The sequence below is a fragment of the Microtus pennsylvanicus genome, chromosome 1 (genome assembly GCF_037038515.1).
Source record: "Microtus pennsylvanicus isolate mMicPen1 chromosome 1, mMicPen1.hap1, whole genome shotgun sequence".
Lineage (NCBI taxonomy): Eukaryota > Metazoa > Chordata > Mammalia > Rodentia > Cricetidae > Microtus > Microtus pennsylvanicus.
This window is the reverse complement of record NC_134579.1, coordinates 191,187,594-191,331,772: the sequence shown is the minus strand read 5'-3', so window position 1 is coordinate 191,331,772 and position 144,179 is coordinate 191,187,594. Positions and strand designations below refer to the sequence as shown.

Below are 144,179 nucleotides of genomic sequence, written 5' to 3'. Positions count from 1 at the left end.
GTTAGTGGTAGCGTGAAGGGTAGGGGTATGGGTTAGTGGTAGCGTGAAGGGCAGGGGTGTGGGGTAGTGGTAGAGTGAAGGGCAGGGGTGTGGGTTAGTGGTAGCGTGAAGGGTAGGGGTATGGGTTAGTGGTAGAGTGAAGGGCAGGGGTGTGGGGTAGTGGTAGAGTGAAGGGTAGGGGTGTGGGTTAGTGGTAGCGTGAAGGGCAGGGGTGTGGGTTAGTGGTAGAGTGAAGGGCAGGGGTGTGGGTTAGTGGTAGAGTGAAGTGCAGGGGTGTGGGTTAGTGGTAGAGTGAAGTGCAGGGGTGTGGGTTAGTGGTAGCGTGAAGGGTAGGGGTATGGGTTAGTGGTAGCGTGAAGGGCAGGGGTGTGGGTCAGTGGTAGAGTGAAGTGCAGGGGTGTGGGTTAGTGGTAGAGTGAAGTGCAGGGGTGTGGGTTAGTGGTAGCGTGAAGGGTAGGGGTATGGGTTAGTGGTAGCGTGAAGGGCAGGGGTGTGGGTCAGTGGTAGAGTGAAGTGCAGGGGTGTGGGTTAGTGGTAGAGTGAAGGGCAGGGGTGTGGGGTAGTGGTAGAGTGCTTGTCTAGCAGACACATAGCCTTGGGTTTGATTCCCAGCACGTGGGAAAGAAGGAAGACTGATGGAAACATGGTTGTATGTACAAACATCAGTGTATGAAGAATCTAGAAAAAGAGAAGATGTCCAGTATGAGAACAATGGAATTTACAAACCGGTACGTCAAAAAAAGAAGGCAAAAAGAAAGATAAAAACGTCCCTCAAAACAGAGTGTCAGAATAACCAAGGAAATACAGGTTTTCTAAAACCTGTTATTTGTCAGAAGACCGTTTCTTGACTATCTCTTCTCACTTTGGAATTTCTAAGAATTTTATTTATTTTTATTTTGTGTGCATTGGTGTTTTGCCTGCATGTATGTCTGTGTGAGTGTGTCAGATCTTGGAGTTACAGACAGTTGTGAACTGCCATGTGGGTGCTGAGAATTGAACCCAGGTCCTTGGAAAACAGTCAGTGCTCTCTTAACCACTGAGCCATCTCTTCAGTCCCTATTTATGGATTTAAAAGCAATTAAAGAAAAACAACAGCTGGGAAGAGATTGTTTTTAGCAAGACTATTTCTTGTTGCAAGATAATTTATGGCTAAAACCATATGATTCCACCTGCAGAATTTATCCCAAGATTCGTAATTACATTTTTACACAGGAATCTTTACAGTAATACTGTTAACAATAGTGGAAAAGCCACAAACACTTATGTGCTTAGTGAGGTCAATTCATGTATCTCCATAGAAGAGGATTCGGCATAGCTTTTGAGGTCAGGAGAATATCTGCTGGAGCCTTTAATCCCAGCACTGGAGAGGCAGCGCAAGCCGATCGCTCTGAGTCTGAGTCCAGCGTGGTCTACGATGTAGACTCTACACAGTGAGGTCTAGACCAGCGAGGGCTACACAGTGGGACTCCATTTTGGGAGCCCTTCACTTCGTTCTTTTTTATCCTTTGTATTTTATTTCTCCCATAAGCTCCCCTAAAATGAGAAAAAATGTTGAATTTATGATAGTACTTGTCAGAAGGTTTTTGTCAGTAAGTGTCTTCAGGGGGAACCGCCCTGATAACATTTTGTGGTTTTGATACAGCAACATCTGCTTTCCAGGGTGAATGTAATCCTGATGCCCCTGTCAGGGGTGCCCTTAATCAGAAACACCAAATTGCTTTGTTCTCCTGCAACATTGCAAAAGGGAGTTTCACAAGCACCTTCCAAACAGATCTTTAAAAAACGGTGTGCACTGGCAGTGTGCTGCTGCTATCCAAGGGCATGGGAGTTACTTAATTTGCTCCAATTATGCCAGAGAACAACAGTGGCTGCCTGCATGGGCTGGCGTAGAGATCTGAAGACCGAAGTTCCGGCCCCATTTGTTCCCTCCGCGACAGGTGTGCTTTGGGGCTAATGAGAATCATAATCATAATTACCAGTGCCATTATTAGTCACGTGATGGCTATATATTGCTTTCTGTGGTGCTTTATTATCCGCACCCCTCATAACTTGTTTTCTCAGGCTATTAAACATCCCCCCCATTTCATTGATGGAGAAACTGAGGTCCAGAGAGCCTACTGAGCTCTCCACGTTTACCTAGCTTCAAGGCTGTGGAGTGAGGTGTAATGACATTTCTGGTTTGTTTAGTTCATTGAAACCCTGACTGCCCCAAAAAACAAAATAATGTTGGGTGTGTTTTGGAGGTAATGACTTACTGGTACCAATTACCAAAACAAACAAACAAATGTCCTGCCTGCCATAAACCTAGTCAACAAACCTTCAGTTTACTGAACAATACAGTGTGCTACACTTACTATAGCAAGCATATGTAATGGTTGAAAATAATCTTGGTAATTTAGAAACTTAACATCCAAAACGCTGGGCCCAGATTCCAGCTCCTGCATGTACTAACTGAGGGGACATTGATTTTAACTTCTCTGAATTCTAGCTTCCTTACCTGTAATGGGACAAAAGCAAAGCTTACCTCAAAACATACCAAGAGGATTACAAAGGACTGTGTGTAATGTGTTTAAAACGGTATTTGGTACTTTCAGTGTTTGTCTATATGCTTATGTGTTTGTGCTTGCCTGAGTTCGTGGGCACCACAGGTGTCTTCAGAGGACAGAGGGCATCGGATCCCTTGGACCTGGAGTTGAAGGAGGCCGTGAGCTGCCTACTGTGGGTGCTGGGAGCTGAGCGTGAGTCCTTTGTGAGAGCACTCAGTATGTTTATCCACTGGGCCATCTCTCCGGTACATCTAGTACTTCCTAAGTGCTGTGTGCACTCCTCAAACAACGCGCACAGCTAGTTGCTTAACATCGACAGTGGGAACGGATAGCACTGCGCTCCCTTTCTTCACATTCCGTCCATGCGCAGTTCCTTTCAGCCATGCCTACACCTCTAAGAAATGCCCCCGTGTACCTACTGAACTAATTAGAACGTTTTTATCACCCAGTGCTTTGCTTAAGTTCCATTAATCTGAAAATGGAATAAGTAATATTACCTTGATCAGCATTGGATAAGCTAAATGATGGGAAATAACTGAAACTTTTTACACTAAAAAGACTATTTTTCTATTATTCCACCACTTGTTTTATTAGCATTTTATAATAGAGATTAAAGAATAAAAGGCTCACATAATAACTAGAGTCAAATCTGGAAATAACTCTGGAACTTGATCTAAGTATCTTAACTCTGTTTCTTTCAAGTACATTACTTGCCCAGCAGAAGCAGAGCCCTAGACTAGTGTATGTAAGGTTCCGAGTCTGCGCACCAGTGCCAAAGAAAGACAGGCAGTCACATGAGACAATAATAGATGTTTTCTAAGATGGCTGTCCTGTCGCTTTGGCGTGCCCCAACGTTAGCACTCTGTATTAGCACTTTAATCACTTTGTGACATCACAGGAAGTTCTGATCGTCCATCCCTCCCTGTCCAGAGACAAAGGATACCTTAGACGTTTATAAAGTCAAAAAACACAATCCTGTCTCGTAAGGAAGTACTAAGCGCGCACACAGATGCACAACCCGAATGAGGAAGCACGTGTTGATTAATTAGAGAAATATCTACTGCTAGGTTGTGAAATGCTGACTAATTAAATAATGATGTTCTTGGCAAAGTAAAAATTTCTATCTACTCAGTCAGATGTGAGTGCTGAATATGCATGGATATATACATACTTCCCATAATTTGGTTCATTATTATATTTCTTCATTGTCATTCCAAAATAATAACAAACAACCTGCCAAGTGTCATCCTGGTGGGGTAGAATTTAAAAAGGCATTAAGGGGCGTGCTCCGGAACTACTCCTGTGTGGAGGATATGCTTATACTACTCTTAGACGATGTCAGCTTATTTCCCCAGTGAGAAATTACCGGGATTTTAAAACATAGACTCAATTATTTCATCTAGAGCTCAGTTGCTTCCAATCCACCTAGCCAATGAATTAACTCATTAAAGACCTAATGCGTTGAGAATAGCTGAAGTGGTTAGTGTCTCAAGAGATTCTCAGCCCCAGGCCAGGGCATTTTCTCTGAAAATATAACCATAATCATGCACATGTCAAAACTCATTTACCATGAAATTGATAGTGGTTTTGAAATGGGTTAGTACTTGTTGAAGGAAAAGTATGGAAAATCTTTCCAAGAGCCCCCCTGCCCCCTTCCTCTGCTTACCTTTAAGTGCCTGGTGTCTGAAATGCTTTGAAATTACATCGCTACATTCTATCTTGAAATAGTTAAGGTGAACTTAAAAAAAAGGAGGGGGGGTTTGTTCCAAAACTGACCTAGAATGGAAACTTAGAAGACATCCCACATTACAAAACTGTAACCAGGTCTCATGTTAGACTTGAAAGGACCAGGACATTTAATCTTATTTACATTAAACAATGGAATAAAAAAAATCCAACAAAGCCTCGAGCATTTTAAAGATTGTTTTTGGAAATAAGAAAAGCTTAATTTAAGCAGTAAAGATAATTATCACGCTTAAAGAAAAATAGGTAGCAGTGAATCACCAAGGGCCATTTTACTATGAGTCATAATGGTATGTGGTCAGAGGTATACTTTAAAAAAAAAAGAATATCCTTTGGTGGTTTTCTTCTGCCTCCAGATTGTTCATAAATTGGCATCAGTTTCTGGGGCTGGGGCTTTCATCTCTGGAAGATTCACTACATTACAAATATAGCCCTTGTGGTCTGCCTGGTACCCAGGGTTGATCGTACATGAGTCCCCTGCCCTGTCACCTACTCGGCTCCTTTCCCCACTCCATCCTGTTTGACGAGCAGACACATAAAATGTTAGGTGCATAAACAGGATGGCATAGTGTGAAAAGCAAGGAGAAGGCAGTCTGAAGTGTGGTGAGGCCAGGTTATTGCACCTTTGCGTTCTCCCTTTGACTATAATAAGAAGCCAGTACCAATTTTCTCACGGAGAGAATGAATGATTGACCCTTGGGAATGGTTTGCAGCATCTCCCTGCTCGCATTTGAGAAAGCAAGGAATTAAAGCAAGGTTGTGAACGGGAACTTTTGAATAAGCGAATAATCATAGCGTGCTCTAAAACATTTAACAGTGCATATAAAATGTTTTCACATGGCTTATCTCCTCTGCACCTCCCGAAGTCCTTGTTAAAGAGGCAGGTGTTATTATGTGTAGCGTGGAAAGGTCAGAGATGACATGGCAGCGTTTTCCTTCAGTATCTCAGTAACAAAGCAGCAGCCTGTGGGGGTGTCTCTCAAATGGATAGCATATCATTAGCTGTGGTCATTGTGGTGAGCAACAAACCAGTCCCAAGATTAGAATGACACCAGCTTAGGGCTGAAATAATTAATGTAACAAGCAGCCTTTTATGTACATGCGGACAGAATGGCGGGGACTGGATGGGATCAAAGCTTCTAAACGACTGTTACGTAAACAATAAACATTTCATAAGAACTTACTTCTTGTTGGGCACTTTCCTCATAATCCCCTTCTCATGCATATTCTTTTCTACATTTTACAAATGAGGAAATGGAAGGTTCTTGGCTACCAAATGACTTCTTTGAGACCCCACAGCAATGCAGGCTTAGAACTCCAATGCTCAAAACCTATGATGAAAAGTCTTAACAAATTTGAAGTGTGAAGAAGAAAACTCATGAGTTTTACAGATCAAGTAGGCTGAGGTAAAGCCCAGAAGAAATGCAGATTAGGAATTTGAACAGTGTATGCAGCAGGGTGGGAGTTCTGAAGAGGGCAGAGAGCTCGAGCCAACCTCAAGAGGCCAGCAGTACAAGGGCGAGCGTGACGCCATCACAGGAACCAGGGAAGATTTTCACAGCTGCTAGGAAGGGCTGTCGGCTGTGGTTTAAGGAATGAAGCTATCTATATATGTGAGAAAATTGGGAGAGACATTAGCATGAGGCACAGTGGGTTAGAGGTGCCCGTTGAAGACTGAATTTGCTGATAAAGGAGATGCCTAATCTCACGGTCACTTCTAATGGACTATTAGAACTTAGGTATGTGTCGAGGAAGAAAGATCACCCAGGGTAAAAACACTGTGAGTTAATGGTGTGTTTTAGCAGCCAAAGCATCCATATGGGGTTTGCAAAATGAGTTTTCAGAGAGCGCCAGGACCTGTTAAACACAGGTAAAGAAGGCGAGGACAAAGACATAGGAGGGGCTGAGACACTAATGGTGAGGCTGTGGGAGGATGTTGTTTTTCTGTCTACAAAGGAAGAAGCCTACTGGTTAAGCCAGAGCACCTAAAGTAAAGCCACTGAGCACAGGAAGTGGAGAGAGTGCCCAGTGGAAGAGGACACGGAAGGCTTAATGTCTATCTTCCCCTTGCCATAGATGCTCTTCGTTCACATCTTAGGACTTCTAAAACTGGAGTGCATCTTATAATCCTAAAGTCATTGGCAGGGAGGAAACAATCATAATGCGTTTGCCACTGCTTGAGCGAACATTAACTGGTCGTAGCTACTTAGACTGTGGCTGATTCCATCTAATTTACCAGAGTTGTTGATGATAATGTGTTGGGTTTAATTGTAATATGAGATGATATTTTAAAAATGTATGCTAGCTGGACGGCGGTGGCGCACACCTTTAATCCCAGCACTCGGGAGGCAGAGGCCAATCTGGTCTATAGAGCAAGTTCCAGGACAGGCTCCAGAAAGCTACAGAGAAACCCTGTCTAGAAAAACCAAAAGAAGTATGCTATTATTTAGCATTGAAAATAAAGGGAAGTATTACCCACATGTTTTTAAGGATAACCTCCCACCCCTGGGATTGGCTAAATTATCATGGGACTCTTTCATGGAGAATAGTAAAAACATGTGGGTAGTGCCAAGTGACCTCAGCAGGTTGTATTTATAAACCTTATGTACATGTATATGCAACAATTATAATTAAGGAATAAGAGACCATGAATTTGAGAAGGGGTGGAAAGTTACAGATGGAAGTGGAGGGAAGATAGGGAGTAAGAAATTGAATACAGTACTCACATGTGACATTTTCAAAAAGCAAATTACAAAAAAATTAAAAGTATTTAACATGAAAAAAAAGAAAATAAAGGGAAGTGTGTATAAAGAAAGAAAGAAAGTAAACCAACCAGCAGAGAATACACCCAATATGGATTTCATTTCTTTTCTATGGCTTGGATGACAAATTTATACAAATTTTGTGTTTTAAGACAACACTTGTTCATTATCATACACTTTTATAGGTCTAAGAGGCTTCATGAGGCTACAACTTAAGTTGTTGGTATACTGTGTACAGCTTCCTGAAGACCTGGAGGAGAGTCTGTTTCTTTGCCTTTTGCTACTTCTAGGGTCTGTCCACATTCCCTTCTCACAGTCTCTTCCTCCTTCTTTAAACCCCACAGTAGCAGACTGACACCTTGTGTCATACCTTTCTAACCCTTCTGTTCTCTTCTATTTAAACATGTCTCTCCGATGCTGACATTAGCTTGGGAAAGTTTTCTGCTTTTACAAACCCATGTGATTGGAGCTCATGTGATAGATTAAGAACCCCTGAAATCACCTAACAAAAGCAAAGCCAAAGAACAAAGCCAAAGCTAACCAACCAACCAAACAAATAAACAACTAACCAACCAATCAACTAACCAACCAACCAACTAACCAACTAACCAACCAACCAACTAAACAAACAACTAACCAATCAAATAACCAAACAAACAACTAACCAATCAACTAACCAACCAATCAACAAACCAACCAAAACCAGGACAGTCTCCACATCTCAAAGTTCTTAATCTTAACCACACAGGCAAAGTCTCTTTCTCCACATAAACAAATGTGTTCTTACATCTGGAAGTCAGAAACTGGACATCCAGGGAAGCTGTTACTCAGTTCAACATGTTGTAAAGCAAAGTTCTTCTGAAGAAGAGCAGTCCATGTTTTCTTTCAAAGCAGTGACCAACACTTTATGCAACCTCAAAATAGTTTATCATAAACCTCATGCACATGAATTACATTTTATTAGAGATGTATGCAGAAGATTTTATTGCAAACTGGGCAGTATAATAAGGTGAAGCAGTAATGACATAATCCTTGAGAAAGAAGATAAGCTGTTTCAAATCCAGGGGCTTCTCTTGGAGGCTCAACCTATCATAGGGCTAACAACTTTCGGTGCTTTGTCTCTCGTCAACCAGGGTTCGAATGAGTCCATTTGTGCCCACTTCAGCATTAATACATTTCAGTTTTGCTTTCATAAAACTCCCTTTGCCACTTGACCTCTTTCTATTATGAGTCTCAAACAACAAGACAAACTTTACAAGTCCGGGTATGTGTTATTCCTGGGCCAGAGTACGTTAGTGACAATTTCCAGTGTGGGTGGATCTGAGGTTCTAAAGGATGAATGAATCTTTCCAGTTTGCTTTTCTATCAACATCAAAGGCTCTCTTGTCACATCTGCCCCACTTGCTTCGGTCTCATGCCTGTTATATAAGATGTTCTCAGCCCTAAGATCTTTTACAGAGGTCTCCTTTCAAGCATTCACGTCTGCAGTTAATTAAAGGAAGGCTTTTCTACTAACTACCCATGTCAGATCTGCACAAGAGGCTTCACTGTGTGTTGACACATTGCATTTAATCCCCAGAGTGCATCCTGGGGCCACAGATGCCAGTGCTAGGGGCTGAGTCTCATTTGTCCCAGCCATACCCTCTAGGGTATCATTCACACACACTGCAGGCGAGACGTAGTTCTCAAATTGAGAGTGTAATGCTGGCCATGGTTAGCATTATCAGATCCCCCTCAGTTGTCAAAGATATGTCCAGATGAAGATGCCTAGGCTACGGTAGACAGTACAACGCTTGCAGAGCCCCTAAGGCCACCACTGTGAGTACATGACAGTCATTTATACAACTGGTTTTCTTACGTTTACTAACCAAGGAAGCTATTTCTTAGTTACATAGCATAGAAATTGTAGTTAAAGCTAATAACTCTTTATATCTAATTCTCTAGTCCCTTTTCATTTTCTCAAAAAAGCTAATAAACTCCACAAAGAAGCATGACTAAAATTAAAATACTAGGCATTAAAAAAATGTGAATTAGCTGCTTAGATTGGACTTAGGAAAATAAATTAATATCAAACTGATAACTTGTTTATACAAATTTCCAATTTCTCTCCCAGAATATGTGTTCACACTTTCTGTTGTACTAACCCTTTCCTTACATACAGGAGGTATTGGCTGATGATGGATTAAAAGACACGGGGCTAGAGGCTTTAAAGTTCAACCAAGGTTTCAAAACAAATCAAAGAACTGGACTTGTACTAGTGGAATACCAGAACTAGAGACCAGAGCGGGTATTTCCTGCTTGCGGGCTAGGGGTGGGTGTGACCCAGTGGCTGGCACTTACCTGGATGTGAGAGGCCCTGGGTTCTACCAGGAGCACAACAAACAACAAACAGAAAATAAAAACAAATTCCTAATTGAAGTTCTTTAAGTCCTCATTTTGGAACTGTTTCTCTCACTTTTAGCCATGTATTGGTCTAGACAACAGGAGTAAATTTCACATTTTTTAAAATTTATTTTTATTTTATAGGCAAGCGTTTTGTGTCTATGTGTGTGTGTGTGTGTGTGTGTGTGTGTGTATGGGTGAGTGTGTATGTTGTGGGTGTCTTTCCATTTGTTTTAGTCTGGTTGTTTGTTTTCGCTTTTTTTTTTTTGGCCTGTTTGTTTTCTAAAGTAAGGGGAAAAGAAGGCACGAGCTGGATACAGGGAGGCAGAGAAGATCTGGGGAAAGGCAAAGGAGGGGAAACAGCCATCAGAATATACTGTATAAAAGTTATTTTGCTGGGCAATGGTGATGCAGGCCCTTAAACCCAGCACTTGGGAGGTATAGGTAGGCAGGTCTCTGTGAGTTCAAGGCCAGCCTGGTCTATGGATCAAGTTCCAGGATAGGCTCCAAAGCTGTCCTGTTATTGTCTCAAAAACAATAACAACTAAAATTATTTCAATGAAAAAAAAAGAACTAAATCAGCTTCTTCTGAAGAACCATTTGTGTGAGACCTAATTCCATGGGGTCTCTGATGACATGCAACCTTGGACGAAGAGGTGCTCCTCTGTGCCCCCCATTACGATAGGCAGGAGTGGCAAGGCATTGTTTAAGGAACTCTGTGGGTATGAAGCTATGATATGTTAGTGCCTACCAGTCCAGACTGGCCACAAGATCTAATGGGAGCCCTTCCTCCCAGTTCAAGATCAGGGACTTGATCTTGGTAGCATGAGTTGGACATGGCGATATGGTAGGAGTATTTACTCCGTGGAATCAGTAAAATGCGGGAAATCAAGGTGGATTATATACTTAATTTTTCTCTTCCAGAGGAGTAAATATATTCTTTATCACCGAATTACCATTTAGCTGTTATCTCAGTAGGCTCCTGGCTAGATCAGCTGCAATAAAATCTCCAGAACATGTCAAGATTGCACACAAAACAAGAATCTGAACAAATATCTGAGTGCATTCCAGGAAGGAAGGAAGGAACCGCTTTTCTAAGAAAGCGCTCGTGGCCTGAAGTTTAAAGGGACAGCAAGATTTTAAACAGGGAAGGCTGTGAGGCCTTCACTGGCATGGCGCACAGTAGGTGGTCAGGGAAAAGAAAAGGGGGAGAGGGTCAATCATGTTCTGCTTCTGTGCATCGATCTCCATTGAGCTTTGATAGCAGCAGTGTCCTGGATAACCTGGGCTTCTTCGATTTCGAAAGCCTGTTCCCCTGGGATGACAGCTGGCGGCATCTTCCTGGCCCCTCTCGGTTCTCTCTTAAAGGCTGGTTTTCAGGGACCGTTAGCACCTGCTGGCTGGAAGAGCTCCAGCTCTATGTGAAATCACACGGCAGGAGAGCCGAGGTCTGTAGCTGCACACCAACCACACAAGTAGCTGTGGTTTGCCTAGTGGTGGTGTGTGTGGGGGGGCAGGGGTGATAATCCTCTAACAGCCCAGACACTGGCAGGCCGTGGAGCTGTGACACTGTCTGCTTTTGTCTGGACGTTGTGCCCATGTGTATTTGTGACTCATGCTCCGTCTTGTCCCTTTGCTGTACAGTATACAAAGGTGAAATTTTCTCACTGAATAAAGAACACAGGCATACAATCATGTTTAAAGTAGTAGAACTTAGGGATGGCTCAGTGGTTAAAAACACTGACTGAGCCGGGCAATGGCTTTAATCCTAGCACTAGGGAGGCAAAGACAGGCCGATCTCTGTGAGTTCAAGGCTAGCCTGTCTACAGAGAGAGTCCCAGGACAGGCTCCAAAGCTATAGAGAAATCCATCTTAAAAAACCAAAACAAGCAAACAAACAAAAGCCCTAGGTGATCTTCCAGAGAGCCTCCACTCTATTCCCAGCACCCGCATGCTCATAACCACCTTTAACTCCAGTTCCAAGGAATCTAATGCCCTCTTCTGGCTTCCTTGGGCACCAGGCATGCAAGTGGTGCACAAACATATATGTAGGCAAAGCATCCATACCCATAAAATAAATAATGAAAATGGAGAAATAATATTTTTTTAAAAAAAAAATCTAAAGTAGTTAAACTTGGTCTTTGAACGCAATGTCAGTTCATTTTGCTTTCAGCAGTACAGACTAACTCTAATACATATTAAAGGGGCTTCTTAGCCTTGCTGATGGGAAGAGGCAAGGTGAAGGAGGCAGGACACAGTTGAACTTCTGCAGGTCTGCTGTGTAAGCATTAGCTGGGACACATCGAGAGGATAATCCCTAGGTCGGAGATGGATGGAGGAAAGTTGTCCTCGCCCATCTGGTACTCTATGCCCAACTGTGCTAACCTGGCCATCTTGGTCCTCTTAGCTCTCAACTTCTCTAGCTTTTTCTTTTTAATTGACTTTCACAAAAGGGATCAGAATTCCCCATGTTAGCAGAGCGTGGTGTCACATGCCTTTAATCTCAGCAGAGGCAGGCAGATCTCAGGAAGTGTGAGGCCAGCCTAATCTACATAGTGACTTCCAGGATAGCCAGAGTTACATAGTGAGACCCTGTCTCAAAAGAAATAAAAAAGCATTGCTTAACTATAATTTTTAAAAGAAATTGGTATTTGTTTTGTCAGTCTTGTCTTTATTTTGCCGAATGGCTTAACTCTGGAAGCTATAGACAGTCTTTTTGTTGTTGTTGTTTTGGTTTGGTTTTTTGTTTTTGTTTTTTTTTGTTGTTGTTGTTGTTTGAGACAAGGTTTCTCTGTAGCTTTGGAGCCTGTCCAGGAACTAGCTCTTGTAGACCAGGCTGGTCTCGAACTCACAGAGATCCGCCTACCTCTGCCTCTTGAGTGTTGGGATTAAAGGCGTGTGCCACCACCACCCGCTATAAGACAGTCTTTGGTGGCAAGCTGACCACTCCAGTCTTCATTAGGGACCTACTGCACAAGCAGAGTTCCTATCTGCCTTCAGACCTTCTGTGAGCTCAGGAAAAAGGGAGCTTGGCATAGAGGAGTTCACTTACCTTGACATTCCTCCTTGGTACGGACTACTCTTCCTTTCTAATCTCTCCACGATCTTTGAAGTAGAGATCAGGCAGAACCTTTCTGGGTGCTCACGCGAGTTGATGCCATGAATTCCAGGAGTCAAGAAGCCAGCAGTAGAAGTGACTCTGATGACAGCCATCAAGTGAGGCACAGCTTGCCTGCCAGGATTCCTCTGGGAAGATACACTAACAGCAAAGCTTCTCCAGGTCTTCTTAGGCCAATGGTGTAGACATTACTTCCTGTTCTTTTATAGATGTACAGTTTCTTGCTATGGCTGCCTCTTGCTTATTTAATAACTTTCCCAGGTTATTCTGTAAAGTCTGCAGTTTTTTTTATATATGGCTCAGCTCGGTTAGCCTAGCGGTCAGCTAATTAATGGCCAGCGAATAGTAGGTATTCTACCCTTTGCTAATTGACTGTGTGTGTGTGTGTCCCTGAGCCTCACTTACAACTCCAGAGGATTTTCTTCCATGTAAATTTCACGCCACAAATCTTCCATGTCTCTAATTCACAGCATTTTTTTTCGAATCCTCAAGACACTTTTAAACAGCGAGACTCAGTTTTTCTTTTCTCTAGTTTTTGCAGACTTCTTTTTTTCAATAAAAAAGCAACAGCCTCCCCCTTCCTGTGCTCAGGCTTCCTGAGGACCATGCAGCAATGCTTACTAATAGCTTTCCACAGAAAAACATGGCTGTTCATGGCAGATGTGTCAGGCTTACATTAGACTGAGAGTGTGAATAATTGAATAGATGGGTCAGTTAAATATTGTTCTTGATATCAAACATGTTGTGAACCACGCTTGCACGAATATACTATAGTATTGCAGGGTGCCCTCCGGCATGTGGAGCGGTGGTTTTCAAAGCACTTAAAAAGTACTCTCCTGTGTTTGACATCATTTTGTGTGTACCCTGAGGCATGATGAGACAATTAATGTTTTTTAGTATCAATAAAACTTCTAAAGATTGTAACTATGGGGAGTATCCATAAAAGGATATTTAATCTAATTTAAGATAAAAGGTTTTAAAGTGAAATTGATGGATAGAATTTGATGACCCTGCTTCTGTACTTACTTTCAGACATCTCGCTTTTTTTTGTTTTGTTTTTTTCCCCCAAAACAGGGTTTCAAGACAGGGTTTCTCTGTGTAGTCCTAGCTGTCCCATAACTCACTTTGTAGACCAGGCTGGCCTGGAACTCAGAGACCCACCTGTCTCTGCCTCTCAAGTGCTAGGATTAAAGATGCGCTCCACCAATGGCTGGCAGCATTTTTTTTAAAAATAGCAAACCACAAGTTGAATGGCTGATTTTCATAATTCCCTACTCAAGAGGTTGAGTGAGAGAATGATCTTTATAAGGAGCATTTTGGATACGTGCATAATTACTTTCAATATTTGTGACTTGTGTTTCCTACATGCTACACAACTAGCAATGCCTAGTTAAATCAGCACATACTTTAACAGAACTGAATTTTCTACCAGAGGTATGTATCGTCAATAAGTATCTACAGAAGTTTCTGAATCATACTTATTATATTGTATTATAATCTGAAGATATCAATAGCTAGTTAATAAGCAGCCTCATGACAACAAAATGCAGCCTCTAGGACTGGAGATACAACTCAATGTTAAGGTGCCTGCTTTGCAAGCACAAAGACCCTAGGTTCAATCTCTAGTATGACCACACACACACACACACACACACACATACACGCAGTAACTTTAGAATTCACTTGTCTGGTAAAGTATTTGTGGAAGATAGTCTTCTAAGCTATGTCTTTAGTCCTGCCACACTGACTTTATCCCACTGAGTATGAACCACCACCATTCGCAGCAAGTTTTCATTGTAACGTGGTAACAATGTGTGTGTGTGTAAAACAATGTGTGTGTGTGTGTGTTTATGTATCTCAGTGATAGCAAGGATAATCTATTCTACAACTTGTGAGCTACCTTGACTTATGGGATTGAAGAAATATCCCCTAGGGCCCTGAACTCTACAACAACCTCATGAAGATGATGTCTTAACCCTGTTTCTAGTTTCTGTCTATTCTTAGGCTAAGAATTAAATATCACGGATGACTTTTTTATCTTCAGTCTTTCTGAGTTGGTACTTGGTCACCTATTTCCTCTGTTTTGATCAGAGAGAGAAAAGGAGAGAGACAGAAAGACCAAGACAGGCAGAGGTTGAGAAAAGGGAGGATAAGAGGGTAAAGGAGAGGGGAGGAGAGTGGAAAGAAGGGGAGGGAAAAAGAGAGGAGAGAAGGGAAAGGAGAAAGAAAGGGAGAAGGAGAGGGAAGAAGGGACCTAATAGACCAGGAAGCAAAATACTAAAACAATGGCTGTATCCACTGATAAACACTGGATTTCTTGATCATCTCACAGGCTCAATAAACATACTGTGTTCTTATTGCTGAGCCACAGTCATAAGCACAGACCAAGATGAGGCTGAGCTCTTTATGGACATGCCTACCAGCCAGGCAGCACTTCTGCCTTAAGTCCTGAGTCCCAGTTCCATGAGCCCTTGAGCTCCTGGGGTCTGTACTAGCCAGGTGGGGTCTCTGCTGAGATCTGAGACACAGCCATGCTAGGCTTCAAGGCTCTGGCAAGCCTGGCATCTTTTTGGCTTTTGGGTGGTGTCTTCTGTGGCTACTCTTCCCTGTGCAGTTTCCATGTTCTCTTTTGATTTTTTCAAACATCTCTCATATCTGATCAGTTTCTTTTATTAATGGTCTTCATTGACTGACACCCTAATTTTCCTGACTGAACACTCATGTTGCCAATATAGAGCCACCAAGAAACTGACTCCAGGGGAGCTTGAAAAGGCAAGCAAAACCACTCTCTTAGGCCGAGAACATGGTGGATGCAGAAAATAAACAAGAACCCAAGTGTGGTCTTTAGTTGTAAGCCTTTAAATCCAGCACTCAGGAGGCAGAGACAGATAGATCTCTATGAATTTACACAGTGAGTATTAAACCAACCAGGGATACATAGTGTGACCCTGTGAAAGAAGGAAGGAAGGAAAGGAGGGAGGGAGGGAGAAAGGAAAGAAGGAAGGAAGGAAGGAAGGAAGGAAGGAAGGAAGGAAGGAAGGAGGAAGAAAGGAAGGAAGGAGGGAGGGAGGAAGGAAGGAAGGAAGGAAGGAAGGAAGGAAGGAAGGAAGGAAGGAAGGAAGAAAGGAAGGAAGGAAGGAAGGAGGGAGGAAAGAGGAAGTTTTTTCTTCCAACCCTAGCCTTCCTATGTCCTTCTAGCATCTTCTATTAGTTGTGGCAAAGGTGTAATGTGCTTCATAGTCTCCATCCCAGCATACAAAGGGAAGTTTTGGAGCTGAGCCCTGACGGTATCTATGGACTTTGAATGATGGGCAACCAAGTTCCACCACTGCAGTCAAAGTGCTGTCTTATTCCTAGCTTTCTTTCAATTGACTCAGCTAAAAAGAACTTGTAGAGAACCCGCTAAAGCCTTGGCTTCACATGGAAGACATTAGGGATGTGGTAGCCAATAACAATCACGATGTTTATTGCTTTCAAATTCTCTAGGATAGGCAGCAAGCAAGAGGCACGAAGGGCCATTGGGTGTTATTATACGGATACACAGCTGGGTTATAGCTAAAGTATTCATCCAAGTGTGGAGTTAGAAACGGTATTCCTGGGCCAGCCCAGCACAGCTCAAAAGTGACCAATTCCAGTAGAGATGACTTCAGTCTCCATCTAGCACATGCCCTGAGACCCACAGGGCCCTGCTGAGAGGGCAGCACAAAGACATTCCTTCATTGGAGTCACTCCCACTATCAGGGCTTCCTTTCTCATTTTTCCTTAACAACCTACATTTGCCCCGACTCCTCTTTGTACCTATTCTCTTGCTTGGGGTGGCGAGAAAATGCATCTGAAAACCATTGATTTAGGGTGGCTTCGATGACCGTGATGGCCCAAATTCTACTTTGCCAAGTTAAGCCCACCAAGAGCTGAGAAAGGCCCTGTCACACTTCAAGAATACAAATCTCTAGAAACCAAAATAAAGTCAAGCTTAATCTTTAAACCCAGTTGTTATGATTTTGCCTCCGACACTAAAGGCAGAGAGAAAAAGCAAGTGTATTTCAATATCTTAATCAAATACAAGGTGAAAAGTAAGACAAATAGAAGTTGATGGACAAGTTATATTAAGAATAAAGACAATTATAAAGAATTCTATATTAAAAATAAAGAATAAAGTAGATGAGCTGCTTCTACTATGTGGGCATCCCTGAGATCATCATTATCCACCGTCCTTGTTTCTTATGATGTCATTCCCTTTGTCATTCTCAAGATGTGTACTGCCAAAGGGAAGAGCAAAGGGTTCTCTCCATGACTAGCTCCTCACCTCACTTGAGTGTTCACCCATCATGGAACCATCATCTTCACGTATATGAGACCTAGTTCCAGCTATGCTGTGAAGCATGACATGATAGGGGAATCCACATTTTACATCATTATTTTTTCCTGTTCAGCCTCATCAATCTACAGTCTGAGGAGCAAAGACGTAAAAGATGCAATGAGAAAGTTCTTTGAGAGAAATTGGCTTATGGAAAAGTTACATTTTTAATATTAACTCAAAAAATAAGGCTTATTGTAAGTCAATATGTTTATGATCAAAAATTAGGGAAAATACTAATTTTAGTTAATAATACATTTTTAAAAATGTGTTTCAACAAAGCAGAAATGGGCTCCCTGGCACTGAACCTTAAAATTGTCAGCACACAGTATCAATAATATAACCATAATTATGTTCACCTAGGTTTTTAAAATAATATTTGAATAAATAGCATTTTATTGCTTGCTTTTCGGTTGTGATTATGTACACAATATCCCATGATTTGGAATATCATCATATTCAATCATTGCAATAAAATTTTTTCACTCACTGTAAAAAATAACCATGTTAGCTTAGTCTATATAATTTAAGACAAACTCAGGTTCCAGGAACAATAAAATCCCCTGAGCAATCTGCCAAATAACTAAATTCTCCTTTGACCCTGTGTGCTTTCTAATGTAGGGGACCCGGGTTTTCCAGGTTCATGGCCTCTTATCCAAAGTATTGAAAGAAAGAGCTCACACCGCTTTGCAAAAGTGGTTACTAACTATTCGGAACAAAGTAGCAAATTACAGATAAAGAGCAAAAGGAGTGAGAGTATTCAAGAACCCCAATTATTGCTCAGGACTTCCTTAAACTTACACAGTTTAAGAGGAGAGGATTTTTACAAATATCATAGTTTGGGTAAATCTCTGTTTTGGTTAAGGGACTCAGTTTTTTTTCCTACCACACACGTCCCTTCCTATGATGATTTTGATTTTAATAATATGCACAACCAACTACACACAAGTGTAAAATGATAAATAGGGATTCTTCTTAAAAGCTTATTAGAGAGAGGATGCAGGTTCACCCTACTGTATATGGACCCCAAATCATTTCAGGCTTGATCAACCCTTCTGTTCTTCCTAAGGTGTACAGTGGGAATATACTTACCTGAAATTTTTAAGATTTGACTGTTACTGGGAGGGGAATCTTACACTGTTCTTTAGGGGTGGAAATATGTGTAACCGGATGCGTCTGGGTTTTAGGGAGTCTGGGGGTGCTAGGTGCATTGTTTGACGAGCAGGGTGTGTGCATAGTGCATGTCAGTGAAGGAACTAGACTGCTAAGTGTGAGGTGCATGCATGTGTGCATGTGTCTGCATAACCAAAACAAAATAAGCAAATTAATCTATCTCTTACGCTTGCCTGCCTCAGAGGGAGGATATAGTGGTTTGGATCAGAATTATTCTCATAGGCTCATATATTTGAATGTTTGGTAACCAGGGAGTGGAACTACTTGAAAAGGATTGTAAAGAGTGTCTTCATTGGAGGAAGTATGTCCCTCAAGGTGGGATTTGAGGTTTCAAACACCCATGCGAGACCCATTTGGGCTCTCTCCCTCCCTCCCTCCCTCCCCCCCCTCTCTCCAGACCAGAATATAGCTCTCAGCCACTGTCCTAGTGCCTTCCCTCATGCCCTCATGCCCCCCACCATAAGGTAATGGATGGAACCTCTGAAACCTCAAGAAAGCTCCCAATGAAATGCTTTCTTTTTATGAGAATTGCCGTGGTCATGGTGTCTTTTCATATTAGCAGAACAGTAGTTAAGACAGAGGTATTTATTAAATATTTTCAATGAAATTTAATTTTTAAGATGGGCCTGTCTGAAACTCACTGTGTAGGCCAGGTTGGCCAAGACCTTGAGCTCATTTGCTCCAGCTTCCTGAGTGCGAGGATTACAGGTCTGTGTATTTCTCTGCCCAGCTGAGGGGCTAGATAAATTAAGAAAGCCTGGTTTCTAAAGGGACGGACTCGGGGGCTGGAGAGATGGCTCAGTGGTTAAGAGCACTGCCTGCTCTTCCAAAGGTCCTGAGTTCAATTCCCGGCAACCACATGGTGGCTCACAACCATCTGTAATGAGGTCTGGTGCCCTCTTCTGGCTTGCAGACATACACACAGACAGAATATTGTATACATAATAAATAAATAAGTAAAAAAAAAAAATAAATAAAGGGACGGACTTAATAAAAATTTCCAAACCTTCCTACCTCAGTATTATTTGAGTAGATTTCAAAGGTTGTTTCTCACATGGAAATGTATACAGCCAGAGCGTCTTAACAAATTGTTAAATAAGGTATAAATTGTAGCCTTCACCTTCAGTTAGAGTCTACTATGCTTGGACAGTAATTTATGTAAGTAAAGTCATATCACATATAAATCATACTCACAAGCAATGAACGTATCTGGGGCAAGAAAATAAGAAAAATCTGAGGTAAGTGAGGAGGCCAGCTATAATTTCTGAAGGTGCATTGAAGAACTAGCCCCCACTTCCTGCCATTACACAATCACAATACTGGAAGCATGGAAGAGGTATGGTCCCAGTTGAAAAGTTTATCCTTCCAGCTGCAATGTGAGAATGTAGCAGAGCAGAATGTGCAGCCTCAATTTAAAAAAAAAATCATGATCACAGCAAGAGCAAGGGAAAGATTTCTTAAGATTAAATTTATCTAATTTTTCAGGCCAGCTTACAGCTTGTCTTCTCGGGTACACGCCACAAGGACTGAAAAAGACACACGAGACAGTGTTCTGTGTGGACCTTTAGAAAAGTTTCTTTTTGTCATTTTTTTTGCTAATATTTTCTTATTATCAAGACTGTGCATGCTTTTAACTCCCACCCGCCCCATCACACTCCTTTTCTTGGTTGAGGTCTGAGTGACAAGTTCATTGATACAACTGAATCATCCTTCTGCAGGCATGCCTTTGTTATCAGGTTGGTGCTCGAGTAGATTTGGGGCAATTTAAAAGAGCATCCGTTGAACAAGATTAGGCTTTGTATGATATGACATCCATCCTAGCAATGGCTGATAGGATTTTACATTTTCAGCACGTGAAGCAAGCGAGATAGCGAGCTGACATGCCGCTGAGCACTTCTTTTCTTCCTGGTTATCAGGTTAAGCTACCAGAATGGAGTCGAAAGAATACAGCCCTGAAAGTTTGTTGGGCCGGGGCCAAAGTCTCAACTTCTCATGATGCCAGGATTTTCTAACAAGGAAGCCAAGTTAGGTCTTGTCTCAATAGAAAGAGAAGACAGTAAAAAGCCTGACACCTATGAGGTGAAGTGAAGAAACAAGAGGAGACGGATGTTCGTTTCTTCTCTTTTTTCCACTCTACCCCCTCCCTTCCCACCCTTCTTTTCTTCTTTTCCTCTTTTGATTTTTCTTTCTTTGTTTGTACCTAGGTATTTATTGATCTAAGTGGTGGTGAATTTCGAACTCAGGGCTTCACACGTGCTAGGCAGACGCTCTACTACTCAGTTATATATCCCATCCCTCCAAGTTTTGAGATGAAGTGTCATGATGTTGCCTACGCTGGTCTTGAACTCAGCTTCCCAAGAACTTGGATGACAGGCATGTGCCACTAACTTCACGGTGCTTCTACTGTGAACCTAAATAGTATCCCACAGAAAACCATGTGAAATATGAGGAAATTTAAAAAGATGTTTTACCAATCTAACTTTAGAAAAGAAAACATAATGCTATATAAAAATAATTATGATGTGTTATATCCCCTAGCCATGATAGTTCATAAATACAGAACAGTAACAAAAGGGATATTATTGCTGGGAAAAAAGCAAGCAGACACAATTTAAAGAGACTTTATTTTAGAGATGCAGGGAGCTCTGTAACCATTTTTTTAAAGGTTAAGAATCACACTCTACCATATAGTACCACTACACAAACAACTCTAGACATGTTTTATTAGCTTTTAGGGAAGTGAAGCATGACTTCCTTCAGTCACACAGCAGAGGACTTGGGAAGGTAGAATGCAGCTGTTTGGGTTGGAATTTAACTAAGATGAGAGGATATTATTAGCACACCGTCTTCTTGAAATAGATTGTAATCGTTAACATGTGCACGTGTGTGCCTGTCTTACGTACTTTTCAGAAAGGGGTTCCCTTTGGATTGATGACTAGGAATATCACATGGAAACCTTGTATGTAAATTCTGCAGGCTGTTTGGAGAGTTACCGTCCTCATCCTCCTGATAATCCACACATTGCCTTCTCTGCTTTGTTTTCCTTCTCTACCACGCCTCCCATTGGCATAAGTCACAAAATATACAGAAGACAATGGTCAGCGATTTAACCCACATCCTAGTCTTCTTCCGTCTAGATTCCTATAACACTGTAAGCCTGTCTTCACCCTTTCTCCCCAGCGGTGAGGATCAAGCTAAGTGTAGTCTCCTGTGTGCTGGTGATCAGCTCTGTCTCTGAGCTGTTCCCCCAACCCCAAAGACATGTTTGAAAGCTCAATAGTCACACTCCTCTGCCACCACAGCAATTTTCTGATTTGTCTGCCTTCTATTCTGCTTGAACTGATCATTTCTAGTTGTGTTTTGGAACAAGGCACCAATGCTCAAAGTGAAGGTCAGAGAGCTTTGCTTTTCCTGGCTAAATGTCCTTACTGATCTTATCTTTCTCTATTGTGTGTTTTCTGCTTATTCTCCTGCGCACTCTATTAACCTCTTTCTCTCTTTGTTTTATACTTTAAATGTCTTCCTGTCTTCGATTATTATTTTTAAAGATTTACTTTGCTCATTTATTTATTGTGGTGTGTGTGTGTGTGTGTGTGTGTGTGTGTGTGTGTGTGTGTGTGTGCATGTGCGGCTGTCCCTGGATGACAGAGAAGAGCTGTGAAGTCCCTGGAACTGGAGTTGCAGGTGGTTGTGAGCCACGTAGTGTGAGTGCCGAACACCAAACTAGGGTCCTGTGAGAGAGCAGGGAGTAGGGACTGCTGACGTCTGTCCAGCCTCTAGCTGGCCATCCAAAGATAGGACCACAGAATAATCTCGCTTAAAAGAACAGCTAGCTTAACCCTGACCCTAAATCTAAAATGCTTACATTGTTAACAGAAAGTTTTTCATAATGGGCAATTCACCATTTCCTAAGACTCTATTTCATTGCTGGAAAACCTTACTTACATTGTCCTCATTTTGACCGAGACCATCCCCTAACAAAGTTTGCCCTTCTGTAATTACACAGAATAAAGTGACCCATTAACTACAGGGCAGTTCTTAAAGTACTGGGTCTCTGTGTTCTCACCTGCTTTTGGCTTCCTCATCTCTTGGTGAATTAATTTCAAGGCATTCATCTTTTGTCCTACAGCATGATGCTTGTTATCTTATGCTTGGTTCCTAACTCAGTCTCAGTGAGTTTGTGTTTAATTGCACAATTCCCATGGCTTCTTGTTTTGTTTAGTTGGGCTATTATAATAGCAAACAATGATCCAGCCTTTAGTGAGAAAGCATTTCCTAGTTTGTAGATATCCATCTTTTCCTGAGTCTTCATATGGAGAAAGGAGAGCTTGGTCCCTTTTATAAGAGTTCTATCATTCTTAGTTAGTTATCTTGCAAAGTCTTTAGCATCAACTAGCTATCAGATCAGACTTTCAGCATACCAGTTTGAAGGACACATAAACATTCTATGTAACATGATCTTTCATGGTCTTCCAGTCATTTGGTGTGAACATTTATCTGGTTATGTAATTTTTAAATATTTTAAAGTGTCCAGATTTGTACACATTGCTTATAAACAGTCTCGGAGCAGATATTCCGTTGTCTCTTATATTTCTCTCTTTTGTGTGTATATGCTCATGTATGTGCCTGTGTGACACAAGCTACATCATCTGAGAGAGGAGCCTCAATTAAAAAAATACCTTTATGAGATCAGGCTGCAATCAAGTGTGTAGGGCATTTTTTTTTTAAATTAGTGATATATGTGGGAGGGCCTAACCCTCTTTGGGTGGTGCTATCACTGGGCTGATGGTCCTGGGTTCTATAAGAAAGCAGTCTGAGTAAGCTAGGGGAGAAAGTCAGTAAGCAGCACTCCTCCATGGTCTCTGCATCAGCTCCTGCCTCCAGGATCCTGTCCTGTTTGAGTTCCTGTCCTAGCTTCCCTCAGTGATAAACAGCAATGTGGAAGGTAAGTCAAATAAACCATTTCCTCCCCAACTTGCTTTTTGGTTATGGTGTTTTGTTGCAGTCATAGAAACCTTAACTAAGACAGAGGACAGTGCTCAACCTCACATGTGATTTCTCAGGCATTGTCTGTCTTGGTTTTTGAGACAGGGTTTCACAGTCTTACTGGTTTGTCTAGGCCACTAAGCCTCAGGATCTGCCTGGATTCCCCTCCTCGGTGTTGCAGTTACATGGACACATGTTGATGTCCCAGCTTTTTATGTGAGTAGTGCTGACACTCAAACTCAGGTCCTTGTTCCTAGTCCAGGAGCGCTTTAGTACAGTAGCTCACAAGAGCTACTGAGACATTTTCCCAGGCCCCAGGCCCTATATCTCACAAATGTAACATAGTAAAAGATGGAAAAAATTGGGAAAGCATTTCTAAAATAATTGAAATAATTCAAATAATTGAAACCGTGAGGGGTGCACCCACACACTGAGACAATGGGGATGTTCTATCGGGAACTCACCAAGGCCAGCTGGCCTGGGTCTGAAAAAGCATGGGATAAAACCGGACTTGCTGAACATAGCGGACAATGAGGACTACTGAGAACTCAAGAACAATGGCAATGGGTTTTGATCCTACTGCACGTACTGGCTTTGTGGGAGCCTAGGCAGTTTGGATGCTCACCTTACTAGACCTGGATGGAGGTGGGTGGTCCTTGGACTTCCCACAGGGCAGGGAACCCTGATTGCTCTTTGGGCTGACGAGGGAGGGTGACTTGGTTGGAGGAGGGGGAGGGAAATGGGAGGCGGTGGCGGGGAAGAGACAGAAATCTTTAATAAATAAATAAATAAATAAAATAATTATAAAGATAGACATCAAAAATGAGGCATTTCTAAACAACTTCTTCAGGGGGAATTAACATTTGTAATTGTCTATAGTTTATCTTTTGTTGTAATCTATAATGAACTTGTACAGATGATAGGAGATTATCTTAAGCGGTGAAGCTTGAACTATATTTCTATTTTCAGAGTTAGTGAAGAACTCCACGAATGCATGTGCTACTTTGGTTCTACTAGTGTGACGAAAGTAGAGACAAGGAGGCACCTTTGATCCCAACCCTCTGCAGACAGAGGCAGGCTGATCTCTGTGAGTCTGAGCCAGCCTGGTCTACAGAGCAAGTTCTAGGATTGTCAAGGATGTACAAAACCCTGTTTTAGAAAACAGACAAACAAGAGGAATCAACTCGAAGAGCAGTGGTACAGTTTGGATCATGGTTCTTAGGTCAGCTGCCTTTGGAACTGAGGCGGGGCCCATGTGGTAGGGAAGATCTGATGATGCTGGGGTGATCACCTCATGGCGGAGCCTGGGAGGGGCCGGAGACATGACACCCATTTCGGGCCATGCACAAGGGATCTACTTCCTTTAAGTAGGTTACACCTCCTACTTGTTAATTCAGTTGTGAGTTTATGGATGGACTCAATTGGTGAAATCAAACCCCTTGTGATGCCACCCCTGAATGCTACAGAAGGGCCACATAACACAATTGCTTGGGGGAGCACTTTAGATCCAGATTATAATGGTGTATTTGCTGCTTTTACATTCAAAGATAATGGATGCTAGTATTGCTGCAAGTCCAAGATCACATACATGTTACCGGGATACACATTAAGTACTAGACATTTGTCATGACTTGAAGAGCGCCATAGGCTCACAACAATGGATTCTTCCTAAATCTCTTGTTTACCCATTGCGCTACACTGCCTCCTATGGCATCTGAGGAACATTTCCAGGTTTTCTCCTCTGGGTCCCTTCCTTTCTAAACATTAGCACACCCCTGAAAGGTTGTTGTTTTGTTTTGTTTTATTTGCCAAACTCAAATGAGTTAGTAGAAGATATATATTCTTGATATAAATCATTCCGATTTTATCAAGCCAACACTCCTGAATTCAGGGTTCAGAATAAAGCAGATTGAGATAAAGAAAGGCAATGGATGACTGGATCTTTCAATCACATGGCCCAATATCATAGTGTCTGTTATAATTTTCCTGATAAGCACTTTACTGTTTCTCACTGAATGGCAATAAGCTACGATTAGAGGATAAAGCAATTCTTACCTGCACACTTAGCACATCCGTGAATTCTAGGCTGTCTTGAGCATGGGAACAAAATCACTTCAGTCTTTGCTTGTTCTGAAATACCTGGAAGGGAATAATTAATTCTTTGGAATTTTCCAGAACATTTGAAAACATTCTCATGGAGAATTGCCGTGTTTATTAAATTTGATGGGGACGCCCTGGTGACATAATGAGTCACCTGTTATTTAATTTCCTGCTCTTTCTCAATCTCTAATCAAAAGGTAGCCTAAGGAACAGGCAGTCCTTGAGGTAGATCGGAATCAATTATCATCAGCGCCATCGAAATGAAGAAAGCCTATAGTCATTCAGAAAATCATAAACAATCCCCATTACCATCACTTGGGAACGAGAATCTTCATCAAAAGTTTCATTGTTGAGCTGTGGCTTTTTTTAAAAGCATAAATCCATTTCTTCAAACTTTCAGGCAATTGATGTGTTGGGTAACGTGAAAGAGCAGGGACTACAGAATTTCATAATGTGCGTTTTCTAGTCAGCAAACCAAGTCCTTGTTACACATTCATTCACCTTCCTGGTCATGTCAGTATTGCAGTTCAGTAGGGATGGAATAAAAAGTCCCTTTGTCAGCCTCATGGTACACCCAGGAGGCAGCTCTGAGAACCTGGCTTGTGTCTGAAGCTCATGAAAAGCACACTTCCTACCCTTGGATTCTTGCCCCACAAGTGATCACAGTCAGTTGTGTTTATTAAACCATTGAATCAATCGGCATTTATAAATTATGAGTCTATAGGCATGGAGTTTTTCATTGACATATGTAGGTACTCATCTATTTTTTGTATTAATAATTATTCAAGTTATATATTACCATGTAACAAATCACTGTAGAAGCCAGTATTTTGAAATAAAGAGCACAATTGTGTTTGTTCCTAACTTCATTGTAGAGAATCGGAGAATATTGACTGTCTCTCTTGAGCTGACATCAGCTGGAAGGCTGGGAGGTGTGACATCTGAAGCCTTGTCATGGTTGCATCCGGTCATAGGTGTTAGTTGTCATCTGGACCCTCAGCTCAGGCACCACTGGAACGCCACATGTAATCTTTCCAGGAAGTTGTTCAGTTTTCTTCTAATATGGTGACTTGCTTTCTACAGTGAGTTTTCCCAAGATGCCCAGGTGGAAAAGATATCATCTTTTCTTGCTTAGCCTTAGCAGGTGCATGATGCCACTGCCGCTGTCATCACAGGTTGACTCAGCTTTAGCGGAAGGAGGTGTCTCTCAAGAGAGGAGTGCTCCCATTCTTTTCCGTGCAGGAGTACCAGCCTCACATGGTAGGAACATTCTGGATGGGATATACTGAAGGGTCACTTAGGAGAAGATAATCGACCACAACGGTGGCAGGGAATCATAAGGCTAATTGCTGCCGGGTGTTCTGCAACAGAAGGACCAGTGCTGTTTCTATTTATTTATCTTTCAACATGGACATAAACCTTTTAGTTACATCAGTTTAGTGATGTAGCTCCTAACTAGGGTCAGAAATCATTCTTCCCTGGTTAGCTGTAGAATCAAAACTTGTGAAATAAGAAGAGGTCTTTTTTAAAGGAATTAATAGAGGTTGCATAATCACATTGAAAATTATTTTGAGAGAAAGAGACATTAGCGAAGTCTTCTAAATGAGCCCTATCACATAACATCAACGTCGAGTAACCTCTTTGCACTATGACCGTTTGGAGAGAGTTTGCAAACCTATGATCAGTACACAGGCTACATGGCTGAGTGAATGACCCATGTCTTGTTTTCAAAATGAGCAACACCTCGACTCTACATACATTTTCCACTGTGTTCCTCTTAAGAAAATCTAGACAGAACCATCTCCAGAGGCTGAGGTGGTTTTGATTGACACCATCCTTTATCTTACCTCTTCAGAGTTTCTCTAGATTTCAGCTCCAAACAATGCACTGACATTATACATCATCCACTTTTCAAAGGCACAGAGCAAGACAGGGCAAGGAGGGGAAATTCCTCCAACAGCTCACTGTCCTAAATGACTTCTAAAGAGAGCGAAGGCTCTTTTTAGCCTTTTAAACCCTATCTTTTCTCACTTTAAATTGATTTACAAATTTTCTTTGCTTTGTATTTTTACCCTTGGGATTTAAAAATGCTTTTGCCTTTGATTTTCCTCGTTAATATTCTGTTCGTGCCTTGAAGAATTTTGCCCTGTGGCTATAACTCTTTCTCATTGCTGAAGGACCATGTGGGCCCCTAAGTGATGCATACACAGAAAGTGTTCACAACGACACCCACAAATGGGAAGTTGTGTATACACTAATAAGGGGTGTGCAACAAGTGTGGATAAAGCAAGATAAACACCAAGTTTATGTTTTTTATATTGGCTTTTACTGAGGTATTCTTTTTTTTTTTTAAAGAATTTTATACTCATAAAGAACAGTTCTCTCTAACCTGAGTAGTAGCTGCTAAGATGTCCAGGTTGAGCAGGCCACTGTGGTGGATGTCTGTAGTCTCAAGTACTCAGGAGGATGTGTCAAGAGATGACTTGCGCCTAGAAGTTTGAGACCAGCCAAGACTACACAGGAAGATCTGAGAGGAGAGAGAGACAGAGAGAGAGACAGAGAGACAGAGAGAAAGACAGAGACAGACAGAGACAGAGACACACACACACACACACACACACAGAGAGAGAGAGAGAGAGAGAGAGAGAGAGAGAGAGAGAGAGAGAGAGAGAGAGAGAGAAATTGATTTCTAGATGGGCTAGATACATCCTGGAGTTTTGAAAGGTGGTTTTGTTCGCCTAACCTCCTTTGTACAAACCTGAAGTTCCTTACCAAAGCCCCCACTTGCCATAGTGCAGAAGTGATGCCAAGAGATAGACAGGAGAATGTGTGGTCCCTGGCTGGGGACTCTCATCAGTGAAGAATGTCAGGTGCACTAAATATTACATCTGCCTCAGAGAGTCGAGAAAGCCATGGAGAGCCATCAGTAGGCCTACAAAGGTAGTATACAGTTGAAGGGCCTCCCAGGTGACTCAAGCACCAAGCACCAGCCCAAAACCAGCGGGTCTGTCCTACTGCTGTGTAAATTGGGATGGGGGGTGCTGGGACCAAGGAGCAAGTACACGGCGGGGCTACTCACATGACTGGAGCTGCTCTACATGTTTCCATGGATCCTCATTACCAATTAAAACATCTCAGTTTCTACATTTTCCCCCTGGGGGATGATAATGAAGGCAGCTGATGGAGAAACAACTGGCTCGGGGTTATGGCTGGCAAATGACAAAACGGGGTGCGCGACTCAGATGGCCTCTACGCTCTTCAGTTATGGCCACTGTACGGGACAGGTCCCCTCTGCCTCTAAGTTAGAGAAGCTGCTCACTTCAATCCAGCAGATAGCAGAGACTCCTTCTTCCAACAGACTGAGTGTTCCTTCAGCTTGTGGAAAAGGACTTTTTTTTTTCATTTAAGAAAAAGATAACAATACTATTGCTAAGTAACAAATGCACCCCAGATACCCAGTTAAGTGTAGAGTTTTAAAAGCAGCTCTTGTTAGGATAGTGTTGTGCGCCCCCCCCCCCCCATGACTGCTTGCAGAATGTTTTGATCAGCCCCGAAGTAGGCTCTGCTTATTAACTGTCATTCTCTATTTCCTCGCACACCCGAGAGCTCTACCCTTGCGCAATCTCTTCAGCCCTGGGCAGTGAGCCTATACTTTCTGTCTCTACAGCTTTGGTCATGTTGGATATTCCTTATCAATGGAATCATGCCATATGTATAGTCGTTGTTAACTGGCTTCCTTCTTTAATGTATTGCTTTTGAGGTTTATACGTATTACAACTTACCATCATAATGAGAGCCCTTTTCACTGCCAAATGCTATATTCTATTGTATGAATAGCCAACATTTTATTTATTTATTTAGTCATTGGTTTATGGAGGTTCCAAACCTACTTTTTGACCATTGTGGGTAATGATTTCATGAATATCAATGTACAACTTTTACATGGACTTACATTTTCATTTTGTGAGGCCATACACATAAAACTCTTTAAGCATTCTATTCAGCTTTCATCCTCCCCCAAATCCAGCCAGTAATATTGAAAACTTTCACATGTCTCAAATTTATATGAAAACATCCCTTCTGAAGCATTTGTTAGTGCCAACCTGGAATCCAGGAGAGTCACTGTGAGACACTAACAATGGAACAGCCTCTATTCCTGGGTTATTCACTTTCTTATTCTTTGCAAATGGTTTCTTTTTTTCAGACTTATTGATATTAATGTTTACAGGTTATAAATTTTAATACCTCACGAAACATACTTATTTCCATCTTATGCACACATTCAAGTGCCATTTTGTTTGCATTCTGACACTCCTGAGACTGACAATAAAGTTTGCTTTGAATCAGAGGGCAGAGAACTAACTAGCTGACCAAAATTAGCCATAGAGGTTTTGGAGGACTGAGGACAGACTGATCCTTTTTACACAGGAAGTAGTAGGGTGGGGATTAGAGAGGGTCTCGGCCTCTCTAGATTGAGGAACAAGAGAGAGCTGGGGTCAGGGGGCCCAGAGAGGTCACTGGTCGCTTTTCCACCACTTCTCTGATCATTTAGGTTCTTGGCCCCATATCTGACTCCCGAGTTTTTATTGATAAAGAATAATTGGATAAATGCTTCATCCGAGTCACTCAGCACGTTTTAGTTTATTTAGCCCAGTTTTGCAACAGTCAAGGTAATGGCTGCTGGAGGGACAAGGAGCTAAAGACCAGCCCTGCCTCGGAGGAACTCCTGTCCAGTTAGGTTGACGGGGGCACAAGCAGAGCTGGAAGACTTCTCATACACGCTCTAGTAGAGACAGACAGAGGGTAGTGGCGGGCACAGAAGAGACGTTCTTATTCTCCCGGGATGGATCTCAGTACAGTACTGTGACAAGACGGTACTATCTTGAGCAATAAAGAAGACAGGGCGAGGACAGGCTGAAGAAACACATCCTAATGCCCTGGGACAGAACACACAACCAGACTTGAAACCTTCAGGTGAGGAACCAGGCTGTGATGGAGACATCATGGAAATCCTGTCTCTCTAAGAGTTTGAACTGAAAGTGTTTTCAGTGAAAGGTTTTAGTCTGGAGGATTAGCGCTTACTGGAGCATTTAGGACAACATGAACTTTTGAAAAGTGAGTCCTGTAAAGAACTCATGAAGTAGCTTTACGATTCCCTTTCGTGATAACATGATTGACAGCTGGATAGATAGCGCGGGGTTGGGGCTTGAAAGCAGCCTTAGAAGGTGGCGCACAGGTGTTACTGCTCTCCGGGCATTCCCCAGCAAAGTCGTGTCTCTCGATGGAACTCGGAGTTCTGTTTTGTTCTTGCAGGGATCATTCTGCTTGATACGTTCATGATTCACCAGCCCCTTCCCACCCTCTTAATACATTCGGCGCTCAGTCCCTAAAGCCACACACAAGTGAAGAGCACCACGGAGCCTTCTTTGAAGGTCTCTTTCAGCTTCCTTGGACGCCCTCATGTTTGTGTCGGTACGGTGTCAGCACTTCTGCCAAGCGCCAGTCCTCGGGATCCTCTGTGGGAAGTAGATCCTGGCCTTGCTCTAACTACCTAGTCCTCCGGAGAGTGCCCGTCTTTTACTCAGCTACGTTTCTGCCCTTCAAAAAACAAAAGGCAAAAGAGAGAAACGCTGTTAGAAAAAGAAAAAGGAGTAATATAAGGGAAGCGAGGAAAAGCCCCATGGAAGACAAGAATATCATTAGTTTGGACAGAAGGTTGAGGGAATAACTCGGAAGCTCAGTAAGAGAAAAGCTATTTGTTTATAGATTTTACAGATAATTGGCAACAATAGTACAGGTAAATAGATTTTTAGTTATTGTGTATTTAGGAGTACTAAATTAATCTGCAAAGAACTAGAAAAGTCTCAAAGAACTTAGGACAGAGTGTGTGTGTGTGTGTGTGTGTGTGTGTGTGTGTGTGTGTGGTGTGGCTGCCTGTCCACATTGGGAGGTCAGAGACTGCCTTTGGTGTCTTTCTCAGTCACTCTCCACCTTGCTTTTGAGACAAAACCTCTCATGGAACCAGAGCTCACCAACTTAACTCTTTGCTGGCCAAGACGGCTCTAAGGTTCCCCCTGTCTCCACCTCCCTGGTGCTGGGATTCCAGACACCTGCGGCACCAGACTTTTAATGTAGGTGCTGGGGATCTGAACTCAGGTCCTCAGGCTTGTACAGCAAATCCTTTACAGATTTAGTTATCTCCCCAGGCTCAAGACTCAGGACATTTTAGTTTGTAGTGTGCGCTAAACATTCCCTGGTGTTTAATTACAAAACTCTGGAACCTTGGGGAACTGTCATGTCTAATGTCATAATTATTAACTATCATCCCACCCACTTCCTTTCTAATGATAAAGATCACTTCCTTCATTTCACTTTAATAATTACAGAGTACAGAAATCACTATAATTTATTTTTTAAAAAGGCATATTGGTATTTAAGCACCTGCCAAGAATTTCAGCCATAGAAAAGTCATTTTAGTTCAAATTCCATGGATCAATACTGTTTACTTCGGAGTAGAAAACAGAAACAAAGAGTAGGCTGTAATGAGAGCAGACTGTTAAGTGACTTCAAGTTTGCCTATCTCAAATGGCATGCTGGGAGTCATAAGCAAAACAGTTAAAATAAATACATAATTGAAATGGATAAAATAGGTGGGCATGGTGACACACGGTTTTAATCCCACCACTTGAGAGGCAGAGGCAGGTGGATCTCTGAGTTTGAGGCAAGTCTGGTCTACAATGTGAGCTCCAGGACAGCCAGGACTGTTACACGGAGACACCCTGTCTCGAAAAACCAAAAATAAAATAAAATAAAAAAGATGTGCAAAATTCTGTTTTCTGTCACTATGAAAGAGTTGCTCTTCCTCTACAAGGCTCTACAGGGATCCAGTGGTTGAACCCCTGCTCATAATATGTCTCGGAGATGTGTGCATTGTTGCCTTGTTTGTATATCTGTGGTATCTAGCTATTAATGTAATTCATCCAGCTCCATTCTTTGTTCTGAATATCTTGGTTATTTCAGGAACTTTACATCTAAATTACATTTTTGAAGAGAGAGAGAGGGAGGGAGAGAGAGAGAGAGAGAGAGAGAGAGAGAGAGAGAGAGAGAGCAAGCAGTCCAGAGATCAATGTCGGATGTATTTTTCAGTTACTATCCCTCTTATTTTTTGAAGCACAGTCTCTCACTAAACCTGGAGCTTGCCCACTGGGCTGGCTGGCCAGTGAGCACTAGAGATCCCTTGTCCTTGCCTCCTCAGCATTGAGATTACAGATGCACTTTGCCGTTCTTGCCTGGATTTCTGTATATGTTCTGGGGATCCAAATACTGGTCTGGCAAGCACTTTACTCACTGGGTCATCTTCCAAGTCCCCCGAAATTACACTTGAATTATGAAATGTAAATCCCAGAATCTGATTGTTAACTTGGGAATATAGCTTAATGGTAGATAGAGTAGTTAACTATAATGCTCTGCATTCAGTCCCCAATATTGAAACAAACAGTGCAGAATCCGATGGATAATTGCCAGCAAAGACTTGATTTTGTTTGGAATAACAATAAACAGGGATCAATCTGGGGGGAAACTAACATTCTATTATTTAACAAAATAATACTTTGAAGTCATTGACATGGTCCATTTGTTTTATTATTATTATTATCTATTATCATTGTCATTATTAACTTTGTATGTGGGCGTGTCTGAGTGAGAGTGCTTTCAGATGAAGGGATGGGATCCCATGAACTGGAGTTTCCGGAGGGTGGGAGCCACACAGCCTCGGTGCTGGGAAACCTAGTTGGTCCTCTCCAAAGCAGCAAGTGCTCTTGAGCAGAGCCACCTGTCCAGTCTCCATCTCTTCATTTAGCGGATTTTATTTTCTTCAGCAATGTTTCCTTAACTTAGCTTTAATTTTTTCCATCTTTCCTTATATTTATCTAGGTATCTCAGAATGCTATTTTATGCTAATGTGGCATATTTGGAAATGATAAATGCCCAACTTAGGAAAAGTAGAACAAAGCTGGAATATGTCAATTGCATACGGTGATGCACACCTTAATCTCAGCACCCAGGAGGCAGAGGCAGGTGGATCTTTGTGAGTTCGAGGCCAGCCTGGTCTACAGAGCAAATTCTAGGCCAGCCAGTGCTACACAGTGAGAAGCTGTCTAAAACCAAGGGAAAGAAAAAACAGATTATTTTGTTTCAGAACTGATTAGGCTAAAGTATTTTTTGTTAAGCTGGGGTAACACTGGGATCAATGGAACACAACCCAGCATCCGGAATGACACCTCACACAGAACCACTTCTGTGATGACCATGCAGAGGGGAGTCAGTGGAGAGTTCATTCAACAAATGGTGCGGGAACAACAAACAGCCATTTTTCAAGAAATGGGCTGTGATCTAAGCCTGCACCATACCCAACATTCCATTGAAAATGTATCATAAACCTAAATGTAAAGCCTCAAACCGTCAACCATAAAAATAGGAAAAAAAATTATGTGAGCTTTGCTTTGGTGAAGATCTCTTAGATGGAAGTCAAGAGCACAATCCATGAAAGCCAAAATAAATAAATAAATAAATAAATAAGAGGACTTCATTAAAACAAAAAAAAATTTCAAATGATTGTATGAAAAGAATGAAAAGGGCTGGAGATGCAGCTCAGTGGTCCAGCACCTGCCCAGCATCACAAGGCCCTGAGTTCCGTCTCCCACCCTAACAGAAGGAAAGAAGAGTTGCACACTGGGAGAAATATTGCCAAGTTATACATCTAATAAAGGAACTGTATTCAGAATATAAAAACATTCTCCAGACTCAGAAATAAGAAAATAAACACCTCATTATCAACCAACCAAAGAGCCAAAACAACGCTTTATTGAAGAACTCATCAGAACATCAAATGCCTTCAGCTACTGAGAAGATCTTGAGGGCTGTGAAAAAGTGCACCTCCATTGCTCAAGGGTGTTGACAGTGGTCCAACCGTGCTTGGTGCTTTCTGTTCTCTTCCCTTTTGTGGGGCTGGGAATCGTAACCATGGTTATGGTACACCAGGCGAGTGTTCTGCCATTGAGTTCTATCCTTAGCGCTTGCATTTTTTTCAAAAGGTGTCTTTCACATCATTTAGGAAAAGTAGACGTTATTTTCATTCAAGAATTTGTAATGAATATTTACCGCAGTCTTATTTGCGGTAGTTAACACTGGAAACAAAGTAGGTATTAATAGATTAATGGAAGATTACAGCTGGCCCTTCTATGCCATTGGTTCCGGGGTGTCCCCAGACAAGACAGCAATGCCCGTGGTTGGTAAAGGGCATGGAGCTAAACCACTCTGGAGACAGTTTCCGAGAAGAGTGTCTGATTTGTTGTTCGTGAATAACCACTTACACAGTGGAAGCCTATGGCTTGTGATTGGTTAGCACATTAGCTCAGAATGGGCAGTGAGAACTCCTCTCATTAGAGTCTCTGTGCGGAAGAGACACATTAGAGGTGAGAGGAAGAGTCCAGGCTCTCTATGGGCCAGCAACCAACTATGCAGGCGACTTCAGAATTCAGTGTTCTGACTTCAGGGGCAAGGTGTGCCATACTTCTTTAGAAGCACCTTGTACCAAGTAGGCTGGCCACCGGGTGATGCTTGCATTTTCTCTTCCATTTCTATACAATGGAACTCTTTCTGAAAGAAAGAGGAATGGATTGTTGACCCAAGCACCTATGGGACTGAATCTCACAATAGTTACGCTAATAAAAGAAGTCATAAAAAAGGGCACCTACTGCCAAGTTTCGACTACACGAACTTTTTAAAAATACAAACAGGTATTTAGTAACAGAAGGCCCATCAGCTGTTGCCAAAGGCTATGTCGGGCAGTCATGAAGGGCAGAAGTATCCCTGGATATTTTTATATTCTGCATATAATGTTTGAGAGTCTGCATATATTCATTGTCTTGACTGGGTTGGTGGTATTGCTGGAATTTACAAGTATGTAAATATTTTTCATTATAGACTTTATGTATCGTTTATTGTTTTCAATGTTACTTCAATATCACTGTCAACAGGTGGCCTTGCAGCTTCGTTCTGTTACTGTGTTAAAAGACGGTAACCAAAAGCAGCTTGGGTGAAGGAAAGGGTTTACACTTTCAAGTTTCAGTCCATCACTGAGGGAAGCCAGGGCGGGCCACTCAGGCAGAAAGGGAAGCAGAACCTGGAGAAGAACACTTCTTACTGACTTTCTCCTTGGTTCATGTTGGCCAGCCTTCTGATTCAGACCAGGCCCACCCACCTAGAGAGGGTGCCCTCCAGAGGAGACTGGAACCTCCCACAGCAACCAGCCGCCTTAGCAGGACAATCTGTTAAGGCAATCTCCAGGTGACTCTAACTTTAATCCTGCTACAAATGGCACCCAAATGTTTGGGAAGAATTTCCACTTAAAGTCTGAGAAACTTTTTTTTTTAAGGACTAGATCTAGACTGACAAAAACAAAGTCAAGTGCAGCTTCTCTGTAACCGTATTTTCTCCCGTAGACTATGTTTGCTGGTGGCAAGTTAGGTCAACTTGACACTAAGCAGCACAAAGAGTGTGCTATTTTCATTGATATTTTTCACAAATCAACCCAAATTGATCCACAGAACCAAGTATGTAGTCTCTTAGGCAGAAGGACAGTTTCCTTATTCACTGCCCTGTATGATTTATGTGGTCAGTTCATAACTCATTTACTCCAAGGGCTGCGTCAATGAGTTCTAGTTAGCAGTGCTGATGGTTCAGTGGGACACGAGCTTCATTTGTGTTTACGTTTCACAACTTCCTGTGAAACAGGATCTCAGACGATGTTGGCTGGCCAGGACTTCCCAGAGTAGCTGAGGATGACCTTGAACTCCTGATCCTCCTGCTTCACGTCCAGCACATTTAATATTTTTCAGCGCTTTCATGTTCTGGGCTAAGTACTCTTACATGGGCAAATGTCGTTTACAACTTCACGAGTTGGATAATACATAAGTAAGATAATATCCTTACTTACAAAGAGATAGGCTGCAATGTAGAAATTATTTAAAGGCGTAAAATAAAACACTTAAAAATCATATAAAACCAGCATCTACTTTTTTTGCATAAAATTTTGCCTTGGAGCCATGTTAAAGTATGATAGTTAAGAAGAACCATTCTGTAGTCAGAACTCAAACCTGAGCCATTTACAAATATGAATTTAATTTGTGTTTTCTCATTGTTGTGGATAAGAAAAGCTGAGTAAGGTAGAATTTGACGTCTGCTTTTTGATAAAAGGTCTTGGCATTGCAAAAACAAGCTACAACAAAGCGGTTTGTTCATGATGATAATGAGGCTGTCTTTACACAGCACTATTAGCCTTGTGTTTTACGAAACGAGGATGTTTAATAACAGGTTATAGATTTGTGTATTATGTATTACATCATAAGCCCCCAAGGCTAGTGCTGTGTCTGAAAAGCTGTACTAAATGCTCTTAGCAAGTTCACATGTTTATGTACTCAATAAACGCCTAAGGCATCTTAATTAATCCACGTTAATGAAAATAGTTTACATAGCTCAAGCCAGACAGTTGTTTACTAGAGTTGTTTATGGAGGATGGAGCCCATACCTGAAGCCATGAATTATCACAAAACAAAGTGACCCAGTGCGGCTATATTTTAATTACTTGTTCAAAATGTCTTTCTTCCTCTAAAGCTTGGACTAATCACCATGCCACAGTCACACATGTTTGTGGATTGCCTGTAGTGTTTACCTATAGCCTAAAAGCTGAAACAGAGTCCCTGCTCTTACTGAGAAAAACAGGCAGCTTTTCAGATGATCAAAAACCATATCTGGAAAATAATCCTGAACGCTGGTGTAGGTCAAAGATCGCGGCTCGTCATCTTCACTGCAACAACGTGGAAGAGCTGAGAGAATTTCCAGCATTGATATCCACGTCAGTCAACTCGCTGGTGGGCGGGGCCTTGCGCCGCCCGCCGAGTGCGCACGCGCTATCGGGAGGCCGGCTGTGACCCTGAGAGCTTGCCGTCGCGTAGTGCGTACGTAGGACGTCGCGTCTGCGCAGACGCTTGGCGCAGAGGCCTGGCGGAAGCCAAGATGGCGCGGAAGAGGTCTGCAGGCCGCGCTTGGCGCTTTCTCCGCGTCTGAGCCGAGTTCTTTGGAAGGGACTGAGGCAGACGCCCTGCGTGCCGCGATGGCTCGGCATCGGAACGTCCGAGGCTATAACTACGATGAAGGTGGGTGGCAGGGCCGCGCTGGGAAGTCGTCCTAGCTGTTCCAGCTGGGATCCTAGCCTGTACCTCCGCCAGGATTGGAGTGCGGACCCCGGAGCCACACTAGAAGTGGTGTTTGTGGTGAGGAGAGGAGAAGGAGGGGAAAGGGTAGGACATTAGAGTCCCAGGGAAGGAAGACAGCGTGATTGCTGCCTTCTGGATTGACCTGGAGAATGTGGCAGCTCACGGGCCTACGGGTGTTTGGCGACGTTGGGATTCGATGCTCTTTGGTATCCAAACGTTACCTCTTTTCTCATTGTTTCATTTGGGGACCCAGGTATCAGTTTCTAACTTCTGTCTCATAAGCCCTTCTTCAGACATGCCGCCGAGGCGTTATTTTTAAACCCAGGCTGGCTTAGTGCTTACGGTCAACTTTCTTTTTTTTAATTTTTGCCTGTGTTCGTGTGTTTTGACTGCAGAATTCTCGCTTGACCCGAATTTTCAGCGAATTTCAAAATTGGGGACGTAAGAAACAGAAAAGATTCACGTTTAAAAGGCTCAAGAAATTAAGTCGATTTGCTGATCTTCACGCATATATTCAGTTAATGACCAATAATATTTTAAAATGGAAATGAAAAGCAACACTAGAGGGGAAGTCCTAGAAAAGGACTCTTTGGGTTTTTTTTTTTAATTAAAAAAAAATCTGTTCTCAAGGAGATAAGTTCAGAGTGGTTTTAGGAAGACTATATGCCCTGCAACGAATGGATAATAATAGGTATCATCAAGCATCCTAGAAGCTGAAAATAAAGACAGTGCGAGCTAATGCAAAAGGAGTGAGCTTGGTAAACTGGAGAGCGTGCAGTTGAAGGAGTCTGTTGTTAGTGACACCCCTGGGAGACTGTGAGCATCACTGTGTTCAGATATGTTGGACAGCTAACACCCCGTGCTGCCTTTGGGACCCAGTCTGCCTGGAATGTCTTCCTTTGCTGAGTCCACTGTCTTGTAGCGGATGTATAAAATGCCTTGCGGCCATGGCCACTGAGGAATGACTTTAGACCAGGAGAGATTTTGTAGATACGAAGCGAAGGACACTCTTCTCTTTAGTACCTTATTTCCTCCTTCAGTGATAACTGAGTGCTGGGTACTGCTTAAGATGTTAAGGACTGTCTAAAAGGAGCAGCTGCTTAACATGAGAGGTTCCCCACAGTGTAATGCCAGGATTTCTGTGTGAAGTATTTGACAAGAGTTGTGTGTCCTCTGAGACTCAGTGCTGAATACCTTCTTGTCTTGACTACCCAAGGTCAGGTTATATTTCTTTGTAACAGTTGGTGACGTCATCCTGTCTTGGCTACCAGAAGTCAGGTTGTACTTCTTTGTAACAATTGGTGACATCATAACCACGCCTGTCCCGCCCTGTCATGGGATGTTCCTCCCTCCCTGCTTACAAAAGTATAATTTGGCCGGGCGGTGGTGGTGCACGCCTTTAATCCCAGCTCTCGGGAGGCAGAGGCAGGCGGATCTCTGTGAGTTCGAGGCCAGCCTGGTCTACAAGAGCTAGTTCCAGGACAGGAACCAAAAAGCTACGGAGAAACCCTGTCTCGAAAAACCAAAAAAAAAAAAAAAAAAAACAAAAAACAAAAACCAAAAAAAAAAAAAACAAAAGTATAATTTGTTTTCAATGTCTAGTTGTTTTCTCCCCAGTTAGGCTTCCCTTTGGACTTTGAATAATTAAAAATTCATAAAAGTATTTTAACTTCCTTAGTCTGAGGTCTAAAACCTTTTGGTTCCTCTTTGTAACACCTGCTTCTTTTTTTCTGTGTCCTTTGGAGTATTTTTCATGACTGCCTCAACTAGTGTTTTTGCTTGTTTTGAGACATCTTCATGTAGCCTGTGCTGGACCTGAATCCACTATCCAGCCAAGGAGATGAACTCCTAATCCTCCTGCCTCTGATTCTGTTTCCCAGGTGATAGATGACAGTCATGGACTTTCAGGTCTGGCTTATGTAGTACCTTCAGGTGGAACCGAGGACTTTGTGCATAATGGGCAAGCAACTCTTCTGCATGTGCAGCCCGACTCAGCTCGTTTAAAAGCCCTGCTTAATCCTGTCTTGGCTACCTGAAATCAGGTTATACTTCTTTGTAACAATTGTTGACATCATAACCACGCCTGTCCCGCCCTGTCATTGGATGTTTCTCCCAGGTGGCTGGTGCGATGCTGTGCGTATAGGAAACCACACCAATATTTTGTTTAAGAAATAAATGAACCACTTTACGAAGATGGCAGGAAGAATTTTCTCCCTATTTTTAGTATTATAGCTCTTTAGGCCACCTGAACTAGTAAAAGTGATTTGTTATATCAAAAGATATATTTTTGGGGGTTGTGAATAACATTTTTAAATTTGGGATTAAAATCTGGTTGGTTTTTTTTTTTGAACCTCACATATTTTTATCCAATACTAGCAGTCATACAAATTTTAATTGCCATGATTTTTGGTGTTAGCCTTTAAGCATGCTGCTCCTGCAGCATGAGTGCCCTAGAAAGCTGGCTACTCTCTCCTGTGGAATTGGTTTGCATGTTCTGTTCTTGGAGAAGTTCACATGTATGTTCCCAGGTCACTTTATTTCTCACGTTGAGCACTTATCATACAGCTTTGTAATCACTCTCTTTTGGGCTGCTAGGCTTTTGGCATCGACAGAGCTGGAAATGTGCACAATTTGTCCTGAAAATGTCTCTTTAAGAGTCTCAGGTATATATTTATGTTCCTTGCAGGGTTTTAAATAATTTGACTCATTAACTTATGAACACATTAATTTAGTGTCCCACGTATGCCAGGTACTTGACGGAACTAAGTTTTTCCTAGAAGGAGCAATAATTTCTTATGCATTGAAGACAAGAAGTCAGGTGGCTGCCGGAGGTAAAGGGGCAGCTGGAGCCTTCCTAGAGAACATGCTCCACCAAGGCCTACTCACTTCACTTACATACTTCACTTGAAGACTCGGGGTCACGAAAGTTAGGCTTCCTGGTTCTCACGGAGAGTGCCTTTGGTTGGATTGTACCCTACACTCCCTTTTTTGTAAAGATGTTTGCCTAGGGAGAGCAGCGGGTGGCTTACCTTAGGTTTTGTGATCAATTAGACAATTCATTTATAAATCTACTGGATTATTACTGAGTTCTGATCACATGGCAGATGTGGGAGAATTAAATAAAGCCCAGTCAGCTTAAAAAACAGAAGGTACGTATGCTTTTAAAGATAGACTGTCAGTAATTTAGGCTAAGTGGATGTCTGCTTTGTGGGTAGCATTCTTGGAATTTATGGAAAAGTAGACATTCAGGTTCCTTGGCAGTTGCTATTTTAATTTATTTTGTAGATAATTCAGGTACTTCCTCATTAATATAGAAGACTGATTGAACTTGCCAATGAATCTGTTTTGTGTTTTAGATTTCGAAGAAGATGATTTGTATGGCCAGTCTGTGGAGGATGATTATTGTATTTCACCATCAACAGGTAAGTTGTAAAACAAACAAACAAAAAGCCAAAAAACTATTTCTTTGATTTGGCTGTTTAAAAGGATCAAGTAAGTATGATTGTCATCCTGGACTAGAGTCATAAGACTATAATACATAAGTCCTAAAAAGATATGAAGCTGGTTAGTGGTGGTGCACACCTTTAATCCCAGCACTCGGGAGGCAGAGGTAGGCAGACCTCTGTGAGTTTGAGGCCAGCCTGGTGTCCAGAGCAAGTTCGGGACAGCCAGGACTACACAGAGCTCGAAACAAACGAAACAAAACAAGATATGTGTATGTGTGTATTTATTTATATACTCACATTTTAAAATGTGAAGTTTTTGTAATGGTTTATTTGAAAACAGAAAATAGACTTTATATATATAGTTCAGGGTGGCCCTGAATTCTTGGTGGTCCTCCAGCTTTGGCCATACTTAGATGGCTTTGTAAGTATGCCCCACCAAGTTCACCTGTAAGAGTTTCTTACTCATGAATAATTTTTATGAGTTTTGTGTGTGTGTGTGTGTGATCTGTGTTGGTGTAGGTGCATGCTTGTGTGCATGCGTGGGGAGTGTGGGAGAGCCTCAGGTATCTTATGTCACTCTTGACATTAGTTCATTGAGACAGTATCTCTCATAGGCTGGTAGCCAGCAAGTCTCAGGGATCCTGCTATCTCTGCCACCCAAAGCACTGGGGTTACAGACACGTACATGGCCACGCCTGGTTTTCATGGGTACTAGGGATTTGAACTCAGACCCTCATGCTTGTATAGTAAGAGTTCTTACCCACTTACCCATTTTAAACAAAAATGAAGAAGTTTAAGGAAAGCTTTGAAGACTTATTTTTCTAATAGTCTCTGTATTACACGGTTATATAAATCATTAAGATGTCAGTTGATCATAGTGAGATTCTGTGTTACCCCCTCGGTACAGTTCGCGTGCCACTGTACCGTATGCAAGTTGGGCAAGGGCCTGGAGATTGAAAGAACACACAAGAGACCTGGGTCATTCGAAAGGAGATCAGCCGAATGCCATTTATTCAACCTTGGGGAAATCCTTCTGTACCTAGCTGCTTCACAAGGATTTCTGCCCAGGCAGGTGGGAAATTACCACACCAAAGATGGGGTAAACAATGCCCTACAGCTAATCACCAGGTGGGGCAGAGGGAGCACAGGAACAAACAATGTTTTAGCTGGCTGACCAGAAACTGTCCTCAAGATGAACCCCAAGAACAAGGGTAGACCCGGGCCCTACAGTGAAATCCTAAGATCTCTGAAGGCAGATTTTTATGCCAAAAATCCCCGGGCGGTTCCCCAAACAGCTAGCAGCTGGAAATGCTGGCGAGTCCCCAGTGGGGTGGGCGGGTGCCAGGCCCTGGAGTCTGGCAAGCCAGCGCGTGGGTAGGGACATGTGACAGACACATAGTATGAATCAGAACTGAACATTTATTACTTAGAGAGAGAGGGAGAGGGGAAGAGAAAAAGAAAGGGAGACAGAGAGACCACGTGCACACACACTAAGAGAGGACACTAAGAGATTCAAGATGGCGACTAGAGGTCGTGGGGGAGTGGGCGTGGTTTGTCCTTTAAAGGGACCAGAGACCAAAAGAATAACACAGATAGTAAATTTTGATCAGGGGTATTTGGAGTATTAGACTGGCATTTGGGAACCATTTATTTAGGGAAAGAATAGTAGTGCTTAGTTATAGATTTGAGAGGCTTATAGAGTCAAGGTCTGCTAGGTGTGGTGGCACATGTCTTTAATCCCAGCACTTGAGTAAGAGGCAGGCTGATCTCTGAGTTTGAAGCCAGCCTGGTGTATATGGCGAGTTCTAGACCAGTCAGGACTACAGAGACTGTGTCTCAAAGGCAAGTTGAGATCTACAAGGTTTGTTGAATATGGTTTCCATGAAAGTGGACTCTTCATACAGCAGTGATTGCTCACAATTGGTGCAAATTAATAGTTACTCTCTAGGTAGTACCTAGTGTTCTAACAGCACAAAAGTTACTCTTTCAGAAGTTGTTTTCCAGAGATTTACATGTATGGGCCTGGCTTACTTGATGCCTTGATCAGAGACTTCTGTGTGTCTCTCATGGCTTCATGCGAATCCTGCATTGTTCAGATTCTGGACACCCAGGCTGTGAGTTGTTTTTGTGTACAATAGGAAGTCTACTGAACAGTATGTAGTTAAATAGTTTTGTTTCTTTGATAAACTCACTTTTAACAAAAGCATGAGAATATGATTTTTTTTAATTTTCTAGCACATTTGCAGGGTGTGAAATGTAGCTTAGTAGGCATGCATGAAGCTTAGTAGGCATGTATGAGACCCAACACCACCTTGTAGGAAGACTCCACCACAAACAGTCAAGAAAGGAAAGTGTGTGGCGTAGCAGTAGCATTAGACCAGAACACACTAGTCTTTGCTGCCTTGGATCCCAACACATACCACAGGCTAACCTGCAGTCTGGAATTTGTAAATGGATGTTTCCTGTCCTGACTGTTCAGTCCCAAATAACCGACTCAGAAGCTTACTATTGCTCATAAATGCTTTGCCAGTAGCTCAGGCTTGTTACTGACTAACTCTTATACTTAAATTAACCCATATTTCTATTTATGCTTTGCCATGTGACTCATGACTTGTTACTCATTTTCTTCACCTGCTGCTTGCTGGGCAGCAGCTGACCTCTCCTGACTCCACCTCTTTTTTCTCATCATTACCAGTTTGCCTTTCCCACCTAACTTCCTGCCCAGCTACGCCCTGTCAGCTTTTCGTTAACCAGTGAGAGTAATACATATTCATAGTGTAGAAAAGCATTGTCCCACATCAGGGATTCCCTGTTTCAGAGTCTCAGAAGTTAGGATAGCAGGCCTGAGCACCATGTGCTGGGCCTAGGTTATTTTTTAATGTGTGTTTTCAGGTAATTTCCAATAAGAAATGAGTAGTTTTAGAATAGTTTCTGATATTTAAAGCACCAGCCTGTGGCAGAGCTGTGGGCTTTTGGCTGCTCTGTGAAGCAGAACCGCCTCTTCATTACTGCTGTCATGGTTGCTATCTGCCCCAATTTGCTCCTTTGTGGTTGTAATAAAACACCAGGACATAAAGCCACTTGAGGAGGAAAGGGTTTATGCAAATAAATGCCCCCACAGACATGCTTGCGGGCCATCCTGGGTGGTAATTCCTCAGGTGAGAAGATCAGGCACCTCAGTATCTGAATACCCTGTAGACAGTATGTCTCATTTAGGGAATTAATGAACAAATGATGTATTGAGTAGCTCAGGGAATAAAACTCTAACCTTCTTTTGTTCATTCAAGAGGTGAGCATACATACTGTACTTATGGTCTAATAAAGCCTTTAATTGAGTTGCTTTGCCAATTAATAGAAACTTCTAAACTTTAGTCACAAATACACGTATTTTGATTTCTAAGCATATTTTTCTTGATAAAAGGTGATTTTAAAATGTAACTCTTAAAAATTTCTTTTAGAAAGATTTTTCATACTGATTGTTGAATGATTGTCAGGGCAGTAATAACAAAAGAACCCGGAAAAGCAATTTGAATAATGTATTTTGTTTCAGTTAATGTGAGTTGAAAATATCCCTTTGATATATTTTAGTTCAAAATCAATACCCAGTATCAATTTGTGTGTAAGAAGAGCACCTCCTTCCCCCCTCTTTCTGGTCTTTTTACTGAAAAGCAGTGGTGTGAGGTCCTGTTCAGACAGTTAACTGCAGAACTCTGATGGGTGGAGAACATTCCTGAGCATGCTTGACAGGAGAGGTGCGTGGGCTGGGAAACTGGGGAGTATGTAGGTAGAGTGGTGGCTACTGAGTGCTGTCTGTTCTGGGAGATTCAGAGTTCATGCAAGTTATAGTATGGAAGAAGCCTGGGATGACTAGGAACCAGAACAGAAAATGGGAACCAGATTGTGAAAGGTCTTTTTCATTTTATATCTGTCCCTTTTGACTGGAGGCATTTGGACAGGGAGGGAGTTAGCAGGTGACGGAGGATGGACAGTAGACTACACTGGGCAGATTGGAGGTGGGGCTTGTAGGACAGTGTCTTTTCTTTCTCTGTTTTTTGTCTGTTTGTTTGTTAGTTTGGCTTTTTCAAGACAGAGTCTCACTATGTTGCTCTAGGTGTCTTGGAACACACTATGCAGACCAGGCTGGCCTCAAACTCACAAAGATCTGCCTGCCTCTGCCTCCCATGGGCTGGGATTAAAGATGTGCAGGCGGGGCAGTGCTTCTCTTAAGCTTCCCTGCTAGGATCAAAGAAAGAGTAATTGTTAAATACAATGTTCCTGCCTTTTTTTCAGGGAGGATGCTGAGAGCTGTGTCTTTAATACGCACACAAATGTGTAGGAAATAGTTGTGGGCAGTTTCAGGACTTAGAATTGGAATTCCTTGGACTTTCATGTATGTCAAAATAGCTTGAATTTAAAAATTACCATGAATAACTTTCAAAAAATGTACTGAAGCTTAAGATTTAAAATTAAAAAAATTCTCACTTTTATTATATTATCACCCTTGTTTTGATTTTTATTTGTACTAGTTGCCTTTTAGGCTTTGATTTCAACTTCAAAGTTTGGACTGCCTCTGTCTGCTGTGTCCTACCCTTTCTGTCTCCTCCTGATTTCAGCCTCTATGGCTCCTTATTCTGTTGGCCTCTGTGGCAGTCCCAACCACTAGCAAGGGCTTCAATGACTATAGTACGAGTTTGGAAATTGGAAGTTTTTGTTTGAGAAGGTGTAACAGTAAGGAATACCCTCAGAAATAGAAGCTTCTAGCATGTGGCATAGGAGCTTATAAGTAAGAACTTCTGCTTTGCTATGGAAACCTCTAGAGTGAAGTTTGTTGAAGGAAGTGTCTGATTTATTATCCCAGTCAGCATTGGACTGATCTTCAATTTCTTGGATCACAGTAGTTTGAGACATAGTTGGAGAAATTGCACAGTTAATGTTGGACTAAGCACAAAAGAGTTTAGGAAAGTCTGAAAAACAATTTGTAAATCTCTAGGCAGAAAATGACACCCTTTTTTTATTATAGCTGATAGAGTAAATCTAAAATGTCAGATTTTAAGGATTTATTTTAGATCACTAGAAATAAAAGACTATCAATCTAAGTATTATATTACATGATGTTAAGGTGCCCTCTGGCTATAAGACTCATCTCTATGAGATTTTAACAATGGAAAAGGTACTACAGAATCTGAAACAGGATGTTTCTTCAGTCTTTTATCTGTAATACTAATTTATCTCCTTGAATAAGTTGCAGAAGGATACACATATATGTAAATCATATGTGTGCCTTTCTGAAATACTTTGTGGTATTCAAAAGTAAGACTAATTACAGGGTTAATAAGATTAGGATAGGTCATTTAAGCTAAGAAACCTAACAAAACCAGTAACCATTTTAGTGAAAGTGCTGGCACGTCTAGAGAGATGCATTAGCTTCCAGTGAATACAGGTGCAGGACTCTATAGTTTACAAAGGCAGAAGCTTGGCTGAGCGAGGTATAAAGTAATGGTGCAAAGGCAAATATTCACATTAAGCATCGTGGGACAAGGCTGTGGCTGAGAATGCAGGAGTTAGTCCTAGTGTAGTTACAGGGCAATAGAAATCAGACTTCCCAAGGAATGCTGGCTTGTCAGAGTGGCCTTTTTTAAACTAAAGCATCTTTCGTGTATCCCCTCCTCATTCCTTTATATATCAATTTTGATGACCTAATCTGTGGAAAGGAAACATTGAGCTCTCAGTTTTTCTGCATGTGTTGAATTTTCCCCTTGTTGAGTCTTTAGTTTTTTTACTATGTCCTTAATTTCCTTTATCGTAACTGCTCCAGTCTAGTGATTAATTTGTTTCTCTAATACTTGGTAACTGTTATTCATTTGGATTTTAAAGTGTGACACTACAGTTGTTTTCTTACCTGCTAATCTATAGTTCATTGACTCATGGCTGTCTGATTTCTGATTATAAATTTTATATGTGGGCTGCATTTTATATTCTCCGCATTATCTATAAATTTTGGAGGTGGTTTCTCTTCCAACATTAATACCTTCCTGGAGCCATGCTCAAGTCCAGTGTAGGAATTCTGGGCAGTGGGCTTACTGTGTTCTTATGGAAAGTGAAATGATGGAAAGACCCATAATTCCTTGCTTTATTGTGCTGCATTTGTGTTTCTGCCTTAACATACTGACTTCACTTCCTTGCAGTCGGACAGTCTTGAGGATGAAGCTCAGTGGTGTCCAGTTGAGGTGAATGTGCGCAGACTTGGGGCTTGCATGAGTGATGGCACAGTAGCGCAGTCCGCATGTTAGAGAAACATGGGCTGATATCTGCGAGCCAGAGTTTGGGGTTTTGGTTTGTTTGTTTGTTTGGTTTTTCAAGACAAGGTTTCTCTGTGTAGCTCTGGCTGTCCTGGAACTCACTTTGTAGACCAGCCTGGCCTCAAACTCAGAGATCCTCCTGCCTCTGCCTCCCAAGTGCAAGTGCTGGGATTAAAGGCGTGCGCCACTACTGCCAAAGTCAAAGTTTTAGATACATGCCGCTGGTTTATGGTGGCGCTGTATGATTGGAAAATGAGTTGTTGAAAACTTAAAGTCTATTGAGGACTGGAGAGATGATGGCTCAGGGGTTAAGCTCACACTTGTTGTTCCTGCAGAGGGCCACCCATAACCTCAGTTCTAGAGGATCCAGTGCCCTCTCTGACCTGTGAGGGCACATAGCATACATGTGATATACAGACCTACACTGAAGCAAAATATTTACACATTACATAAATCTAGAAATCTAGGGCCTGGAAGACAAGCAGGCTGGGACAGCAGATGCCACTACGCTGAACAAATATGTAATGGAGAGATGGGAAGATAGAGTACGTGATGGAGAGAAGGGAGAGAAAGAAAAGTGGGTGGTTCATGCACTCTGGAGAGAGGTGGAACTGGAGATGCCATGGCGGTGAGGAACAGGCCTATATGAGTAGCCATGCTTGATGTCCTGGGGCTGTGGTGTCACTGTGTGCTGCCCCTGAAGGCCACGTCTGGGTCTGAAGCCCTCCTATAGCCAGTGTGTAGTAATAGGGGCGGCAGGGCTGTGTCCCCAAAACCCCAGCCGCTTGCCCGGCTCGGCTAGCTTATGCCCCAAATAATTACACGGACACTGTATTCTTTTAAACACTGCTCTGGCCCATTTCTAATAATCTATGTAGCGCCCCTAGGTGCGCTTACCGGGAAGATTCTAGCCTAAGTCCATCCTGGGTCGGAGCTGGGGCATGGTGTGCGTCTTCCCTGGAGCAGGCAGCATGGCGTCTCTCCTGCGTCTGCTCCGGAGAGCAGAGCTGTGGAGTCTGACCTCACTTCCTCTTCCTCCCGGCATTCTGTTCTGTTTACTCCACCCACCTAAGGGTGGGCCTATCCAATGGGCCTAGCAGTTTCTTTATTGCTTAACCAAGGAAATCAACAGATTGATATATGACACTCCCCCATCACTTCCCCTTTTTCTGTTTAAACAAAAAAGAAAGCCTTTAACTTTAACATAGTAAAATTACATATAACAAAACAGTTATCAAGTAAAAGTTACATCAGAAACATTTATACATATAACAAAATTGACCTTAAATCTCTATCAATGCAAATTATTCATACCTATATCATTTCCCCCTTTAAATGTAAAAGAACATTTATAAATAATATTTTGGGAACATGGGCGCAGTTTTTTCTCTCCAAACTGCTTCCTGCTGAATGGGGGCGCTGTTAATCAGATCATTTAGGGTGTAACCTGTGTGCCAGGTTTATCTCAGTTGGCAGTTGAGTGACGTAATTTTTTGAGGGCGTTCACAGGAACATTTCAGGAGGTCGTGGTCTATCATACCAAATCGGGATAGAAGAAATCCAAAGGGTCTGGTCCTCTGTGAAAACAAAAGAAGACTCTCTCCAAAGCATCATATCCTTAGACCCAAATTCTGATATCATACCCTCATGATATCCGTTCTGGTTCCACTGGGCAGCCCATATAATGAAATGTCTCTCTGTACTTAGCTCCTTCACAGTCAAAAATTTTTAAAGAAAACACAATAATACAAAGAATCCAGACTCTCTGTGAATTTTTCATCTTTACGCGGCTTATTTTTACTCTATCACTTTACTTTATTCTGTCTCTTTAAAGACTTTACCTTTTTTTTTTAACATTAACTTTATTCTCTATATTCTTTTTCTTCTCTGTCCCAAGCCTACGTACATTCATCCAACAGTGTGACTCATTCAGTGGTCTGAATCTGTCCTATTGTGAATCTGCAATTTTTTACTATCCAGGAGCACTTTTGATTTGCGCCTTTAAATCACTAGGCACTTAAGAATCTAAGCTGCGACATTCCTAGGTTAACTTTTTGCTTTTTGAGCGTATATCTGTGACCTGGAATAACCCTGTAGACCAGGCTGTCTTTGAACTCTCAGAGATCCGCCTGTCTCTGCCTCCCAGGCATTGGGATTAAAGGCGTACACTACTACACCTTGAACTCACAGAGATCCGTTTGTCTCTGCCTTCTAGGCACTGGGATTAAAGGCGTGTGCTACCACACCTTGAAGTCACAGAGGTCTATCTCCCTCTGCCTCCCAAGTATTGGGATTAAAGGTGTGTACACACAACAACTCTCTTACTTTTTTTTGTTTTTTGCTTTAAGAACTTCAACTTTCAGCTTGCATATATTTTTAACACACAGTAAACCATTTAGAAATTTTCTTTGTCTTTGAATCTCTCTTTACTGTATATCTCTCTTTTTCTGACCACATGAGTCTTTAATTTACCAAGCAATATCAGTAGGACTAAAGGCGTGGCTTTGACGGCTGGATCCAGCCCATTCCTTAGCTTTCCAGCCTCATGGCTGAGGTACTGGCTGCAAGGTCCCTGCCAGCCAGCAAGCTACAACAGACAACACTCAAGTCCTCTCTCAGTAGCCGGCCCTCCTGCCTCAAACAGTCAGAGTTTGCCCTGGCAGGATGGCCCAGAAAGCCGGCATTTTTAAATGGCACAGGTTTGTTCCTGCTGCTGAGTCAGGAAAATTTCAAAATGGAGGACATACCATTTTGTGCTAGCTCTGGGGCCAGCAGGTAGGAGCGGCACTCAGCACTTTAATTCTGAGACTGAGCGTGCAGCACAGAAATTCTTTTCATCCAAGTTACATCCAAATCTGACACGCAGAGCACTGCGCAGTCTGAAAACACGTCTCTGTATGGCGGCAGGAATCCGCCATGCTCTTCTGCCTGCCTAAGCCTGATTCTGCCTTCTGCCCAGGAGCAGGCGGGGAGCTATGAGTCATCGTCACTGTCTCAGAGCACTCTCCTTCCGATCCCAAGCGGGAACACAAACATAAAGCCAGAGTTTGCACTGGTGGCACAGCCCCAGGAAGCCACACTTTAAAATGACACAGCGTTTTTTCTGCTGCTGTTGCCGAATCAGGAAATCTCTCTACAGCACGCCACCAACAAACAGCAAAAATCTGTGTTAAACTCTCTCTCCATTATTTTTAAGCATTCTCAGGTTTTTTAAGTGGGTTTAGTCCATCACGTGGGCGCCATCTGTAGTAATAGGGGCGGCAGGGCTGTGTCCCCAAAACCCCAGCCGCTTGCCCGGCTCGGCTAGCTTATGCCCCAAATAATTACACGGACACTGTATTCTTTTAAACACTGCTCTGGCCCATTTCTAATAATCTATGTAGCGCCCCTAGGTGCGCTTACCGGGAAGATTCTAGCCTAAGTCCATCCTGGGTCGGAGCTGGGGCATGGTGTGCGTCTTCCCTGGAGCAGGCAGCATGGCGTCTCTCCTGCGTCTGCTCCGGAGAGCAGAGCTGTGGAGTCTGACCTCACTTCCTCTTCCTCCCGGCATTCTGTTCTGTTTACTCCACCCACCTAAGGGTGGGCCTATCCAATGGGCCTAGCAGTTTCTTTATTGCTTAACCAAGGAAATCAACAGATTGATATATGACACTCCCCCATCACCAGTGTCTGTGTTGATGTCCATGGCCTGTTTTACCATCAAAGGCCAAGTGGATGACCTTTGTCTAGGCTGCTGCCTGAAGCCACATCTGAGTGTGCTGCTTAGCTAGACATGCCCCTCACTGCTGGCAGGACTGCTGGCCCCACCCCTTGCTGGCTGCCCAGTAGAGCAGGCCTGCACCTCTCGCCCTGGTGGTGTGGGTGTAGGAGAGCTCCGAGGGCATGAGTGTAAGAGAGCTGGCCCTGCCTCTTGTTGGCCATAGAGTGCCAGCACAGGATAGCTGACCTTGCCCCATGCTGGCTGGAGCACTTTGGTGAATAGGCCCTGCCCTTGCCAGGACGGTGCTGGAGAGTCGGCCCCGATGGCACCATTGCAGGAGATCCAGTCCTGCCTTTGCCAGCTTCCACAGGCAGGAAAGTCAGCTGTACCCCTTCCCTGGGAAAAGTGGGAGAGCTGGCCCTAGCGGTACAGGCACAGCAGAGCAGGTGGGATGACCAATTCAGCTACCATCCAGACCCAGATCCGGGGCTTTGAGTTGGCCTCCTTCAACATCTACCCCATCTGTGAGCTGCTGGAGTCTGTGAAGGGCCCAGTCCTGTGTAATCAAAACTGCAGGATCTCCATGACACAGCGCAACAAGAGGATATTGGAGAGGAGTCCCATTGAGGATCTGGTATTGATAGTGTAGCAGAAACCCGAGGCCTGGAACCAGACCTGTGTCTCATTGCAGTGAACATTTTTGGTCAAAGGATATACTTTGTGTGGCACACTGCAGTTTCCACAGCGAGATTGTTTGTTTTCTTTTCTGGGGGAGGTTTGAAGGGTGGCGGGCGGACATGGAGATGAGTGCGATTGGGTTATGTGATATGAAATTCACAAAGAGTCAATTAAAGAAAATAATTCTAAAAAATATATATTTTTAAATTTAGGACTTATGCTTTTGGCAGCCTTTTGGAATCTGGCAAAATTAGTGTTTCTTGGATAGCAAAATTTAATATTGACTTCACTATGCAAATACATTTTGAGTGTTTTTTTAAGCAAATAAGTTTGATGTGTGCTTTAATATCAGTACCAAGAGAAAATAAAGGAGCATAATAGTGGGCAAGGATGAAATGAACGGAATGGTCTTGGAGACTGGGGGAAGGAAGGAAGAACAAGAGATTAGTGAGCTGCTAGTCTAAGGGCTTTGACTACAACTTGGGTAGAATTTATATTGTCTTGGAATATTTATAATTTCATCACTTGTCAAAGTGATTGTAAGTGGTGATCAGATTTGTGTGTGTGTAATCATGCACGTGTGTGTGTGTGTGTGTGTGTGTGTGTATAGTGAATGCATGCGTGTGAATGTAGATGCCTTCCTTCTGTACATTAGCGTACAGAGACCAGAGCAGCACATACTGATGTTTTCCTCTGTTTCTTTCTGCTTTAGTGCCTTCAGTGGGATTTCTCAGCTTCAGTATTGAGAATCAAACCCAGGGCCTTATGCACACTAGGGAAGTGTTGTAGGGAGCTGCGGGTTGCATTCGGTCACCCAGCTCCCGCCACTGGCTAGCTTTACTCCCGAAATAACAACACACAAATTGTATTCTTTTAAACACTGCTTGGCCCATTAACTCTAGCCCTTACAGGCTAATTCTCATATCCCGATCAACCCATCTCAAATAATCTGTGTAGCCTCAGTCTTACCGGGAAAGATTCTAGCCTACGTCCATTCTGGGTCTTCGTCTGCCCCCGAGAGCTGAGCTATGGCGTCTCTCCAGAGAGACTGAGCTCACTTCTTCTTCCTCCCAGCATTCTGTTCTGCCTACTCTGCCCACCTATGTTCTAACCAATAAAATGGGCCAAGGCAGTTTCTTTATTAGCCAATGACCTTCCTCCATCAGGGAAGCTTTTACTAATGAACTATAGTCTCATCTCCTTTATCTTAATTTTTGTTAAAAAATGAGAAAAAGTTAGGAACTGGCTTTATTACAGCATTCTTCATTTTGTATTCTAGCTGCTCAGTTTATTTACTCACGACGTGACAACCCTGTAGAAGAATATGGTTATGAAGATCTGAAAGAGTCTTCTAATTCTCTTTTGAATCACCAATTAAGTGAACTTGACCAAGGTATGGCTTTTTAAATTAGCATATCTTCATTAGCTGAAAATGATTAATCACCAAGTAAGAATTATAAAGTTTATTGAGATTATTCATAGTAATGAATATGAACAGTAATGATACAAGCATATCTTATTCTTTGAAGGAAAATTTGCATCTTATTTAATGTATCTATTGAGAAGTCTGTTGAAGTGTGTGATTGAGAATTTGATTCCATTAAGCCTATCAGCTGTTGAATAACTGGGATTTTTGACTGAGTTTTCTCATTCTTTCATGTTTTACAAGGAAGAGAAATTCAGTGATTTGTTGAAACAATTTTTAAAGAACTGTGGTCCATGAGGTTTTAGAGAGCTGATGACCTAAGGACAGGAGTTGCTCTATTTACAAGAAGGGTAGCTTCCAAGAAGTTTAAGGAAGAAACCTCTGAAAAGCAGAGTAACCCAGAGTAGCAACCACAGCTGTTATGTCTGTGAGTGAAGTCAAGATGGAACCTGTAAAGAGTAGCAGCTGATTGTTTGCTTACTTTTAACTCTTAAACATTTGAAAAGAACAACTATGTTTCGGCTTCCTTTTACTAATACGTTTCACATGTGACATTGCTTCAAGAATTTCTTAAACCATAGATTGATAGAGTAAGCTGGCCAGGTATGTGAGTAAGGCTGTCTGGAGAATGAGTGAGGCTGAGCTCTGCTCCCCCTTTGCAGTTGTACTTTTCCTATACATGTTGTTCATGTAAAGTTTATAATTGACTTGGAAACAGAAAGAAATGGGAGAATGTAAGCTGACCTTTGAATATGTTAATAAAACAATTACTGGGGCCAGAAAGGCGGCTCAGTGGTTAAGAGCACTTGCTGCTCTTCTAGGAGACCTGGATTCAGTTCCCTGCGCCCACATGTTGGCACACAGAGCATCCATTACTCCAGGTCCATGGGATCAGATACTCGCTTCTGACCTCCAGGGCAGTAGACTTGGGCATGATGCGCATACATACATGAAGGCAAAACACTCAGATATAGGGAATAAATATTTTCTTAAATGCCAGGAGCTAACAAAATCAGGGTAATTGTGCATATACACAAATGAGTATCTGTTTTGATTCTTTAGCCTCTAGGCACCTAGTCCCATTTTAGCTCTTAAGGATGTAAGACTGATTATGTTATACTAAATTTTTATCATAGCTTAGTTATAAGAAAAATGAAAATCTTTAAGCAGTGCAATCCTAGGTTTAATTATGGTTTTAACCATGAATGTTCCTTTCTGTCTTTATTTCTTAGATTTGATTATTTTGTTCTTAAATTATTTTGATAATTTTAAAGGATGATATTTGTCGGTAATGGAGAGAGCTCAGTTAGTTTGGCAAAAAAATAGCGGTTTGTGACATGTAAGAAATATAGCTAGTGATTTCCTGGGATTACCAACAAGTTTATAATAGTCTCACACAATCCCCTTTCCTGTCTAGTCATGCTGGAAGTGATTGGGAGAAATTTCACCATGACTGTCTCAAAATGTTAGTGTGTCATTTGTATTTTTTTAAAATATTTGTTATTTTTGATTATGTGTATATGTCTGTGTGTTGACATGTGCATATGAGTGAAGATGTCTAGAGACCTCAAAAGAGGGTATGAGATCATCTGGAGTTGGAGTTACAGGCTGATCTGATTGACCCAATGTTGGTGCTTGGGAACCAAATTTGGGTCCCTCTGTAAGAATAGTACCTGTCTGCTTTACCCTCCGAGCCATCTGTCCAGCTCCATCCATTTGTAGTTTTTAAGCAATTGGGAACATGTAACCTTATCCTGCACTGAGAATATGTATTGTTGTATACAATTTATATGTATTTTTTCAAGTATTATTTATAAGCATTCATTACATTGATTTCTTCATTTATGAGATGTGAGAAGACAGTGCATAGTAGATAAAATATAACCATTGTAAGTAATTTCTACTGAAGAAAAGGAGAGTTTGACTTGCCAGTATAATTTAAAAGTCTCTGTTCACATGTGAAGATCTTTCACGATGAGAGCTCTTTGAAGATGCTGTATAGTACAGCTCTTTCTCTGTTGTGTGTTCTAGCTCGTCTGTACTCATGCCTTGATCACATGCGAGAGGTACTGGGAGATGCTGCGCCTGATGACATACTGATTGAAGCAATTCTGAAAAACAAGTTTGATGTCCAGAAGGCTTTGTCAGTGGTTCTGGAACAAGACAATGTGCAGAATATGAAGGAGAAGAGCGAAAGAGCAGTGTCTGCAGGAAAGGCATCGAAAGGTATGCTTTCACTCCTCCTAGCTCTTCTGGGTGCTGAGCAAAAAGTTAATTTTCTGAGTTGTTAGTTGGCTACATCAATAATCTCAGTTATTATCAGTTGGCTTTCTAGTTTGCACTTTTGTAAAGGCATTTCTATTTTATGTATGTGAGTGTTTTGCCTACATTTCTATCTGTGCCCCACATGTGTGCAGTGTCTTAGGAGGTCAAAAGAAGGTGTTGGATCCCCTGAACTGGAGTTAAGGATGGTTGTGAGCCACTGCGTGGGTGCTGGGAACCAAACCATGGTCCTCGGTAAGAGAAGGTTGACAATGCTCTTGACTATTGAGCCAGCGCTAGCATCAGTTTGGGGATTTTTAATTTGAGTTTTGTGTTTGCTTCCATAACCAACAGCACAAAAGAAATAAAATCAGATAAAAGAAGACATTTTCCCTCTTGTTAGTTTCTTATTGAACTTTATAAAATCCTAATGAAATGAGACAGAATTGAGTATCTAGCCATTGATAAAAATTCCTCTGTACTTAGGTCATAGATATTTATAATTATAATTTCATGTTATTTGAGTATCATTAAATAATATAAAGTATTAAAATTGTACTCTTCATATTTCATTTTTAGCTAATGCATAAAAAAACAAGAATAGGTTTTTAATTTTAAATTTGTGGGTTTGGGGTTTAGAATTTTGTGGACATGAGAACTGAGGTACAGTTGTATTAATTGGCATGGTTCTGTTAGTGGGAGTGTGGTCATTTGTTAACTGGATTGATATGTCCTTTAATCTTTGGGTTAGGCCTCTGCAAAATTGCATGCAGCCTACCCCTGTGAAATCAGTGTGTTTCTGCATGTGGGGATTGGGACTCAGGTGTACTTTTTTTTTTTTTTTTTTAAGGTTTTTCGAGACAGGGTTTCTCTAGCTTTTGGAGTCTGTCCTGGAACTAGTTCTGGTAGACCAGGATGGCCTTGAACTCACAGAGATCCGCCTGCCACCACTACCCGGCTCAGGCGTACTTTTAAGTGATTGTAATGATAATGTCTTCTCTATTAATAAAGTGTCCCTAGAACACAGGAAATCACAGATGGTGTTTGCTTGTTGTTTTTAATGTATTAAAGTACAGAGAAAAATGAACCCAGTTTTTTACTTTTTTAAAAGAAGTTTTAAAAGTTTTAAAATTTAAAGTTTTAAGAGTTTAAAAAGTTTTAAAATGGTAATCATGGCAATTTCAGTGTGATAGAGATTCACATTCATGAAATCTATGATTCCATGATAAATCCATGGAAATTAGAATGTTTACTCACATACAGCAGTGAAAATAGTATGAAGGTCATCTTAGGTTGTTAGAGGTAATATTCCTCTTTTGTTTTCCTCATTGTCCCTGTTGCTAAATAATGAACATGTATCGCTTTAGTTGTAATCAAAGGAAGCACTTAGTAATTAAATGCCTTATTTCATGTCTCCTTTTGGTTGCTGTGACTGTCTTCTGCAAATGTCAACTCGCTCATCTGAACATTAATGGCTCTTGTAAGGTAAGGAGTCTTATTTTCTTCTAATGAAGTTTCAGTTGAAAATGTTCAAAATTCTTGCCCTCAATCAGAAAATCATTTGGATAGCAGTAGCAAATCTTTTGATTGTTCTAGTGCAATAGCAAAATATGGATCACATAATTCTTCACTTGTGCCAAGTCACTATTTACTTCATAGAAAAAAGAAACTTGACAGACCCCAAAGTGAAAAGGAACTAGAATCATGTAAGTTAACAAAGGAGCTGTCCCTGACACCCCTGACTGATGACGTGCCAAGAGATCCTTGTGAACGTCAGCTGTCAGTCAGTCTGTCCCCCACAGTCAGTCTGCAGAGTGGGCCTTGTAAGACTGCAGATGCTCCTGCATCTGAGTGTGCTCCCGAGGAGGATTTCACTCTGAAAGGAATACCAGACTTAAAGTCCTTGATGAGAGGGAACATGGCAGCCAGTGCTTCTCGGGGTGTTCAAAGCAGTGTGCTACCTGATTTTCAGAGCATGCCAGTGCAGACCATCTTGGGAAGTTTAAATAACCCTGTCCCATTGGAAAATAATTTTAATCCCAGTATAAACACTGAAGCTGGACAAAGTGCCAAGAATAATATTGTAAAGAATAATAGTTTACCATTTTTCCAGTGTGAAAGTCTATCCCTAGCTGAGCTGGTTGAGGAACACAGAGAAAACAGTCCCAGCCAGTGCTTTACTTTATCCGACCTGTGTAACCAGTCATCTGCTAGCTTGGGGTCCCTTCCCCTGTCACAACTGGCAAACCGCTCTCCGTCTTCTAATGAAGTATCAGAGTTAACAGGATCTCTGTCATCGTTGGCATTTTCCAAAACTTCTCCCACAAGAGACCTGGAGAATTTGTCCCTTTCAGATTTGATTGCAAAAACGATTGAACTAGACAAGTCTCCGATTAAGAGAGATTCCTTTGAGCTCAGTTTATCTGAATTGAGAAATCCTGGAATTGATTCAAATATTGATCTTAGTGTTCTGATAAAAACTCCAGAGTTTGTTCCAAAGCCTGTAGCTGACCCATCAGTTGCTCCAACAGCAGACACTAAAGTTCTAACTTCAAAGTTAGGGAAAAATTCCAGTTCTACTAAGGATAGTAAGAAAACTAAAAGAGGCTCCCTTGCTAAGAAAGCACCGTTGTCTCTGGCGTGGACCAAGGCTCTTGCTGCTAGGCCTTCAGCTTTTGCTTCAACGCTGTGTCTTCGTTATCCGCTGAAGAGCTGCAGGAGGCGCACTCTTGACCTCTACAAGACTTTCCTTTATAGCAGACAAGTTCAAGATGTGTCGGACAAAGAAATGAGTCCTCTTATAGCAATAACGCCATTTGACTTCAAATCAGCATCCCCGGATGACATTGTAAAAGCCAATCAAAAGAAAGCATTTACTAGAGAATAGTAATGAGAGGAAAACTCAGTTACTGTTGCAAGCTTTTTAATCTTAATGTAAAGTCTCTGTAGCATCATTTTCGATTATGGGATCAAATTGTGATTTTTATTAAAATTGTCTTAAGTACATTTTAACAACTTAAGTTGGTAAGGATTTTTGCACTGAGTTTTTTTTTTTTTTAACAATGTCTTTTTGGAGTAATGACTGGTTTCATTTGTTTACAATGTGTGTATGGAAATATTGTGAATTGAACATCAGATGTTTCATTTGACAACTTTCTCAAGTTTTATGAGGAGATATTTTTTCTATGAACTATTTTGTGCTCTTTTTTTTGTAAATGAATGTGCAACTACTTGGGCTTATAGTATGAAATTTGTTCTTAGGATGCATAGCATAGTTGAGATATGCTTATATTTTCAAGTATTATTGGCATCATTCCTAGTTTTATTATTTTTCTTAGGTGACTACTAAAACTTTCCTATTAGAAACTTTTGAAATTCTTGATTTTTGAAAGTACTATGAATTATGGTTGAGGTGCATTTTTAATGATAAGATGAAAATCTTTTAAGGGACCATGTATATATTGCAGCTGAACTAATACATAAATTATTTTTATACATTATTTTATAGATTTTGAAGGCATCTTCTTTAAAATAAACATATAGAAAGTGTTTGGAAGTATGTTTGCATGTTATTTTAATAGGTTTTTGCCAGATTTCTTCAATAGTTTCTTTACAGTAAATAATGAGATATGGACCCTTCCTTTTTGCTCCTGATGACTGTATGCCTGGCAGTGACCCATCAGAGGTGACAGACCCCATGAGAGTGCTTGTAGTCAGTAGGAGAAGGCTATGTCTTCAATAGCGCTGGTCCTAGAATTTGGGAATCACCCGGAGAAGATTTTTCTAAATACAGCCACTGTTACTGCTTTTCAGATGTCTGAGTTGGTTTCTGAGGATCCCTTGGGAATGTGGTTCTAGAAGGTCTCCAGGTGGTACTTATGTCTGCTTTTCCTGGAGAGTTGTATAGTAAAATTTTAGTGCCAAATATATCTGACCAACTTAATTTCTAATAATCAGGAATATCAAGGAAAATTACTTATCAGGGATAATGACCTTTTGCCTAGAATAATAAAAAGTAGTGTTTATATTTCTTGCATAAAGCTATTTCTTAGTGAACATTGAGTAGCTGCCATCTAAGTAGAAATATTTTTTTTTTGGAAGCTACTTCACTATTCCTTGAATTTTTTTTTTGTGTGTGTTGTATTCAATTTTTTCCAGTAGTTTTGGCTGTACATGATACTGCCATATCCAGTATTCTTCTGAGCCACAGCATGAGTCCCACATAGTATTTGTAACTGAGTATATCATTGTTTATAATGTCCAGGAGATTATAAAAACCAGAACATACATTTTAGGATTAGCATTAACATTGGGTTACCCCCAGCTACTCTTTGGTTGTCTAGTCTTTCACTAGTCTTTCACCATCAGTTCAGTAGCTGACTTCTGTATGTGACTAACCAATTAGAGTTATGTATAGGCAGTGTCCTGTGTAGTGGAATTGTATTCTGAGAGTTTGTGACACATCATTACTCCGGATAGAGTAAGCCTTATGCAAGTGGTTCTCTTTGCTCATAAAGCCACAATTCTCACTTAATCCACACTGAAGAGTGTGATAGATAGTATTATTTTACTTTTTAATAACAGTAATTTTCAAGAAGAAAAACAATACTTTGAGAACTATACTGTTTTAAGTGGACCGTGTGTCTCTTTGTCGGCTGATTAGGATTGAAACTACCACTTGTCTTGGCTACTGGACTGTCGGACATGTGCTTGACAAGGCCTTGCCCTTTTGGCTGTGGGAATGTCACAGTTTCTGAGACTCAGAGGGTGAAGCCAAGAAACCTCTTTGTGGCCATGGTCCTTGGCATAGAGGTGTGCTCATTGATAAACAAACTGTTGTTAGGGTGTTTCACCAAATGTGTACTGGCTGCTGCTCGTTGACCAACTGCTGTCTTCGTAGCTCAGGGATGTTGAGTGTGTAAGGCTTACTTTATTTTCTATTTCAGATATTCATGGTGAGAAACAAAGCCATTTCTGTTTGTGTTATGATCAGATGTCTCTATTTACATAGGAATACAATAAAATTAGTCCTAAATTATGTGAAAAATGTCCAAAATTTTTGCTTTTTGCTCTTTTTGTTCTATTGTGTGCATGGGTGTTTTGTCCTGACATTGTGTAAAGGACAGAATTCTTAAAATTGACTGTCCAGAACCAGAAGTTCATTCAGTACAGAACACTTAGCTTTTCCTTTTTCCCATTTACGTTCTCACCTGTTTATCTCCTTGGCTTTCAACCTTTCTTTCTTGCGGTATCTGGGCCATCTTGCATCTAGTTGTGACCCCAATGATAATGTCAGAAAGGTGCTTTGGATATAAAAGGAAGCACTAAAGATGATACAGTGCAGAGAAAAAGAACAAGTTTGTAAATGGCTGCTATTTTTTAGATTGGCCTTGAACCTATATTTGGATTATTAAATTTTGGAAAAATGATGTATCAATTTTCTCTTATGTCCATATATATATATACATATATATATACACACAATATATATATTTATATTTGTTGATAAAATTTATTTATAGTAAATATATAAATATTTGTTTATAAAATGAGTTCTGTAGTAGCTTAGAAATTGTTTTCTGTTATTTTAATAGTGGAATGTGTGTAAACAAAGATAATGTTGGCTAGAAAGGGAAGAATTAATAGGAATTTCTCTTACGTTTGTACCTATAATTATATAAAACTTGGTAATTGTGTAAGTGATTTTCAGGCTGTTGGAAACATGTCACATTCTGAGTGTATATGTACATTTTTATAAAAGCTATGTTGAAAGAAATCACAACATAGGTTTTCTTACCCCTGAGAAGTTTCTATAGAAATTTGATACTTCAGAATGGTATTTGTAATTAATGTGGAAAGTACTACTGTTTCATGTCTCTATAAATGAACTAAAAACAGTCCGTCATGGTGTGAAGAATTTCTTCTAATATTTTCATCATTTGTAGTTCTTCTTTTCTGTAGGATGTGTGTGCGTGCATGCATGTATATGTATGTTATTTGATATTTTATGAGTCATATAGAAACATAATTAGCCATACAGGTTAGGAGTTAGGGTGAATATTGATTTCAGAGATTATGGTGGAAGGAGTAAGAATTGAGTACATATTTCCTGCCTTGTCATGCTTGGGTTATATTGTGCTATTTAAAGCAAAACATTTTAGATGCAAGCGACATGCCAAGGTAACAGTGTGAGGATTCTTACTTCAAAGAGGTGGGTAGATGTAGACATGTATTTATAGCAAGTTGTAGCACATGCAATCCTGAAACTGATGTCTGTCTTTTCCCCGTCTGAACTGCTGCTTCCTTGCTTATCAGTCTCTGTCTGTCAGATCAGAAACCTAGCGTCATCTTTGATTCCTCTCTCCCTGACCTGCTACTTATAACTGATTGCCACACTTATGTCTAATGTATGAGGAAGCATTTATGTATGCGGAAGCATTTATGTATGCATATATGCATGCAGAGAGTGTCAGTTCTTCTTATTTGGGGTAATCATTTCACTGAATGATGGCAAATACTGAATTAGGATTTACTGAGACATTCTTTCTATATAACATATGATCGCTGTGTCCTGTAATTGATAAGCCACTGGTTGCATGTCCATCAACCGCTCAGCATATAACTTTGTTTTACACGTGCCTCTATTAAAGATACATTATTTAGTATATATTACTGTAGCTCATTAATACATTGACATTGAGCCCACAGAGATTCATAAAGTACTACTTCATCTAACATTCACTTTGTATTCATAAAGTATCTCATAGTTTTCTTATGCCTAGGGGTTTTAGGTATATCAGTATTCTTCCAAGAAGGCAAAAATAGAAAAGCATGAGAGCAAATGAACCCTGAAAAGCACATGTTTACAGTACTAGAGCTGAAACAAGAGAATAGTGTTGCTGTGTTTGCCCTTACCTAGGAACTTATCTGTTGATGGCTCTAATCGTTCAGTGTTCCATGCAGGTCTGAAAGTGATGTCTGCAGTGCCCTGAGTAGTGATTTCTGGTTGCAGATATATGGTAGTGAAAATTTGAATACCCAGATTTGGGGTCCATGAATCAAGGGGATCTGATTCACTATTCCCCATGAGACTGCACAGTGTAACACTACACATATCAGTTAGAAGAAGGGCTTAAGAAAGAAAAGCAGAAAAATTAGGCAGAAAAAAAGAATACATGAACACTTCAGAAAATTTACTCTGGGTCTAGTGTATGAAATACTTTAAGAGAAAATTTACTGAATCAAGAGACTACTTAGATGTTGCTGTAGTTCTTCAAAAGCTAAAAGTTTTGAAAGAAATCACTAAAGATGGGGAATAGTGAATCAGATCTCTGTGAGTTCAAGGCCAGCCTGGTCTACAGAGCAAGTTCCAGGACAGGTTTCTTCTTGGTTCTTCAAGACAGGGCTTCTCTGTAGTTTTGGAGCCTGTCTTGGAACTAGCTTTTGTAGACCAGGCTGGCCTTGAACTCACAGAGATCCACCTGCCTCTGCCTCCCGGGTGCTGGGATTAAAGGCGTGTCACCACCACCACCTGGCTCACCTTTTATAGTAATAAGTGTAATTTCTAAGATAGTGTGCTAAATGCTAACATCCTTCTTAATTTTGATAATTGTGTTATCATGTGTATTAAATCATACTAGTAGCAAAGAACCCATAGCCTAAGAATGGGTTCTCGATACAATTCTGTTACCATTCATATGAGTGAGCTGTTAAAAAGAGCTTTTGGGAAAAGGCATTAAATCATGGGATAATCTTTTCTGATGTATTTTCCTCCTCTCAATTGTGGTGGCGCACACCCTTAATTCCAGCACTCTGGAGGCAGCTTAAGACAGATCTCTCTGAGATTTCAGCCAGCCTGGTCTACATAGTCAGATAACCCAGCTTATGTAGAGAGTCCCTACCTCAAAATAAGTAAATAAATGCCGTGTTTTGGTAGTAGCTCTGTTTATTAGCAGACTTTATGTAATGTGTCTGTATTCCCTGCTGTGGCTGCGCCGGCTGTGTTATTTAAAATAGTCTTAGAGCATAGCTGTCAGGGTTTTCCTTAGAGGTGTCAAGAAATTGGAAGAAGCAAACAGAACCAGAAGGAAGCACATGGCGGTAAGATCCTTTGTTTTCCTTGGCTTTTCTACCTTGGACTGCAGGGTGATGGGGGAGCTAGGAGTGGTGTTAGGGATGCAGTCTGTCTTCTCCTTTCCCACCACATCTGTGATTAATGGAAAGACTGTTGTAATGAAGGGTTATTAATATGAGAGTCTATATAACCTTTCAGATATGCATTTAAATAATATTTCGTTTTACTGTAGTTCTTTTGTAGTTTGTTAAAATAGGTATATGTAAATGACTTCTAATTTTCCATTGGAAATGTATTTTCTTGGAAAAATGTCACCAGTTTATCCATTACTGAGTATTTTTATTAACAATAATTTATACATCTTGTAAAGATAACTTAAGAATGGCTCTGGGCTTAATATTATGTGGGAGTTTTGAGAGGAAGTGGTTGAATACGGTGAAGCAGCTTAAGTAGTTTGTAATATTCTCAGATGTTTTAAGATTCTCTTTATATACACCTACACTGGAAAACTTGAAGCATGAATTTCTTAATTTAAAAATAATATACTTTAGACTCTTAAAGCTTTTTGCTTAATGGTTATTTAGTTGTAAGTTGCTTGAATATTATGTAGTATTTTTTAATTGTAATTAATTTTGCTTTTTAAATATTGCCAATATTATAATTAGATCATATATTTACATATGATTATTTAATTCTTTTGCAATAGGTGTTTAATAGAATAACTTTTGAATGCTTGTTTGATACTACTTATTACTGAGTTCTTTAGTGAAGGACACAGGGAAGGAAAGGACTAATCAGATTCAGTTCAGCCAACGTTTGATTATTTTATATTCCTTTTATAGGAAAAAAATCAGGAAATGTGTTAGCATTAGGGATCTATAAAAGGTTATGCACAGGCTCTTTTAAGGTTTGAGAGCCTTGGAGGAGCCTGGGCTTGCTTCTCAGCCCTCCCGTCTCCGCCTTGCAAATGCTGTAATTACAGGCATGTAGCACTTTATCTAGCTTCCTTAGAATTTTTCTAAGATTTTATTTTTATATGTGTGTGTTTGCTCGTGCACACATGCCTGAATGCAACACTTACAGAGGCCAGAAGAGAACATCGGATCCCCTGTAATTGGAGTTATAAGCAGTTGTGTGCTACCTTACGTGAGTGCTGGGACTTGAACTCATGTCCTCTGAGAGGACTATCTGTGCTCTTAATGCTGTCTCCAACCCCCTTAAGAGTTTTGTAGTATTCCATTGTTAAGTGTCTGGTTTAATTTAACCAGATGCCTCATGAATTCAAATTGCTCATTTATTTACTACTGTAAGATTTGTGCAGTCTCAGTTATTTGCTGAAAGGTATGATTCTGTAGTGCAACTGCTGGACGGAAGGGTTGGTTGCTGTGAGCGCTCAGGACATACTGAGGTTACCCTTCAGAAGTATTACACTCATTTACTCCTTATATTTAATTTTGAATCCTAACAGCATCTCTGAAGCTTTTTAGTAAAGAATTTCATGCTACACTGATGGGTTTGAGTTTGTATGGAGGCTCTTACTTGTGAATGAGTGGCCAGGGGAGTTATGTGGCACTTCTTAGACTGTTGTGATGCCACTTGTGTGCTCCCGAGAACTGTATTTGTGGTACCTGGAGCTTTTTGTGAGGGATTAGCATTGCCAATGCTTCCGTGTGAATCTGCGAGCGTAGCATCTTGCAGATGGACAGTGCCGGAGACAGGAAACTGAACTTGGTTCTCAGTCCGGTCTAGAACTGAGACGCTTGCATTACTCAGTTGGCTGCTGGAGGGTTTGTTTAGTTGAATTGCCTATAGGCTTTTGCCACTTGGCTGTTCTTTAGCATTCTAATATGCATTCTTTAAAGTATTCCCATAAAAACATACGGGGAGTTTTTCCTAAAAAGAGTACACTAAGATATACTCAGTATCCTACCTTTTATAACCTATTTTTAGTAGAGTGATTATTCCATTTTTAAATGGAATTTTCATTTTAAAATGAAAATATTTTTAAAAAATGGAGTCATAATATTCTATGATTTGGATGTACTGTAGTTCATTTAAGTCTTCTACATAGAAGCTCATTCATTTTATGTCATATGCCTATTTCCAGTTTTACGTCTGTTTGTAGAATATCCTTGAACATACCGTTACCAAATAGGGCTTTTATTTCTCTGTAGAGAAGCTCTAGGCTGGAAGGTATATTGCTTTCAATATGTGTAGGCTCTGCTTTGATCTCTCTGAGCACTGTGGAAAAAAGTGAGGTTGAGTTTGTGAAAGTCTCTCTCTCTCTCTTCCTCTGTGTGTGTGTGGGGGGGAGGTGTTTCATGTCAGGAAAACTAAATGGCATTGTGGCATCTAAATAAAATGTTAATGAAATTAACACATTGCAAAGCATCATTAAAACAGTTTGGGCGCTTGTTGGTTTGAACTCCGGTGAACCTTTTTGCTGGTTTCTAGCTTTGTATACCTTGAGATTTTTATTTCTCCTCAGACTTTTTCTTTATCCAGATGGTCAGTATTCCTGAATTTGTGACTGGAAGTTGCTAATTCTCACTCAGTTTGCACAGTAATGTAGAGAAGCAGAGATACCTAGATAGATCCATGTCCATTCTAGCAGTTTACTTAGCACTGCCATAGCCCCCTTTATCTGTCTGCCTGTCCGTCCGTCCGTCCGTCCGTCCGTCCGTCCGTCCGTCCATTCATCCATCCATCCATCTGGTTTTTCGAGACAGAATTTCTCTGTAGCTTTGGAACCTGTCCTGGAACTTGCTCTGTAGACCAGGCTGGCCTTGAACTCACAGAGATCCCTCTTCCTCTGCTTCCTGAGTGCTGGGATAAAAGGGGTGTGCCACCACTGCCTGGCTCCTTTATTTTTAATCTCAATATTATTTTGTATGTATGGGTATTTTGTCTACATATCTGTACACCACTTGTAGGTCTGGTACCTGTGGAAACTGGAGCATGTTGGGTCCATTGGAACTGGACTTACGGATGGTTGTGAGACGCCATGTGGGTGCTGGACATTGGACCCTGGTCCGTAGGTCAATGCTATTAACCACTGAGTCGTTTCTCCAGCCTCAAGTTCACTTTCATCTTAAAAGCTGGCTACTAATAGTCCTTAGGGTGGTTGTGATGTTTAATGGTGTCATTTATTAAGTCGTCACAGCATTTCTTGACACACAAATGAGCTTATCAACCTGGCTTCTATATTGTTGAGGTAGTTTTCAAATACGCCTTCTTGATGTTGCTCATACCTACTGTGCCTGAGCAGATCCGTGTAAGTTGTTGGGGAGAGGTTTCTAGCAGGTAATTCACGGGGATATGCAAGAAATCTGCCAGAGTTTGGAAGAAATGAAACAAAAGCCTAAGCTAGAATGCGGAAGGGCCGCAGTGTACTTATCTAGAGGGCTGTTTTGGGAGGAGGATAAGGATTTATTTAGACTTTTATTTAGGCTCTTGTGCTTTTGGCCTAACAAGCAAATTTTTAGTCACAATAATAATAATGTTTATAAATATAAATAAAATTTATATGTATTTCTAACATAAATAAATATAATATTTATAAATAAAATGTAATTTTTGTTCAGGTGTGTGTATGTATGTGCATATGTGCCAAAAGTCAGTCTTTGGTGTCACTCCTCAGGAGCTGTCCACCTGCTTTGAAACATGCTCTCTCAGTAAGACCCAGGGGCTTGCCTGTTAGGCGAGGCTGGCTGCCGGGTGAGCTCCTGGGGTTCACCCCTGTCCTGGCTTGGCTTTTCTGTGAGTCCTGGGAATTCACGGCAGATCTCCCTGTTTGTGCAGTGAGCATTTTGCTCACTCTGTCTCCCCAAACCCAACTGTATTTGTTGAATGATAATTGTTAGTGCACACTGTCACAGTTATTTCCTGAATGACCAGTAGAAATTGTTATTGCTGTAATGATTATAATTTTTATTTTGTGTATTAGAGTTTGTATCAAGACTTATGAAGCACAACTTGAAATTTATTTGCTGTATGTGTGTGAATGTGAGTGTAATATGCTTGTGTGTATGCATGTTTTTGCATGGGTGTATGTCTACAAGTGGGTGAACATGCACCTATGTGCCCTGTGTGTGGATGCCCAAGGGCGATGTAAGGAGTCCACCATCATTTTGTCCCTCTTACTCATTGAGCTGTGCTTGCAGTCAAACCGGAGCTACTCATTGTTGATCTTGTTACCCAGCTTGTCTAAGACCCCCTGTGCCGGCTCTCCGTCGCCATAATTACAGGTGCTTGGTCATACCCACTGGGCATCTAGATAGATTTCTAGGGATCTGAACTTGGTCCTCAGGCTTTTGAAGGAAGCACTTAAACCTCTGAGCCATTTCCCTGGATGTTGAAGTTTCTGTTTTCGTCCATAAAATTGAAACCTGGTCCCAGCAATTCTTTTTTGTTTATTCCCTTCTCGTTGTTGGAGATGGGTACTGAGTGACGATTTGACGGGGATTTGTGCTCTATAGCTCTCTTGAAATGAATAGTTCAGACCAAAGTGCAACTGCACTGTTAAAGGAAGTGGTCTAGTCTCTAGCTTTGTTGATGTACTTTCTTAATGTACCTCTGATAACTAGAATTTCAATGTTTGCTTAGATTCAGTGAAATGATTTATTCGAAATAGTTTTTCTTTTGAAAATCAATACCAATTTCTTGAAATTTTGAAAATCTTAATGTGTGAATTAATATGGACTGGTATATTGAAATGAGCTTTCAGGAAAGTGATTGGTGACAAAAATGTACCTGGAAAACCCTGTTGTTACTTTTAATCTTAAATGTTTTTGAACTTATGGTGTTTTGATATGAAAAACCATAAAAGTTCAGAATTTGTTTCACCTGAAAGGAGTTTAATTATGAATTTAATTCGAATGTTTCTGAAGCATAAAAATAGAAAAAAGCATTCCTTCTTTTGAAATTCTCAAGTCACCTTTCTGTGATGTGAAAGCAAAATATTTTTAATGTAGACAAAAGTGGGTGCTCTGGCACACCCCCAGCCCCAGGAGTCTCCCACCAGCCTGGGCTGCATCAGTGAGGCCTGGTCTTACTTAAGAAGCTGACAGGTTGGGTCGGGGAAGAGTTGTCACTTAGCGTTTTCGGAAAACAGTCACAGTCTGTACGTGTGTGTTCTTTCAGGTCTAAGGTCATGCTAACCATACAGTTTTGCATCCTGTTTTCTCTTTTCCACATGTGTTTTAAAATAAGGAATTAGCTTTTAGAACCTAGTTACTATTTTTTAAAAACGTTAAGAAGTGTAAATGCATTTTAAACTCCTTTCAGTATTTATTGGTGTGGGGACTGGGTACTACATGGGAGGGGACAATTTTCAGGGACCAGTTCTCTTCTCCTGTGGTGGATCCCAGGGATGGAACTCAGGTCTTCATGCAAACTCAGGGTTTTCACCGATGTTTGAGAACCAGTCTAGGTTAAAATTACTCTGATACTACAGGTTTATATATAAAAATTGCCTTGTATTTCTTGCATTTTATTGTGGGTTTTATATAGAGGTGGGCAAAAGCTCCTTGGTTGTTTTGATTGTGTTTAAGAAGTTTTTTTTTCCCCTTAAATAGCAGTTTTTATTGTTTAGCACTTCATAGTTATAGTGTATGTTCAAGCCTTTTTTTTATGTTCAAGCATTTTGCAGTCATGTGAAAATTAATGTCTGCATGGAGGAAAATTCCCATTGAACAGGCTAGGTAGTTATTTTTAAAAGAAAACTCTAAAGGCATCGACTTAAAAGGTCATCTAGTTGGATGGTGGTGGTGCACGCCTTAGTTTTAGTACTCGGGAGGCAGAGGCAGGCAGATTGTTGTGAGTTTCAGGACAGTCAGGGCTACATAGCACAGTAAAACCCTGCCTTGATCTCCCTCCCCCCCCCCAAAAAAAAGTCTCCTGATTTCAGTAGGTCTGCATATACCTGTGGTAAAGCTGAAACCACTCAGTGGGAGGGTAGGTACCTCTGTTTGGCAAAGGTTATTAAATCAACCTGCAGATTAATCGGCACTGGTTTCTACTCATCAGTGAGAACAGTTTTCAGAGTGGAGGGAGCAGGGTGCCGGTGCGTGTGCACATGCGTGCGTATGTGCACCAAGATGCACAGCAAAGGCCTTTCACATTGCTTAGAAATTATTCAGATAGTCACTTTTAGGATTTTGTTTTACCTGTGACCTAAAGTTGACAACATCTCACTGGACCTGGATACCTCTTTTCTACCTCCAAAAATTCAGAATGAACAGAAGACCGTCCAGGTATTTCCTAGAGGAACAACGGCTTATGCATCTAGTTTCCCAGTAGAAATTAAAATCATTTTATACTAAAACTTTATCTGTTTGGGTAGAGAGGGATCTAACTGCTAGACTAACCTCATTCAGTATATTCTTAAGAGACTTTGAAATTTAAACATTAAACCTAATAGTATAGTTAAATAATAATTTTAAGACAAATTCTCTCTTTGTAGCCCTGGATGTCCTTGAACTTGATTTATAACCAGGCTGGCCTAGAGCTCACTACTTTTGCCTCCCAAGAGCTGGATTTAAAGGCATGTACCACCATGCCTTGCAGAAAGGTTGATTTTAGCATTACCTTTTCAGAGTTTCTCAGTAATTTATGATGTGCCTCAATAAATTCACAGGATCAAGAGGTGAACAACACATTTTCATTTCCTCTAGGTTCTTGACTCAAGATTATTTTGTGACTACTTTAAAATGACCCTGATTTAGCTTGGGAACATAAGTCCCTCATTCTGAGGAGATAGAATCAGAAGACACAGTGGAACAAGGGAAGATGCCTTGGGGGGAAATGAGGAAAAGTTACATTAACCATCTGTGTGATCTTGGATAGTCATTTAATCTTGTCTAAAATGAGGGATTAGACTAAATCGGCTTGAATAGATTTGATCCACAGTTCATGCGTGGGAAACTTGGCTCCGTTGAAGAGTCGTTGGTCTGCAAGGAAAGTGAGTGAACTCTCTCTGCTGCCCTCCCTACCGAGCATTCACGCTTTCACTCGGCCGCTGTCTTGCCCTTCATGTTATGTTCACTGTATGAGTCTTGAGTGACTTCAAGTGTTTTAACGGCTTGTGCACTAATTCTGCTCTGTAGCCATATAATTGAGTGTTTTTTTGTGTATTTCCATTCTTAAAGGAGTTTCAGCCCCCATGCATCTGTTCATTCATGGCATTTTGGTTAGTCTTAGCAGTCACCGAGGTTCCTGTTTGGTTCCCCGCCTCTACCTCTTAACTCATCACCATATTCTATTACTGTATTTCCTTAGGATCTTAGCAGTCACAGGTTCCTATTGTTTCCCCCAGTGACATGCAGTTCACCCCACAGTTTAGTAATGCACTGACTATAGAGTCTTAGCGGTCACTGTTCCTCTGTTTTCATGTATGTGCTAGTACTTGCCCATATGGAACTTGTTTCTGTCTCTCAGAATTCTCTTAATCGCCCTATTTCTTTCCCTCTTGTTTATCTTGATGTCAGGCACATCCCTTAGAGTGAACTGTCTGCAGAAAGACTGTTGCTCCTGTTTTTGTTCCCCACGTCAGGACACTATCATAATTTAACCTGCAGAACTCTGAAAGACTCAGTGTGTAGACAGTGTCTTATAAGATAAACTCTTTGACGTCTTCATCATCTGTTTAGGTGGGAATCCTCTATGGACTGCAGTCAGGCGCCCTCATCCCCTTTTATTCTTGTTTTCCTCCAAGTTGGGTAGAATCTCAAAACCCACCTCCCCTAATCTTTTCATGCTGGATCAGTGCAGCTCAGTGTTAACTCTGAAGCACATCCTGGCAGTTCCTTTTGCATTAGAATCATGTCTTACTCTTTGATTTGTGTTCACAGTGTCACACAGTTGGTGTTTTTCATCTTTCTGTCATGAGTGACTTGTTCCTGTGGCTGTCAGGCTGTGTGCTTTCTGTTGGGAGTGGACTTTTTTTTTTTAAAGCACTGCTTGTAAATGGATTAATTGAGTTTCTTAGAAATCCCCATCACGTAGGTATTACTGCTTTCCTGAGACCATGTAGTAACATGGCTGGCTTCAAACTTGGGGTATGTGGTTAGTAGAGCTCCTATTTATTGATGTTACTAACCTCTAAGTGGCTGGTAACTTGGAGTCTTTGACATGGGATAGATTTATTAGTACTCTCACAGGATAGCAGAAGTGTGCGTAAACTTACGTACTGTGTTTTATTGCCTGTTACCTATGGGAGACAGTTTTGTGGTCTTTACTTTCGAAGCTCAGCAAATCTCTATAGAGTGAATCCAAAGATGTTTCCTCATACAGTGCAGAAGTTGGCCTCCATGATTCATGCGCTGTTAAGTATTGGTTTACTTGATTTCAAATTCAGGAATCTTTAATTTTAAATAAAAGAAGCCAATGTTTAGCAGCACATGAATCATTTCAGTAATGAAACTACAGTTTTTTGTCAAAGTTAAGACACTTGCACAGAGCACAGATATGGTATAGTCATTGCTGTGTATATGAGGAAATAAATTGTTGATGTCAGAGAACTAGTCTTCATTCAGGAATTGGAGCTGTGTTGCCAAGGACCACAGCCACGGACAGAGACACTGAATATATTTGAATGTGTAAATGAGGGCGAAAAGATCCTGGTGACAGGAAAGAAATGGTTTGTTGAACAAGGGATAAAGGTAGCACCCTGTCAGACACCATAGGCACCTGACCCTAACGATCTGAGTAGTTAATAAAGTAAGGGACAAGTCTGAGTCATATCCGTGAGAAGAAAAGGAAAGGACTGTATAGAAAAATTCTGAAGGAAGGAATTCTCAATACATGAGAAGTTTCATGGTTGGAAGCTAGGAAAAGATTATTAAGGATTGCTGGTTTGTGGGGAGTGGATTTAGATAATGGACGTGCACTTTGCTAATTACTGTCCACTAAAGGAATTCTGCCCCACAGTCTGTAAAGATTTGGACCGTCTTGCCAAATGTCTTATAGTGCTGAGGACAGTCTCTTCACATCAGCAAATGACAGCATTCAAAATGTCAGTAACACTGATGAATCCTTCTGGAGGATTTGATGAGTCCAGAATGGATTTTCCTCTGTAATACTTGTCTGTAGGAGAAGAAGTCACACTTAAAATTCCCACTATCCTTCATCCCTCAGCCACTTCTCAGAGCATTGAAAGCTGGCAGGAAATGATTTGCTGCTTTGTGTGTTTCTAGTCCCATGTTTTTCTGTGTTTACTTCTTACTGGTTACTGTAGATAACAAACATACAAATGTATTCCTGCTGATGGTGTAGTTCAGATTCTCTAATTTATTGAGCTATTCTTGTGACAGTCCCTGATTTTAATCACTCCAGCTGTTTTATAGAAAGTCATGATAGCTGCAAGTTCAGGTTTCATATCACTGTTCCCAGTTTTGAATTGTTACTGCTCATTTTCTCACATTCACTTTCCAAATGAACTTCAGCAGAACCATGCTTTTCTTCCAACATAGTTTGACTGGATTTATACCACCAGGTTTATACTATTTTTCTTATGTATTCTAGAAACTTAATTGCATAATACTTAAGCAAATAAAAAAATTGGGTCGAAGACAAGGTGTGTGCCCTGTTATTCCAGTGTTTCTTGATCCTTGCAGTTACTTAGAAATCAAGGAAGATAAATGGGCTAGAAATGTCCAAACCAAATACTATAATGCTTTAAAGAGACAGAAGGTGCCATTTTCTAAGAATGCTTTGTTGCAGAAGTAACTGTAGCATGAAGAAGGTGAACAGGGTAGGCAGGCAGGTGATTTGATTTAGGATGTAGACCCTGTCATTATAGTGAAATAATTTAACTTGTATGTTCCTTATTTATAAAGCGGGAAAGCAATTTGATAAACTGAATAACATGTTTTAATGAAGGATGGACTACATAAGCAATTTTTTCCTATTCTACTAGGGACTGAGTGCTATCATTAAATATGAACTTTCAGAATGTGTATCTTTAGATGGCCCTGTTGTGATCTGTGGTGGATCTTGCATGGTTTGGGCAAGGGTCTTCATAATCCTTTGGAGGGACACATTTTCCTTTCAGCTCATAATCTGTTTGAGTTAAAGTAGTGTTTGGAAGTCATACATACATTCACAGAGCTGAATACCATTTTTTGACCTGTTTCTGTGGAAACTTGTCATAACCATATCAGATTTCAGAGGACCAGCTTGTCCAGTTCTAGAGGAGTGGTGCAACTGTGACTCCGGAGGAAAATTTCAGAGGAAAGTTGAGTGACGGTAGCAAAGCACCAGCTGCTTAGGAGAAGGGCTGGCTGTGGGTTCAAGACCTGTCTGCTATCCAGAACCCACTGCCTGCTGTTGCATTTTGTGTTTCCTGAAAATGTACTCCTTAATTCTTTGGGATTGTCTCAGGGTGAGTGGATTTTCATTTGGTTGGGGAGGATATGATTGTGTGTGTGTGTGTGTGTGTGTGTGTGTGTGTGTGTGATTTGAACATTATCCTGTTGATCCATGACCCGCTCTTTTAGTTGTTAATGTGACCTCAGTAGAATTTGCTTCCTATTCATCCTGTTACTAAAGATGAGGATGACTTTGTGAACCCTTTGAAGTAGCACACAAAATCTTAGGTGTATTTGCATATTTTTTTTAAAGTTAAGAATGGCCTGTGGTTTTTTTTGGTTTTCTAAAGTAATGTCTTGAAGAAGGGAAGAAGGAAGGGAGGGAGGGAGGGAGGAAGGAAGGAAGGAAAGGAAGGAAGGCGAATAAAGTACTTTGATAAGTTTGGTATTGTTATCTATAGTACTGGCATCTTTGTGTTTATTTTTAATAAAAAAATGTTTAAATGTTGAGTCTTGAGGCTTACAGGTAAAACAGACCAAAGTAATATTTACTGCATCCTTAAAAATTATGTTAAGGTCACACTGACTTTTCTCTGTGCTTACAAGGCCTTTAAAAGTAAAAGTTACAGTATTTCAGTATACTCACTGTGTGAGTGAATCAAAAAAGTTTTTTCATGAAACTGTAGAAGATACTAAAATTAGCCTTAAAGGGAGTGTAGAATTCTTCTCATAGGCTTTTTATTGGCGCTTTCATCATGTACTTTTTATTGTTCTTACAACAGAAGTCAAAGTTCACCTTGTTTCCTTTTGTTTTACTCAGGTGTCTTCTCCCTCTTTTAGCACCTAACACCATTACTACTGTATCACAACCATCACAACCATCAGCGTCCCTATCACTGTCATTACCACTATTGTCACCATCATCACCAGCATCTCCATCACAGCACCATCATTACCACTGTTATCACCATCATCTCCATCACAGCACCATCATTACCACCATCATCACCAGCATCTCCATCACAGCACCATCATTACCACTGTTATCACCATCATCTCCATCACAGCACCATCATTACCACCATCATCACCAGCATCTCCATCACAGCACCATCATTACCACTGTTATCACCAGCATCTCCATCACAGCACCATCATTACCACTATCATCACCAGCATCTCCATCACAGCACCATCATTACCACCATCATCACCAGCATCTCCATCACAGCACCATCATTACCACCATCATCACCAGCATCTCCATCACAGCACCATCATTACCACTGTTATCACCAGCATCTCCATCACAGCACCATCATTACCACTATCATCACCAGCATCTCCATCACAGCACCATCATCACTATCATCACCATCATCTCCATCACAGCACCATCATCACTATCATCACCATCATCTCCATCACAGCACCATCACCACTATTATCATCACCAGCATCTCCATCACAGCACCATCATTACCACTATCATCACCAGCATCTCCATCACAGCACCATCATTACCACTATCATCACCAGCATCTCCATCACAGCACCATCATTACCACTATCATCACCAGCATCTCCATCACAGCACCATCATTACCACTATCATCACCAGCATCTCCATCACAGCACCATCATTACCACTATCATCACCAGCATCTCCATCACAGCACCATCACCACTATTATCATCACCAGCATCTCCATCACAGCACCATCATTACCACCATCACCACCAGCAGCATCACCATCACAGCACCATCATCACTGTTATCACCAGCAGCATCACTGCTGTCACCATCACTATCATAATGCATGAAGTATCTCTCACCTCCTCTGACACCTCTCTTCTGCTGAACACTTAATTGCTTTTCTCACCTGAAGCCAGCCTTTTTTTTGCCACTAGTGTTTCTTGCTGTTTATGCACTTTTGTGTTTCACTTTATTTGTAGCCATTTGGCCCCAGGGTCTAAGAATTAACTTGACTCATTTTCCTGCCCTCCCAGCATCTTGTTTCCTGTGCCTCTGTCCCTCTGTCGGAGGGTCTTGTCTGTGGCCTGTTCTGCAGTCATCACTTGACACCTGGGCCCTGAGTTAAGTCCTCGTCCTGCACTGCTCCTGCACCCCAAGTCCAGCACTCACACCTCACTCGTTTGTGGTGGCATTCACTTTGCAGCAGCAGTCCAGTCTCATTTTTCCCCTCAGAATAGCAGCTCACCCCGTTTTGGCTGTTGCCACCTACAGACCCTTCTCTTCAGTATCCTCCGTTTCTCATTTTATATGCCCAGATTAGATTTCCTGGTCTCTAAACAATTCAGTTTTTAGTTTTCAGTATCTTAACTTAGGTTTTCCTTCCTCCTGGCATCTGTTGGTAGAACCTTCACCTTGGCATGCAGCAGTCAGTACCTTTTCTGTTAATGTCTCATTCTTTACCACAAAGTCTAAAAGGGGTCTAAATACTATGCCTAGTTTTTGTTGTTTAAATCTTTATTTGAAATGTTTTTAGAATGAAACAAGCGCATCACTTTGTCTCTCACAGCTACTCATCCTTGAACCAATCCCATGCACCCCCAAGTTGATAGCACCTTCCTCTTTATTATTGTATATCTGTGCATGCATAAATATATATTTTAACACAATCTACTGAGTCTGCTTTTGTTGTTTGTGTACATATGGTTTTCTACTGACTACACTGAACAACCAAAAGGGGGGCTCATTCCTGGAAGAGACTAATTATTCTCTTGGCAGCCATCAGTGCCTGTTGGTCTGTGTTTAGAGGTAGCACCCCTCCCCCCATTTCCCCCTTCACATGAACATATCCATTGATATTGTGATTGTTCCGCTCTTGTTCATGCAGCCTTTTCTAAGAGTAGATTTAGACTTACTGGTATTTGGCCTCTTACAGTATTTCCACCCTCTTCCACAAAGTTTCCTGAAGGATAGATGCAGGAGCTATGATGTAAAAGTATCTGTTGGGGCCGGGCTCCCCGTGGTCTGGTGGTCTCTGCATTGTGTCCAGTTGTGGTTTCCTTGCTGGTCTCCATTTGCTGTAAAGAGGCTTTTATGGTGGGGGCGGTAGCTGCACTTATTTGTAGGCCTAAGGGTAAGGATTAGAATGTAGTAAGGAAGGACTTAAGCTAGTTTGAGCCCTGGGTAGCTGACTAAGTTTCCAGTACCAGACATGATTTCTCTCCCGTTGAATAGGCTTTATGTCTATTAGATATTGATCGCAACCAGCATGTGTGTGCTGCTTTTTACACCTTTATGCATTTCTTGCCGTGCTGATCTTTGTTGTTCCCCTCTGCCCTTTGGCAGCTTGCATGGAATTTTCTGGTCAGATCTTCAATCAACTGAGTCTGTGTTCCAAAGTGTGTGGTGTCTTCAGCAAGAGGGGCCTACCTTTAATCCTTGAGAAGCATCCAAGGGCTGCGTTTGTAATTTATACTGTGTTAGGAGTCATTTGGAATACCCTAACCAACCATTTGAAAGATTTCTTGTGCCTAATACTGTTTTTGGTTTGTCTGTGGTTCTTGATGGGAGTATAGCCCAAGTGGCTTAGCCTTCTTTAAGATGTGTGTGTGTGTGTGTGTGTCCACAAAAACTTATGTATTGTGTTTAATTTCAGGTAAGCATAAAATATGGTTCCTTGAGGCTGTATGCAACAACCTTGGTGTTCACTTGTCCCTTGTCCCTCCTGTGCTGACCACCCTTCTGTTACTCTGTTTTCTATTTCGTATCTCCTGTATCCTGATGCCCCTGCCCTCACCTCTATGGTTTCTTTATAATGTATTAGTTTCTATGGTTACCATGTGTTATATGCTGACATTTGAGGATATGGAGCTCCAAGGCTAAGGAAATAGTCAAATGAATAAGAAAGTCAAGGAATTGCAGAGAATCTTTGCCTGAATCAGAGAGAATTAATATCCAAAATATACAAAGAATAAAAAACACAAGGCTGAAAGGAAACAAATCATCCACTTTAAAAATGGGTTAGAAATCTAAACTGAGTATACTTGCTAGAGGAAATAAAAATAGCTAGTAACTATCCAAAAATGGAATTTGAGACAGCTTTGAGATTTCATCTCATCCTAGTCAGAATAGCTAAGGTGAACAAAGCTGGATAGGACTGGGTAGCTGCAGATGGACAACAGATGCTGGTGAGGTGTGGAGGAAGAAAACACTGCTTCATTATTGTTGGGACTGTAAGTTGGAGCAGTCACTCTAGACCTCAGTATAGAGAATCTTCAGGAAACTAAATAAATCTACCACTTTACCCAGCTATGCCATGCCTTCATCTCCTACTCCACAGACCCTTGCTCAACTGTGCACATAGCCACTCTGGTCATGATAGCCAGGAAATGGAAACAACCTAAATGTTTTGCAACAGATGAATGGACATGTCTGAGTGTTTGCAGTGAAATATTCAGCTGTAAACTATGTATATATCATGACAGTTGCATGGATGCAATGGGTGGACCTAGAAAAGATTAGACTGAGTGACATAAGGCAGACCCAGAAAGGCAAATGCTTTGTGTTCTCTCTTCGTCTGCAGTTCTTACTTAGCTCCTGATTTGTTTTATTTATTTATTTTTTTCTAGAACTCACCGTGTTGCATAGGCTGGCCTCAAATTCACAGAGCTCTTCCTGCATCCACTGGGATTAAAATTGCATGCCACCATGCCCAGCTGTACCTCCTTTCTTTTTAAGTCTATTCTTTTGTTATTAAGAATCCTTTCAATTATTCATTATTTTTGTTGTTGTTGTTCAGTCTCTGGAAGGAGTTAGTTATGAGAAAGTTTCATCTTTTAGTTCCAAGACATCAAAATCTGCCTTCTGTTCCTTTTCACCTCCAGCCCAGTGCCTACTGTCCTTTGGTTCCTGATCCTTCTGCCTTCTTAGACATGTTAATGTGAGCTCTCTCATTTTCCTTTTGAGTCTACACCATTCTACCACTCTTCCGTTTCCAGCCAAGCATTCTTAGTCACTCTGCACGCCCATGATGTTCGTCTCAAGTCCGTATGGCCAGATTGGCTTCTGAACCTTAGACGCTTGAATTGACAGCAACCTTTACATGTGCACACATGGGGCTGCCAGCCTGACACCTTTACATGTGCACACATGGGGCTGCCAGCCTGACACCTTTACATGTGCACACATGGGGCTGCCAGCCTGACACCTTTACATGTGCACACATGGGGCTGCCAGCCTGACACCTTTACATGTGCACACATGGGGCTGCCAGCCTGACACCTTTACGTGTGCACACATGGGGCTGCCAGCCTGACACCTTTACGTGTGCACACATGGGGCTGCCAGCCCTGCCTTTTGATTGTAACAGACGAGCTCCGTCATCAAGCACAGTGCTACCCCACTCTGAAATGAGCTGTCTGACATCAGGGCTGCAGATAAACAAATAGCCTCATGTTAGTTCATGTCAGATGAGTTACTAAAACTTGGAAACTGCCCATGACAGCGACTTTGCAGCCACAGGTGGAAAGAAAGAGCATGTGCTTCTGCTTTCTCACTCTCCTGCTTACTAACTCACCCTGGCTTTTACTTCTTTCCCCACTAAAGGGCTCCTATAAACTGCAGTGACCTTTATCTAAAGTTAGCGTTTCCCACTGAGTTTTCAGCCTCTTGTCATCTGATTGGTCAGCAGCCCCAGCTCCTGTGGATGCCAGCTCTGTGCCACAGGCTCCTCTGTTGCCTTCCTTGGTGTCAACCTTTCGCTGGCTCCCCATTTCTGGCAGGTACATCCTCTGGCATTAAATGCTGAAGTACTTCCAGGTTTGTTCCTTCTCTGGCAATCACGTGTCTTTGTTTTCAACTTTCCAGTTCATTCCAGTTATGTACTCCTGAGTCACAAATGTGTACTCCAGTACAAGCCTTGCATGAGTTTGGTAGCATGCCCACTTGTCGGTACTCACATGGTCTGGTTTCTGAATGCATCTTCATGTCATGGATTTCTTGTCATCAGAAGGAATGTCCTGCTATTTGGTCACATATTGTGGTAGTGTCCACTTCTGTAGAACAAGCATGAGGGTCTTGTGTCTGGCCCTCTTCAGCTTCACATGGTCCATTTGTTCTCTTAGAATGCCTGCTGCAGCAGGGTCAGTATATAGCCTGTCTTCTGGAGTGTGCTTTGCTTTAATGGCAGTAGGCTTCTACAATTTTTCTATGTATGAATGTATGTATGTATTTATTTACTTGATCATCTACCTCTGCTTCCTACTTTCCTAGAGATCTTATGTCACCATGTATGGACTCCAATAAATTTTAAAAATCATTTTATGTTCCCCCTTTGGACTACAAGCACAAACATTTTCTTCTTGTTCACCTTTTCATTTCTGGCAAGACTGGCCTAGAGTGGACAAATAGGAAGCATTTGTAGTAAACTCTGCACATTCATTTATCTTTCCTAATTAACTTGGTACTGTCTGTGTATTTGCTAGTGTGACATACAGTTTTTTTTTTGTTTTTGTGAATCCAATACTCTTGGTACTCCTTGAAAATTAAAAAAATACATTTTAAATGTAGAGATTATGTATAAAGAGTCAAATGCATGAAGTCTTCCTTTAATCTGGCTCATAGCTTCTCCTTCATGGTTTTTCTACATTGTCCTGTCTCCTGTATTTATGGCTATCTTAGAGCTCACAGATTTTAGTACTGCATGCAAGTAAAGCACATGAAGTGTTCTAGCAAAGTTCATCAGACTTTCAACTTGTTCATCAGTTGATAAATCTCAGGGGATCAAAAATAGTTAGCCATCTGCTAACTGTCCAGACAATTTTAGTATTGTGAAAGGGTGTGGTCAGAGAGGTAGGTAGAGGATCTAGGTAGAATGTCAGAATAAGGCCCCGTGCAGAAACCACCTTAGCTCTTAATACTGAAACTCAACAGTCAGCTCAAAATTAGAAAGAGATTTTGGTGAGGTTAAACATGAATGTCCAGACAGTCGGGGATTTCCCAAAATAGGAGATAGTCTTTCTGCATCTTCATCTCACTGTTTGAAGACATGTTTACAAAGATATGAATTCTCTGTAAATTAATCACAATCTCTAATTGATAATATGCCATTCATTTCTGGAAATTAATTGTCCTTTTATATTTTACTCTTTAATTAGGAAAATCAGTTGGATCTCGGTCATCTCAGAGTGAGTCTGAAATTGTGCCAAAAGTTGCTAAAATGACTGTATCTGGGAAGAAGCAAACTATGGGATTTGAAGTGCCTGGGTAAGACTCGGTCCCTCAGCCCTGTCTCCTGTGAATTGATGCGAACATCTTTTTCAATTTCCTATACTAAACCAATATCATTAAAGTGTCTCATGCCTTGTGTATAGCAAAGGACAGAGACGGAGTGAGAACTTAGTTTTGATTCTAGCTTTATCATTGTATGACTCACTATGAGTTTCCTCACATCAGTGATAGTTACTCTAACATTAAACAAAACCAAACTGCTTTGTAGTCTCTAGTACTATGAACTAGGACATTCTGAGCACCTCTAGGTGGTACAGACAAGCAGCACTTGAGAGTCAGTGAATCATACTCTGAATTTTTATTAACTTGCCATGGGCTGGAGATATGGCTCAGTGGTGAATAACACTGACTATTTTTCCATAGTGCTCATGTTCAAGTCCTTCAGTTCCCATTGCCTACATGGCAACTCACAACCATTATGTAACACCAGTTCCAGGGAATAATGGCACCCTCTGCTGGTTTTTGCAGTCATTGAACACACTCGCAGCACATAAATGCAGGCAAAATATCTATACATAAAAAATAAAATTAAAGGAAAAAGTTGAAAACATAAAAATACTGCCTTAAGGCTCTTTTAACTCTTGTGTGTTTGCATATTTGTATGTTTGGATGTAGTGTGTATGTGTGCGTGCATGTTTTGTTTGCACATTTGTGGATGTAGTGAGTATATGTGTGAATATATGTGTTTACACACTTGTGTATGTGGATGTAGTGAATGTGTGTTTTCATATTTGTGTTTGGATGTAGTATGCATGGGTGCATGTTTGTGAATATATTGAGTGTATATATGTGTTTGCACACTTGTGTATGTGAATGTAGTGAATTTGTATGTATATAGTGTATGTGTGTTTGCATATTTGTGTGAATGTAGTGTGTATGTGTTTGCACATTTGTGTGTAGATATAGTATGTATCTGTGTGTATTTGCATTTCTGTGTATGGATATAGAGTGTGTATGTGTGTATGCATTTACCCATGCACACATGCAGAGGCTAGTGATTATTGGGTGTTATCCTTGCTTGCTCTTCACACCTTACTATTTTTTTATTTTCAAAGATTTACTTTTTAGATTATGTGTAAGTGTGTCTTTGTGGGGTGTGTGCCCATGAATGCAGGTACATGAGGAGGCTGGATTGAGCCACCCTTAGTTGCTGCTGGGAACTGAACTTGGGTCCTCTGAAAGCTTTATGTACTCTTAACCATTGTCTTACCATTTGGGCTAGACAACCTGCCAGGGTAGCCTGGGTTCACATGTTTCCTCTACCGGCACTGAGAATATGTGACACCATGTCAGCTTTTATGTGGGTGCTGGGGATCTGAACTCAGACCCTCATGATTGTACAGTAAGCTATCTCTCTAGCCCCTCTTAATTTTTATGCTGAATAAGATGTCCTTGTATCAACAACACATGCAGTTAAGTCCTAGAATTTAGAATATCAAAAAAAATTACTGAGTCAACATTGGTAGTACTTGCTATTTTAAAATCAGTCTCTAGAATTCTTCTAGGAGTTTTTACTAGAGACATGTTTCAAATAAATTGTAAAAGATTAATATTTAGCATCTTTAAGATTGTTGAGAATTTTTATTCTCTAAATAACACTTTTGCACTGTGTGGTAACAACACTCGCTGTTCTGACGTGTGGGAGGTGGAGACTGACGGATCAGGAGTTCAGGGTCATCCTCAGCTACACACAGTTACGGAGTAGCCTAGGCTGCACGAGTCTCTGTCTTACAGAACAAAGCAAACAAGAAGTACTCTTTGTAAGCTGTGTATGCTTCACTCACCAAAGCATGGAGGGAGCCATTGGATTTTAGCAAGAATGACTTTTATTCCCAGCATTTAAAATGCAGTCCCGGGTGCCTTATTTTGTCTTTTTATAAAAATCTGTGGTAGTGGTAACATATGTCCCCTTGCTAGGTGGGGAAGAATTTTAATGGTCTCCCACCAAAGTGTTCGAATTATTCACTCGGTTTCAGGTTCAATGTGGAAAAGAGCTCAGGCCTAGGAGACACGATTCTTCCAGTGTGTATTAGTTCAGGGATAGGTGAGATGGCACTCTGGTTGTCATCTGGTTGTGACTCAGTTATAAAGTTACTAATGTCCTTTCTCTCTTAATTAGGGTTGAATTAATGCAGATACTCTTTATCTGTAATGTATTGTATTATATTTAACTTTGTTATGGGAACTTGTTTTGTTTTGTTTGAGAGAGGGTCTCACTGTGTAGACCAGGCAGGCCACAGACTCACAAAGATCTACCTGCCTCTAACTCCTGAATGCTGGAGTTAAAGGCATTTGCCACTATGTCCACTTAGGGAGACTTTGAACAAAATAAATAAAATACACAACCCTTATGTTAAGTACATTACAGTCTAAATGTGGAAAGTTTCAGAAGTTATAGCAGTCAGCCAATATGCTTAAAGTAATATATTGTATTGGAAATACACACAGACCTCCTAAACCAGTAACTAAAATACTGGATAACGTGATGAAGAAATAGAAGTGTTTATACCCAAGGAACTGGTGAAGGTCAGTGTCAATAAAGTATTCCTTTTATAAAGTCCAAACATTGAGTTAGGTGATCACACAATAGTTTATACACCATCACACATATACCATCGCAGATACACCCAATCCTGACCACACCATCACAGATATACACAGCCCTGCTCATACCATCACAGATACACCCAGTCCTGACCACACCATCACAGATATACACAGCCCTGCCCATATCATCGCAGATACACCTAATCCTGATCATACCATCACAGATACACCCAGTCCTGGCCACACCATCGCAGATACACCCAGTCCTGACCACACCATCACAGATATACATAGCCCTGCCCATATCATCGCAGATACACCCAATCCTGATCATACCATCACAGATACACCCAGTCCTGACCATACCATCGTAGATTTATCCAATCCTGACCATAACATCGCAGATCACCCAGTCCTGACCATATCGTAGATACACCCAGTCCTGATCATACCATCGCAGATACCCAGTCCTGATCATACCATCACAGATACCCAATCCTGATCATACCATCACAGATACACCCAGTCCTGATCATACCATCACAGATACACCCAATCCTGATCATACCATCACAGATACACCCAGTCCTGATCATACCATTGTAGATACACCCTATCCTGATCATACTATTGCAGATACACCCAGTCCTGATTGAAGCTAAACCAGGTCAGTACTTGAATGAGAGAATATAAAATATACACTGACAATTCATTTCTCCATTTGTTTGTACACATGTATTCATTGTTTGGAAGGCACTCTGTTTTATCTACATTGAGAATTGTAGCAGTACCTATAGAATACAGGTAAATAGAACTGATTACATCAAATGTAAGACAGATACTCTGTACTCAAAATCAATAGTATAAATTAATGTCTAAGTGCCCAAATTCAAGAAGAAAAATTAAACCTGTAGATTTACAAAATAATGGCTTCACTTTTGGAAAATTTGTTTAGAAATAAGAAACCCCATTAATTAGTTAAGATCATAAAATTACATGAGAAAGTGTCTGAAAAAAATTGTCCCCAATTTATTCTTTCAGTCATAATAGTCAATGTAGGCCGAGGCCCAGAATGGTCATTTTCAGATCTCAGAGGCACTTGAAAGTTTAAAACAGCAACTCTTACCTCATAGGATGCAGAAGTGTTGCTGACTGCAGCCTGACAGTGCATACCACCCTACCTGACTACATCTTAATGTTGGTAGACGTCTCTCCTAGGATTCCAGGTCTGCATTTGTGTGGATTGGCTCTGGCCTCTCTCCATTTCCACCTTAACAGACTTGAATCACTTAGCTGAAATCTAAAATGTAAGGAATTACAAAAAGAGGCATCTCTGTGTTCTGACACAGTAGAACAGCAGTTGAAAAGGTTTCCTGACATTTCCTTCTGATCTTCTTTTTGTAGTTTAACCTCTGAGGAAAATGGAGATAGTCTGCATACTCCTCACAAAGGACCTCCTGGTGACAGTGGCAGCGGTGCTTCTCCTAATGTTCTTGAGACCAGCGCTCATAAATCTGCGCTCCTACCTCCCTCCATTCAAGCCTCAGAAGAGCTGAGTTCAACTCCCACACCAGTCAAAAAGTCTGGCAAGCTGAGGCAGCAGATAGATGTGAAGGCAGAGCTGGAGAAGCGGCAGGGCGGGAAGCAGCTCCTCAACTTAGTGGTCATTGGTATGCCCTTGTTCTGCCGTGTCTGGAGGACCTGCTCCAGGCTCACAGCCCTTGGGGGCAGCATAGACTTCAGGCAAAGAGGCATTGCATCATAATGCATCCTAGCCACCCTGGGTGAAATGATGCTCTGTGACAAAGCAGGGCATCAGACTTGGCTTATGACATTTTCATTGGTGAATATTTTGAAAATGGGAAGTATTTTTTTAAAAAATGGGAAAAATTGCCCCTTTTAAAACAATGTGCACAGCACCCCACACACACACCCTGTTGAGGTGTTTTAACCTTGATAAAAATTGGTATTTATTACTCCAAATACTTCCCTAAGCTATTGAATTACAATCATGCAATGCCTCAGTGTGAACAATCTGAAAATGAACTTGGTATTAATCCTGAATCAATCTTCCTTAGGTCATGTTGATGCTGGGAAAAGTACTCTGATGGGCCATTTGCTTTATCTGCTGGGTAATGTAAACAAAAGAACTATGCATAAATATGAGCAAGAATCTAAAAAGGCTGGCAAGGCTTCCTTTGCATATGCATGGGTCTTGGATGAGACTGGAGAAGAAAGGGAAAGGTAGTCATTATATTTCAAAATTTTCAGTTTAAATTGATAACAGTCCTTTAAAATAAATATGCAATGTGTGTTGAAAATGTAAAACATATAAAATGTGTTAGAGAAAACTTAAAAAAATTCTTTTGTTTTGTACATTGTTCATACCTTTATTCTGTGAGAATAGGTTAATATTTATCTAAAACCAAACAACAAAGACCAGAACCACCCACCAGATTTTTTGCAGATCCCCTGCGATGATTTGCACAGAAGAGCTGGCAGTTGTCACTCCCTCAGGGTATCACACGCTCTGACTGGAGTTAACGTTGATTTGACTCAGTCTTGCGTCAGGTTATAGATGCAGGTGAAGGGGAAAACTGTCTTCTGCCTACACTCAGAATTCCCAGTGGGTCCAGAACATAGGCCACCACAGCTTTCTAATTCGTGTTCTATGTTCTCATGAGACGGTCTAAAAGAAGCAATTGAGTGTAGTCAGTTTATCCTTTCTTGGGACTTAGTGCTCATTTGGATGGATGCTTGCAGAAGGATGAAGATAATCACATATTTCTGGCCAGAGAGTCAGAGTGTTTCTTTTGAAGTAATTTAAAGCATAAGTGTATATCATATTTAAGACTATTAGAGATGGAGAAGTGGAGGCCATAAAGTGAAATGACAGATAGGAACTACTGGGTCAAAAGAACAACTAACACTCATGAGGCCCTGTAAAAGCTCTTCTAGGTTAACAGTTGGGACATCTCTGATGGCTTTGTCAGAGTATGGTTAGAGAGTACCTCAAGTTGCAGACTGCTGCGTGTGTTCATTTCCCTGCAGTCTTCTCTAATGATCGCGTGAGTCAGTTCTCAGTAAAGCAGGTTATATTAATGTTTAGTGCTTCTCATAACTGGGTATTAGGCTCATCGTGGCCTTTCTCCCTCAGGTGGTTATCTTTTTCTCTCTCTATTATTGCAAAGCTGCTTTCTACCCTTTAACCTGTTATTTGCCATATTTTGAAAAACAGTGGAACTATATGTGATGTCAGTATCAGAAGCCCAAGTAATTCTCACGTGCTTAACAGATTATCAAAGAATATGGCTTTTGTTTTCTTTGTGTATCCTCATTATGTGGATTAATAGACTGAGAAGAGTGAAATTGAAGCTGGAGGGCTTAGTAAAATGTGCCAATTATGTGTCAGTGTTGAGCTGCAAGTGAGCTAATTATTCACTCATTCCTATAATGGCCAGGCATTGGAGATGTCCAGCCGTAACATCTGCATATTCGGTAATATTATGGTTGCTAGCTTTCTTTCTTACCATGTTATGATTTAGACTATTCCTCCGTTCTATAGACAGCGGAAGTTTCTGAGTACATATTAAAAGGTTTCTTCTGTATGTTGCCAGATGACATTTTAAAAACTGACATGTTCTTTACTCCACCATGTTAAATATTTGGAAATTAATAAGCTGCATGACATTTTCATTTTCTTATGAAAGGCTATGAATCTCTAGGTGTGGGAGAACATTAAGTAGGATTAGGCATCACTTTGGCAAGCTCAAATGGCTTGACTAAGGAGACCCATATCCCTTTGCCATGGCAGACCTCTAGTTTATTATTGTAGTGTTGGACGCTTGCTATGGAAGGAAGGCTGATCTTTTTCAGTTTGAATGGTCTAGAGCAGTGGTTCTCTACCTTCCTAATGCTGTGACCTTTTAATATAGTGACTCCCAACCATGGAATTTTGTCATTGCTACTCCTGTTATAAACTGTAATATATGCAGCCCCTGTGGGGGTTGTGATCATAGATTGAGAACCACTGGTCTAGAGCAAACCTTTTACGTTTCCAAGGTCACATGACTCAGGGCTCTTCTAGCCATTTTTAAGGATTTCTTATAATTGAAAAAAGGATGAAATGGAATATGAAAAAAACCTGTCATTTATCTCTCTTGATTTTGTTAAAAATTGGGCATCTGATTTTTTTCTTGTTTTCAAATTTTAACTTGACAAATTTGCAAGTGAAAGTTTTCTGTATTTATTTCTTTAATAGTGACACAAACACTAGAACATTGGAAAAGCTAATTCCTCAAAAATATAATTTGCCACATTATCTTTTCTCTATGTATTTTTCTTTCTAGAGATGTGTTTATATAACTTTCTTTGTTCACAATTATAGTGTCTTGCAAAACATTAGGAAATGGAAAATAGCTATCATTTTGATTGAGGAAGCTATATATATAGTCTTGGTTCAAAGCATACAGGGATAATGGGTTATAGCTGATATTTCAATCCTGTGCTTTATTATACAAGATAAATATGTAAAAGAGTTCCTATTATTATGAAGAATTTAGGTTGTCATTTAGCTTATTATTAAGAGGTCTAGCCCACATCACTACTTATATAATAGATTTTAACCATCTTGTGTTTTGTTTAAGGGGAGTAACAATGGATGTTGGCATGACGAAGTTTGAGACCACAACCAAAGTTATTACCTTAATGGATGCTCCAGGCCATAAAGACTTCATTCCTAACATGATCACAGGAGCAGCCCAGGTACCACTTTCTCAACTGAAGGTGCCACACTGATCTTCAGTTCTTGACAGCCACCAAGCTAACAATTACGGGATTTTAACTCATAAAATATTTTCAAATTGAAAGATTTACTTTTAGGAGGTTTAAAAAATGAGATATATTTTTCATGATCTACTTCTGTGTATCATCTAAGATTCCCGCCATGTTTCAGCTGCAGAAGTATCAGAGATAGGAAGTCTGGTGTCAAAATTAGGGTATGTAAGTGTAGATTTTTTGAACACCCCATCCACCCCATTTATTGCTAAAATTAAAGACTAGCATGATAACGAACCCTCTGAAGTAGAATTAAGCTAGAAAGAGTATTTGAGTAAGTAAAAGATGAAAATATGTAGGTTGTCCCTTCAGTGCCTGAATACTATTTTTGTTGTTTTGTTTTCTTGAGACTAGAGCTTGCTGTGAGTTCAAACTAACCTAGAATTTTCTATGTAGTTCAAACTCTCGATGTGACCTCCAACTCTGAGATCCATTTCTACCTTCCACAAGCAGGGTTTATAGGTGTAGGCTACCATGCCGAGCTTATGGGTGCTAAGTATAATTTACATGATAAAGTTCTGTAAAGAATGTGGTATTATGTGTAGCTTCTAGACTTACTTTATGATTGTTTTATATCATATAAGGATTATATGATAATCTTTGTGAAATTCTTATAAACTACACAGTACAGAAAACAACAATAAAACCTGTCAAACAACTAAAAAGCTATTGTGAACTGTACCAAGAGGCCAGGGCACTTAATGGAATATCAGCAGACCTTTGAGACAGTATTACCAGTCTCAGATGGTTCAGGAGGGGAATATAAGGCATTAATTATTGTGATCTGAGTGTCTCTGAGGACAGTTGTAACTCTAAGCAGAATCTGTGTAAGGGAAAATGAGCAGCACTCTTCAAAAAATATCCAGACAAAGCATTGACAGAAATAATTGATAAGAATGGGCCTGGAAGAAGCGCAGTGGGGCATTTTTTTTCTTTTTGCAAAATTTTGTAAGCTATTTCCCCAAGATGGAAGTAGAATTGGATGAAGAATGGCTAAGCCAGGAGTTGTGGGAACTCTCCAGAAGGCTGACAGGGAACATGAACTTTTTCTTTCTGTCTTGTGGATTTGTGTAGGAAAGGAGAAATATCTAAGTCACAGGACGGAGAACTTTGTGATACTGCAGCAAGCTTTCAGCAGCAGCCAGCTTGCAGATAACGGCGTGGGAACTATTCATTCTGAAGCCCGGCCTTTAGCTTAGGCTTGTCTCACTAGCTCTTAGAGCCTATTTTATATGAATCTACGTTCTGCCGTGTAGTGTTACTCTTTTCCTGTTTCCTCTCTCTCTCTGTCTGGTTGGTGACTTGCCCTTCCTTCTCAGAGTTCTCTGTTCAGAAGTCCCACGTATACCTCCTGCCTGGCTATTGGCTATTTAGCTTTTTATTACACCAGTCACAGAAATGCAACTTCATCCAGTTGTGCATAACCCACAAGGTTCTGTTTTAGTAGCTGCAGAAGATGAACTGCGACCTTTGGTGATTTGTGACATAATTTGTCTTACTTTAGATAATATTCTCATATCTGAATATGGTTTGTAGCATATTTGTTTTTATAAGATAAATTCTTAAATATGGAATTGATGGGAAGTAAAATGTACACAGTTTTAGGGCTATTGATACTTTGAAAATGCCCTTTGGTAGGCTGTTTAGTCCCATAACAAATGTGTTCAAGGACACTTTCCTGCTACCTCCATTGAATCATTTTGTCTTTTAAATCACTAACCTGTGACATCTAAAAATAGGGTCTGTGAATATGTAGTTTTGATTTTTTTTTAAATGAGGGACTTTTTAAATTTAAACTTTTTGGCTATTTGCATTTTTTTTTTGAGCAAATCCCTGGCTTATATCTTAGCTAATTTTCTATAGGACTCTGTATCCCTTTTTTTTCTTCTTCATCTTTTTTGGTAAAGATGACACTTGAAATTATTGGTCATCTTTATGTCTTAATTTTATGTTCTCTTCCCCCCTTTTGCTAAACATTTTAATTTTTACTAATCAAGTATAGACTTTCTTATTCTTCTTTAGTGTGTGTGTGTGTGTGTGTGAGAGAGAGAGAGAGAGAGAGAGAGAGAGAGAGAGAGAGGAGAGAGAGAGAGAGACTCTGCTTGGGAGACATCATTTGTATGGAGGTCAGAGAACACCTTGTGGGAATCAGTTCTCTCATGCCACTGTGTGGATTGAGGACATTGAACTCATCTAGTTAGGCTCGGCAGCAAGTAGCTTTACCTACTGAGCCATCTTGCCAACTCTATTCCTCTTGTTTATGTCATTATTATTGGTGTCACACGAATCTATAATAGGTATTGAATTTTTTTAAGCCATCATGGTATTCTCCCATTTGCTTTGGTGTTTGGTTTCAGGTTGGGGTCATGTTATAATCTGCTTTTAAATCTGGCCAAGGGGTTCATTGAGTAACCTGTCCTTCGCATGAAAGGAGTGTGTTGTTATTTCTAGCTTTGATTCTCTCTCCTTCCTCAGGCTGATGTAGCTGTTTTAGTTGTTGATGCCAGCAGGGGAGAGTTTGAAGCTGGATTTGAGACTGGAGGACAGACGCGGGAGCATGGCCTTTTGGTCCGTTCTCTTGGAGTGACACAGCTTGCTGTGGCTGTCAATAAAATGGATCAGGTAGCTAAAGGACTCTGTGAGAATTTGTTTCAAATGTTGATTAAGATGATATTCTAGTGGCTGAAGCGATGACTCTGGGGTTAAGAGCATCTGTTGCTCTTTCAGAGGACCTGGGTTTGTGTCCCAGAACACACATGGTAGCTCACAACCATCTGTAACTCCAGTTCCAGGGATACACTGTCTTGTGGCTTCTACAGGCATTAGACAGTCACGTGGCACACACACATACATGAGGCTAAACACTCATGCACATAAAATAAACAAATTAAAAAAATTTAAATGGGTACTATTTTGCCTTTGTAGAGTCCCACAGATATAAGTCAGGGATTTACTTAAGAAATGCAAATAACTTAGTTATCATATCTAGAAATACAAATTTGCTCTCTTTTAATTAATGGAGCATGGTATTATTAATTTTTAATCAACAGTATCATTTTCAAAATGACTTTTTGGAAATTAAAACTTTTCAATTACCATTTCATTACACATCCATTGTACTTTATATATACATACATTGTACATATAAAAGTGCAAATTCATTTTTATAGATATGGGTTTTTATTTTTTCTTTCTCCATCACAACCATTGGATTATAATGTTTTCTTGGATAAATAAATTTTTATGGCTTTATTGTAGGCTATGTTAATGATATGATTCATTTAAACAATCTAATTTTGAAGACTTCTAGTTGTTTTATGGTATATATGAGTGTATATTTTAAAATGGCTTGTTCTCTGTGTCTCGGGCCATATTGCTTTTGAAATTTACCAAATGTGATGTGAGTGCCTTTGAAAATGTGCTGATTATTTACTCTTAGCACATATGGTATGGTATATTTGTGACCCTAACCTGGCAAATCAACTATTATGAAAAAATTATTTTTGAATTTAATATACAGAACATATTTCATTTGTTAACATCATTGTTTTATGTATAGTAATAATATTTAAGTATATTTTTCCTTTTGAAATTATTTGTACAGTTTGCTCTTTCCATTTTGATTACTTGGACATAAAAATATCTATTTTGTTTATTTTTATGTTTAGGTATTTTCTTTACCCTAGCTTTTGATAAATATTCACCAATATTCCTTGTTAGTTTTTCTGTAGTTTATTATTACATATAGTATTAATTTTTCTCTAGAATTTTTGTATGAAAAATTTCAAACGTAGAGAAAACTAGAAAGCTTTTTGATATGTACTTGTATTTTAGCCACTACATAAGAGTCAGGACTTCATTGCTCACACTCCTCTTGTGGAATGTATTTCCACATAATTGTAGGCACTGATGTAAATAGTCATAAATTCTGCATATAACCTAGAGTTGACTCTCCATACTTGGTTAGGATGATTGGCAGAGGTGGGTGTTAGTCCTTATATTTTAGTCTAATGTTTGTTCAAAGCACTATTTAATAAATCAAATTCTCTCCAAATTTGAAATCACTTTTAGCATAACTAGTAGATTCTAACTGTTAGAAATTGTTGGCTTCCTGTTTTAGGAAGAGTTAATCTTAGATTATTAAAAGTTAAATAAAATATTAATGGTAAGATTTTTTTCTGAGGTTTAAATTTAGTTTATATTTTATATATTTGGCTATGTACATTTTATTATAGAAATTTTGATTTTATGTTTCATATTTTCATGTATAATTCTAAGTATAAATTGAATCTTTGTCAGGTAAATTGGCAACAAGAAAGATTTCAAGAGATTACTGGAAAACTTGGGCATTTTCTTAAGCAAGCAGGTTTTAAGGTATGATAATTTTAAATTAAATTGGCTTAGTTATATCTCTAAGTTATTTTACTGATATAAGAAAACAAGTTATTATGTTAATATTCTTTTTTGATCTTTAAAATTTTTATATATTATAATTTTTAATTAAAATATTTTATCATTTCCCTCACCCTTCTACTCTCTCCACCTCCTCCAATCCCCGTCCCTCTCCATTCACTCTCAAATCCAAGTCATGGCCTCTTTTTTTGTCAGGCGTTATTGTTTTGAGATATGTGTAATTTTGATATATATGCGTAGATATATAGTAAAACCTGCTGAGTCCACTTAGTATCGCTTGTATGTATATGATTCCAGGGCTGTTTCTTTGGTACTGGTTAATCAATTAGGGGACTCTTCCTTGGGGAAGACTTCTTTTCCCTCTCAGCATTCCTTAGTTGACTATTCTTTGTCTAAGGGTGTTAGTGTGGACATTGGTTTTATCATTGCTTAGGTCTTACTCAGCATACATATTACTAAGGTATCATGGATGTCATTTCCCTGTCATGTCTAGGGGACAATCTTGCAGCAGTCTTCCTGGTCCTCTGGCTCTTTCTTACAGTCTTTCTGTCCCATCCTCCACCATGTTTCTTGCGCCTTAGGTGTGTGGGATTGTGTTGTAGGTGTATCAGTTGGCGCTTGGCACCCTACAACCATTTGTTCTCTTCATTTGGGTCATTTGTAACTTTTGTGATGGGCTCTATCTGCAGCAATGCGAAGCTTCTTTCATGAGGTTGAGAAGCTGCAGTTTTCTAGGGATAAAAGAATAAGTATTTTGAATGCACTTAGGAGATATGCTGGTTTAGAAAAGTGGCAACGTTCTCTAAGATCCATAACCTCACTAGCCATGGTGGGTGGATAGTTCCAGGAGCAGGCATGATTTCTCTCCTGTTAAGCAGGCCTTGAATCTAGTTAAACAGCTCTTTGTTACTGGTGAGATGGAAGTACCTCTGTTGTACCTTAATGTACGTACGGTTATCGTCCCATGCCGCTCATCACAGTGGTTCAGAGGCGTCTCAGCTGGATAGGACTGTTGATTGCTCCCCACCCTTGGGTGCTAGCTAGTTTACAGGGAGGAGGCTTTAAGGACAAATCCAGTTCAATCCCTCCTAACCCCATGTCTGAAGTTTGTGGGTTTTCTGGGTGATAGGTCAGTGGCAACAGGAATACCCTCTATTGTTTGGGGAATCTCTTGACCTCCTCTTACCAACACTTGAAATGTTTCTTATGTCTAATACTGGAGTTTTTGTTAGTCTATTGCTCTTAGGGTAGTATTATTACCCAAGTGGCATAATGTCATTAAAACTATATGTATATACATACATTTACATATATTATATGTAATTTTAGAAAAATATAAAATAATATGATACCTCATGGCTTATCTATAAACCCTTAGTATTATTTATATCTATTCCCACCCTTTCCTTCTGTATTGATATTATCTTGTTAAATATATTTAATTTTATTTTTTTCTTTCTCTTCTGGTATATGTATATAATATATTCTTTAAGATGCCTGACTTTTAAAATGTGTATATATTGAGTATTTAGCCTGAGCTTTCTGTAAATAAGATTTTCTCCCACCTACCAGCTTAGGTAGTAAAGTTTAAGGATGTCATGAAGGCATGTTGGTAGAAAAGAATTTATCCAGCAAAAATCTGCAATGTGTCTACATCAGTGAGTAAATATGCTTTAATGGTTAGAAGAAAAACTTTGAATTTCCTCCAAATTGAAAAATACTGGCTGAGATAACCTCAGGGCTGTGCTTCGCTGGTTCCTGTTACCTTTTCACAAGTCTGCTGCTGTTCATTTTGCAAACTTGATTCAGTTGTAGTCGTGATGAGTCTGCATGTTTGCTTCTGTAATGCGGTAATTAAGTTTCTATCTCCCTCTTGTTAATAGGAGAGTGATGTAGCTTTCATCCCCACCAGTGGTCTCAGTGGTGAAAATTTAATCACAAGATCACAGTCAAGTGAGCTCACGACATGGTATAAAGGTTCCTGTTTATTAGAACAGATTGGTAAGAACACTGCTGCCATGCTGTTTTGATGTGCTATAAACCTGATATTAATTATTATTTAGTGTTCTTTATGAGAGACACAATGTATATGAAAAAGCATAGAATTTGTAATCAGAGAAACTAGGCTTTCAGTTTTGAAATCATGTGTTCTATTTAAAGTAATTCTCAGTGCTTTGAAGCCATGTTAGGAGGTTTGAGGTAGCCCTCCCTGTCTGATAGACTATTAGAATTAAATGAAGTGATATGTGGGAAATATGGTTTATAAATGTAAAGTATATGAATGACAGTCTTTACTGTTAATATTTACAAAATAATTTTTTTTTCTAGAAGCAGACAATAATGGGCACTCTTGAGATAGTGGGAAAATAATTTTGGGGGGAGGGGGAGTTTGAAGGTGTTGGGAATCAAAACCAGGCCACTGTGTAAGCTGCGCTCATCCACTGAGCAATGTCCATGTTCCATAATTTAAATTCAAATGTTTGTGATTTTCTACCAGATTCCTTCAAGCCCCCTCAACGCTCCATTGACAAACCTTTTAGGTTGTGTGTGTCGGACGTCTTCAAAGGTGAGTGCTGTGCTGCAGAGTGCCTGTGTCGCGTTTCCTTATTCTATCGTCGTTGGGTCCATCCTCTCTGCATGAGTGCAGGATGATCACTACACTGTCACTGATACCTCACACGGCGCAGTCCTAGAGCCCCGAACACCCTTCAGTTTACACACCACTTCCCACTTTGTGTTCACCTGTCAGGGACAAAGAAACCTAAGCGTTATCTTCCTGTCCATAAACAAATTGGACAACTCATCATTTCCTATGGCTCACTGGGCACCTGCCACCAAGCCTGACAGCCTGAGTCCCGTCCCTTGGTCCCTCATGGCAGAAGGAGACAATCAACTCCTGAGCTTTTCTTCGGAACATCACACACTTGAATTGCGGTGATTTCAGTCACCACACTCAGAGACACTAAATATAATTTTAAAATTGATAAAATATATAAATATTTTAAGATCCCATTGGCGCTGTCTCCCCATTTCCATACTTTAATATCCCTTCCTTTCTTTGCCTGTTTCCTACCCACCTGTGTCAGTCTGAGTGAGACAGTATCACATAGACAAAGGGTAATTTAATATGAGAAATCAGAGCCATTAACTGTGATAAAAGACTAGTGATTAAGAAACTAGGAAATCTGTACCCTAGAACTGAGGGAGGCAAAAGTTCAGACTGGTGGAGAAGGTGTTATACTAAGTACCTAAGAATATGTCTAGCTTAAAAATATGTAGAAGACCCTATCTAGAAATCTATAGAAAGGTAATAGAATAAAAGATACAAACTAAGCCGGGCAGTGGTGGTGCACGCCTTTAATCCCAGCACTCGAGAAGCAGAGGCAAGTGGATCTCTGTGAGTTCGAGGCCAGCCTGGTCTACAAGAGCTAGTTCCAGGACTGGCTCAAAAAACCAAAAAAAAAGATATGAAGTATTGGTAATATAAAGATGTCAGTAGTCTCCTAAATCTCCATTATCACACAGAAGTAGAGTGCATTTGCACTGAACTAGTTTTACAGATTACTCTATGCCCACCCATAAGGCACCCACTATGTTCCTTCCCCTACTCTGCATGGCATTCATTATTACAGTGCTGTCTCTGCTGGTTATTTGGTGAACCCTTGAAGGCAAGCAGAGTCTAGTCCAGTACCTGGCACAATGCACGCTTAGTGAATGAGTAAGAAATGAATGTGAGCAGAGGGATGGGAGGGAATCGAGGTAAGTCTCCAGAGAGGTGGTGCTAGCGGGAATATGATAGTGCTTCTCAAATGCTTGTTATCTCTTAGAAACACCTGAAGCAGTTGCTTTCTTTCTGCTCGCTCTTTGTGCAACTTCCCAGCTTCTACCTTGCTTGTTCCTTTTAGCGTGTCCTGAGGTGACACACACTCTCTAGTTCTGACTCCTGCTGTACTTAAATTTGCATTCTTTTTGATGATAGTTGTTGTCATAGCCATTGTGAGACTTTTTTCTTCCTGGTTTTCTTTGACCCACTTTCTCCTGCCACCTCATTTTTGTGACCTGAGTGTGTGGGCTTCATTTTCAGATTCCAAAATAGTGTTCTCATGTCTCCTTTCTCTTACTTTCCACGCTTTTCATAAAGGAATGTCCATAAGTTCCCCTACTGCCCACATTTATGTCTCTACCCTGAGCCTGTTACCTGACTCCACAGACATTTGAAGTTAAGCAAAGCTATTAATAGCATCTTATTGCTTAGTTCTCTGCCTCCCACCCTTTCTCACCCAGAGCCTTGCATGTGCCGGGCCAGTGAGCTACACCCAGTGTGCCACCATGAATTCTTAGGTGCGCGGTTTTTCTGTTTATTTTAAATCACATTTGTGGTCCTTGAGTTCACTTGCTTTTGTCTTTCTCTTTACTGGGTTAAGTTTCTTATGGAACATGGCCTATTCTTACCCCGGAGCTTAGTAGAGTGCCTGCTGTTTACTAATCATTCAATAAACATTTGGAAAGGAATGAACCTCTTTTTTTATAATATGAATAATTTTATTTGTAAGAAAAACTGGAATGTGAAGTAAGTGTGAATATTTAGAAGAGATACTAAGTTTCCAACATGATATTGGTTGGTATTTAACTCCTGGCCTTTTGTACTTATGTGGGAAAGCAATGTCACAGTATTAATTTTCAGATAGCATTACTATATGCTTCATATGCTCTTGGTATGTTTTTCAGATCAAGGATCTGGCTTTTGTGTGACTGGTAAAATTGAAGCTGGTTATGTCCAGACTGGTGACCGACTGTTAGCAATGCCACCCAATGAAACTTGTACTGCAAAAGGTATGACCAGTGTGCAGCACGCTTTTGCCAACAGGTCTTGAGACAGCAGATCTCTTCTTCAGTAGTCTAGTTCTAACTCCAGAGTAAATATCCTCTTACTGAAATTGTAACTCACTGTCAAAATGATACTGACTGTTGAACACTATCATGTGAAAGCATTAAACGATTTTTCTTCTGTTATGGCACACGGCTGTGTGGACATCTGACATTCTAACCCTGGTAGTATTCTGTTTGGGGCACTGAGTCATAAAATCTGGTGTAAGACTGAGTCAGCTGTATATATACCAGACAGATACTTACAAAATTATAATTTGTAGAAGAAACTAAAGAATCCAGCCTGATAGTGTAGCTGGTCAGTAGCAGGCAGCTTGTCACCATGGAGTCTACATTTCAGAATCAAATGACAGCTTTGATCACATTTATACCTAGACATGATGCCCTTTGCTCACCCCTCCCTTTCTGTCTTTAAGGTAAATATAAGAGACCGACACAGAAAAGCTTAGTATTAAAGAGAAGTAGAGCTAACTTAAGTTGCCACCTCCACTGCTTCTTCAGAGGTGAACTGTGTGAGTTGATGATTGTTGATAACTATTTCCGTCCAAGTTTAGGCTTTCGTGTGTATATATTCTTATCTAAATTTAGCTTACAAAGTTCTCAGTTCTACTTAACCTTAATCTGACTTCTAGCTAATTCTGTGACTTCTGGGTAAAATGGAAGCTGTTCTATAATAGAATACTACTATTTATAGTAAGTATAAGCTGAAGTATAACCTTTTGGAAAGGTTAACATTTTAGTACACCCCTCTATTGCTCTTCATATACTTTGTGTTCATAGTTGTAAAGTTTATGGTTAGGAAGTTTATAACCTGGAGTGTACATTTTTAAAACTTCCAGTTTTAAAACTCTGCTGCCACTCTTTGCCCTGTCTTCCTACCCCCACTCCCTCAGTGGTAGAGGTTAAATCTAATACCTGCTGGGCAGAAATACCACTGAGTCCCATCCTCCATTCTTGGTGTTTGGATAAGCAGTCTTGCTATGCCAGTCAGGCACTCCATCACCTAGGCCTAGGCTCTGTGGTCTTCCTGCCATAGCCCCTCATGTGCTGAGATTCCTTCCATGTGTGAGCCACCATAGGTATTTTAAGGAATTGATAGATAACCTATTTAGGTAATACGCTCGACCTATATTTAAAGGTCATATGGGAACGACAGATTCCTTTTCCATGTGACCCTATTCTTGCATGCCAGAGGCCACGCGTATCCCGTTAGCTGAAAACTAATGTCTACTTTAAGAAGATCCACTTTCCGTAGCTCTGTTGTTTGCGTGTGCAGCTCTCTGCTCCTGCTTTTGAGGGGATTAAGGCCTACAGCACTGGCTGGCTGCAGAGGTGACTCAGCTGCTCAAGTTCACCTTGCCAACAAGAAGAGCTGTGTGTAGTTCCTAGAGCCCACATACAGGCTGCCATGGGCATTTGGTCCCAGTCTGGAGAGGCAGGCAAGCCCGTCTCTGGGTTTCACTGGCAGCCAAACTGCTCAGCGAAGTCCTGCCTTAAAACAAAACGACAGAACAGAATGAGATTGTTGGTGCCTGAGGAACAGCACCTGAGCTTGACCTCTGTTCTCCCCGTGAATGTACTCATTTGAATGCACACATGCACACACACTCACACACTCACCAAAAACTAAAACACTTTGGAAATACTAATTTCTGTCTGCTAATGAGCTTTTTTTTTAAAGAATAAACTAAAAAAATTATTTTAAATAACCAGCAGCTGAGAGTTAAGAACATGGTCCCAAAATTACCACAGGCCTTAATATTGAGTCCCTGTGGTCACCTGTGAGAGCTGCACATTCCTTCCTGCTGTGTGCCTGTTCTCCATATGGAGACGCTGAGCTTTCCCTCCAGTCTGCAGTTCAGAGGCGCTCCTGCTCTGAGACTTGCCTTGGTCTCTGGGCAGTCCCAGCCCTTGGCTCTGCCCACTGTTTTCACTAGGTTTGCCAGAGGGAACTGTGTGCTCTTTGCTCTAAGTATGTGAGGTACACTTGTGATGCCCTGTTACCCCCAGAACGGAGGTGTGTGACTCCCATCAGGAAGCAGCAACTCTAGTGACAGCAAATTTAAGCCTAGTAGCTTGTGCCTATAACCCCAGCCTTGGAAAACTAGGGAGGGAGGATTGCAGTTTTTTCAGGGCCTTTTTAGACTACAGTGTGAGTTGGTAGCCAGCCTGGGATGCCTGAATAAAGCCCTAAAACACAAATGACAAAAACATATCAAGTGTCTGGAGTATTCAAAGAAAAAAAAAAGCAAAGAAAGCCCCTTTAATAATGTCTGACCAAGGAGAAAACCTGCAGAAAATAGGTGTGGGACAAGAATGTGGTTGGGAGGAAGAAGAAACAATGTTAAGTATTTTGGAAAATTGGCCATTAAATATGAAAAGCCCTTTAAAAATATTAAGACAAAGATAGTTTCTATTTTATTAGATCAACTACTTCATATTTTCAAGTCTCCATTTCCTAGTAGACACATATAGCCATTTTTGATTACATTTAAAAATTAAATGTAATTAGTTGATATTTGACTGATATTTAAATTAATCAATTTTGTATTTAAATTACTAATTTTCGAAGCCAAGAATATTGTTCTAAAAGAGCATCTCACATAAGGCCCAAAAATATGATTTTATGAAGAAATAAAGGGATTATATTTTATTAAAAATATATCAGTCCAGAACAGTTCTACCATGACTGGCCTGCACACTGTCTTTATTGGAAGGCACAACTTCCAGCAAAAAAGTAATTTAACCTATAAGTCTAACCCATAAAATGAAAACATAGGATTTGTTTCAAAAGCCATGGAATAAGGAAACTTGTTCCTAAAGACAGCCTTGAGGATTTGCTCTCAGGGCTGTTCTGAGGTGATTGGGTATACCCAAGTTAGGTTTTATTGCTATTTTCTTACTCTGTCTCTCCTGCAGTGAATCATGGTGTGCAGACTCTGGGAAGAAGTTGTCTTTGAGCAAGAATAGTTAAGGGCTAGATGGGTGGACTCTCAAAGGCTCTGACTGAACACGGGCTTCATTTAGGTCATTCTCTAATTGAAAACAAAGTTTTCCCAGTATGAGGACACACTTTTAGAATCCTAGAATCCAGGAATGAAAGACAGGAGGATCAAAGAGTTCAAGGCCAGGCTAGGATATGCCTTGGGACTTCCTTGGGAGGAAAGATGAGAGGGAGGGAAGGCAGCTCAAGAGAATAAGATATTTCCAGCCACCTTTGCCAGTCCTATATTTTATGTCACTAGGCGTAAGTTAATAATTTGGACTACTTAACTGTGCCTGCACCCATGAATATAGAAGCAGTGTTTGAATGAAGTCTGCTGGGAGACTGTTGCTTAATCGTGTAAGTGAGTTTGAAATATTTGATAGATTTGCCCAGCCTGCTGTGGACAAATACCAGCCATTGTGTTTAGGGTGGTGCTCTAGAGCATCAAGTCTAGGGGAACTGTGCTTCCTCCACGCCGGGTCCACTTCTCACTCCTAACCCATTCAAATTGAAAACGATGAGTACAGTGATGAGCACACAGCACCACACTCCCTGGGCTGTTATGGCTTCGTGCAGAGGTATTTCACTGTAGGCTTTGGTTTTTACTCATTTCCAGGAATCACTCTGCATGATGAACCTGTTGACTGGGCAGCAGCGGGCGATCACGTTAGTCTTACTGTGGTTGGGATGGATATCATCAAAATCAAGTGAGTAAGGAAATGAGTTTAGACAGCCATTGTATCAGACAGAGGATACATGTGTCGGAGTGCATGAGCTTTGTATCAGACACAGGATACATGTGTCGGAGCGCATGAGCTTTGTATCAGACACAGGATACATGTGTCGGAGTGCATGAGCTTTGTATCAGACACAGGATACATGTGTCGGAGCGCATGAGCTTTGTATCAGACACAGGATACATGTGTCGGAGTGCATGAGCTTTGTATCAGACACAGGATACATGTGTCGGAGCGCATGAGCTTTGTATCAGACACAGGATGCATGTGTCGGAGTGCATGAGCTTTGTATCAGACACAGGATACATATGTCGTCGGAGTGCATGAGCTTTGTATCAGACACAGGATACATGTGTCGGAGTGCATGAGCTTTGTATCAAACACAGGATGCATGTGTTGGAGTGCATGGGCTTTGTATCAGACACAGGATACATATGTCGTCGGAGTGCATGAGCTTTGTATCAGACACAGGATGCATGTGTTGGAGTGCATGAGCTTTGTATCAGACACAGGATACATATGTCGTCGGAGTGCATGAGCTTTGTATCAAACACAGGATACATATGTCGTCGGAGTGCATGAGCTTTGTATCAAACACAGGATGCATGTGTTGGAGTGCATGAGCTTTGTATCAGACACAGGATACATATGTCGTCGGAGTGCATGAACTTTGTATCAGACACAGGATACATGTGTTGGAGTGCATGGGCTTTGTATCAGACACAGGATACATGTGTCGTCGGAGTGCATGAGCTTTGTATCAGACACAGGATACATGTGTCGGAGCGCATGAGCTTTGTATCAGACACAGGATGCATATGTCGTCGGAGTGCATGAGCTTTGTATCAGACACAGGATACATATGTCGTCGGAGTGCATGAGCTTTGTATCAAACACAGGATGCATGTGTTGGAGTGCATGAGCTTTGTATCAGACACAGGATACATATGTCGTCGGAGTGCATGAACTTTGTATCAGACACAGGATACATGTGTCGGAGTGCATGAGCTTTGTATCAGACACAGGATGCATGTGTTGGAGTGCATGGGCTTTGTATCAGACACAGGATACATATGTCGTCGGAGTGCATGAGCTTTGTATCAGACACAGGGTGCATGTGTTGGAATGCATGAGCTTTGTATCAGACAAAGGATGCATGTGTTGGAGTGCATGAGCTTTGCAATCCACTGGTTATGTTTTAGCCAGAATTTTATTTGGCCAAACATAATTTTAGCAAATGCCATCTAAAATGGAGTTAATTGATGTTGACACACACGTCTCCTGTGCTGAGGTGAACGCTGTAATGCAGGAAGCTGTGCTTTAGTTTGGGATGGCGGTCCTTAGAACACATTCTTGTTTGCTTAATTATTTTAGTTTCCTTACAAGTGATCTTCGTGCTAATCCATTCATACTCTCTTTCTCTATTATAGTGTTGGCTGCATATTTTGTGGCCCCAAAGAACCTATCAAAGCTTGCACTCGCTTCAGAGCCCGGATCCTCATCTTCAATATTGAAGTTCCTATAACCAAAGGATTTCCTGTAAGTTTCCTGTATGAGGTTCCTTGCTTCTGTGAACTCAGAGAAGTCCTAACTCACCTTAAAATGTGCCAATCGTTTCAAAGCAACATCTTTTCTAATTTAAAAAAATAAGTTACACTTTGAAAATACTTCTTTTGTTTCTTATTTTTCTATTATTTATTTTCCGTGTATGGGTGTCTGTCCACACGTATGTCTGCACACCATGAGTATGCCCACAGAGCCCAAAAGAGCATCAGATCCCCTGGTACCGAGTTACAGGCAATTATGGGAATCAAACCCAGGTTCTCTGGAAAAGCAGCCAGTGTTTTTAACCTGAGGCACCTCTCCAGCCCTTATTTTGATTCTTGAGTCTGAGAACTTTTTCAAGAGAGGATACTTCATAATCAGTTGATTCAAACTGATAATAACATAGTTTTTCTGGGGAAAATGCTAGACTTTTTACTGGGTAGTAAAGCTTACATAGCATTTTTAATTGTTTAATATACTTATTTTTGGTATTTCTAAGTATAAAGGTGATAGATTAGTTTTAAAGGTTAGAAAGTCACACAAATACAGAAAATAAGAGTATTCTGTGTTTGCAAATCCTTAGATGTCTGCTGTTTTGACTTCATGGTGTTTTCATGCTCGCGCACTATCCACCTGACATGTGTGCACACCGAGACTGCAGGTGTGTCCCGAGCTCTGTCACAGTGGTGAACTCCGACTGCTCTGCAGGGTGCCGTTGGCCAGTCCACTGCTGCTTCACTGTGGGATGGGGACCTTTTCATGGTGCTTTTTATCCCAGAGAGACATTACTTGAGGATTTCTTATTTCATGTGTAATTTTCTTCTCAGAGACTTAAGGCCACACTCTCATGTTGTTACAGACAGGCAGTTCTTTCCCCATGTAGTACATGTAGTATAGACACTTGTGACAGCAAACCTGTGTCTCAGTGGATTTGAACACTTACCCTTTGAAGGTGAAAGTCACTTTTACCATGCAGTGTTCTTGTTTTTATAAATACAGGAAAACCGTTACTTACATAAATATACACTATTTGTTTCAAATCGAGATCTTATTCTAATCTAGAAAGATATACACCAGATTTAATAATCACATTTATTTTCTTTTTATTCTGAGCCTGGGAGCTTTTTCAGGAGAAAAAAAAATGAAGTAAGCAGGAATAGTAATTGATCTTTCAAGTTTTTAAAGTCCATGATAGTGTTTGAGAAACCAGGAAGAAATTTAACTAGGACATTCAAATTCATTTTATGATTATATATCTCTGAAGTCGTCATATGTTTTGTGATTCTTATTTTTATATCAATGTAGTCACTTCTTACCTATAGCAGTTTTTAAAAAATAAGCATCAAATGAAGCTTTTCAACTGCTTTACGAGACTCTGCTGCATATCAGAATGTGATTGGGAAACATGGTTATATCTACCTACTTGGGTAGAAAGAAATTAACAAAGTCCTTCTTAAACAATTAAAATTACTAGTTAGCAATTCTGATAATAGTACTTACAGAGGTAAATGTAAATTTCCCTTAGTTGTTATGACAGCTTTATACTGTGAGATTGATTAAATTGTAATTATAGTTCCATCATTAAGTATGTAACTCGGTCTGTTGTCGGTATGGGCTAACCATCACTGCTGTCCATCTCCAGAGCACCGTCACCCCAAACTAACCCTGTAGCTGTCTCTGAGTGGACTGAGAAGTGTGGCCTATTCAGTGCTTATGTTCTGATTCTCTTCGTGTCCTACAATGTAAACTTTGTAATTCTGGAGAAATCCAGTTTATTTTTCTTATCTGTACCTTTGGTGTCATGTCCATGAGCTAAGGGCCAAAGCCAACACCATGAAGCCTTTGTCTGTTTTCTTTAAGAGCCTTGCAGTTTACCTGATGTGGTTGTTAGTTTCATATATGATGTTCGACAAAACTTTGTCGTCATTCCCTTACATTTGCTCATCCAGTTTCCTAGCAACATCTGTTGAAAACAAAGCCTGTTATATCCCCAGTAACCAACATAGGCACATTTATTGAATATCAAATCACATATATTCACTGATATTTTTAGCAGGCTACTTAAGGAAAATTTTTATTTGTTGCCTAACATTATAGTTTAATGAGGCACTAGATGATTTGGCTCAGTCCCTGCCGCCCTTAGATCAGTGTATTTCAGACTTCAGGAGTGTTAAAGGTTTTATTAGAAAGCTGATTGTAAACATGTATATGGAACTCATAATAGGGAGAGACCATATTCAGCACCGTGTTCAACACATACCTTCTCTGTATGTAATTTGTTAATGTTTGTAGCTCATGAGATACACAGGACAGAATTGCCTCACGTCAAGTTTCTCTTCTTAGATGAGTCTATAATAGAGTTTGAGAAATGCTTTGAGTTTTCAGAGTTGTAAGTAAGAGTTCTGGACCTGTGTTAGCATTGTCCATATTTTCAGACAGAGTAGAGACTTGCATGAGGTTGTCACTAGGTAAACAATAACAGTGAAGCCAGGACCCAGGCTTTCATCACTTCCGCTGTGAAATGTGATAGCTTCCCGTTGGCACAGTGCTGTAGATTTAGATTAGGAATGAGTTTGATTTTACATATACTATTCATTAAGACATCAAGATATTATACAATAATTCTCTTGATTGTAAATAGATTGTTTTAGTTAATATACGGTGCTGTGGAGAGAAAAGGAAAAATCAAATGTAGCCCCATATTTCCACAACCCACTTGTTAGTCGTGATGTTACAGCTCAGCAAATAGTAGGAGAAACTCAGTGAGGTTCATGTGCCCCTTTTCTTTGATATGTGGTAGGCCATAAAGACCTTGTGTGTGAGGTCCTGAAGAGGGTTCTTACATACTTACATTACAGTGAATAGTTTAGGACCTGCAGTCATTGACTGGAATTGTTCTCACCACTACAGCTGTGACACCCTCTGCTCAGGACTTCCTTATATTGAAATCTTTGCATGTCACATCATTGAGTATCATTGAAAAAGAAGACCAGTTGACCTATTTGAAGTACTGGAGTTTCAGTGTGCCATTACTGTTGTAGATAGGACTTTCAGAAGCTCCCCAAGTCTAGGTCTGCACATCTGCAGCCCCCAGCACCATCTTCCTTTGGATGAAGCCTTGACCTAGTGCACACTGTGCAGGCACTTTCCCTCTGAGCCACAGCCTGGGCTTGCTTTTCTCTTTTCAGCAAGTGCAAGCTATTTTGGTTAGAAATTCTAGATAGGAAGTATCTGTTTCTACAACTGAACGGCTCAAACTAATGTTTGCAAACCCTTTAAAGTAGGCAGCCTCCTGGGAATGTGGTCTACTGTTCTCACACTGTAGACGTACAGGGAGCACACTCAAGGCTTATTATTTGAATAAGAATATCAGTCTGCATTCTGACTTTGATTGCTATCCACCAAAGCTTCTCCCTTTCTTCATAAAAGCTTTTCTTGTAAAACAGAAGATTGCATCCATGTGATTTCTGGAGGACTCTTGGTAGCCGACATGGGAAGAGACGGCGATTTATAGCTTTCACTGACTGAGGTGTGAAATTCAAGCTTCCATGAAGCTCCATGGCCATATTACCTGACAGAACTTTTTGCTCTTTCTTTCATGTGAAACATAGTCGACAGAACTTAGTGTATGATCTACTGATCTAACGTCATGCCAGAGCGGGAGTGTTCAGGGTAGGATGGCCATAGAGAGCGTGATGTATCAAATCATCCGTTATCTGATGTTTCCATGTGCTGGGTACTGTTAATACAAGGTGCCATGTGATCATCCTCATTGTAGTGTGTGGAGCTTCAGTAAGGGACTTTGCAGGTAGACAAGTCAAGGAGCTTGGCCCAGGTAAAAATAATCTGAATGTATGTCTGTTAGACTTTAAACCCAGTCTAATCTATAAAATCTGTCACACAATGCTTGGTACTCAGGTATGCTTACAAATGTTGCTGCTTTCCCCTTTATCTCTTTCGGTATATAAGAGCTTTTATTCTTTTTGCCCAAGAGTGGATGTAGTGATCACTGCTGAACATGACAGATCCCCTCCCTCATGATTCATGATGAAACAGTTCACTTGTTGAACTTCTGTGCTTCTGAGCACTTTATCTCATCCCGTTGATTTCTCATCACAATGCTCTGAAGTCTGTTTTACCACCAAGGACTAGCTGACCTACAGACAAATAAAATAAAAGGCTTGGAATTCAGGCTTAGATGCTTTCCCTGCTGTTCCTTATGATGTCACCATGGCTGTAAGTGTTGTAAACAATATCTGCTTTTTAGCCTTTGCAATAATTCCAAGGTACTGTTCTCTTCGCCCTTGCAGTGGAAAAGGGAACAGAAGGCTCTGCAGCCTGCTAAAGTTTACCCTGAGTGCAGGGTAAATGCGAAGGAGCACCTCGCTAGTGGAGGCTGGGTGGGGGCTGCTGGAGAGCCACCGTGATGGATTGAGTGTAATTAATCTTGTGCCAAAAGGAAAGGCTGCAATTGCTACAGCGAATAGTTCTCAGTGTGGCCTTCTTTGGTTTGCTTCAGGTGCTGTTACACTACCAAACCGTCAGCGAGCCTGCTGTGATTAAGCGATTGATCAGTGTCCTAAACAAAAGTACTGGTGAAGTCACAAAGAAAAAGCCTAAGTAAGTGTTTTAATGGAGAAATCATAAACACTAACAGTGTAAGCAAATTCCTTACAGATAAGCTCATGTATGTACTGAGGGAAATGGAGTCCAGTTTTTCTACCAGTTAGCTTTTAGTGACTAGAGAGAGAGAGAGAGAGAGAGAGAGAGAGAGAGAGAGAGAGAGAGAGTGTATTAATAAACATTTAAGGGATGGAGACATAGTTCAGTTGGTAAAGTGGGTGCTTGCTGTTCAAGTTTGATCCTCAGAACCCATGGAAGAAAGCTAGGTGACCTAATATCCACTTGTAATGGCAGCATCCAGGAGGCAGAGCCAAGTTCACTAAGGCTCACCGGCCTAGCAGCCTAGCACAATTGGCAAGTTCCTTGAGAGCCCATGTCAAAGAACAAGATGAATAGTGCTGAGGAATGTTATCCAAGACTGACCTGCACCTTCCCGTGCCCGAACACCCATGTGTACGTTCACCTACACACATGTGCATCATACAAACACCTACATAAATGTTTAAGCTCTAGTCTAGGAATGTTAGATGTAATTCAAGTTATGTATGATGGTGATATGAATTATAAATAAAAATGTAAGTACAGATGTATATGTATGTTTTAAGCACAGATACTGATGGACCAAAGACAAAAGCTAGTCCTGTGTTCTTAAAGAGAATTTTAACTTGCCTGCCACTTGTTCCAGATTTCAGTCTCATGCTTTTCTAACTTTGTCACCTGCTCAATGAGCTTGTCCCTTAGCCTAAGAAAAAAGTTTCTGCATATTCTCTAGCACCTTCCTTTTTCCCGTCTACATGGTAGGTGATCATGTTGGTTTTCTGATTATCCTTAGTATCCAGACTGAGGTCTGCACAGCTCTTCTTTGCCTGACACAGGAAGTACTGTCTGAGAAACTAAGCATACTATAAATAAAATAAAATAATGCAAGTGCGTATTTCAGAATACAGATCTAATTCGGTAGAGTTGAAGGCTGTCCTAGTTTGGTTGGCTGCCAGCACTTTGGGGTTTCCCTCATCTTGAGCCCCATGGGGAATCCCACCCAAAATCCCCTTCTTTGCCGTTGAGTATTCTCACCGTTTGCACCTGTGTAAGAGGCCCAGGGTGCCCAATGGGTTAATGGGATGAGTGCCAGCTAAGAGGACTGAAGGCAGTCTGCTCCTCAGGAGGAAAGGACTGCCTGCAAGTCTCTTGAAGGAGGCACATTGCTGGAGCCCTTAGCTTCCATGTCAGTGTTTGCTGTGATACTCTGGAAAACACCACAGAACTATAAGGATGGCATTTCTCAAGATCCATATTTTCTAGACTTTGTCATGAGTGTTTTCCCGTGACTTATCCCTCGGCAGTCACATGAATCAGCAAAGGGACACAAAGCTTGCAAGTGGCAGAGACAAGATTCTACCCTACTCATTGGCTCTCATAAATGTTCGTCTCTGTGGGATTGTTTGTGTCTGGGTTGTATGACAATTACTTGGAGAACTTTTCAGTTGAAATGGGCTCATCTTATCTTCTTGAATTTTCCCTCACTGTGCCTGCTGCTGAATCTTTAGTATAATATATGCAGCGTGTATGAAGGCCAAGGGTGACTCATTAGAACTGTGAAAATAAATAACGACATTTTAAAAGAGGATTAGATTTAGTATCCTGATAAACTGTGTATTATTCCTTCTATTAGATAACTAAACTTCTAGATTTCTTCAGGGAATGATTAGAATGGGTGCTTGAGCATTTAGGGGATAGGATGTGTTTTTATATTGGTTCACATGCATGCAGGCTCGGCACGTGAGTGAGCACGTGCACACACATACACACCCCTACTCCTACCTGACATCTTCCTATTGGTTCTTAAATCTAGAATTACCCTTGTTCATTTTAACCCAGAAAATTTCCTTGAATTTAAAGCATACACACATGCAACTTTCTTTCCTGGGTTGGAAGACTGAGTTGATATACGGCTTGAATGTGGACTGCTCACTTCTCAGGGGCTCACTCCCGTATCCATCGGTCCCTTCTCTTTCCTCCACTCCTAACAGGCTGCTCACCAAGGGCCAGAATGCACTGGTAGAGCTGCAGACACAGAGACTAGTGGCTCTGGAGCTCTACAAAGACTTCAAGGAGCTGGGGAGGTTTATGCTGCGGTATAGCGGTTCCACCATCGCTGCTGGTGTTGTCACTGAGGTACAGAAGCCACTGACTTTGTCCATGGTTAATCTTGTCTTTTTCACCTTTCCTGGGGATTGCAGAGATTTTATGGCTTAAGGGAACACACGATAGTGGAACAAGAAATTAAAATTTATACTACAATAGTCTCTAAATGATGAGAAGAGAAACGTATTATATATATGTGGGGTCAAATAAATTGGGGGGGTCTTGTTTAATAGAAGAAACTATTATTTTTCTTTAAATTACTGGCTTTCAGTGTATTTGAAATAATTCATTCAAAAATTTGAATTAATGTAGTTGTAACATTTTCTTAAGCATAATTTTTTTTCCAGTTTTTGAGACAGGGTTTCTCTGGAAACAGTCCCTGGCTATCCTGAAACTCTCTTTGTAGACCAGGCTGGCCTCAGACTCACAGAGATCCACCTGCCTCTGCCTCCCAAGTGCTGGGATTAAAGTCGTGTATCACTACCACCGCCTGGTTTATATATGATAGAGTATGTTGACATTTTGAAGGAAATAGCCAGAACTGAACCAGGAAATTTCAGTAATTTGGATTTTCTTCTGTATGCCCATAACTAATATGAATAATTTATCTTAGAAAACAAATGAGTAGCATGACAGGGGAAGGGGAAAATAGTGAAGGAAAAAGAAAAGCTTATTTCACTGTCCCCTGAGTTTGTTGCTGTTACTCTTGTAAAGGGTCTGAAATGATAGCGGCAGTTTTTTCTTTCTTCTGCAGATAAAAGAGTGACGGGTCCACCATGTTCCAGATGCAGAGACAGTCAGCCATGGAGGCGTCCAGTGTCAGCTGTGGAGACAGTGTGCAGTTGATAATGTCTTGTAGGCGAGGAAATTAAAGCTATAATTAGCTGCCAAGAAGTATTAATAATCACTCCTGAAAAAGTTTCAAGTTGCCACCTGACAAAGAAAGACCAATATTATACTTCCATTTCAAAAGTTTTTCCCTTTGCGGGGAGGGTAGTAAAATGTATCTGTTTTCCTGAGACTTGTGGGATTATAGGAGGATACTTAAATTATGAAACGGACTCAACTTTTGGCCAAACCAAAACAGTCTTTGTTTTCTGTTCTCAGTCTCCTGTGAATGTGTTAAGGAAGGGCATCTAACTGGGGCTTTTGATGTAGTCAGTCTCTGACCTGGTGCTTTTTCACGTTAACACTAAGAAAAGATTGGCTGATGGTAAATCTACTTGCCATCTCTTCTGTGTTGAAAATGCGAATGTCCCTCCCGTTCAACAAGTCTACTTCAGAAGTGTCATTGAGAGGACTGAAAGCTGTCCTTAGGTCACTAAGGTATTATTTAAGTTGACAAACCAGCTAATAAAACGCCTTAGCAAAAATGTGTTGTTTTCTTTAAGCATTCACGAGGGCGTCTACCCCATCACCAGATGAGACCCAGCTGCTGTGTGGGATCTTTTCACCTAAGCATTTTCTGACTGACATGGTTTGGGCTTTTTATGCTAATGGTAAATCAAGCTGAGTCTTAGTCACTTCAACCCTACCTTGGGTTTGCTCTTCTATGGAATTAATTACTGACTACATCTGGTCTTCTCTGCTCCCTATGAAAGACTCAGGCTTTTCTTCAGCGTTTCAACAACCAATTTGAAGGTTTATCGACTTAATAAGGATTTGTTGGGCCATTTCCTGAGTCTAACGAAATTTAGGTTAGATGTTGTTCTGAAGCAAGCCTGGGATTGAAGGACTCACTATCATAGACTTCAGAAATTAGAAAAGGCATGATATTGATGGATTTGCAAATTCAATAGCTCCTCTTTTTCTTGCTTTTTAATTTATTTCCTTGGATTTTGCTAGATTTTCTTTATTTTTTTTCTTTTGCCAGATTTTTGCTAGAAAAAAATTTTTTTTCCTTTCTTTTTTTTTGGGGGGGGGTATGGCCTAGGTCATCGTTGAACTTGCTGTATAGCCCAAGCAACTCCAAAATTTGGTCCTCTGGCTTTCATCCTTCAGGTCCTGGAATTCCAGGTTTATAGCACCCCATCTGACTGCTGCTGCATAAGCGAATAGCATCCACATGGTCACCTGCACAGATCCTGATCGTGCTGCTGGGTGGAGTTCCTGGGTGATTGCACTCATGCGTAGTTGTTTAATGAAGAGCGTTTGTGTAGCTCTCAGCAGAGATGGATCTTGCTAAGATAGAAGTGTCCTAGTCATATGTTATTTAGAAATTTTATAGATACTTAGAGAAAACAGCCTTGACTTGACTTGAGTAACAAAACATTTTGACTCACTTAACTGAAGCAGAGTAACCCTAGCTTAGAATTAGTCTAGGAGGGGTAATTTTCATGACCTGTGCCGGGATGCAGCCTTGCTTGCCTTACTTTGGTGTTAGTTTGCCCCTGAGACCCATAGACTCTTCTGCAAGACCGGGCTGTAGATAGGATGTAGTGGTTCTCAAACCCTCCGTCCCCAGCAAGGACAGGTCAAAGGACCATATTTTGGGAAAGCCATAGAAACATTGACCATAATTAGAATTGTCCCTGGGACATATTCCCAGCACTGGAGTGGATAGAACTTAAAGCAGAGCTGAGAGTTGTAGGGTGTTAAAGTTCAGGGTGCAACTAAGAAGTGGTTTGATATATAGCCCATATATGTATTATATAGAAGCATGATAAAATTAGCATTTTAAATTAGAGTTTAGTATAAATAGTAATCAAGTGAAGGGGCTAATGACTTTGCTCTTTTGAAAATGATAAGTGTTCAGAGCTCCCTGGCCCATCGGTGAATATCAGCCTTTACCTGTCAGACTGTATCCTCTCCACAGAGAAACCATCTTAAAAAGGAAATTAGCAATGTAAACACAGTTGTAAAATAGACTTTAAAAGAATATATCGAAATAAGTGTACTGATTCCAACAATGGAGATGTATTATGGCTACATTATTTTCTATTTCAACAACCATAACAAGTTTTAAGACTATTTTCAATAATCTGTAATTGAATTAATGAAAAAGCAACCAGATTTAATGAGATTTGAAAAAGATCATGAATTCAAGGCTCACTTGAAATATATATATATAGCTCGACCTTTACTTTCTCCCCAAAATGCGTAATGAAAATTTATTAAGTGATATAATTACAGATGTTCAAATTCTCATACTGACTTGTCAATCATGCGAGCAAACTTTGTAGAGGAATCCCATACAGAAGTAGAAAGAATGAACATATGTGCAGAAAGAGCACACTGTTAACCTCATGAGTAAATGCTAGCAGCAGCAAAGAGTTAAATATTGCGGAATCAGCTCTGGGCCAGAGACACAGAAGTCACCTTTTGCTTTAAAGTGCCTTAAATGTTTTTTTTAACTTCCTTCCTTGGACTGTAGTTATGGAAATATTGGCTGGAGAATTGAAATAGATGGTGAAAATGTCATAAGCCTATATTTATTTAAAAGGTAGGGATGTGAGCAAGAAGTTATTTTTTAAAAAATGCCGGGCATGTTTAACAAAGTTACCTTCTAGAGGGCAAAGTTAGAAAATTCAAACTGTAATCTGGTGTTAGGTGGAACACAAATATGACTTGGAACTGAGATCAGAAAACATACCCAGGTGGATCAGAGAAAGAGTGGAAATTCATGGTCTGAAGTCAAAGGAGAAAGTCTGTTTTCATTTTTTAAAGTTCTAGATATACAGGGAATGGATGCTCAACAATGCACAGGGTTACAACAGCCAAAAAGTTGCCAGAACTAATGAAAGTCATGAAGTCAGCAGTAGGAAGACGGTCTGTTCCAGTTCTGGTAGTGAGACAGGTCCTCTCCTGAATGCATGGTAGTGAGTCTGGGACACCAAGACAGCCCCTTCAAAGGACAGAGAAATGCGTGACAGAGATGAGGGACAACAATGGAGAACAGAAGTACAGAATGTCTTTAGAAGGTTAATAATAAAAAAAACTCAAAACCATGATGCACAAGGTTATCCACAGGGTCTTAGCAGACAGAGTGGCTCTTAACTCTTTAGAACCGGGAAACCAAGATGAGGGTGTTAGTAGATTGGGTGTATGGTAAACATTCCCTGCTTCCAGATGTCTCTTGCAGCCCCCTCACCAGGCAGAGCAACACTGCTCCAGTGGCACAAAGGGTGACTGCTCGCTCTTGTCCATTGCAAGGGCACTGACGGAGCCATGAGCAGTCTTAATGCCGGAGTTCCCTCCTAAATACTGTTTGGAGTGTTAAACTCGAACCTGGGTTTTGAAGCGATGCAAGCACTCAAACCATAGCACCCTAGGTTGAAAAGAAAGACTCCCTTTTCCCGTGGCTAGCTCCCGTGTCTTGCTGCAGTAACCTCAGATACTATTAGGTATTAGTTCAAGTCTCTCATTTTTTGTTACTGCTTTAGTGTTTTATTCTTTATCAGTTTCCTAAGTTGCTTTGCTTGAGACCAAAAGTGCCAATATGTGGACTTTGCATGTTTAGTTTCCAGGTTTAATGTAATTGGTCAGATAAGGGAATGTTCCAGAAATGACTCGTGAATGTGGGATTTCTAATTTTCATAGTTCGTAAATAAGTAGGGAAACTAATATTAAAATAGCAGTCTCATGCGTTCATTAAATGGGCTTGTTGTTGCACTGATAATATCAGAGCACATAAGCCAGAACATATCAAGAGAATGTATAATCCTATGGCATATTATAGCTGCCCTGTGGGCGACTACATACTGACATTTTTGTCGAAGTTGCTGTTCCTGTGGTTAGGTTTATCTTCTGAAACATAATATAAGTATATTTCTATCTTAGTAATGAATTAGACCTTGGGTTGTCAGCAGCGTCAACTCCACACATTCCATGTAACAAAAGAACAGAGTTAATCTTGATTATATGAATTTTAAATAACTGAGCACTGTGGACTGAGTGGGGGCTGTGGAGGAGTGGGGATGCAGATTGAAGAGGAGCACACCTCCAGTGCACTGTTCACTTCTCCAGTTCCAATCAGCTGCTGTACAGGGACTCTAATCAACCCAGTACCCCCTGCCTGTACACAGTCTGCAGCAACTCCACTCTCCGGGTGGCCAGACTGAAGTTGCAGACCAGTAGTGTCTTCTGGGACATTGACATAGGACATAGCATCCAAACTGACTGGAGCTGGGACCTCTCCAGTTGGTGTGACTACATCAGGGCCTTTGAACTGTGTTTGACAGTTTGATTATTGGCCATGCCAGGAACCCACCTGTCCCTAAAGCCTTGGGTGAGACCCTGGGGCTCTTCTGTTTGATGACCCTTCCTCAACCTCTTTTCCATATAGAGTCAACCAGCCAGCCCCACTGCTTTGACTGCCAGTCCCCAGTGCTGGGGTGAGTTAAGCTTCACCACTAGAACGTTTCTTTACATACAAATATAGCATTTAGACATAAACAAGGAGGCTCCCATAGTACCTGCTATGGTTGATGGCTTCTTGGGCTGCTAGAAAGCTCATACCAAATTCAAGGCTCAGCTCTCAAACTTGACAGGGTCTTAAGCTAATATTTTATAAACGACTAGCCCTCACCACTTGAAGTTTGGGCTAAGCGTGTGACCTTTTTCTAGCGAATGCATTTTGGAAAAATTGTTGAATGATATTACTTTTAACTGGAGAAACCTGTTGAATACTACCTTAGCCAGGTGGTCAAGATGAACAGCGGTGAAGTCGTGTTGGTCACAGGTACCGGCATATATAATATAATGGTGGCTTCCTCTCAAGTATTCGCAATACTCATCTAATCTTAGGGAAAACATCAAATTCCATTAGAAGGCCGTTGTACAAAATTCTTGACCCCCCAAATGAGGTCATTGAACAAGAAGAATCAAGCTCATTGCTAAGAATAGCACATGTAATGTGAGGTCATGAACGGCATCCTACAGAAGAATGACATAAGGTAAAAACTATGAATGAGCTGGGTTTTTGTTAATAGTTCCTAAACGTTGGCAAATCCATTTTGATGTAAGCTGTTAATGGTAGACTCAAATTGCAATGGCATGCTCTTTACAAATAACAGTAAATAATAATATTAGTCATAGTAGTAGTAATGCCTGGAACAAAACTACATGGGATGAAAAAAAAGGAGCACATACTGGAAAACAAAAATAACTAGCTGGAATCAGATAACATGTCTCTGGGTAAAGTCTCATGATCTGAATTAGATCCCAGGAAAGGAGACTGGATGCAGAGACACTGTCTTAGAGTTCCTCTGGCTGTAATAAAATATTATAAGCAACTTGGGGAGGATAGGGTTTATTTCAGTCTTCTGATTCCACATAGCCCACCATCGGGGAAGTCAGGACAGGAACTGAGGCAGAATCCATGAAGAAGTGCTGCTTACTGATTTGTTCCTCATTGCTCAGCCTGCTTTCTTATAGCACCGAGGACCCTCACACATCAATCACTAATTTAGAAAATGCCCTTCAGTCTTGCCTACAACTCAATCTTGTGGAGGCATTTTCTCGATTGAGATTCCTTCCTCTCAGATGACTCCGTTCATAGCAAGTTAACATAAGACTAGCCAACTGACCCCTTGTCAACTTATTACACGAACATCACTTTTCAACTAGAACATTTGTCTTTAAGGTGGCAAATTAATGTCAATATAAAATATTACAAATAGCCAAGTCTAAAATATCCAATTTTCTCTAAAATTTTCAGTCTTTCTAAAACTCCAATGTTAAAAGCATAAAGTCTTAACTGTGGACTCCTATAAAAATCAACAACTAGTTATTTATTCCCAAGAGGGAAGAACCAAGGCAAAGTTAACCAAAGTTCAAATGTATAGAGTTAAGTGCTTGATTCCTGAGACCCACTCACCATCTTCCAGGCTCCAAAGGCCCTCCACTCCTCTGACTGTGCCATCCATAGTACATGTATCTTGTCTCAGAGGTTCAGGCCAGCTGGACTACATGGCTGAGACTGTGCTTGGTAGTCAGATACCACATAATGCCTTTGGAACCCATCCAAGTTGTATTTGTTGATAATCAGTCCCGCCTATTCCTGAGTGGTATTCCATATGTGTGTTTAATTACTCTTAGGATATTTTGATTATTTTTTCTGAAAGACTTCTATGCCCACACATAACAACAACAAAAAAAAAACCACAACAGTTCCCAGAGCTTTTTCTGATCTCTAACATCTATTCATCTCTTCAAACATTTCTTTGTCTTCAACTCTAAAAAACCAACCATGGTGTCTTAGGTTCAGGATGGACCCTGACGGTGTATCTATTACCACACTCATTTAAACATGGATGTTTATATTTATTTATGTAAATATGACCAATGTAATGTCTAAAAGAAAAATATTAGAGAGTGGTGTGGGAAGTCCTTCTGTATATGTGTTGCTTTTAGTGGTTAATAAAGAATCTGCTTTAGGCTAATAGCTTAACAGAATATAGCCAGGCTGGAAAAGATATATATATATATATATATATATATATATATATATAGATATAGATATAGATATAGATAGATAGATAGATAGATAGATAGATAGATAGATAGATAGAGAGAGAGAGAGAGAGAGAGAGAGTAGGTGGAGTCAGGGAGAAGTCATGTAGCCACCAACAGGGACAGATGCCTCCGCTGGAGCCTGCCAAAACTTTTCTGGTAGGCCACGACTTCGTGGTGTTTCACAGACTAATGGAGATGGGTTAGTTTAAGATATAAGAACTAGCTAGCAATATACGTAAGCTATTGGGCAAACAGTATTGCAAATATAGTTTCTGTGTGATTACTTCAAGTCAGGGTGGCTGGGAAATGAATGAGCAGTCTCCGCTAACAATTGGAACCTAACATGGACAACTACATCCACATTAAACTTGAGAAAACTTGGAAAGTAATTATAGACACAAAAGAACAGAGTTAAGCATGGCCTCTTGGTAGCAGCATTTTCTCGGGTGGGTTCTGTTTGCTAGAGGCAAGCAAGTCTCATTTAAGAGAGGCTTCCTGACTCAGCTTTAGCTGCAAAAACCTTGCAGCTCTTTTAAGATGCCCCACTACCAAACACTTAAATAGTGTTTATAAATAGCTGACAGCATGCTTCTTCGTGGTAGCAGGGACCTTTAAACTCCATAGAGTTGTGGCATTAAACATGACTCCCACCAATACCTCCACCATGAAGTTAGCTCTTAGAAAGCTAAGAAATGGGGTGGATCCAGCCTTCAAAGCCACAGCTTTAATCCTAGCTATATTGCTTGGCAAATAAGACTCATGTGGTCAGAAAAAGAAAGATACACAATAAAGATGGATTCAGACAAAAAAAAAAAGCCTCGAAATGTTTTACAGTGTATTTTAAATATATGCAGGCTTGGGAGAAAAATTAAAAAGGATAAAATCCTTTAAAAGAGGGGGGAGAGAGAGAGAGTAGTTGGGTGTGCTGGCACACACCTTTAATCCCAGCACTTGGGAGGCAGAGGCAGGTGGAGCTCTGTGAGTTCAAGAAGGAGTGAGTTCCAGGACAGCTAAAGATATACAGAGAAACCCTGTCTCAAAAAACCGAAAATTAAAAAAAATAGAGTTTAAAATAAAGCCACATAAAGATAAAAAATACACAGAGATTCTGGATGCTGTATGTTATTGTGTTGTCTTTGAATTGTTGATGGCTGAGGAAGGAGCAGCAGCTGCTAAAAGACAATTATAAATGCTGCTGGATTAATCCAACATATATAGTTTAAAAATGTCTTGACTTCAAAATTTAAGTCAAAAGATATGTTACTTTTGAGAGGAGGTTTTGCTTTCGTTTCCACAGGAAATGAGAGACTGTGGATTCATTCTGGGTTAAGAAAAAATCAGGTTTGATTAAGGAAGATTCCCTGAAAAAATCTTCAATAGGAGTGGATGGCCCAGATGATCCAACATTTCAGAGGACCTCTGTTGGAGTTTCCTCTGAGTTCTACATCCAGAACAGCCTCGAGAGTGTTGGCTGAGATGATCAAGCTTCACAGTCAGGACTTGACCATAATCCTAAATTTTCTTTAGGTCCCCATAAGATTATCAGAGCCCCCAATCAGTAGGAAGTAGACTACAAAACTATGCACACTTTCCCCCAAAAAATGGATTATAAATGTTTGTTTAGAGTTTTGCTTACAAGTTGTTATGGAAAAAGCTAAACAAAGGAAATTGGATTCACAGTTTTTATTTTAAAAAGAAGAAAGGGAAGTACCGTGGAGCAATGCTCTTGTGCCCTGTAAAGATTGGTCACTTATATTGGCTTAATAAAACACTGATTGGCCAGTAGCCAGGCAGGAAGCACAGTTGGGGCGACCAGAATAGGAGAGTTCTGGGAAGAGGATAGGCTTAGTCTGCAGTTGTTACCCAGACACAGAGAAAGCAAGATGAGAATACATCACTAATAAAAAGTATTAAGCCATGTGGCTAACACAGACAAGAATTATGAGTTAATATAAGATATAAGAGTTAATAAGAAGCCCTAGTTAATAGACCAACCAGTTCATAATTAATATAAACTCCTGTGTGTTTCTTTAGGAATGAACTGTGGGACTGGGTGGTGCAGTGTTAGGAGCGGCGGGGTTGCGTCCCAGCACCCCGGCCGCCTGGCTAGCTTATGCCCGAAATAACAACACACAAACTGTATTCATTTAAACACTGCTTGGCCCATTAGCTCTAGCCCTTACTGGCTAATTCTGATATCCCGATCAACCCATCTCTAATAATCTGTGAACACGGGTCTTACTGGGAAGATTCTAGCCTACGTCCATCCTGGGTCGGAGCTTCATCGCATGTGCTTCAGAGAGCAGAGCTATCGTGTCTATCCGGGAGAGGGGAGCATGACATCTCTGCTCCAGAGAGCAGAGCTGTCCATCTGAGCTCACTTCCTCTTCCTCCCAGCATTCTGTTCTGTTTACTCCTCCCACCTGTGTTTTAACCTATGAGGGCCAGCCAAGCAGTTTATTATAATTAACCAATTACCTTCCTCCATCATTTCCCCTTTTCCTGTTTAAACAAAAAAAAAGGAAGGCTTTAAATTTAACAGCAAAATTACATATAACAAAACAGTTATCAAGTAAAAATTACAATAATCTATCATAACTAAGGAAAACTATAACTATAACTAACTATTCTTAACTACATCAAAGACTCCAGAAAGATACAATATTACCTAAGCAAACAAGAAAAAAGCAACTTTCAAACTCTAGAAATGACAGAGACATCTCGCTGCCTGGACAGTCATCCAAAGTTTCTCTGTACCATTGGGGCATCCATCTTCAGCCTTCAGGCCCATGGTATCCAGCATACATTTCCATAAAGCAGGAAAATTCAAAGTCAGTTCAGTCACTATCTGTTGTGTCCTGCAGAATGTCTCGCAGACTCTTTCATGAGTCAGGAACCCCGAAAGATCATCTCACCTTTAGGCAAGTTCAGTAGTCCTCTCTCTGCGGTTCTCTGTGTCCAGTTTATGCAATAGTCCGGGCAAGAACAGTTTCTTGCCCAAATGGCTATCAAACTCTATAAGGATCCTCTTCAATGCCCATCTTCTTCTTGAAGTAGATTGGTGCTGCCAGGAGCAGAGTGTCTCATTGTCATGAAAAGTCCTAAGTTGTTAAAACATTAAATGCCATATTCTGCAGTCTTTGAAAGATATGAAGAATGTCTATCTAGCTGAATGTATCTCTATATATCTAGAAAATCTAACTAACATGACTACAAGCTTGACTATTACTGATGATTATCCATTAACCTATATTTCTTAATTATACATTACATTTTTTAGTGAACTACACAATCACAATATCCTAATCAATAGCAGAAATATGCATATACATATAACAAAATTGACCTTAAATCTCTATCAATAAAGCAAAATCTATACTAATGCAAATTATTCATATCTATATCATATCCCCCTTTAAATGTAAAAGAACGTTTATAAACCATATTTAGGAACATGGGCACAGTTTTTTCTCTCCAAATTGCTTCCTGCTGAATGGGGGTGTCGTTAATTAGGTCTTTCATGGTATAACCTGTGTGCTAGTTTCATCTCAGTTGGCAGTTGAGTGAAGCAATTTTCTGAAGATGTTCACAGCAACCCTTCAGGAGGGCGTGGTCCATCATACCATATCGGAATAGAAGAAATGAACAGGGTCTCATCCTCTGTGAAAACAAAATAAGAAACTCCTTTCCAAAGCATCATGTCCTTAGATCCAAATTTCAAAGTCAAGGCATTTTCAAAATATCTATGTTGGATCAGTTCAGCAGCATTTATAAACAAATATCTTTTAGCAGCTGTTTAAAAAAAGAAAGAAAATTATTCTGTGGAACCAACTTCCTCACGCTACTTTGCACTTAGTGTTTAGACAGTGGACACGGTGTGACTCCCTTGAAATCATCATCTCCATTGCTGACTGGAGAAACAGATGGCTCTGAGAGCCTGTGAAGACATGATGATGTCAGTTTAACACACTATCTATTTCTCATAATGCATCAGCTGTTGCCTTCAAGACCTCTCCTGAGTTTGGAATCTGGAATGCTCTGGAGAGCAGCAGGACTTCTGGTCTGTGGTATGCAAATGAGGACACTGGGGCTGGGTGAGTGTCAGCACAAAGTCCTGAGGACATGGGCAGTGAGCTCCCGGACAGGCCGAAGAGCATTCCCCTCAATATGGCTGCTGGGAAAAAGGAGCTTTTGATGTTGGAAAACTTCATAGGTGGAAAGTTTTTACCCTGTAACTCATATATAGATTCTTATGATCCATCCACAGGGGAAGTATATTGCAAAGTACCAAACAGCGGGAAAGAAGAGGTGAGTGCCTTTGCTTAGAAAATGGAAATGCATTTACTGTGTTGACAAACTATGGAATTGTGTAGGGGGGGGTGAAGAAAAATATAGAATTTCATAAGGTCATTTATCTTGTGACTGGACAGGTATGAGGCAGAGTGGCTCTCGGCTTACTATGAACAGAAGAAAGTTATTGCCAACTTAACAGCTGTGGACACAGTTGGTTTTAATTTTTGTAGTTCTCAGACAGGCTATGAGAGGTGTCTAGTGCAATGTATTGTTCTTAAGAACTATTGCCATATTAAATGCATCCTTTTCCACAAAGTGTCTGCTAGCTCCACGGATTTGTAAGAATACATTTTAAAAACTTCAGTTGAGAACAACACAAAAAGCCCAGTACTTTATTTTCAACCACCATCTAATAATTCCTTGGATCTCCACAAATACCCAGTGAGGCAAAACCAGCCATTTGAGTAACGGAGCTGAAAATTAGATTCTTGTGTTTTCACCATACTTAACAATTAAAAAAAAATAGTTAATGGCTTATATTCTGTTATTGTCTTCTCCTTTGCATTTTCCTTTCTTTTTTAGTTATGAGGAATTAAGATTCCTAGGGGAATTTGGTAAAATATCTGATTCATTTGATTAATTAACTTATTGCACAGAGAACAAAAAGTACCTACCATGGTAAGTGTGGCTGATATGTGTGTAGTTATCAACTGAATACTGTTTTATTATTTTTTGGCACAGAGAACTAGATTATAATATCATTTCAGTCTTCCTATACTCAAAGCCTGTTTTCTTCAAAAATTCAGCTCTTTTCTTCATTATTAAACTTTAAATCGATCTTCTCGAGAAAAAAATATCACTTTAGACTTCTATACTAAAGTTTACAAATATTGGATATCTTGTTAAATTGTAACCTGCAATTTTGTTTGCTTCCAATGACAGCAAGCAACCGCTCTTCTGCTCTTCCCAGTCCCAAAGTCCAAAGTGATGCTAAAAGTAACAAATCTAACAAAGTCAGGTGGAGTGTGGTAACTGCGGGCACTTCTTCAGGAAGTAGAATAAAACAGATCTTTGCACTTCCTACTACATATAGCAGTCCAGCTTGCAAATATTGTGTGTTCCACAAATGCTGTGTTTTTGATGACTTTACAAGATACTTGCAAATCATGTGCGTGAGAAAAGGCAATGAGATAGTAACACTTACAGATGCATTTCACACTTTGGCCACAAGAGGGCCTATCTGTTTTCATGTATTTATCCTTTGGAGCTCCCTACTCTTCGCCCTTCCAACAGAGGCTTCTCTTCCGTGGGCTGGGCAAAGCCACCTGTTCTGCCACAGAAAGGGTTCTCAGCCCATGTGTGTCAAACACAGGGGTCTCATATCAGATATCCTGCCTATCAGATATTTACATTACGATTCATAAGAGTAGCAGAATTACAGTTATGAAGTAGCAACAAAAATACATTTATGCAGCATTAGGAAAGTTGAGAACCACAGTACTATAGGGTGTCAGTTAACAGTCTTGGGGCCCACACAGATTGGGTCTATATTCCCACACTGCCTGTGACTTCCGGCAAGTCACATATGATCTTTCTGTGCTTCAGCCTTCTTACTACAGAATAGCACACAATACTCTAAGTATGAAGCTTTAAGAAGCGTTAAGTACTTTGTGATTTTGGTTAGAGTTCCTCAGATATGCAAGTTAGCCAGTGAGTGACCGGGTTAGTCACTCCACGTGCCTGTAACAGCCCAAGGATGCAATCACATCGAGAACGTGAGACTGGACAAATGGTTAGCGCTGAATTAAGAGCTTTAGAGATTCGACACATCGCGGCAGATTTCCTTTTCCACACTAGATCCCAAACCGTGCATTCTTTGGAAAATGAATGAAAATTTTCATCTTTTAAAATGAAAACCACGTCTTCCACGTTGCTTGATGGCCGACTTTTAGATACCTTGGTAGAGGTGGCGCATGTTCCCCTCCCCACCCCCAGCTCTTGTCTTTGCGTTTACCTCGGAACTGGAAGCCCGAGCATCTGACCTGCCTTCGAACAGCATGCTGGGGGAGACAATGGCTATGCTCAGTCCCTTTGCAAGGCAGCCTTCACCTCTCCGAGATCCCCATTCTTCCTGGCTGACTTAGGCCTCGGGGCTGTTACTGCTTTATCTGTGAAATGAAAGGCTGCCGTGGTGACGGTAGCCGGTGGTATTTCTGTCCCTCAGCTCAGCTCTGTGGGGGACGGAACGTTGCCTGGGAGCAGCAGCTTGCTCCGTTTAATGCAGAGAAGTGTGCGTTAAAAACATGGGTATGCCACAGCGGACCACCATTCACCTACACAGAGAGCTGGTGGCCGCAGTTTGGGGCTGCTAAGACTGTCGCTGCTGTAAACACGCCTGCATATGTTTTCTTTGCGTGAGGATAAGTATTGGTTTCTCTGGGATGAATGCCCAGGAGGGTGTTCCTGGCTAAGAGTCGAGGCCCTGCCATGTTCTGCACAGGTGCCCGTCTTTTTCATCCCCGACAGGAGTGGATGACAGGGCTCTTTTATTTATTTATTTGTTTGTTTGTTTACTTATATTTTAATTTTTTGGCATCCTTCCCAGCACTTGGTATTGCCACTGTTTTATTGTTCCTGCCCCCCTTTTTTTTTCTTGGTTCTGTGGGGTCAAACTGAGGGCATTGGGCATGCTAGGAAAATGCTGTACCACTGAGCTGCACTCTCAGCCCAGAATCTTTTTTTTTTTTAAGATTTTTTAAATTTTTTATTATGTATAGTGTTCTGCCTGCATGTATGCCTTAGGACCAGAAGAGGGCGCCAGATCTCATTACAGATGGTTGTGAGCCACCATGTGGTTGCTGGGAATTGAACTCAGGACCTCTGGAAGAGCAGCCAGTGCTCTTAACCACTGAGCCATCTCTCCAGCCTCCCAGAATCTTTTGATTGTTGAAACTGACTTCATGCGCATTTCCCTATGGCGTATTTCCAAGTCCTTATTTATCTCGGGCATACATCTTCTGTCCATTTTGCTCACATCTTTGTCCATTGCCTAATTAACTTGCTAGTGTCGTTGCTGTTGACTGTTGTAGCTTCTTTATATGGGGCATACCAGAAGCATTTGTCAGTTCTGTGATAAGCAGGTATTTTCCCTAGGTCCTCAGGCTGCCCTTTGAAACTGCTGACTAGTCCTGTCTCTTCACCATGAAAGGTGCCAGCAGCCCAGACACTCCTGAGATCCTCCATTCCATCCCTGGTGCCACTTAGGCTGCCTTATTCACAGAAGCTGGGGGCATCCTTGGGCTTATCTTTGGGCTTCTAGAAATTCATGCTTGAGTCTGGTCCAGTCCCTGTGCCACGGCATGTGAGTTGGCCTGAGAACAAATCCCTAAGGGGACCAGCAGATGGGAGAGGCTTTGGCACATGGTGTCACATGGTCAGCGGATCACTGTGAACCCATGGTGGCAATGACTCAGAACTCAGATGGTTGGATTTGCCTGAGGGCAGCGGAAGGCAGGGAGCAAATGGCCCTTCCTTTGTCGTTATGCTGCTTGTTGATTACATAAACACCTGTGCCGTCTATTTTGTGGGTAGTTTAACATGAGGACATGTTGAGTACCCAAACTTGGGCAGAATGACCACCAGGGATGAAGGGAGCCAAGGATTCCGGATGCTGCTAGCCCCTCAGGAGTGGCAGTGCTAAAGTGACCTCATCTCTGGTTTGCTCCTCAAAGATCGAAGCTGCCGTGGAGGCTGCCAGAGAGGCCTTCCCTGCCTGGTCGTCCCGGAGCCCCCAGGAACGTTCTCTGGTCCTGAACCGACTGGCTGATTTAGTGGAGCAGTCACTGGAGGAGTTAGCCCAGGCTGAATCTAAAGACCAAGGTGAGGGGGGCCCCCTGGAAGGATCTGTCTGCCTTCCAAGCTCTTTTACCAACAGAGACTTAGGCTCGGGTACACGTGTGTCTTAATGAATGCTTACGAAAACTGCAGTCCATGGGCTCTAGCATCCCCATTCTACTTTGTCAGGTCATCTCTTGCCTTTTGGTAGACGGTTTACACTCAAGGGCAAGTTAGTCATATCAGCCTGTCTGAGGCACCAAGCTGATCTACATACTTGCTTATCAAGACAAAAGTAGAGATGGAGGCAAAACCATGCAGGATGCAGAAGGCCAAGTTTTGTGGCTGATACGCTCTGCCCCATTGAAACGAGACAGTGGCTGGACCCAAAGCTAAGTGATGGGGAAATGCATCGTGCCAATTTAGTTAAAGGAGCTGCAGGGATCCACAGCAGAGTATGGCTATAGGGAGACAGGAGGAACGGGGGTGGTCATGCCATCTCCCTGTTCTCTTCAGAGCATCCCAGAGTGAAGACAATTTGGAGACCGGCTCATTTTCTCATCTATTGTCACCATTCTACTCCCGTGTTTCCCTGCCTCCCAAAGCACATGGGGATAGGGTGAATATGTAAAATCTATAATGTCTTTAATCATGTGGTGTTAAAATATACCTGCTATAAGCCAACCTAAAGTTAGGAGGCAGCAGACAGGCACTCAGAAAGAGCAGGTTTCTTCCACGTTAAGGTGGTGGTGCCCACCTGTGATGGCAGCATGTGGGGGGCTGAGGCTGAGGCAGAGGCAGGAGGATTGGGAGTTCCTGACCATGTGGGCTACTCTCTCTCTCTCTCTCTCTCTCTCTCTCTCTCTCTCTCTCTCTCCCTCTTTCTCTTTCTCTCTTTCTCTCTCTCTCTCTTTTGCTCCTGTTTTGGGGGCAGACCGTCTCCCTTGGCCACTGAAGGGCATCTGGGAGAAGTTTAAATAGACTCGCTCCAGAAACCAGAATCCTGGGCTGAGGGTCTCAATAGCTCTTCCGATGACTCCCCTGTGTGTGTGGAGGATGTTTAAGATACCTCCCACATTCATACGTGATGTGCACCTTGAGCTGTTTTAACCCCGACTATTTCAACCACGTCGTTTCGAAGCTGCCGGCACACCAGAGCCAGTGTGTGTGAAATGGCGTCGTCTGGTAGCTTCGCGATGAAAGCGAGAAGGTGTTTGCGGGACAAAGATGCTCTGGCTCTATTTTAGGTCCTCCGCACCTCACTCTATAACCTCACACCTAAATATCTCATAGCTTGAGCCAACCAGAGTCAACTCTGTGAGGTAAAGAGGAGCCTCCCATGGGCTGGAAATGAGCAGGGGACAGATGGCGAGCGGCAGAGGCCAGCGCTAACTCCGTGGGAAACACAGGCAACGTTTTATGGTGTCCATTTCCTACAGGGAAAACTCTCACCCTGGCAAGGACCATGGACATCCCTCGGTCTGCTCAGAACTTCCGGTTCTTTGCCTCCTCTATCCTGCACCACATGACGGAGTGTACACAGATGGACCACCTGAGCTGTATGCACTACACTGTCCGCACCCCTGTGGGAATCGGTAGGTAACGTTCCAGGAAAACCTGTGTCAGAATGCTCAGAAAATTCTGGACAAGCGCTTACTAGGGACAGAATATGGGAACTCGAGGGGTTGATTTTTCTCTTTTTTGTTGAAAATTCGTTGACTTTAAAAATGATTTCTAGTTCATCCTTATTGTATCAAATTTTCTGCCTTTTCTGGAAACGTTGTCTTGGAGGGTCACAGGGAAAGAGCGCTTTGTTTCTTATGATTAAAATAAGAAAACACCAAATCCAGACAGTGCCAAGCATGGACTGCAGGATTGCATCTTCTTTACGCTTCAGGATTCTGAAAAGCTGGGACAATAGTTCACTTTTCTCTTTATAGGATTCAATAATGTGAGAAATTTGGGTCAATGAATAAATGTGTAGTTCAGCTGCATGTACGAACTGGCGCGTTCCCAGCGCTTGGACAGGGGAGGCAGGAGGATAAGAAGAACAAGGTTTTCCTTGGCTACACAGTGAGTTTGGGGTTAGCCTGGACTGCACAAGGCCCTGTCTTCAAAAAAAAAAGAAGCAATAAATAAATGAGTGTATGCTCCTTCAAGTAATGCCAGTTTTCTGGTGAAGAAGAGGTAACCTTTTTGCCCCTTGCCCCTTGACTAACATGTGTCTGGAATGACTGAGTGTAATCGGTAGATGTCGCTGTTTCCCTGAGAAGAAACACCATGCTTTACCCGCTACAAACAGCAGGACAAAAAAAAAAAAAAAAAGAAAGCAAGTGGAAGCATTTCACTGTGGATTCCCTGAACCCTCTAGAAAACATTTTCCAAGAAGTTGTAGGAAGTTTTAGTCTCCTACTAAGAAACATATGAAAATATTTTGTTGCAAACACATTCTGTAACTCTTAAAGAACAGATTTTTCTATGAAAAATTTAGTAGTATAAAATATACTTACTTACATAGGACAAAATATAAAATAAAGTGTTTTTTTTTTTGAGACAGGGTTTCTCTGTGTATCCCTGCCTGTCCTGGAACTTATCTGTAGATCAGGCTGCCTGTACTTGAACTCCCTCTGTAGACCAGGCTGGCCTTTCCTGGAACTCCCTCTGTAGACCAGGCTGGCCTGTCCTGGAACTCACTCTGTAGGTAGACCAGGCTGACCTGTCCTGGAACTCCCTCTGTAGACCAGGCTGGCCTGTCCTGGAACTCACTCTGTAGACCAGGCTGGCCTGTCCTGGAACTCGCTCTGTAGGTAGACCAGGCTGGACTGTTCTGGAACTCACTCTGTAGACCAGGCTGGCCTGTCCTGGAACTCACTCTGTAGACCAGGCTGGCCTGTCCTGGAACTCGCTCTGTAGACCAGGCTGGCCTGTCCTGGAACTCGCTCTGTAGACCAGGCTGGCCTGTCCTGGAACTCACTCTGTAGACCAGGCTGGCCTGTCCTGGAACTCGCTCTGTAGACCAGGCTGGCCTGTCCTGGAACTCGCTCTGTAGACCAGGCTGGCCTGTCCTGGAACTCGCTCTGTAGACCAGGCTAGCCTTGCGCTCTCAGCATGTTTGATTTGTAAGGGAGAGCTTATATGCGTGCAGGCTGTCACAGAAAATGGAAAGTTTAAGAATAGCGCATAGAGATACATCCCGTCACACCCAACCTGTGTGCACAATTATTTAAAATTATTTAAAATATCCTGGGAGTTTTGGGGCCGTTTTTAAAGTTAACTGATTACATGTTCTTTAGAGTGAACTCGGCAGATGACAACATTTTGTCACAAAGTCCAGAGACTGGATGTCCCTTCTGAAAGTCCGGGGTGTTGCTACCCAGCAAACCACCGTGGTCAGAGTACAGTTGAGCATGTAGACAGAATTTGATTTTAAGACCTGCTGCTGCCAGGCTGGATTTCGCAGCTTGTGCGTCAGAGTCCATCAGCGTAACTGCTCCCTAGAGGAACACTCAAAATCACCCTGTGCCTGCTGCACTCACAGTTTAGCAAGGCCTGGCCTTGAGTGTCTCAGTGACAGCAGGTTAGAGACAGAGGAGGGGAAGCCGTCAAGAACCAGCGACCTCGCTGCCTAATACTGCACTGCTCCCAAGCTTTCTTTAAAAAGGAAAGGCCAGCCGGGACTGTGGTGTGTGCGCCTTTAATCCCCTCTGCCCGGGGAGGCAGAGGCAGGCGGATCTCTGTGAGTTCAAGGCCAACCTGGTCTACAAAGTGAGTTCCAGGACAGCCAGGACTATTACACAGAGAAATCCTGTCTTGAAAAACCAAAAATAAAATAAAATAAAAATAAAAAGTAAAGCTCAATCTACAGACTTCAATATGCATTCTCTTCAGACAGTATTAACAAGTCATCAATAGCCTTTAGCCCCGGAGCTTCTGTTGCCCTGGTTCCTAATTATAGTCGTGGCTCACCATGGTACATGTATTGACTTTGCTATTGTAAGGAGCGAATTACTTGTAAGGGTTTTAGAATAGCCTTCCTGAAGCTGGCAACCAATAAGTGACATTTGGGTTTCCGGGCAGCAGGGAATTCTGCTAGAAACACCACCTAGCTGGTCTGAGGCATGGCCCTGCTTCTGCTCTTGTCCCTTAGCTGGTTTAATCAGCCCTTGGAATTTGCCACTGTACCTGCTGACCTGGAAGATAGCTCCGGCCATCGCTGCTGGGAATACCGTAATAGCCAAACCTAGTGAGCTGACTTCTGTGACCGCGTGGATGTTGTGTAAATTCTTGGATAAAGCAGGTACCAGGGTGTGGTGGGGGCAGGGAGGAAGCACGGAGCTAGGGCAAAACTGACAGAAGCCACCTTCACTCAGTGCCCACTCCAAAGATGTCTTTTCATTTTGTAACCCTGATACTTTCTGGTCATGTCTTCATCCACAGCAGGGTTCTCTTCTACGGTCCCTTCCTTCCCTCTTTAACTCTAGCAGGATGTCACTCACGAATAGCGTCACCCCATGGGGTGAAGGCTGTGCAGTAAATATTACAGGCTTAGGGAGTCCTGATAACATCAAAGGCACCAACCAGTTCGAGTTATTATCATCAACAGTCACTTTAGATTTAAGTCTGAGCTACCAGTCAGTCTTGGAAGTTGAGTATTACTAGATTTGTATTAGTTACAATGACTACTAGATTCAGCCATTTCCAAGAGATTTAATATACACCCCCTAGTTTCTCCATATTTGGGGCAGAAGTGGATAGGCCGTAACACCCACTAGTTTGCTCCTCGTTTTCTTTCAGCTAATGGTTTCATGTCCTCACTTAGGCTCCCTTGCTGGTTTTATTCGGGATATAATTCTGCATAGAGAAGCCTGACATTGTTTTGACACTTAAATCTCAGCAAGTGGCCTTTGAAAAGGCCTCTTTCTGTTAGAATCATTATCTTGTGAACCCCTACAGCCAGGAAGGTAATGGTGACTGGGTGGTCGGAAAAAATTTATCACCCTCTGTCTGGGCCAACATGTTATGTGCTTACTGCCTTTTGGTACAGAGAAGCCACAGTAGGGCTCTGCTGACTCCTTAGGATGGGCAGCAAGTAGAAGCCTATTTCTCCCTTTCTTTTTCCTTCCTTCTCAACCTCTCTTACTCCTTCCCTCCCTCCCTCCTTCCCTCCTTCCCTCCTTCCCTCCTTCCCTCCTTCCCTCCCTCCCTCCCTCCCTTCCTCCCCACTCCCTCCTTCTGGATGCTTCAGAAGAAGAAGCTTGCACATAACTTCCAGTGGAGTTTAGCTAACTCTTTGGGATTTTAATGATAGGCTAAACCTGGCCTTGTTTGGAGACTAGCACTGGTCCTTTTTGGGAGGAATGAGGCCTCCCAACCAGTCTTCGAGATGACCTATATAGATGCCCCAGGATCCTAGAAGATGGAGACCATGCCCACCCTCCCATTTCCCAGATGCACCCGTTCTTCGTTATAAGCAGGCCACCTTTTAATTCCATTCTTTGCAAAGCCAAGTCTTTGGTGTGCACATGGGCGTCAGTCGTTTCTTGCCAGCTTGGTGACTGCAGGTCCTTAGAGTGGAGCAGGAGAGGGGCTGAGCCTCTTCGTCAAGCCTTAGCCCTTGAAAGGCTAGTGGTTCTTGTGTGTTCATGTGTTCCTGACCAATTACCGGCCACTCACCCCAGTCTTTATTTTTCAATTTCTGTTTGTCAACTAAATTGTTTTACTTTTCTGGCAACCAGAATCTCTTCAGAGTTTAGAGGGCAGTTATCTGTACAAAAATTTTATTACCGTCTGGTTCAGATGACAGATAACACTGAGAAACCTCATAAGCTGCTGCCTCTTAACCCGTTACTCTCAGACTGCAGGCAAACCGAGAAGGCTGATGTGTGTGGAAATCGGTCAGCCTGCGGAATGAGCTCATTGTCCCATGGTGAGAGATACACGGAATTCCTGTGTTTTCTTTCAGCCTCTGTATAAATATCATAGCAAGCATCAGACACGGTTTATTAACAGCCCCCCTTATACCGCTTCTCTCCCATCTACCCAAAGAGATGCCGTATATTGGAGCTGCAGGGCCTCATCCATGGATTGTGGGAAAACTTGTCCTTGTTTTTCTTCTATCAGCGGCTCTCCTTCTAGACTTTTCTTTGCTCTTCTACGTGGTACACAGCGCTCCTTTAGCTGTGATGTATAAACCAAGGTTGGCCTGAACTAGACTGGATAAATGTATATACTGTAGAGTGGCAGAGGGCGCTTGATGTCTGTCCTTTTACACACGTGTGCATCCGCGTGAATACACATTCAGGCTCCTGCATAGCCTTTCACCCCTGCGAAGAACTTAATCCCCAAAAGAGGTAAACGTATACATGTAAATTTAGGTCTCAAGGGTCTTGCTGTAGAAACAATCGAGGCACCTGTTTTTGGATGTTCTTGGTATTTGTTGCTTGGTTTTGGGGTGGCGGTGATGCTGTACAGAACCATGGGCGCAGAACCTCAAGTCAAAAATTACCCCGTCTGGGACAAGGACCCCTCCTGCTTCTCTGGGCCGAGACAGTTGATGTCTTCACGTCTCTACAGATCTACACAGCTGTTTACTGAACACTGTTACTCTGCTTTGCAATTTCTAGGTATCAAGTTGGAGCGAGTGCCCGCAGCACACGATGATGCTCAGATTGCTTGACAGGACCTGCAAGTCAGCCCCTGGAGCTTAGTCAGTTTTATAGAACGAGTTTCTCAGAAAGTCCTTTAGCCTGCATCTTTCCAGGCCAGAGCACCCAGAGACATGCCAGCAGGTGGATTCTATGAGCGGAGATGACTCTGTAGCATTGGCTTTGCTATTATACTTGAGCCAGTATAAAATCTCCAGGGGCTATCAAACCCACAACCCCCACCCTCCCAGCTTTGGGACTCCCAAAGGAGAACCTCTGTGTCTCTTCAGCTGTCCTCCATAAACCCAGGAGAATCACTACCGCTGATTTTATTTCCCATCCAGGTGTTCCACCGGGTGTGATCAATATTGTGTTTGGAACAGGGCCCAGGGTTGGTGAGGCCCTGGTGTCCCACCCAGAGGTCCCCTTGATTTCCTTCACTGGGAGCCAGCCCACAGCTGAGCGCATTACCCAGCTCAGTGCCCCCCACTGCAAGAAGCTCTCCCTGGAGCTGGGAGGCAAGAATCCTGCCATCATCTTTGAGGATGCCAATCTGGAGGAGTGTATCCCAGCAACCGTGAGGTCCAGCTTTGCTAACCAGGTATGAGTCCCGCTCACACAGGCCCTGTCAGGTGGGATCTATTTTGACACAATGCTAAGTCTAGGGAGTTTGGTGATGGTCCTGTTATTTTATCTTCAAGTAGGATCCGTTATAGTGTTATCTTAACACCCAGGAGTGGCCTGGTACAGTCACAGCTTCTTTTTGTCAAGTTCCTCACATTGAGTCACACAACTTTTATCAAGTACCAGTCATGGGTAGAGTGGCGGATTCTGCAACTCTAAGCATCTCCATTTCTTTATTTACAGAGTCACCTTTCTCCTCTTTGCACCCACATGTCCTATTAGTAGGTTTTCTTCTCTCCCCATAGTATCCTGCCTTTACACCCCGAGTTCCCGTTTCCTGTAACATTCCAAAGCAAGTTTCACCTCAGGCCACCTTTGCCACTTCTATTATGATTACATCACAGATATTTCTGTGGGCTCCATCATTTCCGTGAGGTTCTTCAAAGTCACAGCCTCCCAGAGGAGTAAGAACCCTAGTCCAGAGTCACTGGGCAACAGCTCTTCCCACAGATGGGAACGATGTCTCCATTTCTTTACCTTTACGGCACTTTGAATGACGCTACCTTCCAAAGGGCTTCTGGGAATGCTCAGTGACTTTCAATGAATGTTTTCATAATAATGGTAATGACAGTTATTTCCTTTACCATAATTTCCAAAGAAGATAGCTAGAAATGTAGTGTTTGGGTATGGGTAGACAATTCAATGTTCTAACAAAAATGATTTAATCATTAAAATTAGCAAATGTCCAGTAAACACTTAAACTGGTGATCATGCACTTCAAGACATCGAGGGAGGCACACACTCTGAGAACTGAGATGAGGGGAAGTGGGCTGACAGGTTGTGTAAGGTAGCCGCGTGCTAAGCAAGGGGACACAGCCTAAGGCTACTCATCTACCAGGGTCCTTTGCTCAGCCCACCAAACCTCTCTTTAGGGGAGAGGGGTATGTTAAGGTATCAATGAGGAAAAAGATACGGCCAAGCCAAGGCAACAGATGGATTTTAAGCAAACTATAATAGCTTGCTTATTTGCTTTAGCTGATTGACGAGTTCCAAGTGGAGCCTATTTTCCCCTTAATTGAAGATAATTGGCTTCAGGGAAGGGAGGGGTAAACTCTCGGCGTGACCTTGGGTATGTATTAATTCAAAACTCCGTTTCTAACTGTGAACTGAGAATACTAACACACTGCAGAACTTTTATGGAGAAAGTAGTCAAATCGGTGCTTGGCATGGCGTAGAGATTCAGTGAATGAGCTCTTTCTTTGCTCGTTCCCTTTGAAGTCGTCCTTTCTGCGATCTCAGTGTGAACTATGTCTTCCTAGCATGAAACGATGGGAAACTTGGTAAAACTCTCAAGTCTCTCCACCTTCTGCATAAGGAACTTATGCAAAAGAACCCAACAGGTGTCTGGCTATCTTCCAAGTCACTTAGGCAGATGGGATAGTGGTGCTATTGGGAAAAGAATGTATTATTTCAGAACATTAACTGCTTAATTTGGACAATAAACCTTTGTGCAAATACCAAGGTAATTAGATGCATTCTGTTCCCTAGGATTGTTGTAAACACCAAATATAAATGTGATAAAAATGTTATTAATATTTGTGCATTCATATACTTTAATAATTCTCCTTTGAAATGTTTAGACGTGGTTTATAAACTATTTCATATTTAAATGACAGTTAGGATTGTTTTTCTCTCCAAAGTGTACCAGGACCTATCCCTGAACACTCAGCATCTCTCTTTAGGTATCTAATGGGCATTGGAACTTAACAAGCCCACGGCACAACTCTTGCTCTTCCTCTCTCTCCACCCACTGGAAAATGACTCTTCTCTTTGCCTCTTGTTTGTCCTTTTATGGAAAGGCATACTGTCCAAAGTGGTGCAAAGCCCAAAGCTTGGAACAGCCTTTTCTTGCTCTCTTCCTTGTACCTACGTCTGATCTATAAACGGATATGTTGGCTCTATGTTTAACACATATTCTCAAACATTACTGTTCTAGTGTATCCATGCGGGTCTTCTACACGTTAGGGGTCCCCCACGAATTAAGAATCCAGAATTCGGTGGAAACATACGCCTTTGCTCCCTTTCCACTGATACCTGCCCAGTAGAAGCTACCTACATTGATTTCAGCCTTTGGAATATTCCCCTCACTCCTCACTCTAGCTTCCTTCTGTTTTAGTTTTGCACACAATGTTGTGAGTGATCATCTAGAAATGTAACTCTCAGAGTCAGGGAAGGTAGCTCAATTGGTAAAGCACTTGCCATGCAAGTGTGAGAGCCTGATTTAACCCCCCTAGAACCCACTTACGAAAACCAACCACACACTGTAGTCCTAGGATTGAGGAGATGAAGATGGGTGGGTCCTTTGGCTCAGGGGTCACTCAGCCTGGCCTACTCAGAGAGCTCTAGGTCACTGAAATGACCCTGTTCTAAAAAAAAAAAAAAAACACCTAATCAAGCAACCACAAGAAGAAAACACAAGGCAAACTGCTCCTGGGTAATGACACCTGAGGTGGTTCTCCGGCTTCCACATGAACACACACAATGCACACCCCCTCCCACATGCATGCATACATGCACACTCATACACTATGTCTGTGATGTGGGAGGTCCTTCTGTATATGTGTTGCTTTTATTGGTTAATGAAAAAAGTTGCTTTGGCATATATATATATATATATATATATATATATATATATATATATATAGAGAGAGAGAGAGAGAGAGAGAGAGAGAGAAAGTAAGGAAACAGTTGTCAGATCCTTACCAGTAAGTTACAACCTCATGCCTATACACAGATTAATAGAAACAAGTTAATTTAAGATGTAAGAGTTAGTTAATAAGAAGCCTGGGCTAAAAGGCCAAGCAGTGTTGTAATTAATATAGTTACTGTGTGTTTATTTGTGTTTGGGCCGCTGGGAATGAATGATCAGTCTCTGCCTACAAATGGCGCCCAATGTGAGCCAGTATCTTAAAGGTTATTGGGCGAAGGAGTTCCCACAGCACAGATGCACCGCATATACACATGCGCACACATACACCTATAAACACATGCATACATATGCAACACATACATAGCACAAATACACGTGCATACACACAAAAGCACACACATGCATTCCCATATCATACACATACCCACACATACGTACTATCATATACACACAGCCACAATATAAATTGGATCACATTACTCTGTGGTTTCCTTTCCGTGATGCTGAGAGTGAAGCAAAGTCCTTCTGAGACTTTGAGAGTGCCAACGTGCTCCCTCTTTATCCTACAGTCTTCCCGTCGCTCCCACCCTCAGCCCACTCATCTTCTTGTCACCTACGCCAGCTTCAGCCCCACAGCGGCTTCCCCAACTCTAACCACTGGAACCTCTCCCCTCCCAGTCTTTACTGATACAACTTCTTCATATCAACCAAGAGTCCCTTCTAGTATCTCCTCTGTAAGTGCTGCTTGCCGGTTCCTTCACCAAAATCCTTAATTTTATCATTTGCCTAGCGATCCTCTATTGTTCTGATAAGTCTCTGAAGCCGTATCATGCAGTGGATGTTTATTTCTGCTGTTGTCTGTCTTCCTGTGGGATTATGTGTTCCGTGTGGTAGGGACTAGTCTTGCTGACAGCTGGATCTCATTGCCTGGACCAGTGCCTGATACAAGGCAGATAATCAAAAACATGGGGCATCTATCCATGAAGAAGAATGTCCCCATCTTTATCATTGTCTTCACTCTTGGCAGGGGGAGATCTGCCTCTGTACCAGCAGGATCTTCGTCCAGAGGAGCATCTATAGTGAATTTCTGAAGAGGTTTGTAGAAGCTACCAGAAAGTGGAAAGTTGGGATGCCCTCTGACCCGTCAGCCAATATGGGTGCTTTGATAAGTAAAGCACATTTGGAGAAAGTAAGTGATCTCTGTCATGTATGTTCCAGAAAGTTCTTATTTAGAGAGACACTGAGAGGCTGGGCATGGTGGTGCACACCTTTAATCCAGCACTTGAAAGGCAAAGGCAGGTGGATCTCTGAATTCCAGTCCAGTCTTGTGTACATAGTAGGTTCCAGGACAGCCAGGGCTACATAGTGAAACCCTGTCTTAAAAAAAACAAGATAGTGAAGGGGAGGGAGGAAGAAAGACAGAGAAAGACAGACAGACAGAGAGAGTGTTTGTGTGTGTGTGTGTGTGTGTGTGTGTGTGTGTGTGTGAGAGAGAGAGAGAGAGAGAGAGAGAGAGAGAGAGAGAGAGAGAGTTGCATAGGGAACTTATGCAAATGAATCCAACAGGTTATTTGAGGATCTTCTAAGCCACATAGGCAGAGGAGAAACTCAGGGGCTGGAGAAGTGGCTTAATGGGATTTGGATTCTAGCACCCGCATTGGGAAGTTTTAAATGTCTGTAACTCCAGCTCCAAGGTATCCAACTCCCTGTTCTGGTATACATGGTCACATGCACACACATTCACACACACACATAAATATAATAAATCAAGTCTTAAAGAAAAACTTGGTTTAAGCAGAGGACATATCAGGCTTTGAAATAGTACTTTTGAGAAATTATCAGCTTTGGAAAATTGTTTCTGGTGGACCAAGAGTAGAAGGAAACCCTTTAGACACTTGAGCCTCTCTTCCCCATCCCTAGAGCAAATAATTGCCTCTGAATGAGACCTTTTCAGCCCATCCTATATAAAACTACACTCCCTAGAATGTCCCCTAACTCTCCAATCCTTTATTTTTCCCATGTTTCTTTTTTAGGTCTGTTTTATGTGTATGAGTGTTTTGCCTGCATGTATGTCTGTGTACCATGTGTGTGCCTCACCTGAGAAGGTCAGAAGAGGTCACTGGCTATTTAGGGATGGTTGTGAGCCATCATGTGGGTGCTGGGAACTGAACCCAGGCCCTTGTCAAGATCTTCAAGTGCTCTTAACTACTGAGCCACCTCTCCAGCTGGCTCCACAATTCTTAAGACTGCCAACACATAACCTGTACTTCTTCCCTTAGTGTCTGTCTTCCCTTGAGCAGAAAGTGGTCAAGTTCATTCACTGCTGTGTCCTGAGACTAGAAAATCTCAAGAATCACAGCGGTGCACAGTATTCATTGGAAGGAGGGATTGTAACAGTGTGTTCTGGGTTCCAGAACTATATGCCACAAACTCAAGGTACCAATTTTCCTTGAAAATTCTCCTTTTCGTGCTTGGCTTAAAGTACTTGGATCTAGACCCATGGGTTATGGACATCTCTCTTGCTGGGATGACTCAGTGTGGACTTCAAATGGAAAATAAACTCAATTACCCGGCCTCCGTTCAGGAAAGTATTCATGTCATTATCTCTGAGTCACTGGGCTCACTTATGAATTAATTTATTTTACATTACAATCAGCTATACTGTATTGCCTATATTTGTTTTTAGAGTGTAATCAGCACTAAGACTAGAAACATTGTTTTTTTTCCTGGGATCTCAGATACCGAAGGCTTCTGGGCCTTTAAATCTCACATATCATTTGTTTTCTAATTCCTCTGAAACACTTTGATTATGTCTTTGAGAAATGCACACATTGTATTCTGATCCTATTCACTTGTCCCCCAGTTCCACCAAGTTTCATCCCTCACCGAACCAAATCAAATCCAGAGGGCTGCCTTTGTCCGCTGGGGGGTGTGGCCATCCCCTCGAGGGCTGTCAATCTACCAGGGACGACACCTTTAAGAAAGCTAACTCTCCCTGTCCCAGCAGCCATCAGTTACTATAGCTACTCAGCTGGGGGTGGGACTTAGTGCTCACTTCCTCCCTCCATGCTGTTGATTGGCTAGAGCTAGGGCTGGCCTTGTGTGTGTGACCTCACGCGAGCCATTGCCCTGCTTTGTCCAGAAAGCACTGTTTCCTGTAGTTAGCCTCTGGCTCTGGCTCTTCCCGTCTTTCTGTTTCCCCCCCTCTGCAAAGATCCCTAAGGAGGTGGTGTGGTATGGATGGTCCATGTAGTCTCTGCCCTATGACCAGCTGTGGACCTGTGTGTTTGTTACCATCTACTGAAAGAAAAAGCTTTTCTGATGAGGATTGAGAGATGTATTGATCTATGCTTAACAATAAACCATTAAGAGTCAGTTTAATACCATGTGATGTCTCTTTAACAAAATAATAATAGTAGATTCTCCCTGGGGCCAACAGGTTCTTGGAACTGATACTAGTACCAGATAAGGGATTCCTTTTTGTAGAGCAGATCTCAAATCCAACCAGAAGATGGTTGGTTACTCCTATGCTATGTATGCTAATATTGCACCAGTGAACGTATCTGTGTGGGTATTGTTATTGTAGCCTACAGGGTTTACAGATGGGCAAGAGAGATGATTATTTTTCTTCTCTTGAAGTGTGTGTCGCACTTTCCATGGCTATGAAAGCTAGCCAGTAGGGATGAAGCTTCCACATCAAAAATAGCTTCATTTTCCCACGTTTTATGACTCAAGTATGTGATGTCTTCAGTAAGACGGTAACTAAAAGTAAAGGCAATCATCCGTAATATTTGGGGGTTTATGAGACCTCACTGACCAGTAACTTCAATAGAAGTAATTCATTGTGGCATTGGACACTTTACTTGTTAGCCTGTGGTGTCTACTAAGAGCATTGTCAACCCCGTTATAGGGAATTTCTAACTTCTTAAAATGAACACACCTCTATCCCCTGCAAACACACACACCCACCTACCCATCCAAACACACACTCACACATACACACAGAGTTCTGTATCTAGCTACAGGGTATGTCTGAGTATGGATTAAGCTTATTGTTTATTGTTTACTAGTTGCATGAATCCAATATACTTCCCGAGGCACAAATTGGAGATAAAAATAGCTGATAGAATATAGAAAAAATTAAGTGACAATACATAATATTACTTATATTAGTGCCTGATATTTAGGCATGAGATAATCTCCCTGCCATTTGCATGAGGGCTAAATATTCAAGTTTGGGGGAACTCCTCTGCCTTTAGGCTTTGCACCCGAGAGATGACATAACCCTAGCTCCCTAAGCACTGACCTTGGATTGCTTTTCGATCGTTAGAGAATACTGATTTTTCTGCTGACGTGTGTAAAACACCAAATGTCAAGAGGCTTGTAATTATGGTTTTCTTTATATCCTCAGGTCAAAAGCTACGTGATGAAAGCTCGTGCCGAAGGGGCCCAGATTCTGTGTGGTGAGGGTGTGGACCAGCTGAGTCTTCCCCCCTGGAACCAGGCAGGCTACTTCATGCTGCCCACGGTGATAACAGATGTTAAGGATGAGTCCTGCTGCATGAAGGAAGAGATATTTGGTCCAGTGACGTGTGTTGTCCCTTTTGACAGTGAAGAGGAGGTGATTAAAAGAGCCAACAGCGTTAAGTATGGGCTGGCAGCTACAGTGTGGTCAAGCAATGTGGGGCGCATCCACCGGGTGGCTAAGAAGCTCCAGTCAGGTTTGGTCTGGACCAACTGCTGGCTCATCAGGGAGCTGAACCTGCCCTTTGGCGGGATGAAGAGCTCTGGAATCGGAAGAGAAGGAGCCAAAGACTCATTCGACTTCTTCACTGAAATAAAAACCATCACCATTAAGCACTGACTCCCCCCTGTGGAGAAGCAGCTGCAGCCAATGCCGCACAACAGAGGCTCATTCATGGGATGCAGTAGACAGAAATCCTAGCATGTGTTCAGCCATGCCTTCACGTGCCAGGAGACTAGCTTTTACTGACCTTCACTAGCTGGTACTTTTACCAGCTTGTGAATAAAAAAAAATGCAGTTTTTAATGTGGAGTGAGAACAAGGCTTCTAAAGAGGAGACGCAGCAAAGCCAACCAGCTTGCAGTCTCCCTGGTCCTCATGTCATGGCTGCATAGATGCCATCGTTAGACTGGATTCAGAGATTTTCATTTACAAATAAATGGCAAAACAAAAACAAAGGCCCACAAAGCTGGAGACCAGGAAGTTGGCTTGCTGTCCAAGCATGGACAACTGAGTTCAGATTCCCAACATCGGGGTAAAAGCCTGACATGCTGCCATAGAACACCCGCCACATCCATGTGCGCACGCACACACACACACACACATACACACAACAACCACCACCGTCAACAACAACAACCGCAGCAAACCTGAAGAGGTCAGCCCCAACCCCCATCATTTTTTACCCCGATGAAGCTGTGGAGATGGTCGCCTTAACCCCCAGCCACTGGCAAACTGACTGAAGCTTGGCTGACCCCATTAATATCAGGAAGGGATGGTTGTGAGGAGCTTGTAAGTGTCATGCGTGACAGGTCTTACTAAACATGTATGGTAAGAACAGAAGAAAGCAAAGTAGAGGTTGCTTTTTAGAGAAAACTAGGAGCACAAAACTATCCGTTTCCACTGTCAAGCCCAGTCAACTCAAAGGAGCAATAAATTGTTCATCAGTTTGACATATGCCCGGAGGTGTCCATTACTTGTCTTATCCTCGTTCCCTTAGAAGTATAGCTTTTCCTACTAGTAAAAGTCTGTCTAACGCCCGACTCACACATCCTCTGAGCATAACACTGAGGTTGACAGAAGTTCAGGAGCAGCCTCAGGGTTACACAGAAGGCAAGGGGCACAGGAGGGATTTGAACCTCAACCTTTGACCCCTTCGCTCATGCTAGTTGTGCTCCAGAAGCAGGGAAGCACTTGTGGTTCTGGTAGACATTCTCCTTTCCAGCTCTCTCTCCTTGCCGGCTCTCTCATTGGCTCCATTTCCCCTGAGTGAGAGGCCTGTACAGCAGCTGTGCAACCCAAATGCCTCCTCCAGTTCTCTCCTGAGTGAGAGGCCTGTACAGCAGCTGTGCAACCCAGATGCCTCCTCCAGTTCTCCCCTCACCTCACTGACTGGGACTCTTAGCTGCCTGATTCCACAGCTGCCTGGACTCCTGAAGGCCTCAGCTCAGTTCCTTCCTTCTGAACTCTGAATTTATTGCCTGACGCCTGGCACACAGAAGGGATTCAATGGGCTTGTGGAAGGGAATGAGATCTTTCCGCTGCTCTGGTTGCATAGTGTGAGGCAGGGGTTTGCCATGGTGGTGGTACTATTACGCTTCATGAGTTTTCCTAGGACTTCAGGTATATTTTTTTCATGTACAAATACTGTGAAATTTCAAGTGACCTTTTAAAGAGCAGGTGATGACATTGGGCTATATTGGTTTCTAGCTTTCACTTCCTCTCTTTTCTCTTTCCTTTGTTGATTTCCTTCCTTCCTTCCTTCTTTCCTTCCTTCCTTCTTTCCTTCCTTCCTTCCTTCCCTCCCTCCTTGCCTCTTTCTTTCTTTCTTTCTTTCTTTCTTTCTTTCTTTCTTTCTTTCTTTCTTTCTTTCTTTCTTTCTTTCCTAGCTGAGATCCATAACCTACATTAGCTTAGCCCATGACGAATTCTAAGTATCAGCAGAAGAGATTTCAGTAGCTCCAGTCACTAGGAATCTCTGTCTTCAGGCTAAATATTGATCAGCTGGAGTTGGGAGGGAAGAGCGGATGCTGATTGAGGTTCCTGGCTATGTCCCTTTCCCTGTCTTATTGACTGCAAATGTGTTGCGCATGGCAAACTCCGAGGAGTCAAGAACTGGATATTTACTGTGTATTATTTAAAGCTATACGTTCAATTAGTAAACCTCTTAAAATAATAATGCAACCTAAAAAACTGGAAGGTGAAAAGCAGATGTGGAAGGGTAGGAAAAGGGTGTCAGGTTAGAGCTTGTTCATTGTAGCAAGCTATACTTGTTATTTGAAGTTGATAAAGCCAGAAATACAGGGACAAACATTGGTTAGTTCAATGGTATTGAAGACCTAAAAGTAGAGCTACTTAAGAATGATTCTTTTAGTTTAGTGACACATACCTATCTACAATCCTAGCCCTTGGAAAGCTGGGGCAGGAGGATTGCTATGAGTTCCAGACTAGTGAGAAAATATCTCAAAAAAGATTGTTTTTCCTCCTGGGGATAAAGAACAGAATGTTGGAAAGGAAACATCAGCTTCATGGATAGACCATCTTACTTCAATTTGTGAACGATGTGTCCTCTTTGATTTTTCTGGCTCTTTATTTTAATGCACTGTTGCTAGCCTGCTTTAGAAAGTGATACATATATTTCCACACTCCTACCTGATGCTTTTCCAGAAAGTGGAGGTTGGGAATCGTGTGCTATGTTGTAGAATATACCAGGCCTCGAACTCCTAACTAAGCTGCTTTTAGGAGGCTGTGATAACCTATCGTCTTGGAAGCCAGCACAGTCTACCAGAAGGAGCCCTTTCCTCCACAGACCCCTTGGAAGTCCGCCTTGGTCATGCTAAAGGAGGACAGCATTCTGCTGGCTCAGAGTTACCTTCTCTTATGAGAGGACTTGGGAGACAGACCTGGCTACTCCTGCCTGGCCAGAGGTGGCAGGAGGGTGCTTTGAGACTCTAGACCTTTAAAATTAGATCTCAAAACTTTTAGTCTTTTTCACTCTGTGCCTGATTCTCTCCTGTGAGTTCTATCATCCTCATGCTAGGGACCCCTGAAGCTGTCTGTGACTATTTAAGTGGATACATTTACTCCTCAAATGTTCCGAGGGCAAGTCCCTCCATCCAGGTCTCCCAGTGAGGGTTTAGGAGCCTGTCTTAGGATATTTTGATTGTGGATACTAAAAGGAGGCTTCTGGAACGTATTCTGGCATTCACCATCTATCTGGTGAGTGGTCTGGAAAGTTCACGTCATTAGTCCTGGCTGCCAAGCTGAACTGCACCCGGGCATTGATGACTCACTCCAAAGCCTATGCAATCCATTGCCGTCACTACTCTGTGACTTCTGCCAAACGAATGGTGGGCAGTTCTGGTAAGAACCATATTTCCGATTGCAGCTGGCTGTGCATCACATGTTGATAATTTGCCTAATCTTGCCTGTTGTCTGAAGAGGTGCCATCTCCACGAGTTTGATTATGGCTTTCTTCTCCCACACTTCCTCCCACTCCTTCTCCACAGGCCTCTGTCCAGTCTTACCCATGGAGATATCATTATACTCCAGTCTCATAATTGCATTTAATTCCAGTGTGACTCAACAGTCTCCCAGAAGGCTTTGTAAATTACTCACCAGAATATTAAGGACTGTCTATATAAAGTGAATGAATCATAACATATTAGATTACCAGAGACCTTGAGATCACCCTCCCTTCCCCTAGATGGGCAATGGAGGCATAAATGAAGTTTCCCTGCTTCCTAAAAATATTAACAGCAAAAAAGGGCTCTGTCAGTAGAACTGGATATAGAATGTGCAGGACATCCAGAAATACGCAAGCACCAAGGACCTGGAAGTCTTCCGGGGACAATGAAAAAGTCATTGCTAATTCTGAGGAGTATTTTAGGCTCCTCATCCCCATACTGTTAGCAGCTGGCCTTTGTCTCCACTGAGGGTGAGTTACAGAGGCAAAATTATTCTCAATCAGAGCTTCTAGAATTGAATTTATGTATGAAACAAGATGTAGAGTTCTGACCTGCCAGAGCAACAAACTCTTTACCTAAGACTCCACACTGTTCAGTCTGTTTGGGAGAACCTATATGACATCACTATGGAAATGTCATTTGTCCATTCTGCTTCCCTCAAAACATGCTGTAGAACTTGACTTTTGCCAATAAAAAAGCTTCTGTAAAAAAAAAAAAAAAAAAAAAAAAAAAAAGAAGTACTTCATTCTAGTGCTTGCAGCTCAGAGGAGTGAGTGGCAGGCAAGAGCCAAATCC

At 41.4% G+C, this 144,179-nt stretch overlaps 2 protein-coding genes across 3 annotated transcripts; both read left to right on the top strand.

Moving 5' to 3' along the window:
* The first annotated feature begins 37,184 nt into the window (after nucleotides 1-37,184).
* Nucleotides 37,185-111,782, top strand: Hbs1l (HBS1 like translational GTPase). Of its 2 annotated transcripts, XM_075947838.1 has the most exons (18): nucleotides 37,185-37,382; nucleotides 40,799-40,864; nucleotides 52,845-52,958; nucleotides 55,023-55,217; nucleotides 80,763-80,871; nucleotides 84,847-85,112; nucleotides 85,521-85,686; nucleotides 88,089-88,206; nucleotides 90,754-90,900; nucleotides 92,578-92,652; nucleotides 94,575-94,692; nucleotides 95,189-95,257; nucleotides 97,420-97,524; nucleotides 101,181-101,271; nucleotides 102,732-102,840; nucleotides 107,366-107,466; nucleotides 109,500-109,644; nucleotides 110,369-111,782. In XM_075947838.1, exons 1-18 carry the CDS (start codon nucleotides 37,340-37,342, stop codon nucleotides 110,378-110,380), a joined length of 2,049 nt encoding a protein of 682 aa, XP_075803953.1. In that variant the 5' UTR covers nucleotides 37,185-37,339; the 3' UTR covers nucleotides 110,381-111,782. The 2 variants fall into 2 exon arrangements, with proteins under 2 accessions (XP_075803953.1, XP_075803962.1); XM_075947847.1 differs by lacking the exons at nucleotides 80,763-80,871; nucleotides 84,847-85,112; nucleotides 85,521-85,686; ... (9 more) ...; nucleotides 109,500-109,644; nucleotides 110,369-111,782 and adding an exon at nucleotides 56,744-60,295 and having other exon boundaries at nucleotides 37,195-37,382.
* Nucleotides 111,783-121,215: 9,433 nt separating this feature from the next.
* Nucleotides 121,216-140,870, top strand: Aldh8a1 (aldehyde dehydrogenase 8 family member A1). The gene is made up of 7 exons (XM_075947824.1): nucleotides 121,216-121,377; nucleotides 125,094-125,241; nucleotides 126,636-126,791; nucleotides 129,344-129,493; nucleotides 132,185-132,441; nucleotides 136,202-136,363; nucleotides 139,586-140,870. The coding sequence occupies exons 1-7, from the start codon at nucleotides 121,237-121,239 to the stop codon at nucleotides 140,036-140,038; spliced, it is 1,467 nt and encodes a 488-aa protein (XP_075803939.1). The 5' UTR covers nucleotides 121,216-121,236; the 3' UTR covers nucleotides 140,039-140,870.
* The last annotated feature ends 3,309 nt before the right edge of the window (nucleotides 140,871-144,179 follow it).

Coding starts and splice junctions, on each gene's coding strand:
- Hbs1l (XM_075947838.1), top strand. CDS start 37,340: ATGGCTCGGCATCGGAACGTCCGAGGCTATAACTACGATGAAG. Junction 40,865..52,844: donor TTGTATTTCACCATCAACAG/GTAAGTTGTAAA, acceptor TTTGTATTCTAG/CTGCTCAGTTTATTTACTCA. Junction 92,653..94,574: donor TTAAGCAAGCAGGTTTTAAG/GTATGATAATTT, acceptor TCTTGTTAATAG/GAGAGTGATGTAGCTTTCAT.
- Aldh8a1 (XM_075947824.1), top strand. CDS start 121,237: ATGGCTGCTGGGAAAAAGGAGCTTTTGATGTTGGAAAACTTCATAGGT. Junction 129,494..132,184: donor TAAATTCTTGGATAAAGCAG/GTACCAGGGTGT, acceptor TTTCCCATCCAG/GTGTTCCACCGGGTGTGATC. Junction 132,442..136,201: donor GGTCCAGCTTTGCTAACCAG/GTATGAGTCCCG, acceptor CACTCTTGGCAG/GGGGAGATCTGCCTCTGTAC.